At 41.3% G+C, this 144,179-nt stretch overlaps 1 long non-coding RNA gene across 16 annotated transcripts; it reads right to left on the reverse strand.

Moving 5' to 3' along the window:
• Window positions 1–5,405: 5,405 nt before the first annotated feature.
• On the reverse strand, window positions 5,406–118,153 carry LOC109496523. Of its 16 annotated transcripts, none has more exons than XR_006593824.1 (15): window positions 117,634–118,145; window positions 116,472–116,659; window positions 113,013–113,094; window positions 99,097–103,064; window positions 91,236–91,326; window positions 71,379–71,506; window positions 70,829–71,009; window positions 70,068–70,395; window positions 64,122–64,245; window positions 59,781–59,905; window positions 57,383–57,884; window positions 56,939–57,012; window positions 53,365–53,460; window positions 34,996–35,097; window positions 31,502–31,673 (listed from the first exon to the last, which is right to left on the reverse strand). It is a non-coding gene; the product is annotated as an uncharacterized LOC109496523 (long non-coding RNA). The 16 variants fall into 16 exon arrangements; XR_006593826.1 differs by lacking the exon at window positions 56,939–57,012 and having other exon boundaries at window positions 57,383–57,649; window positions 57,743–57,884; window positions 117,634–118,143; XR_006593831.1 differs by lacking the exon at window positions 56,939–57,012 and having other exon boundaries at window positions 57,700–57,884; window positions 117,634–118,153.
• Between the last annotated feature and the right edge of the window lie 26,026 nt (window positions 118,154–144,179).

Below are 144,179 nucleotides of genomic sequence, written 5' to 3' on the forward strand. Positions count from 1 at the left end.
AAGCTCAGATTCCCACAGGCTTTCCCTGGATCTGTTTGTTCTGGGACAGTGGTTCTCAAAACGCCATGCTCCGACCAGCACTACCATCATCATCTGAGAACTTGTTAGAAGTGCACATTCTCAGGCCCCACCCCAGATCTGCTCATGGAAACTCTGGAGGTGGGGCCTCCTCATCTGACCTGTTTCCACAAGCCCTCCTGGTGATGCTGATGCACTGACGTTTGAGAACCACCGCTCCGGTGCCTTCTCATGTGGCAAATTATCATTGAGCAGATTCTTGCTATTTTCTGCATCTTTGAGGGATCAATTCAATGGACGAACCTAAGCCAAGATATTCAAATGAAAGGACATCTTTTTGATATCAGCGTCTATTTGAATTTTTTTTCCAGCACAAGTGGGGGACGGGCAGAGGGAGGGGGATAGGGATCCGAAGCGGGCTCTGTGCCGACAGACTGACAGCAGGGAGCTCAACGCGAAATGGGGCTCAAACTCACGAACCACGAGACCATGACCTGGGCTGAAGTCAGATTCTCAACCTAGTGAGCCACCCAGGTGCTCCAATGTCAGCATCTATTTGAATTCAAATCTCTTTACCATGTATTTGAACTCAAATCTCTTTACCATGTATTTGAACTCAAATCTCTTAACCAAAAGGAATGAGGAAGTAGGATATTTGATGTAGTCTTTCAGGAAACAGTTCTTTGAGTAATTTAATGATATATTCATTTATCCAAGTACTTTATACCTCCAGGTAGCCCAGGAACTGTGTGGGCTGCTGGTAACAGTGGAGTGAAAACAAGAATCAATGAGCATTGCGCTCTTGGTCCTGGTCCCTGCCTTCATGGGGCTTCCAGCCTAGGGGGCCAGAGATATTTCTCCAAAATCCACAAAGGGGAACGTCCAGCAAGACAAGGGATACGGAGAGACATGAAGTAGGGAGAGTGGCTGCAATCAAGGGTGAAATCCGTTAAGGGATGATCTTACTGTCATTTCTTTGAGAAAGCGCCACTTGAGTGAGCCCTGAAGGATAAACAGGGCTTACTCTGCCCACGAGGTGAGCGAAGGCCATCGCACACAGGGGCACCAGCTTGTGTTAAATCCATGGCAGAAGGGAGCGTGGCTGGAGCAAGGAGAGCAGGGAATACAGGGTCTGAGATCTAATGGACAGGCAAGCTGGGCCAGACCGTGGTAGCCAAAAAGGCCAAGTTTAGATATCACATCTTTTTCTCAAGAGCAGTGGGAAACACTCTTTTGCTTGTTCACGGTTAAACTCGCACACTGAGTACCCGCTGCATACAAGCCCTGTGGCTTTGCTTTGGGTCGGTGGTCCTCAACCAGGGGACTTTGCCTCCTTGGGAACATTTGGCGATGTCTGGTGATATTTTTTGATTGTCACAGGGTTGAAGGGGCATCAGGGATGGGGGAAGCTGAACTGACATGTAGTGGATAGAGTCCAGAGGCTGTTGAATATCCTTCAATGCACAGGACAGTCCCTCACGGCAAAGAGTGATCCAGCCCCAAACGTCAGCGTGCTGGGGCTGAGAACCCCTGAACTAAGTGAAGAAATATATGTAGGTGTCTATTTTTCTAATTAAAAAGTTGGGGGGCACTGGGTGGCGCAGTCAGTTAACCATCCAGCTCTTGATTTGGGCTCAAGTCATGATCTCACAGTTCCTGAGTTCTAACCCCACATCGGGCTTCGTGCTGACAGTAAGGAGTCTCCTTGGGATTCTCTCTCCCCTGTCTTCCTGCTCCTCACCTGCTCACACACACACACACACACTCTCTCTCTCTCTCTCTCAAAATAAATAAAGATTAAAAATAATTTTCCTCCAAAGCTCATACCACTGCCCTATGAAAAACCAACCAAAAACCAACAAAATTTACTGGATCTCCACGGCTCCTCTCTAAAAGACATACCGTAGCTCAGAAGGAGAATCCGGTCTTAACAAAACACACACTCACGCACACGCACCGTGGCTCCAAATTTAAGCGTTTGCATTTTCTGATTCTATGCCAGATAGAAAAGCATTCGACGTAGACACGATGCGGCGCGTGATCCCGCTCCTGCAGGGAATTTGTCCCTTGAAAACATATGCACACAAATACATTTTAAAAATCCTCTGAAGTTTGAGAGAAAGAAAAAAGAAAAAGCCTCTCGGGCACTTCCCTGGTAGGAGAGTTGCAGTGGGCGACAATAGAGTAGGAAGTATTCGCTGGCAGGTGAAGCCAGGAGGACGGGGGACGGATTTTGAGAATAGTTGCATATTCCTTATCAAGGCGGCCTTGGCACAGCCAAAAGCCATCCCAGACTGTGTTCAAGAGGACAGGGGACCTCACCATTCACCACAGGAGGCGTTTGCTGAGGCGTGAGAGCGAGGCCAGGTCCTTACCTCTTCGGTGTGCTCCAAGAAGAGCTGGCCAAATGCCCAGTGACCGCGGCGGCCTCGCTCGGCCGTGTCTTTCAGTTCGTTTGGCATCTTGCTTCCTGGCCGTGTTTGTCTTCCTTTCCCTCTGTTGGCTCAGTGGACCCACCCAGACAGAATGGTGTTTGAGCAGGCCGTGGAGATCTATGGGCTCCTCGGAGCTCCCGAGCGGGCCCTCCAAAGACAAAAGAGAGACCGGAGCTCCTGAAGGAAGAGAATGCCTCAGCCACGGCCTCAGGGACTCAAGAGAGATCTAGAAGCGTGTCAGCTTTTGGCTTCGGCCATCCGCCCACATCGCTAATGCTAACGTTTCCGGCGGCTGCGACGGCGGCTGGTGGTGCCGCAACTGAAGCCGGCAGAGAGGGGCCCGGACCCTGGGCCCACCGTGACTTCTTCCTTTCCTATTTTGTGGAGAGTACATCCTGGCATTAGCTACAAAATAGGGCAAGTGCGAGTTCCAAGGCAGGACAGATTCTGCGATAATCTGAGAATTGATCACATCTCTAGGTCAGGTGGGATCAGGCCAATCAGAATTGGCCTTTCTTCTTCCCCTTTTATAACCAACGATCCAGGTTGGAAGAGAGAGACCTTAGTGTCCTTGTCCACCTCTACCTCTATGACTTTGCTGAGCCCATTTTTCCAACCTCCTTGTGGAAAGACGACCTTTCTCCAGACTATCCTCAGGGTCAAGAACTTTATTTGGATCCTGAATACGGTGCTGAGGGCACTGGCATGCCAATTTTACTCTAGAACACCCTCTATTCTTGGCTGTTTGTTTGTTTGTTTAGGGGCTTGAAAATATTCCTTTTGTGATGGATCAGAAATACCAAGGACAGGCAGTGACTTTGCCCTGCTTTGCTTGCTGAATGATACCTAATAGCGCCTAAACTCTGTAAGAGTTAAGAGTGCAAGCAGTCTGTGCCTCAACTGCTTCACCGCTACAAGGGGGAGAGAGCTTCAAAATGGGGGCCTACCTCATAAAATCGCTATTTGCAGTACGCGAGATTGCGCACATAAAGCCTTTAGCGTGGTGCGAAGCCAGTAGTATAGAGTCTGGCACCTATTAGTTATTATTTTGTTAACACACAGAGACTTCGGGCAAAACCCAGACTAAGCACATCCATCCTGGCGGCTGCCACATCTGTTGCCACCACTGACAAGAGGAAGGCCTTAGGCAATGGTGATGTCTCTACTGTGCGTCCTCTACCACTCGCCTCAACCCTCCCTCCCACCCTCCCACCCCCCCCCGCCCCCCACTACCTGGTTTGGACTAGGAATGAGCACAGCAACCAATCCACTCTGGGAGGCTCCGTGTGACAGGGGCTGGCAAAAGAACCCACAAGCAGACAAACACACTTCTCCGGCAGTAAAGAAAGACGAGCTCAGGCATCATAATTAACTCTAGCTCCAGGACTTTGGATTGGGAAGCATGGAGCCCCCCCTCCCCACGTTGCTAATGGCCCCAGGTGAAGCTGAAAGAGCCTATGCAGAGGAATGGGGTCACGATGCATCCAAGAATATAGAAGAAGTTAGGTGTGAGCATGGGGAAGTCACAAGAAAGCAGAAGCCCTGAGAAGCAAACTGTGAGGTAAAGAGAAACAGGGAGCACTGGGCAAGGAAGCTTGGCAGAGAGAGGAGAGGCAAAAGTCCACAAAGATGGGACAAAAAGTAGTGGGCTCAGCCTCTGGAGGGAGCATGGGTGGGAGCACCTGTACGAGTCCGCCGCTGAGATCACAAGGCGCTCTGACTCCCCCTCTTCCTCCTCTCAGGCTCATTCACACTTGGGTTTCTATTTTGAGGTCTCTGTGTCCCTGACCGAAAACCTTCCCTTCTTAATGTAGTCTGAGTCTCTTCCTTGTGGCCAAAGAGTTAAAGTAAGGTAAATGCCCATAGAACTGTGTGAATATACATATACAGGGGTTCCCCATACGCTGTCTCCTCTCCTCATTCTTTGTTCATTTCTTGTTCATTACCTACATTTTTCAAAGGGATGGGCCTTGTTCTTTGCTCTGCTTTGCACGAGTTATGGCAGTCACCATGTCACCTTTTATGATCCCTGGGTACCCAGGATCAGAAAGAAATAGGCACTTCCTATTCATTGCTGCAGAGGGGTGATGATATATTTTAGAAGCCAGCCACTTGTCATCACACGGTATTTGTACCCTCTAAATTCACAGAAGTCAAAGTTCAGCTTTTGAGACATATTTCTGCTCTCTGCCCCTCCCCCATTCATGCTCTGTATCCCCCTCTCTCTCTCTCTCTCTCAAAAATAAATAAACATTGAAAAAAAATTGAGACATATTTCAGCATTTTTCCTCCTAATTCTGAGGGGAGTTACAGCAAGATGGAGGAAAAATAGCTTGGGCTCTGGAAGGCAAGAAACCGGAGGTGAAACCTTGACTGTTTCAAATCACTTCAGTGCTTTGAACTTGATACTCCCGGGGATGTCAGGAGAATTAAATGAGTAAACTTATGTAAATGTTCTAGCAGGTAGAAAACATTCAATGAATGCTGGGTTCCTCCCTCATTTCTCACAAGATTAGGACACTTGGGGTTGCAAGCAACAGCAAACAATTCTAGCTATCTTAAATACACTGGGAAATACATGGTATAGATGCAGAAGCAAATCTCTGAGCTCAAGGGAAGAGATGCCACTGGATTTATCAGGGTTTGAACTTCCGGAAAGTCAAAAAGAACAGGAGTAGTATTTGGTTGACATTAACAGTTGTAATAATAGGGGTGCTGGGTGGCTCGACTTTGGCTCAAGTTATGATCTCACAGGTGAGTTTGAGCTCTGCTCAAACCCCCCCCCCTCAGGCTCTGTCTCTCTCTCTCTCTCTCAAAAATAAATAAACATTAAAAAAATAGTAATAATAAATTAATAAATAATATCCATTTAATTAACAATATATAAATAACATAACAATACATATTTATATCTTTATAATATTTAAACATAATTTATAAAGATTAGGAGGATATTTACAAAGTTCTATAATAAAGCAAAAGGCACTTTAGTTTTAAGAGGGGACCCCAAGAATAAACAATGTTAAGTACCAGTGCTTTATTCAGAAAAACCTGCAAATAAGATGCCTTTGGGACTGCTAACGCCAGTGAAATAAAGTGCGAAAAAAGGTCAATTACAAGCACAGTAGTGAAGCAAGTAACAGGTACATATTCCAGTAGTATTGTCTTATTTTTCAGATTCTACAGGTATTCTTAAGTACTGAAATAATTGTATTTATAAAGAAGCGGGAGGGGATGTATGTCTCCAACATTGCTGTTACTATTGAGGTTGCCATTAAATCCCTGTTTCACCAAACGTTATTTAAACAAATTCAAAAATGGTTTGAAAAATATGCAAAACTTCTCTTGGCACGCACTTTTAATTCTTCTTCCCTCTGCCATCCAACTTTTCCTGCTACTCAGTCCCACATCATATGGAGAATATGTCCATCCAAAACTTCTCAGATTATATTTCTTTCATTGTTTTGAAGTTAACATAGACTAAACAGAGGTATCTAAAATCTCAATTCTGTGTTTCCAGAACTACCTCTGTTAGTCCTTCTTGGATAAGGTATCTAACCATAATAATAGTAACCAAGATGGCAGGGTCACATATACCAAGCATGAGCCAACCTGAATGAGATACAGGTAAATGGATGTGCAAGGCTAGTGGTTGAACATGGGTTCTAGAACTGGACTCCGGAATCTGATTTCTACTTTCACCATCTCTATATATGTGAAGTTGGAAAAGCTCTTTGATCTTGCAAGTCTCAATTTCCCCATATATAAAATGGAAACAATAAAGCCTACATCACAGGCTATTGGGAAGATTAAATGAACTGATCTGTGTAAATATCTTAGCATGGTGCCTTGCACCCAACTGTTAAAGAGTGGGAGGCAGACACAAGAAGGTGTCTATTATAACTGCATTACAGTACGTTTTGGTGACTGAATTTTAATTCCTCAAAAACATGCATTAAAATGCCAAGACTATTAACTCCATGAAAATACAGAGCATTTTGTGGGGGCTTTCATAGTTGGAAATCCCAAAGGCTGATTTAGAATTTCATTGAAAAAAATAATCTAGTAATTTGTTCTTTTATTTTGAGTGCGCCAATTCTCACATAGAAATTACAGATTAAATGAGGTTATTAGCTCCAGAAGAAAGCCTTAAACTCTGCTCAAAGCATGAATAGATCTCAGGTAGAATAGAAGCTTGGTATCAATGACAACCCTAATCCATTTCTGTAAAGAGACTTTTAAACAGAATTCATACACACTCTTTGCCTTTAATGTACATTTTGGATTTGAATTGGAAAGTGACATTCTTGCTTTAGATGCATCCTGGATTTAAGATTTGACCACGGCCATTTTGCCCTGTCATTATAATAAATATCTTGCCTTATGAAACATAAGACTCCATTCACCCTGGGGCTGGAGTCACTTTTTATACTATGTTAGGCATTTAGGCAGGGGCCCTAATTCTTTCAAGTCAATTCTTTTCAGGCTGCAATATTTTTCATCTACTGCTCAGGGAGACATAAGCTTTGGGGTGAATTAGGTCCATAAAAGCTTCCTCTGAAAGACTCATTTTTTACGGGTATTTGGATATAAAAAACGTGAGAGAAATGTGGTGATGTGTGTTTGTCAGATATGTATGTATCTTTGCATGGGTGGATAGATGGCTAACTGAATAGATTGAGAGATGGATGGATCAATGGGTAGGTGGATGAGTGGGTGGGTGAGTGGCTGGCTGGCTGACTGGGGGGATAGATCACACAATGGATATCATCTCTTTTTTTTTTATTGTTCAGCAGCCAACCATGGCAAGGTGCCATGACTAGCAAAACTTTTTATCCTCTTAGAAATGTGCCACTGTGTGCATTCCTGGGAACCAGAAAGCAAATGGGTCCAAATTCTCTTTCTTGTCATTCTGGAAAGTTCAGGGGCAGGCAATTGAGCAGTCTCCTGTAGCACTTGGAATTTGAGTCAGGGCTGTAGGGTGTGGTGTGGTGGCATTTGGAGGAAATCATCACCTCAGCAGCAGTAGTGGCCTGGGGATCCATGAATGGACCTGTTCCTGCTGGAAGAACTGTTCTGGTTCCTGATGGCTGGCCCTCCAGAGGTTGCTTGTTGTGGACTTGTTTTCGAAGCCTGTTTTTGCAGTATTGCTGGTCCCCTCATAAATTTTATTTTACTCAAGTCAGCAAGATTATTTCTACTGCAACCTAGGAGTCTGACTGATATAGAAGTGAGAAGTAATGGAGTCCCAGGCATATTCCACTTAGAATTTTCTTCACTTAGCCATCAATTTATTTGATATTCACAATGATGTTATGAGTCAGTTACTTGTATTATTCCTGTTTTGCAGAAAAGTAAACACAGAAAGCTTATATCATTTCCCCAGATTACACAGCTACTAGGAGCAGAACTTGCACTTGAATCCCGGTAGACTGACTCTAAAGTGTACTTACCTCTGAGTTCCTAACTATTATGCAAATATTGCTTTTGCAAAGATGAGAGTGGTGGAGGGAAGGGGAGAAAGATGTAGCAGAAACTATATGTCCACTAAAACCTTTTCCTTTTTCCTCCTGGCATACAGTTACACTATATTTCTCTGCCTCCTTCACACCTGCATGTAGACACATGACCGAGTTCTGGCCAAAGTAGTGAAGATACGAATGTGCTTTCCCTATGTCCTCTTCCCAAATGCCGGCTGAATAGAGAGGATCTGAGGGCCTCGAGGAGGGTGGAGCCACAAGATGGAAAGACCCAGCAGAACAAGAACACCCGGGATTGTGATAGGAATAAGAGATAACCTTGATTTTGTTACACTACTGTACCTTTAAGGTTATCGGGTGAAGCCTCTAACCTACCCTGCTGTGGGCATAAAAATAGAGGGTGGAGAGAGAGAAGAAGGAACAAAGCGAAACTTGATCCCAGTGTAGGGACACCTCTGCCATTTTCAGGGGCGGGGGCTCTTCTACCTGGAGACAAAATTCTAATTCCTTTGAGAATTCTTTCTGGCAATCCCACTGCTCCATTATCATTTCCATCAGTGGTTTAAAAAGCCCTGATTTTGATAGTTTTCCCTCTCCCCAAATGACTGCATTTCTTTTTCCGCTGAATCCCAAAGCAGATGGGATTTGGAGATTGACTCATATTTTAAATCTGCCTTTTGGAACTTGTCCAAAGGCTTTGATTAGCCTGAACCCGTAGTATCAGCTCTCAAGCACTCTTTTGTTATAAGTCGTATCTTGCATTTTAGAAGTGAACATTTTCCTCCGGGCCCACAAATTTTGGTGCTAGGCAAGAATAAAATATGGTAATTTCATGACATTGAGTTTGTTAAATTATGCACTGATGAAGCTTCATATTTCTCCTTCTAATTAGAGGGTAAGATTTGAGTAATAGCAAGTAAATTGCTACAACATGTCTAAACGTATTATTTTATTTTGAATGACACCTAGTAATAAAAAGGACTAGTTTCACAACAAATCTCTTATCTCAAAGGTCAAAATATTATATATTTTCAAAAGCTTTCCTACCTGTAAAACATCTTCTGGGAAGTATAATACCCTGCCTTATGGGGACATAATTAGCAGGGGATATGGATGCTGTCTATCAAAGAATTATTAAGCTTGGAGGAATTATATAAAAGGGCTTTTTTTCTTTGCATTTGCGAAATTGTACAAAAAGATTTTCACTAAATGCAAGTGAAACTACCATGGGTAATTTCCAGGGTTCTTCATCAGAATGGGGGCAGGGATACTCAGGATCATAATAGAGGTTGTGAACAACATCTTTGATTAAGTTAGCTGAGACATTTGCCCTGGAGCTCCATCAAAATGAAGATACGGAGTATAAAAGCATCCTTGTATATTCTCAATTTAGATAGGAGACTCAGAAGAAGGATTAGATGACTTCTCATGGCCTCTATAACTGTAAGTACTGTCTAATTCACCTTTTTTATCTATTAAGAAGTAGGATGGCCAGCACCATTTATTTTGTCAATTGAAATTGGGTCCATTTAAAAATTCTACGGAGTCACTAATGCATGGTCAATCACAAGATCACAAATCTGTAAAATCTAAAAGAGATGTTAGACAGGCATCTGATCTAATGCCTTTATTTTATAAATGAAGACAGCGAAGACCAGAGAAATAAAGTGATGTATTCAAGGTCATCTATCAAGTTATTGCTTAATATAACTGAGAAGTCTAAAAGTGAAATCCAACTGAGTTATGAAATGGCTGGAACCAGGAGCTCAAACATGTCACTGGGAACCTGTCACTATCGGTCGTTTGACTCTGCTTTTCTTTGCTGTTTTCTTCTTAGGCATATGGTATTCTTGCACATTGCTGGGAATATTCTGGTCTTTGGTCCTTCTATTTCAGTGGCTCCATCCGAAAGGCAGCTTCTTTATTCTACTGGTTCCAGTAAAGTTTATTGGCACAGTTTGGGACATAGTCGTTCTAAATGAACCACTGGCCAGGGTGTTCCACATTCTGATTTTCTTGATCTGAGACCAGGTACCCATCAGCAAGGCAGGTCATTTTCACCTAACCTATATGGGACTGTGGCTGGGAGAGGGTAGCTTCCGAAACAGGCTCCAGACAATGTTGCTGGAAAAAAGAGGTTTCCTGCTGCATGGACAAAAGTGATAAATGTCTACTACACATGGCAATGCCTCATGAATCTCCTGGTCAGTTTGTTATGCAACTCCATTATTTCGTTCATGGTAGGTCATAAAGAAATGATTTTATTTTAAAAAATATTTAGGTCTATACTGTATAATAAAATAACATTTAAAATGATCAACTGTAATCACTTTATATGTGAAAATAAATGCCAACTCCTTTAAAAAAGGGTAGGCAGGGGGCGCCTGGGTGGCGCAGTTGGTTAAGCGTCCGACTTCAGCCAGGTCACGATCTCGCGGTCCGGGAGTTCGAGCCCCACGTCGGGCTCTGGGCTGATGGCTCAGAGCCTGGAGCCTGTTTCCGATTCTGTGTCTCCCTCTCTCTCTGCCCCTCCCCCGTTCATGCTCTGTCTCTCTCTGTCCCAAAAATAAATAAACGTTGAAAAAAAAAAAAAAAAGGGTAGGCACTAATCTACTTGGAGATAATTCCGGAACAAAAATAGAGTTTAAAAGGACATCGTATCTTATTTAGTTTAAGGATTGAATGCTTACTTAAATAGAGACTGGGATTTAACAGGTGTTACAGCATCAAGAATAGATTTTTAAAAATGGCTTCATGACTCGATTGTTTGGACTGCTTAGATTTTTCACTTAAAGTTAACTGGTTTATTTTTAATGTTTTTCTGCTTTGTTTCCAAATGACGAGTTAATACAAAATTTCAGGGCTTCTACTTGCAACATTTCTCTGCAAATAGCCCATCATAGGGATGGTTATTATTATCCCCAATAGATCAAAAGCCAAATGAACTATAATCACCACTGAAGTTCTTCTATTGAGCAATGGAAGCGAAAGTAATATGGAAATCCTGACATGTGTGGTTTACCTGTTCTGATAAGTCACTACATGAGTCTATAAGGTATCAGTTTGAAGGGAAATTGTAGATTATCATTTTCATGATCATTAGTGTCTTATTTTTCTCATACTCCCTATCTCTTTCCTGTCTAATAGTTTAGTATAAACTAAACAAGATGTGCATAAACAAGAATAATCAAAACCAAACAAACTGTAATCATAGAGTCCATGTTTGAGTCAATAGCATTTAGCTGAATGAAAGCGATCGTGTACCTTAAAAGTGCCCATGATAAAAGCTGCAAGGCCTCACACTATTCTGTTTTGTTTTAACAGAAAAGAATTTCACCCAATCACTTTATTTTATGGCTTTAAACAAAATCAAAATGAATTGCAGAGATCCCAGCATCTCTAACAACATAAACCTCAGAACATCTCTAGTGACAGACACCTTCATGCAAAATGGAGGCTGCCAAATATCGGATACTCCTTGCTTTCTCCCATGTCATGGTGGAGGCTGTTCATTTCTGAGGATGGCTACTCCGTCACTTGAGGTAAAAACCAGTTGAATACTTCAATAGTATTATTGGTGTCGTCACTTCTCCACTTTGTAATTAAAAGGAAAACCCCAAGCGTGTGCCTCTCGTGGGTCGCTACGTCATGGGTGCTCATGTGGTGGTGTCACAGTGGAAGATGGCATTTGGAGCCAGACAGAACTGGGAAATGCCAGCCCTTTCTGCTGACAGTGGCCCAGCTTTTCACCTGCTCTGAGACTTAGTCTGTACCTATGATGGAGCCATGAATTTCACTTTGGCGGTGAGCTACCTGGCTCATGATTGACACTGTCTAGGCTTAGACCCCAACTCTACTACATGCCAACTGTCAGCATGCGACTTAACCTCTCCAAGCCCCAGTTTGCTTGTGTGAAATGGGATAAGGGTAGCACAGGTCCCTTACGGCTTTTGCAAAGATTATATAATGTCTTGTGTGCAAGATAAAACCACTGCCCCTCAAACCCTCTTTTTACCCTTATTCTACCAAATTCTGTACCTGGAAGACTAACCAAGAAGGACTTCATCTGTGGACTCTCTCATCCACTGAGTTCTGCTTGACTGGTGGAAACACCAGCAGGAGACCTCAGGGCAGAGGAGCGTGAGATTTCTCCAGTCCCCGCCCCCCCCCCCCCCCGCCCCCGCTTCTGGGTGGCCTCTAAGGAAGACCTCTAAGGAGCCCTCTCAATTGTTGACTCTCTTCTTTCCAGGTTCTGGTGACCTACTCCTTCCACCGGCAGCTTCAGGCCTACCTTCCTTCACTCCTTCACTTCATTCCTTAAACGTGTGCACACCGTGTGTTTCCCAGCATATACACCATGAAAAGTGCTTCGCCAGGTACACAACAAGTGCTTATGTGCATTCCTTGGCATACAGCTGTCTTCCTCTCTCTGTGTGTCTCTGCTGCTTATAACAACACCAGCAACTGGATTAAGGTCCAGTTTACTTTAACTTGCTTACATCTGCAGAGACCCTATGTCCAAATAGGTCACATTCATAAGTTCCAGGGGTTTTGGACTTGAATGTATCTTTTTCGGAAGGCCAAATTCAACCCACAACAGTCTCTCAGTTTATTTGGCTTTGTTATTATTCTGTTATGTTTTCTATTTGTCTACAAATGAAACAATACCGCACTGTCTTAATTACTACAGATTTATACGATGCCTTGATACCTAGAAAGCATGTCACTCTCCCAAACTTGTTTTTCTTTAAAAGTGTCATGGCTTTAAGGCGCTTGGGTGGCTCAGTTGGTTAAGTGTCTGACTTCAGCTCAGGTCATGATCTCGCACTCCATGAGTTCAAGCCCCGTGTCGGGCTCTGTGCTGACAGCTCGGAGCCTGGAGCTTGCTTCAGATTCTGTGTCTCCCTCTCTCTCTGCCCCTCTCCCCTGTTCATGCTCTGTCTCTCTCACTCTTAAAAATGAATAAATGTTGAAAAAAATTTTTTAATTAAAAAAAAGTGTCATGGCTTTTCCCTGTTCCCTTTTACATAAACTTTAGAATCAGTTTCAACTTTTTCCAAAGAAAAATAAAAAAACAAAAAACAAAAAAACCCAAAACCACAACTCCTGTAGATTTCTAAAGGAGTTTAGATTGGAATAGCACTTAATTCACAATTTTGGAGAGAACTGACCACTTTATAACATAGAATCTTTTTTCTATTCATTAACATGGTAGTAATTCTTTTAGCTTTACTCACTAGCATTATAAAAAATGTTATAAATGGAAATTTTAAAATGAATTTTCTAAATATCGGATGTTGGTGCGTAGATTTATTTTTGCATATTGATTTCATACCCAACCACCCTTCTTAAACTCTCTCATTACTTCTAATGATTTGAAACCTCTTTGGAGCTTTTCGAATTTTTGTCATTTAAAATTTCATTTCTTCCTTTCTAATCCTGACAGATTTAATTTCTATTTCTTGTCTTACTGCATTCACTGAAGCCTCCAGGAAAATAGAAGCTAGAATGAATACCCTTGGGTTTTCTTTGATCTTCAGAGGAATGCATCACCATTAAGTATGGGGCTTGCTCCACACTTTTGATAGGTAACCTTTACCAGGTTAAAGACATTTTTATATTCCAAGTCTCCATTCATTCTCTGTCATTGTCCTTTGATGCAACTTTTCCTTTAGTTACCAGTTTCGTTACAGATACTCAAAACTATCTCCTCTTCATTTTAAAGTGTTTAGGATAGATGAACTAGATAGATTTGTGCCTTCAGTCAAGTATTATCAAGACATTGACACTCTCAATGTCTATCTTTTGTAAGAAGCAAAAATAAGGGTGTTACTTACACGTCAAGAACTCCCTGCCAGACCTCCCAAAAGGTAGCATGATTCAGTGAAAAAGGTTCTAGGCTTCGAGTTACGAGACCAACGTTCTCATCTTGACACATAGATGCAGACTTTTGTCAAAGGCCTGTTTGCAGGTCGCCTACCTTCATTACAGGTGAGCCACCATTTGGGGCATTTGAATGATGTGGAAAGCTGAGTTTGGTGGCAACTGGGCTTCCGCTTCTAGTTTTTCTCTGCGACATTATTGTACAGAAGATGCAGGGTCCACAGCTGTCAGGAGACTCTTCTCCTCTCTCTCGGCCTGGGAAGATGAACCAAAGCCTAACTGGAGCAAGGAGGAAGACACGATTCCAAAGGAGAAGGGCTCTGCTCAGTCTTGAGAGGAACCACTGTCCCCAGTATGGTCAGACTCTCCATGTGAGTGAGAAACAGTCCCACGGGGCACTGTTAAGTGTACTGGGATCAATCCACTGTGAGCAGCAAAGAGATGCTTCCTTGGGTGGTCTTAGAAGAGCAGGCAGTATCTGGAGGGAAAACCCCGCGCCTTGATACTAGCAGACATGTGATTCAGAAAAAGAGAGACTCAGCTCTCTCCAGAAGAGAAGGGGCCACGGACACGCAGCGATGATGTCTGAAAGGGGATTTAACACTTGTGCTCCCCGCGGATGGTAGGAGTGAAGAAAGGGTACTTCTCTTCCTGCTTTTTTCAGTGACTGCTGATGCTACTAATGGCAAGTCATGTAGGACTCTTAGCGTATCATGCAGCATCATGGAAAGAAGAGTTGATTCATCCACCATGACAAACTGGGGGATTTCATATCCTCCTTAGAGACACTTTATGGATGAACTTTTAAAATATTTTTTACATTAAAAAAGCTTTTTCCCAGGGCACCTGAGTGGCTCAGTTGGTTAAGCATCTGACTCTTGGTTTTGGCTCAGGTCACGATCTCATGGTTTGCGAGTTCAAGTCCCACGTCGGGCTCTGTGCTGATAGCATGGAGTCTTCTTGGGATTCTCTCTCCCTCTCTCTCTGCCCCTCCCCTGCTGGTCTTCTCTCTCTTTCTCAAAATAAATAAACAAGCATCAAAAAAAAAAAAAAAAGCTTTTCTCTCTCTCACATGAAAAGCATCTGTCAATCCATGTGTCCATCCATCTATCCACCATCTCACCATCTGTCACTGAGTCAATATTTGTTGAGTATTATTATTATCACCAAGAGCCAACATTTCTTGGGCTCTTACAACATTTCTCTAATTTTACATGTACTTTCTCATTTATTCTTTGCAAACAGCTTGTAAGATACTTACCACTATTATTCCATTATAAAGATAAGGAAAGTGAGGCACTAGAAGGTCAAGCCGACTTGCTCAAAATCTCAGAGCTAATAATTGAAGAAGTTATGACTCAGGCCCAAGAGCCCCTTCCAGTGGCAACTGAAGTTAGATCAAATCAGCTCACAAAGGCAAAATGTCCCATATTCAGGACTTTTGAGCACTGGTTGCTAAATTCAGCCATTATTAAAGATTAAGTTAGATAAACCTTCAATCAAATAAATGATATTAAAACAAAGGTAATCAACACTCAGCTCTGCTTTCTAATTATTTTACTATATTCTACTTTATCTTCATTCTTAAGTTATTTCTATTGAACCTTTCTGGTAGAAATATTATGTAACAATGCGCTATGGCATATCTTTTTCACAAATGTGCATTCAGTCACGTTAGTAGCTTGAAATTGGCCATAGTGAACTATTTACACCATGGAGATCAGCAAATGCTACAGATCGGGACTTCCTTCTCTCGGAGAGCCCATTGTTAAAAAATTACCGGCACCTTCGTGGCCCTTTCTCTCAACCGCTGCGGCGTATAACTTCTACATAACGTCATCATATTATGTACCAGGCACTGTGCTGGATACAGAAAATACAAAGTTGAATCAGTCACAGTAAGAGTAAGGAAGAGAAAATCTCACCCACTGGAAATTGAAAGGTTGTGGATGTCTCTTAATTCCAATTTGAAACATCTCTTCAAATATGTTATCCAGATATAATTGTATGTGTGGTGAAGTAAGACCTAAGGTGATCAGGAAAAATGTAATCTAAAAGGTTTCAATGGAATCATGTTGTCAGTCTCTCCTCACTTTTCTTATAGAGAACACAAAAAGAATCCATTGCAATGTGATGTGGACCCATTTCAGGTACAATGTCAGGTATCTTGAATGAGTCCTATCGGTTGATTTGCATCTTCTGAATACATGGTCCTCTGACCAAGGGAAACTCTTTTCCTCATCCGGAACACTTGTGTTTAAGAATCGACTGAGCCTTTAACCAGACAGATGCTTTGTACAGTCAGGAAAAGAATCGTGTAAGAAACAGTTAAAGCTCATTGTTATGGTAATTTCCATACCAGATATCTTTCTAATAGAATTTCACACCAGCATGAACAATATGGTCAGCCAGATTCATTCTCAACAACCCCATGGAAATGGATGCACAGAAAGGTGAAAGCAAGGAAGGAGGTAAGAGTACCGCATTCAGGACACATGGGTTTAGCCCCAGCTCTGCCATTTATGGGCAAATCACTTCCCTATTCTGCACCTCAAAAGCCCTGTTTATAAAATGAGGAGGTTAGACTATCCACAGTTTTTAAATAAATATTTTTTAATGTTTATTTTTGAGAGAGAGAGAGAGAGAGAGAGAGCGAGCACAAGCAGGGGAGTGGGTAGAGAGAGGGAGACACAGAATCTGAAGCAGGCTCTAGGCTCTGAGCTGTCAGCACAGAGCCCAATGTGGGGCTTGAACCCATTAGCTGTCAAGATACAGACACTTAAACATTTTTAATTTGCTTGACATCCTGGATGGCAAGGCTGCACGTATTTTTAATTTTTTAAATTTGAGCCCCGCATCAGAGCTTGAACTCATGAACCATAAGAACCGTGAGATCGTGACCTGAAGTCAGACACTTAACCAACTGAGCCACCCATATTTTTTTCCCAAGTTAAAGCCACATAAGTATCACCAACTGAGCTGATTAATATAGAATTCTCAGATCCCACCTACAGACCATTTGCTCATTAGACCAAGGCCATGCCAAACAATTTGCATTTGAAGCCAGCACCTGAGTGAATTCCCTTCCCAAAGGTCGGCCCTATCACACATCCACATCACTAGACTAGGTGATCTCTATTCCTGCCTGAATGTACTGTAGTCTTGAGGTTAAAAGCAACATATTTTCAATGTTAGTGAACAGTTTTTTTTAATCCCATGAACTGTGCATTAAAAAAGACATATTTTGTCTTGTGTTACCAATTGGTTTACTTCTTCTATTTGAGTCTTACTTGTTATTTTCCTAATTTGATAGAAGTCATTGATATTCTTTTACCATTTATAGTTCAGATAGGCCTTAATATGTACGTAAGTTCATGTTATTTGAGTGACAAAAAAATCAACCGCTAGTTTTAATGGCTAAGAAGCATTCTAGTAATGGGGTTACTGAAAGGAAGGAAAATAAAAAGCTATTACCATGTGCTTGATGGGAATGATTCTGAAAAGAGTGGGAAAGCAAACAAAACCTGAATTATTGGACCATTGAATTCATCAGTATAGTAGGAAGTAGGAACATTGGACTGGCTTTTAGATAGATAACTTATATCTTGAACTTGTCCAATTGAGGTTTATCCTGTAATAAAAAATAAGATTTGAGGATAAACAATATAGTTTCCCTAATCTTTGACAATTTTCTACTATGAAGCAAGAGGTAACTATTTCCATCTTTTCCTTAATTGGGTAAGTGCTATGAACTTCTGCGATTTTCATCTGCCTGCCATCGGTTCACCCTTCTGTTGGTAATGGCACCCTAGTTTTCCTCTGAGCTATACAGCTTCCCTCACTTTTAGATCACATGCTGTGATCACATGTTTCGTGGGAGGAGTGAGGGAGAGGGAAGCATGTGTTCTGGGGGCAAAAGGATATTGCTTTTGGCACAGTGATTGGCTCAGGGATGGGTATGAGACAATATAGACCAGTAAGAAGTTAGCTTCAGGCTTTCCTTGAATAGCTGGGGAAGAGAAGCACTCTTTTTAATTTTGCTAGATTTTAAGCCAGGTGGGATGTGGGGCTAGAGCTGCTGACCATGATTTTGTCACTCCACAGGCTCCAAAAATGGAGGGAAACTGGGAAACAGAGTGGAACAGCAAGTAGGAGGGGGAGAGGGAGAAAGGGGGAGGGAGAGAGGGAGAGAGAATATGAATGGTCAAGACCTCAAGCTGTGTTTGAGGCTGTCATATCTCTATCCCCTGGATGTATTCCCATGATTTCTTTTCTTTCTTTTTTTTTTTTTTTCTTTGCTTAAACCACCTTTCTTTTGGTCACTTGAAACCAAACTAATCCTGATTGACTTAACAATTTTGCCCAAATCATGTAAAGCCTGTCCACTGCAAGGGTTTAGTTTTAGCCTTAATAAGTGTATGCAAAATAAGGGTATAAATTAGAAACAAAGATCTTTAACTCTCTCAAGCTGTAATATATATGCATATACAAGAAAAGAAAGGATATGTAGGAAAGTGATAATGGTGTTTCCTTTGAGGAATGGAGAATTAGAGCTCAGAGGGAGACAGTTCATAGTATATCTGTGTGTACTATTTGTCTTTTATTTTTATTATGTGTACATTTTGCCTACTAAAATCCCAATTACATGATTCTACAAAGATAACTCTTTCTTTCTCTTTCTTTCTTTCTTTCTTTCTTTCTTTCTTTCTTTCTTTCTTTCTTTCTTTCTTTCTTTCTTTCTTTCTTTCTTTCTTTCTCTCTCTCTCTCTCTCTCTCTCTCTCTCTCTCTCTCTCTCTCTCTCTCTCTCTTTCTTTAATTGAAGTAGGGGTGCCCAGGTGGCTCAGTTGGTAAAGCATACGACTTTGGCTCAGGTCATGATTTCACAGTTTGTAAGTTCCAGCCCCACATCGGGCTCTGTGCTGATAGCTCAGAGCCTGGAGCCTGCTTTGGATTCTGTGTCTCCCTTTCTCTCTGCCTCTCCCCTGCTCTCATTCTCTCTCTCAAAAATAAATAAACATTAAAAAATATTTGAAGTATAGTTGACATGCAATATTATATTAGTTTCAGGTATGCAACATAGTGATTCAACAATTCTGTACATTACACAATGCTCACCATGGTAAGTGTAGCTACCGTCTGTCACCATACAATGTTATTACACTATTATTGACTATGTTCCCTATACTGTATTTTTCATCCCTATGACTTATTTATTTTATAACTGGAAGTTTGTAACCCTATCCTTTTGACCACCCCCCACACCCCTACCCTTTGGCAACCCCCCCAGTTTGCTTTCTGTATTTGTAAGTCTATTTCTGGCTCATTTGTTTGCTTTGTTTTTTAGATGCCACATATAAGTGAAATCATATGATACTTGCCTTTTTCTGTCTGACTTATTTCACTTAGCAAAAGACAATTTCTCTTTATTTACCATTTACTTACTATTTATATACCAAGTTCGCCTTTGGAGTTTACTAGTTGGTAGCACTGTAGCAAGTGAATAAATGCTCAAGTATAACCTTTGTATTTATCAAAATTCTTTCTTTCCCCAAATGTGCTAAATAATGACGATGACATAAACATCTAATCTTCAGATACACCAAAATACAGTATATACTTTATTCTAGTAGAAATACTTTCTGAATGTTGTAGACAATGTGTGTCTCCTCCCTCGTTTTCAGAGTATTAATTTATCAAGATGCCATCTGTTCCATTCCTCTAATCCTCAGCTCACCTATTTCGAAGATGAGATGTCTCAAAGTAAATGCATCATTCAAATTGAGGACTGAGAGGAAGCTTATGTAATTCTGTTTCATTGCCTCTTCTAGCCTCAGGGATGGGTTGTGCCATTTCATTTTACTTCCCATTGTCCCCACATCACCTTACTGTTTGGTTTTTGGAGAACAAAGCTTACTGAATGACTTAAGTGAACCTTCTGCTCAGAGGAACAGAAAGACAATACCTAAAAATGAGATCTGTACAGATGAATATTTTTTTAACATGAAATTTATTGTCAAATTGGTTTCCATGTAAAGATGAATATTAATTGGGTACATTTTGATCCTCTTTTTATTTTCTTTATCATCACAGAATTACATGTTGGGGTCAGAATGGGGTGATCTTTGGAGGCTTGTTCCATTGTTCAGCTATTAATTTCCTACCTCCTTCTCCTTCAGATCCTGATTGCAAAATCACTCATACTTTTGACCTCAACCAAGGACACCGTAAGGACTTAAGGATCCAAGGGTACCTTGGTGTTCTAGACCCAGTGTTACAAATTGACTCCAAGGTGGTATAAGGTCATCTAACTAGCATTATGGGTAATAAGATGATAAACACTAATAGCTAATTTTATTTAGAACATTATGTCAGGTCTTTTACCAAATATTTAATGCCCATTTAATTCTCTTAGTGTCCCTCTTAAGCCAATACAATTAGTACTCCCACAGTACAGATAGGAGGTACATAGAGCCCAAGCTGAATAACCTGTCCAAGGCCCCACATGTGGGAAATAGTACCTGGGAGGTGAACTCTGGTAGCCTGATCCCAGAGCCTATTCTCCTTATTCCACTCAGTGGGCTCAGACTCTTCAGAGGCAGATGACAGCTTAAACAGATAAGGCAAGGCACAAAGGTAGATCAGAGGAGGGAATGATTAATTTTATCTGGAGAAGCCAGAGAGGCTTCCTGGAGGAGGTGATACAATAGGGGGGTTTTGAAAGATAAATGGGTGTTTATCTGGCAACCACAAGGGTATATCAGGAAACCACAACTGCATGTGCAAAAAAGGGAAAAAAAGCAATTTTATTCACTGATCCCTGAAATTTAACTTCAAATTATCATAGCATATGTTTACAAATTAGGGGACAAGAGGCTAGAAGTAAAAATAAATTTCAGCATCAAAACAACTCATAGCTACCTTACTGAAAGAATTAATCCTCTTCCATCCTTAGGGATGTAATTATATATATGAAGATATATGACAGTGCATTGCAAAACATATAACGCCACAGAGAACTGCTAGTTCTTGTTATGTAACTTTATATGGCACATTGATTGCATTAATGACCCCCATTCTTTTACTTTTTTATTTTTTAAAATTTACATCCAAATTAGTTAGCATAGAGTGAAACAATGATTTCAGTAGATTCCTTAATGCCCCTTACCCATTTAGCCCATCCCTGCTCCCACAACCCCTCCAGAAACCCTCAGTTTGTTCTCCATATTTATGAGTCTCTTCTGTTTTGTCCCCCTCCCTGTTTTTATATGATTTTTGTTTCCCTTCCCTTATGTTCATCTGTTTTGTCTCTTAGAGTCCTCATATGAATGAAGTCATAGGATTTTTGTCTTTCTCTGACTAATTTCACTTACCATAATACCCTCCAGTTCCATCCATGTAGTTGCAAACGGCAAGATTTCATTCTTTTTGATTGCCGAGTAATACTCCATTGTATATATATACCACATCTTCTGTAATGATTCATCCATCAATGGACATTTGGGCTCTTTCCATACTTTGGCTGTTGTTGATAGTGCTGCTATAAACATGGGGGTGCATGTGTCCCTTGGAAACAGCACACCTGTATCCCGTGGATAAATGCCTAGTAGTGCCATTGCTAGGTCATAGGGTAGTTCTATTTTTAGCTTTTTGAGGAACCTCCTTTTCCAGAGTGGCTGCACCAGTTTGCATTCCCACCAGCAGTGCAAAAGAGATCTTCTTTCTCTGCATCCTCACCAACATCAGTCATTGCCTGAGTTGTTAATGTTAGCCATTCTGACAGGTGTGAGGTGGTATCTCATTGTGGTTTTGATTTGTATTTCCCTGATGATGAGTGATGGTGAGCATTTTTTCATGTGTTGGTTGGCCATCTGGATGTCTTCCTTGGAGAAGTGTCTATTCATGTCTTCTGCCCATTTCTTCACCGGATTATTTGTTTTTTGGGTGTTGAGTTTGATAAGTTCTTTATAGATTTTGGATACTAACCCTTTATCTGATATGTCATTTGCAAATATCTTTTTATTTTGATGAGGTCCCAATAGTTCATTTTTGCTTTTGTTTCGCTTGCCTCTGGAGATGTGTTGAGTAAGAAGTTGCTGCAGGCAAGATCAAAGAGGTTTTTGCCTGCTTTCTCCTTGAGGATTTTGATGGCTTCCTGTCTTACTTTTAGGTCTTTCATCCATTTTGAGTTTATTTTTGTGTATGGTGTAAGAAAGTGGTCCAGGTTCATTTTTCTGCATGTTGCTGTCCAGTTTTCCCAGCACTGGTTGCTGAAGAGACTGTCTTTATTCCATTGGATATTCTTTCCTGCCTTGTCAAAGATTAGTTGGCCATACGTTTGTGGGTCCATTTCTGGTTTCTCTATTCTGTTCCATTGATCTGACTGTCTGTTCTTATGCCAGTACCATACTGTCTTGATGATTACAGCTTTGTAGTATAGCTTGAAGTCTGGGATTGTGAGGCCTCTTGCTTTGGTTTTCTTTTTCAAGATTGCTTTGGCTATTTGGCATTAATGACCCCCATTCTTTACGCTCTCCTGTAGCCGCAACTTTCACCAGGTGACTTCGCAATTCCTTTCAGTAAAGAAGGCACCATCTACTTCCTCATTTTTTTAATGTTTATTTAATTTTGAGAAAGAGGGGAGGGGTGACAGAGAGAGAGAGAGAGAGAGAGAGAGAGAGAGGGAACAGAGGATCCAAAGTGGGCTCTGCATTGACAGCAGAGACCCCAATGCGGGGCTCAAATTCATGAGCCGTGAGATCACGACCCAAGCTGAAGTTGGATGCTTAACCAACTGAGCCACCCAGGAGCTCCTACTTTCTCATTTTTGAATCTGGGCTGTCTTAGTTACTTGCATTAGCCCTAGGGATATTAGCAGACATGACACAACAAGATCTTAAAAAAAAAAAAAAAAAAAAAAAAAAAAAAAAAAAAAAAAAAAAAAAACACCTGGGAAAAAACAGGGGAGGGATTTAAGACCTATTTTGAAAAAAACAATGAGGAAACAAAAAAGCACTTGGGCACTTTTGCTTGTGCTTGCTCCCTCAGCAGGAGAACACGTGTAGGATGGTGTGCTATAGGATGAAAACCATGTGGAGCACAGCCCCTGGCCGCTTGGTTTCAGACGAGGCTACCCTGCAGTAGGGCATAGTCAGCTGAGCCCTGTGAGTCAAAGTGAGTCAGGCTCAGATCAGCCACGCCCAGCCCGATCAACCGCAGCCTGCAGACCCAGGAGCTCACTCAGTGCTTACCATCGCAGGTGCTGAGTTTTCTATGTGAGTTTCCTCCACTTACAGATAGTTTGAGGGTTACAGTGACGGAGCCTGCAATTACCCCAGGAAAGACGTGAAATATTCTACTCCCAAGAAAGTTATATGGCTGTGTCAGTTTTGCCTAGTTATGTCATATCACTGTGACAACTGACAACTGATACAGTATAAAAGACCATTGCATAACACCATCAATGTCAAAAACTCTTGGAAGTCAGTGTCTTCTATTTATTTGATGCTCCAAATAAAAGCAGCAGCAACAGGCACAAGATACATGTTTTTTAGAAAAAAGAAAGAAAGAAAGAAAGAAAGAAAGAAAGAAAGAAAGAAACCAACAGGGATCTAGCTTCTTTGACAGTAGTAGAATGTTTCATGTTTATCCCTGGGGGAACTGTAGGGTGAATTACTGTAACCCATCACTTGTCAATAAAATCACAAACTAACTTTACACAGAAATAGCCAGAAGCTAATTTAAACATTTTTTGGAACCAGGAGGTAGAAGAGATGGGCGTATTGTAATTCAGCTTTTTTCTTTATCATTCTTTAAGGAACTTCAAGCCAAAGTTCTTGCATCAAAAAGGCTTTCAGCTTCAGACAGGGAGGAACTGAAGTTATAATATTAAGAATGTTTTTGAATGGTTAGTAGCCCAAGTTTTTCAAACCCCTTCACATATGGGTAAGAGAGGAGTCAAATAAAAGTTAATTCGAATAAAGATTATTCCATTTTTCCTAATTGTAGCGATAGATTTGTTCAATATAGAAAGTGGGGAAAATACAATGAAAAGAAAGCAAGTAAAAATATTTCCACCATTAAAATAAAATCGCTGTCAATACATTGGTATTTTAAAGGTAATTTAATCTTATTTTATTTTAGTAATAGTAGCACACTTTGAGGGACAACGCTAGGAATTTTACATTCATCTCTTGCCTTAATTATCACAACCCAGTGAGTTGGTATTGTGTCCATTTCTAGGTAAGGAAAATGAGAATATACTAACAGAAATGATCCTGGCACGGTAGCCTCTCCCTGCTGGTAGAGAAATTCAGCACTCCTTCCCTCCAGTTCTTTTTCTTTTACTTAACCTTGGAATATGGAAAATTCAAACTTAGACAACGGTAGAGTGACAAGCATCTTGAGCTTGTATGCCTCCATCGCCCACTTCAACCATTACCAACACATGTCAGGTTTGTTTCACAACCTCTACCCACTTGTGCTCCCTGCCTTTTGCTCCAGCTTCCCAGGAGAACTTCTGTATGGGTAGATCACTTAAGGATAACTCTCTCTGCAGATCCTCAAGAATAAACCTGAAAGAGTCTCATACTTTCAAAGAGGCAAGTTTGCTCTGTCAATTTTGCCTACTGTAGCTGGCTGAGCTTTGATTACAGTGAAGCACAAAAAGGAGGGAAGGTACTGAGTTCCATCCAGGAGCTGAGCCAACCATGTAGACACTGACACGAAATGTACATATCCACCTACAAAATAAGAACGAATAGGATGCTACCTAGTTGCAAAGCACCCTCATGTGTTTCATCATATGTGATGGAACTTTTCCTCTTTGCAAACAACTGCCCTGTTCCAGGTATTACTTCCCTGGCTCCCAGAGAAAGCCTCTGAGGTGCTGAACTGGACTCTTCTCCCCTCACTCCTTCCTACCCAAGGACCAGGTCCTTCTTCAAGAACAAGGCTCACATGCTGGGCTGTGCTACCGTCATTCACCCTGAAATGTATAAGTGGTTAATATTCATGAGGGCTTCTACCAGAAAGTCTGTAGGGGCATATGGAAACCACAGCCTCTGTTCTTAGCAAGTTTGCACCAAAGCGTCTGAGTCTATTTACTCACAATTTGCTGATGTTTTGACATTTCCCTGCTGATTTGCCTCTTGAATGAACGCCTCATGACACATTCCTGATCAGAAGTGATATCCCAATGAGCCAAAGATTGGCTTCTCCTGTTGCCATGGGCCATCCCATCTCATTTTCTCACAGAATAAATGTTGCACTCCAGGCAAAATAAAAAAGGTGGCAGCCCTAAATGTCTCCAATTTCTGTCTCTTCCTCCTAGTCTCTGTAGCTGACAAAGGAGAGGAGAACCGCCGCACACTCTACAGCAATTACTTTTGTATGATAACGTCTTTCACTCCAGTCTTGTGAGACAAGAATAAAGACATTACTATCATACTACTTTTTGATTTTTTAAAAGAGTTTAAGTAATCTCTATGCCCAGCATACGGCTCAAACTTAGGACTGCAAGACCAGGAGTCGCATGCTGTACTGACTGAGCCAGCCAGACACCCCATACTATTTTCTGATTTAAAAAGTAAAACATGTTTGTTGTCAATACAACGCAAAAAGTGTAAAAAGTATAAAAACCTGGAAGGCAAAACTGCCTCTTGCATCTCACTCCCTAGCCCTTTACTTAATTTTTTTCCTTAAAACTGACTACTGTGCATCTGACATGCATATTTCTTTTTTTTTTTTAATTTTTTTCAACGTTTATTTATTTTTGGGAGAGAGACAGAGCTTGAACGGGGGAGGGACAGAGAGAGAGGGAGACACAGAATCGGAAACAGGCTCCAGGCTCCGAGCCATCAGCCCAGAGCCTGACGCGGGGCTCGAACTCACGGACCGCGAGATCGTGACCTGGCTGAAGTCGGACGCTTAACCGACTGCGCCACCCAGGCGCCCGTGACATGCATATTTCTAGGCATTTTTTCAATGCTTTGAAATATACACCTATATATGTTTGTAAGTATAGCTATGCGTGGTATAAGAGAAACATATATCAACACATCCATTCACATATGTGTGTGATTCATTCGGCACGTTGCATTCAATCTAAGATGCCACTGAGTATAGGATCTGTCATTATTTTATGTATACCACCAAGACTGTTGCCTGATCCATAGCAATTGTAAGACACCATCAACTATAAGACTCTACTTATAATAATGTGAAAGGTGAAAAATGCCCACCTTGGAATCAATGAAATATGATCTGTATCTTCTTCTTTTCCTCTAACAGTATAGCAAAGATACATTTCCGCTTCAGTGCAAATGGTTCCACCTTTTTTTAACTGCCTCACGTTAGAACAGTTAGCGGTCCTACAATTTATTTAGCCATTCTCATACCGCTGAACATTTAAGTGGCTTCCTGATTTACTATTAAGATAGCGCTGGATGAATACACGCTGGCATAAATTTTCGCATACTTACGTGAAAATTTTATAGAGCGTAGTCCTACAGGTATAATCGCTGAGTCAAAGGTTATGAGCCACTAAAATGTTTATAGGTACTGAGAAACTAGGAGCTTCCTTTTCCCAGATAAGAACACCGTGGTTCTGAGGAGTCAAGCGCCTTGCTCCCACTCATGTGGTCAGTCAGGCACAGAGGTTGCCCACTGTGTTCTTACTGGGGCAGTCCTCTCAAATACACACTCACCCTCCTCTGTCCTTTCCATTGTGGATTCATCTTTGACAGAACATCAAATAATTCATGACTTTAACGAGCATGCGTTTTAGCCCTTGGAGTGAGGATTTTTTTTTCCCCAAGTCCCTGAGGCTGACATTTTTGGGAACAGCATGTTGTGGGCATTTAATGACCTGTGACGGCAAAGACACCTAAATTATTTGTACACACATGTGAGCAATCAGATTCAGGGCTGACTGGTCCAGCTCAGTCAAAGCTGCTGCCACTTTGTGGGAGAAAAGGAAAAGAAGGCATGGGGAACTTCGTGGTTCTCTGGAGTGCTGTGATTACTTGTGAGTTGTGCTAAGTTAGATTGTCCAGACTTCATGGTCTGTCCCAATTTTGTAGGCTTTGAACTGATCCTCCTCTCTCCACCAATAAGGAGGAGTGACCGCTGTAGACCTAGTCACATAAAACCAAGCAAATTTCTGCTATCATCACGCTCAAGCAGTGTTAAATGGAAATAAAAGCTTATTTTATTAAAAAAAATTTTTTTTCATGTATATTCATTTTTGAGACAGAGAGACAGAGCATGAATGGGGGAAGGTCAGAGAGAGAGGGAGGCACAGAATCCGAAACAGGCTCCAGGCTCTGAGCTGTCAGCACAGAGCCCCACGCGGGGCTCGAACTCACGGACCGCGAGATCATGACCTGAGCCAAAGTCAGACGCCCAACCGACTGAGCCACCCAAGCGCCCCTAAAAGCTTATTTTACATACATACAATTTAATACATACAATTATTCTGGTTCACAGTCAACACAATCCAAATCTCCTAAAACAGTACTTCACAAATGTTACTGTGCATATGAATCACTGAGGCCCTTATTTTCATAATTCAGATTCTAATTTAGTAGGTCTGGGACGGAGCTCAGATTCTGCATTTATAGTCTGGGTGATGCCTATGCTGCTGGTCCACAGACCCCTCTCTGAATAGCAAGGTCCTAGGGCAGCAGTCAGCAAACTACAGCCTACTAGTAGGTCAAATATGGCTATCAGTTTTATAAATAAAGTTTTATTGGAACACAGCCCATTGTCTATTTGCTTATGTATTATCTATGGCTATGCACTGCAATGGCAGAGCCAAAGTAGTTATGACAGGGACTTTATGGACTGCAAACCCTATATCTGCTGGTTGTGTGTGTGTGTGTGTTTCCTTCCTGGCTGTTCAGAAAGAACTGGAGCTGAAGGGGACTTTTCCTCAAACTTTAAAAGAAAGATTTCACAATTCAATCATGGCTCCTGTCATCGAAACCATTGTTTTGATTCCGAGACCAAAGCAGGAACAGTGCTCTTGGTTCCTAAAATGAGCCTTTTCTGTGTTTCACTAGTTGCTTAATCTGCCATCAGTGAGGTGCTAATGTTGACATGGCCCCTGGTGAGAAAGGGTGGAGAGGACAGAGGATGGCCTTACTCTCTCAGCAAGGGAGACAGCCTTTGATGGGATTAACTAACAACTCCCTATGGTAACCACAGACAGCCACTATGCTAAAATCAGCTGAGGTGAATTTTCATTATTTATTCACTTTCAGAGGAAGGTTGGAAGAACCAAAAAGTTCTCTTTGGGTCACTGGAAACCTGCATGCATGTTTATGTTTATGTTATTTTGTGTATGTACTGAATCTTTACTAGATTATAATTCTTCATGGTCAGGAATGACGTAGCCCTTAATTTTGTTTCCTAAGAAGCAGATCTCAAAGCGAAGATCTGAGTGTAAGTAGTTTATTGGGTGGTGGGGGAGGGGGGAGGTCAGGAAACCAGTAAGGCAGTGGATAAACAAGAAGAGAAGGCAGTGAATTCTGGGCGTGTTGTTGCTCGGAAGGTAACATCCACCTGCCTCCCAGTGCTCCTGAAGTGTCATCCTGCTGTGGAACTCTGGGAAATGAGGTGAAACTCATCAGAATTATCCCACGGAAAGCTGCAAGTGCTGGAGATTTTCTATACCAGTTCTCACCCCTCAATTGTTGGTTGAAGGGCTCCTGGAGCGATGTATGTTAATTTTCGGGCATATCTGACTAAGAGGAGGCAGCTACTGTCCATTGGAATTAGCCAGAGGGCACTGAGGGTAAGGCCTGACGGTACACACAGGGCACTGTGAGCCTCTGGATGGCTTAGCTATTTCCGCCTGCCATGCCTGAAGTTTGCACAAACGTGGTGCATACTAAGTGTGCAGGGCCCTATTCTGGATGAATCTAGACATACAAACCGAGCTGTCCAGAAGTTTGCATATGAACCAAGGGTTGAGACTGCTGAAGTGAATTTGATCACTTGTGGGCAAGAGAATGACAGAGAATGCTTCATTCTATAGTGATTGGGAAGAGAAAGAAGAAAGCTACCTTGGTGCTTGATGGGGTTCAGGACACGCTGCCCCAAAATATGGCACCTTGGCACACTGAATAGTTTGAGCTGAAGGAGTTTAAGAAAATGGGAGAAGCAGGAAGGTCATTTCCTCTCCCATCCTTAGTAGGTCATAAAGCACTTGTGTGAGGGGGGCCCTCCCTGCATGCAGAGGAAAGGAGCATCCATACCTCCAAAGATGAAGGGATGCCAAGAAGATCCAGAACTAAAAGGCTTAGTCTTTTATTTTAGTCTCTGACCTATCGTATTTCTTCACAACTCTTTATCAAACCTAGCACAAAAAATACTCAGGTTTAAATGTTTCTTCAGAACTTCTCCTTTTGAAGCCTCCTGTGTCTTCTAAAACTTATTTGAAATAAATTTGTACGCTGTTGGCCTGCCAACCTCTTTGTCAGGCCCAGCCAGGGACCCTCAGAGGGTTGATGCAAACTTTTCCTCCCCTACAATGCTCTAGGTACAAAAGGGAGGAAGCTGACAAGCTAATGAAACGAATAAATTGAAGTTCTAATTCTTCACTCTTTTCCAAGCCAAGCATAGAGTTTTCCTTGGTAAAATGCCATACCTGGGGTTATAGCAGCCATTGGAGATGATAGTCAATAGATGATATAAAAATTGATACAAGAGTGATCAGGGCTCCTGTTTCAGGGACAAGAATTTTGACTGAGCGTCAAGGATTGGATTCTCAGGACACAGTTGCTGAGACAGAGTTTACCATGTGCGAGGTTTTATCTAAGGAGCATCCTTGGGACCGACACCTGTGGAAGGGAGGGGAACAAAGCAGGACTGAGCAGAGAGAGAAACCACGCTGAGATGCAGGCCCAGTAACAGCTTCTGCCGACTGTCCAAGAGGCTCTGCAGCTAGACAGGCCCTCCTGAGGTGTTCCCAGCAGGGCTGAGATGACCGGGCCATTGTACTCCTAACCATCTCTTTCATATTGGGCCCAGAACAAACAAGTGATCCCTGTGGCCGAGGCCATGCTGCAAGGAGTGGACAGCCAAAGGTGGTCTGCTGCCAGCATTGCTGGCAGCTGGGCACGAGCCCTTCACTGAAGAGAGAGCTGGTGGTGCCCCACCACTGAACATTCTTGGCTTCCCCCTCCTTCAGTACTCTGCCCCCAGCACAGGCTGTGACGATTCTCCAGGGGGAATCACCAGGGTTACAGGATTTAAATTTGATGTGATTCTCAGGCTTCACGGCCTTTTAGATCTTCTGGAACCCGCTCTGCCTTCACCGCTGTTTGGTGCTATGGGACTGTATAACTGATCTTGTGGAGGCTCAATTTATTACACATCACCGTAGACCACCTGGGATGTGGGGTAGATAGGTACCTAAAATCTGTTGTGCTTGCCATCCAAGTCCTGATATTCAGATTTCCACAGTCTTAGTTACATCCTCTTGGACTGCCAGGAGGTGTCTGCATGGACGGTCTGTATTTAGACACCACAATGATCTGCAATTCAGATCATACAACGTCACCTCAGTTTTCCTTTTCCTGGAACTTGCAGGGGGAGGCTGTCTTAATAACTATTTTGGATTTCATGGAGTTAGGCATACAGCATACAACAATGATGTGTGTGTGTGTGTGTATGTGTGCGCGCGCGTGCGCGGGTGTTGGGGGGCAGGATTCCTAGCCTCGCACAAGGAAGGGAAGAGTCCCAAGAAGAGCTGGGGCTGAACTGTGAGCAGCACAATGTAAAATGGAGGCTAAGAAACATCAACACGGGCCATGCTTGTTGGGAGGAAATATTTTCAGTCCTGCTTCACCACTTAGGGCCACGGTGAGTCCTCAATATTTATTATTCCATCCAAGAAATCTTTGTCAAAACCAAGGTAACCAACATTTACTCCTATATTGTCTTATATGAGTCTTACAGTTTTATCTCCTACTTTTTGGTCTATGACCCGTTTTGAGTTAAATATTATGGATGGCATGGGAAGGGGGTCCAACTTTATTCTTTTGCATGTGGATATCCACTTCTCCCAGCATAATTTCTTGAAAAGACAATTCTTGTCTGCCATTGAATTGTCTCAGCATCCCTGTCAAAAACGAATTGACTATACATGTAAGGGTTTATCTCTGTATTCTTAATTCTATCCCACCTGTGTGTCTATCCCATGCCAGTACCACACTATCTTATTACTGTAGCTTTGTACTAAGTTTTGAAATTGGAAAGTGTGAGTCTCCCAACTTCATTCATTTTTAAGATTGCTTTGCCTTTTCTGGGTTCCTTAAATTTTCACATAAATTTTACCATCAGCTTGTCAACCTCTGCAAAGAAGACAGCTGAGATTTTGATAGGAATTGTGTGGAATTTATAGATCAATTTGGGGAGTATTGCCATCTTAACAATATTGTTTCCTGATTCATGAAGTGGAGATATCTTTCTATTTATTTGGGCCTCGTCTAATGTCTTTACAGAATAATATTCTGTAGTTGTCAGAGACTCTATTTTGCCCTGCTTTGTTAAGGTTATTGCTGGGTATTTTATTCATTTGGATGCTGTTTTAATAGGAATTGTTTTCCTAATTTCATTTTTTATTATTCCTTGCTGGTTGTCTCAGCTAGCATTGCTATAACAAAATACCACAGCCTGGGTGGCTTAAATAACACACATTTATTTCTCAGAGTTCTGGAAGCTGGGAAGTTAGAGATTAGGTTGTTAGCATGATCATGGTCAGGCTCTGATGAGGATCCTTCCTGGCTTGTGGATACCTGCCTTCTTGCTATGTCCTCACATGGGAGAGGAAGACAAAGAGGGAAAGAAAGTCTGGGGAGAGACAGCGAGAGTCACTCTCTGGTTTCTTCTTATAAAGGCACTAAGTCCATCATAAGGCCCTTACCCTCTTGACTTTATCTAAATCTAATTATCTCCAAACTCAAATATAATCATATTGAGGGTTTGGGCTTCAATATATGGATCTGGAGGGAGCACAAACATTCAGTCGATAATGCTAGTAAATAGAAATACAATTGAATTTTGCATATTAACCCTGTACACTGCAAACTTGATGAGCTTATTTTTTCTTATCATTTTGTAGTGAGTTTCTTAGAATTATCTCTAAAGATAATGCCATTGGCCAACAGAGACAGTTTTAGTTATTCATTTTATTATTATTTTAATGTTTATTTATATTTGAGAGAGAGAGACAGAGAGACAGAGAGACAGCAAGAGAGAGAGAGAGAGACAAAATGTGAGCAGGGGAAGGGCAGAGAGAGATGGAGACAGAATCTGAAGCAGGGTCCAGGCTCTGAGCTGTCAGCACAGAGCCAGATGCAGGGATCAAACTCACAAACCGAGATCACGACCTGAGCCGAAGTTGGACGCTTAACCCACTGGCCCCCCCAGGTGCCCCAGTTACTCCTTTCCAATATAAATACTTTTTATTTCATTTTCTTATCCAATTGGACTGGCTAGAATCTCTAGATGATGTTGAGTAGAAGTGGTGAGAAAGGATGCTTTTGTCTCATTCATGATCTTAGAGGGAAGCATGTAGTCTTTTACTATTAAGTATAATGTTAGCTGTGGGTTTTATCAGGTTGAGAAAGTCAACCGACTAAGTGTAACCGACTGAGCCAACAAGGTGCCCCAAGGGCATTAGATTTCTAAAATGTTTTTTCTTTAGCTAGTGAGATAATCATGTGGCTTCTGTTTTTTATTCTTTTGATATGGTGTTTTCACACTGACTTTTGGATGTTAAAACAACCTTCAATTTCTGAGATAAGTCTTACTTTATCATGGTGAATCATTTTTTTTTAATGTTACTGGATTCAGTCTGCTAGTGTTTTGTTGATGATTTTTATGTCTGTCTTCATAAGAAGTATTGGTTTGTAATTTTCTTTTCTTGTGATGTTTTTGTCTGAATTTAGTGTCAGGGCTGTACTGGTCTCACAGAGTGAGTTGGAGAGTGCTTCTTCCTTTTCTGTTCTTTGGTGGAGTTTGTGAAGAAATGTTATTCATTTTCCTTAAGATATTTAGAAGGATTCACCCATACAGTCCTCTTCCTGTGTGCTCTTTCTTCGTACAAGTTTAAAATTACTAACTCAATCTCTTTACTTATTATGGGTGTATTCAAATTTTACATCTCTTATAGAGTGAGTTTCAGAAGTTTGTGTCTTTCTAGGAATTCCTCTATTCCATCTAAGGTATCAGATTTGTTGGCAGATAGGTTTTTTAAAAAATATTTTTCTTTACGATCTTTTTTATTTCTGTACGATGAGTTTTGATGTCCTCTCTTTCATTTCTGATTTTCGTAATTTGAATATTTTTTTTTCTTGATCAATTCCCAGGATTTAGATTAGAAAGAGTAGCATCTTTGGCACTAAACTCATCTAGGTCCAAATCCTATTTTATTTACTATGTTATTTCCCCTCCTCAAACCTTGGTTTTTTAGTCTATAAGATGGAAATAATTTAATCTTTTCATTCTTTTAACAAATATATGTGGAACACCTACCATGTGCCAGGCGCTATTTGTGTGTGGGGGTGAGGGGCTCAGCAGTGAATGAAACAAAGTAACTTCCCCTCATGGAGTTCATATTTCATCTTGCCATGAAGTTTAAATACAATACAATGATAATATAGCATTCCTGGAATATAGTAAATGCCCAGTGAATGATGGCTACGGTAACTGTATCTTTTCCTCTCTGTGTTATTGGATGCCAATTCAGGTTCTCTAGGGGAAAGTGTTGGATGGCTTGCTTGAAGTCTGAGGTCTTTCTCACATCTCATCATAATCAATTTTGCTCAAATACATGCATCATTGCAGCATTTTCTTTTATGTCTAACTTCTAATTATCTATAAACACATGCTTTTATGAGATGGTTCTCATCCTTTGATATATGATTTCACACATTTAGCTAGTCAAAACTTTACGTGACTAGCAAGCTTGCTGCATTAAGACTCAAGTTGCACAGGGACACCTGGGTGGCTCAGTCAGTCAAGCATCCGACTTTGGCTCAGGTCATGATCTCATGGTATGTTTGAGCCTGGCATCGGACTCTCTGCTGTTGGCACAGAACCTGCTTCATATCCTCTGTTCTCCCCTCTCTCTCTGACCCTCCCCTGCTCATGATTTCTCTCTCTCTCTCTCTCAAAATAAATACATAAACTTGAAAAGAAGGACTTAAGTAGCACAAACCTGTGGTAGACTCATTTACAGACATCTTAATTTGCATGTTTTTCCCACGTATTTTTTTTCTTTTCCCTTCCCTCACTCATGCAGATGGCAAGCTCTCTTGCCTCTTGCCACACACACAGAAGGGTATGTGTGTGTCTGTGTATGTGTGTGTGTCTGTGTATGTGTGTGCGTCCTTAGCAGCAGAGAATGAGGCTGTCCTGGAAGGGCCCTTGGTTGATATCCAGACTGCCAACGGGACTAAATGCTTAGGGTCCCTGGAGATACCAGAAACTCCAGCCTTCCTAAGGGTTCCAGTCTCCAAGTATGGCCCTGAGGCAGGAGTCCCACCAGAACTAAGGGATGGTGCGAGCTGGAGGCACTGTGGACTCTCAGTGGTAACCACGATAGGTTAAAGTTGATGAGCAGAGAAGCTTTCCTGAAGTTGTGATGCTACACAGCCTTTAGGATGTCTGTTATCTTCAGAAAGGAGTCTCTCTAATAGCCCATCCACCCACCACCAGTCAGCCAGGAGATGTGGACTCTGAATTGGAATCGAGTGGCTTTAAAAGAGATAAAGAGGGGCGCCTGGGTGGCTCAGTCGGTTAAGCGTCCGACTTCAGCTCAGGTCACGATCTCGCGGTCCGTGAGTTCGAGCCCCGCGTCGGGTTCTGTGCTGACGGCTCGGAGCCTGGAGCCTGTTTCGGATTCTGTGTCTCCCTCTCTCTCTGACCCTCCCCCGTTCATGCTCTGTCTCTCTCTGTCTCAAAAATAAATAAACGTTAAAAAAATAATAATAATAAAAGAGATAAAGAAGTAGAAGTTTTTTTCAATGTTGGTTTGGTGGGTTTTGTTGGGTTTTTGTTTGTTTTGCACAGGTAAGCTCATGAGCTGAGAGTCATAATTGCTAAGTTAGCCATGGGTCAATAACTAGTTAAAACTCAGGACTTATGACTCTGTCCACTTAGCACATACCTCTCTTCTGAGAATCTGCAGCTAAGAAGTGTGGGGAATTCTCTAGCCATTTGACTCTGTGTTCCAGCACTTTCCAGCATCAGTTGGCTTTGACAGAGTGATCTAAAATGAGAAAGGGATGCAGAAAGCCAGCACAGAGTATGATTCACATGCAACCCTAAACAAAGCAGTGGCTGAGTGATTTTCCTGGAATTCACTAGATAGTGATGAGGCAATGAGGGGCCCATTTACTGTAACAGATGGCCAGGGACATTCAGAACTTGAGAGCACTTCAAATCTACCTTCCAATTTATAAACCCAGTTCCCAAAGGCTGTGGGTTCACTGAAGGCAGGAATTGTCTTTTATTGGCTCCCCACTGTGGCTTGCACAGTGGCCGGCATAGGGCAGGCATCAATATATACACACAAATTATAATTAATTAACATATTAATTATATATTAATTAATTATAAGTTTATATTGTGTATTTTATACATTACACATATTAACAATATTAATTATATACTGTATATTAATTAATTATAATTTTATATTGTGTAATGTATATACATTACATATATAAATATATAATTACTTGTATATAATCATATGTATTAATTAATTAAAACATCTCATTATTGAAAGCCTACTATGTTCCTGAAATTGCTCATGGCACTGGGACATTCAATCCTATAAACAACACTGTGAGGTAAGTTGCTCAAAGTCTGAGTGAGTAAGTGGCAAGGTTCTAGGCCTGGTCTGACTTCAAACTCACCATTTCTTTATGTGTTTGAGTCTCTGTAGGATAGTGGTAGATCTTGTCATAGTCAATTATTTGGCGTTTAACTTGCAATATTAGGGAATCAATAAGGAAGCAATTCTATTTCCTCCTTACTCATCCTTTTAACCATTTGTCAATTCAGTGAAAGAGTATATATATTGAGTTATACATGCCTGATACTTGTCCCTCTAAATTACTGTTCAAATCAGTAGGAAATTTACAGAACTGAGAGGAGTAAAAGAAAGAATATTCAGGTTCCAAAAATATCTAGTTTTCTATATCTAGACTGCTTGCTGAGGCTGCCTAGGCTGATGGAAAGGTTTTACGATTTGGAATCAGGAGACCTGGGTTTAAACATAGGGTTTATAATAGCTAGTAAAATCAGAACTAAGAGCTCACTGATCAAAGCTAGCTAGTTTTTGCACTGGGGAAGTTAATTATCCCGAGTCTCAATTTTCTCATCTATACAATGGGAATAATATTCACATGTGCAGAACTTGTGAGGTAACAGATGGTATAATTTGGCAACAAAACCTAAACACACATAACCTTTACTATCATCACTGTAATTATAAGAAAAGGTGTATATGCACTCACATATAATAGACCTTGGGGACAAGGTCACATTGGAATTTGATAAATTCTAAGGTTGGCAAACCTTAGAAATGTTTCTGCTACATATGAGGAAATGTAGAAGGATGCTAGGGTAGGAAGACAATGTACAGTTGTGTACTTTTGAGGTGTACAAGATCACCGGACCTGGGGAGGTGGGGAGGTGGGCTGAAATACAAGTGATGCTTGTTGAGAGGCATCTATAAGAAACATATTTTTCCTTTTTATAAATTTTCTACCAGAGAAGGCTCCTATTTGCATTAACACTGGGAGAATCTTTCTATAATTTGCTGTTTCCCTTAAAAGCAAATCCTGAAACAAGGACCTGGGTGCAGATAGTTTATTTAGGAGGAGATACCAGAAAGCACAGTGAAAAAGAAAAAAGAGTGAGACAGGAAAGGGGGAAGTCAATTATTTGTGCACTGTTAAAGTGCATTATTAAACTCATCTGTACTTGGGCAACCAGAGCGCAACCCCACTGAGGTCCCTCTGTGGAAAATTTGGAGAAATTGTCAACCTAAGCATGAAAGACTAGGACAGTTATTCACTGACTTCTATCCCTCATTGGTTGAGGACTGTCTCTGGGACACTAATTACCCCACATTTTAGAGCCTGTTCACTTGGCAGAAAAGTGGACAGACTACCCAACTTACGCTCTTGAAATGGGACATGGACAATGCACATGGAACTGTCCATCACAGTGGTTCTGAAATTGGATGGGCTAAAGGAATGTGTTGCAGGGCACAGCTTGAGGCTGAGAGTTTTGCCAAGAATGCTCAAGCAGATGTGGGTTTAGAGAAGGGGCATACTAGGGAGGTCCCCTGAATTTACACTGACGTGGCCAAGAAATGATGTTATTTAGCACTCATTTTCATTCCATTTTCCTTCCACTTGGTCTCCTCGTGCCCATGAATCACACAGAACTTGGAATCAACTCCTTCCCCTCTTCCCTTAAAAAGCCATCTGTGTAGCCATGCATATGACTAGGTACAGAGGACATTTAAAATGATGACCTGGCTGTTCGTAGATGAATGCAGACCTGCTGACTCATCAAACTGCTTACATACCCCAGCCAAATAATTCTACCATGAGCACAGTCTCCAAGGGCTCTGAAGTATTTCTCTCTCTTTCTCTGTATCCCTTTTTATTTCATTTACATACAGTAATAGATTATGGTCTGAATAACTGTAACAATTTCTAATTAATTGAGGTATTTATTCATTCAAAAAACAGCAAGTGTTTTTGAGTGCCTGCATCATGTCAAGCTCTAGAATACAGAAGAGAACAAAGTTTAAAATTTCTGCCTTCATGGAGTTTACTTTCTATTGGGGAATACAGAATGAGAAGAATATAATGAAAGAAACTGAGTGATGGGAGACAAAGTTCCCAGTGTAAAAAAAGGAGATTTCAAAATGGAGCAAGCAAGCATAGCCAGGACAGTCTCTTTTTCAAGTAGGGTCAGGAGGCCATATGGGAAGAGAAATTTATGCACATGCTCACTGCAGAAATCATGAACTTTTAAAAAAAGCCTTCAGCCAGCTGCAAGCCCTCAGCCTGCAGTTAACTTTCTCCTCACCATGACTCCTGAATCATCTGCATTCATCACTTCCAAAGGAGCCAATGCAATTGAACAAATTTCAATCCCTCATTTGCATATTAGCTCAACCAATCACAGTTAATTTAGTTCCAGTTCATGTTTTGCATAGAAGACCTGAATGATAACTACATTTGTAGTCTTTGCCTATATAACTTTGCCCCCTCTTTGTCTTCTGTGGAACACAATTTAGGTTTCTACTTAAATCTGTGACTCTCAAATTAGAATTCTATTTGCCCAAATAAATGCTTATTTGCTTAAATTTTTTGGTAAATTCTTTTTTGGTTGTCATCACTTAATGTGTCCAGAGCCACTGACTCTAACCCCCCAGCACTGCTGCGGACACAGGAAAGATACTTCCAAAGACCACTGTTCTCTTGCATAGTCCCCAGGCTCCTTTTAAAGTTAAACCTAATGAAGGAGGCCGTGGGGCTTCATGAATGACATGGGAGCAATACCATTGCTCTAAATCAGCCTCTCTTTCCCCATTTCCTTCTTTCAAAAGAAAGATATATTTTTGGAAATAATGGAACAGCACATTAAAAAAATTCAACTTAGCTTCTGGATTATACAACTTCTTCGAAGTTTCTAAGGCAGTGCTGAAGAGGTTCAGAGCAAGTTTCCCCCAAATGTGCCACTTTGGCATGTGAACTATTTTAAGCTGACCATCAAGTAGTTACAGTCCTCCTACTCATCTGGTTTTGTCTGTCTGCCTGCCTGGGACAGACAGTCCAGTTCTTTCTTTTGGTTACCTTTGGGAGTGGCTCTGGACCTCAGGAAGGTAGTACCTTTTGCTCCTTCTTTGGGGACCTGTCTTACATCCAAGGGGTGGTTATTTAACACTGCCAGAAATATTTACTATTTGTCCTGGCTGAAAACTGGCAAGAAATTTTTAGGTAGCTGTGTAGTCAAAAGTTGGTCGGATTGGAAGGTGATTTTCATAACCTGATAGGAACTCTTTTGACGCCTTCTTCCCTCAAGTAAGATTAGGACTATGTAGCTGGAAGGAAAGGCTACAATTGAGGATAATGTAGTTGGATGCGTGACTCAACTCATCGTATCATTCAAGTTATAATTTTTTTTTAATTTTTTTTTCAACGTTTATTTATTTTTGGGACAGAGAGAGACAGAGCATGAATGGAGGAGGGGCAGAGAGAGAGGGAGACACAGAATCGGAAACAGGCTCCAGGCTCTGAGCCATCAGCCCAGAGCCCGACGCGGGGCTCGAACTCACGGACCGCGAGATCGTGACCTGGCTGAAGTCGGACGCTTAACCGACTGCGCCACCCAGGCGCCCCTCAAGTTATAATTTAATTCTTTGAGGAACTGGGATCAAGTGTCCTTATGTCATAAATCCTTACAAAACTAGAAATGGGACCCCAGAAACAATTCAGCCCTTCTGCCTGTCCTTTGCATCAATCCCCACACTTCCCCTATTTGTGTTATCTCAGAAGGCTTAGAAGCTCTATAATGTTATAACCTCTCTGAGAACTCTTATCTAGATCATTCCTAGTTCTCAAGAGTTAAAAAAAAAAAAAGGAAAAAGAGGAATTTTTAAAAATATAAATGGCTAGGGGCGCCTGGGTGGCGCAGTCGGTTAAAGCGTCCGACTTCAGCCAGGTCACGATCTCGTGGTCCGGGAGTTCGAGCCCCGCGTCGGGCTCTGGGCTGATGATGGCTCAGAGCCTGGAGCCTGTTTCCGATTCTGTGTCTCCCTCTCTCTCTGCCCCTCCCCCGTTCATGCTCTGTCTCTCTCTGTCCCAAAAATAAAATAAACGTTGAAAAAAAATTAAAAAAAAAAATATATATATAAATGGCTATAGAAGTACCCTTGCCCAAAATCTAGCCCACAGTTTCCATAAGGTTACTTTTCAAGGATAAATGCAAATCTTAAGTGTCTTCTCCACAAATAACAGTAGAAACATCCTTAGCCATCTGAGCAAATAACTTTAATTTATTGCACCTGCCAAAAAAAAATTAAAAGTTTGGCTCCAACTGTTCTATTTTTTTAAATAAATAAGTGAGTTTTGCATTAACATACTTTTCTCATGGCTAAACAATTTAAAACAATAACTGTAAGATTCCTGTTTCTGCTTATCTGTATGTTCATATATGCTGTAAGTATGTGGTATTTTCTACCTCTGAATGACACTGCTGAAATTAATTTGTGGAGCTTTGTTTAATTGGCTTAAAAAATCAAGCACTTGAATAGATTTAATATTCACAAAAATTGTCAAAAACCTAATAGCAACCCAAATAAGTTTCAAGTTTATGTGATCTATGAAAATATTCAATTATTAGTTTAATTACAATAACCATGTTTTTAGAGTTATCAGCACTAAATTTAAAACTTTCATTCTGCCCCTGTTTACTTAAAATTCAAATAAATTGATGATATCTGTCACAGAGTGTTTTTAAAAAATATCTTGATGACTGCCTTTGATGTCGCATGAAGCTTTTATGAGTAACCTAAGCATAACTGTTAAAAACAAGTAAATTGAACTGATGCAAATAAAATTTTTAGGAAAACTTTAAGTAGCTTTCCAAGTCTCTTTGGTAATCTAAAATCTTAAAGTTTTACTGAGTTGGTTTAAGTGATGAGTTAATTCATTAAAATGTAGATCATTTCCAAATAAGACAAAATGCTGAAACATTAATTAGTGACCATTGGCTTATCTAATTTTAGCTTTCTAATTACAGAGGAACTAAAGATAAATCTGGATCTCTTAGTAAACATGCTTTTGTGCAATACTAGAAGACTGTATCATAAAAAAGCACGTTTCTAGAAATTATGAAATGTGTTCATAAGTTTGTTTATCTAAATAATGCTGGTGTAACAGTTCACAATTGCTTACTAGTTTTACTTGGTTTGGGTTTTTGAGGGTTAAAAATTCTAATTAATATATGTAACTAAAGCCACTGGAAATAATAAGGGAAATATTTTCTTATGCCAGGAAAGTAGGATGTGTGTTCTTGGTTAGAAAATATGAGGAATGGAAATATGTTTTTGTTGAGGGAAAAGAAAGTAATTTTGTCCTCAAGTGAGGCTGGTTATTTAAAAAGGGAAAAGTTAGAACAAAATCTGATTGTAAAAAAAGTTGTAGAAAGATCATGGAAAAGGAATCTTTGGAAAGAAACTTTCATATGTTATCCAACTGACTCTTATGCAAAGGCAGCAGTAAGACAACCTATAAAGATCGTGGCATGTGGATAAAGTCCATTCTGCTCTTGCAGGAAAAAAAAAAAGGGCCCCTCATTGCCGGACTTCTGCCCTTCTGATGTCTTTGTAATATGGCAAGTCTGCTCCTGAATCAGAGAAATTAAGGTAGGTAAACAATGGCTGTAAATTAAACTAATAGTTGGAACAATGGGAAACTTGGTTCTTCCTGGCTCCCTGGAAAACCTCATTTTTTTTTTTTTTTTGCATGCCTTCACCCACCATAAGGCATTTAAGATGACTTAAATTATGAATAGACACTGGTGGGGAGACTCCTACAATATGGCACAGTCTACCAGCAATTTCTGACTTACCAGGTTCATAACCCTGGAAAAACTTTTTTTGTTCCTAAAGACCTCAGCCCTCCTCCTTTTGATCAGTCCTGCAGCTGGACTTTATTCAGTTGCCACTTAGTATAGGTTATCCATATGTATTATTGTACTTTATTGGACATTACTGTATATAGGTCTTCTACATGGGTTGAAACCTTCATCTGCTGCAAGGCTGATGCCCTCACAGTAGCAATATAAGTGTGAGAAAATGCGTTTCCCACTTGGGGTATACCTTACATGATCCCCAGTGATCAAGGCACCTATCATATGAGCATGAGCAAATCATATGAGCCTTAACATAAACTCTGCAAACTTTTTGTAATTCTATTAGAGTCAACCTTCTGCTGACCTCTTGTTGTCTCATGTATGACCAGCCACTATAAATTTCTAGTGTCTTATACTCAAGCTTATCACCAGGTTAAAAAAAAAAAAGAAAAGAAAAAGGCTTCCTGCATCCCAATTTAAAGGATCCTGTTGGACACAGTTTAGTGCCTGGTGATTGGGCATTCTGGAAATGTCATCAGAGGATGGCAGCACTTGAGGTCCATTAGAAAGGACCTTACCAAGTGCTCCTAATCACTGACTGTGCTGCAAAACTAGAAGGCATTAAGCCTTGGATACACACGGCTAAAGAAGGCTCCATGTGACACCTGGTCCTGTACAGATTTTGGAGACCTCCAAATCCAATTGACAAGGAAGAGATGTAGTTGACATTGAGGTGGACTGCTTCTACCCAAGATGACAGATCAAGACCTAATACTTTAAACCTAAAATCGTTCTCCTTATTTTCCTTTCCTTTACTCTGGCACTGGCCTGGAAAGATAACACCTTCATCTGTATCTCCCAAACCACTGCTAAGAGGGGTAACCTTTGGCATTTAGAACATTTTGTTGAGTATAGTTGACACATCATGTTACATTAGTTCCAAGTGTACAACATGGTGATTTGACAAATTTACGCATTATGCCATGTTCACCGTAAGTATAGCTACCACCTGTCCTGTTACATTGCTATTACAGTATCACTTGCTGTATTTCTTAAGCGATGTGACTTTTATACCCAGGATTTATTCATTTCATAACTGAAAGTCTGTATCTCCCACTCCCCTTCACTCATTTTGCCCATCCCACCACCCCTCTCCCTTCTGGCAATTACCAGATTGTTTTCTGTATTTATAGGTCTGATTCTGCTTTTGGTTTGTTAATTCTTTTTTTTTTTCCTTTAGATTTCACATATGAGTGGAATCATATGGTATTTGTCTTTCTCGGTCTGACTTATTTTACTTAGCATAATACCATCTAGGTCCATCCATGTCTCAAGTGGCACAATCTCATCCTTTCCTCTGGTGGCATAATATTCCATTTTATATGTGTGTGTGTGTGTATGTGTGTGTGTGTGTGTGTGTGTGTATACACACACACATCACATCTCCCTTATCTATTATCTACCAATGGACACTTAAGTTGCTTTCATATCTTGGCTATTGTAAATAATGCTATAATAAACACAGGAGTCTATATATCTTTTCAAATTAGTGTTTTCGTTTTCTTTGGGTAAATAGCTAATAGCGGGATTAAGAAATCCTATGGTATTTCTTAACTTTTTATGGAATCTTCATACTGTTTTCCACAGTGGCTATACCACTTTACATTTCAACTGACAGTGCATAAGGGTTCCTTTTTCTCTGCAACCTTGCCAACATTTGTTATTTCTTGTCTTTTATTTTAGTCATTCTGACAGGTGTGAGGTGATATCTCATTGTGGCGATTTGTATTTCCCTGATGATTAGTGATTTTGAACATTTTTTCATGTGTCTGCTGGCCATCTGTATGTCTTTTTTTGGGAAAAATGTCTATTCAGATCCTCTACCCGTTTTAAAATTGGACTGTTTTTTGGGTGTTGAGTTGTGGAAGTTCTTTATGTATTTTGGATGTTAACCCCTTATCAGATATATCATTTGCAAATATCTTCTCCCATTCAGTAAGTTACCTTTTTGTTTTGTTGATGGTTTTCTTTGCTGTACAAAAGCTTTTTATTTTTATGTAGTCCCAATAGTTTGTTTTTGCTCTTGTTTCCCATGCCTTAGGAAACATCTAGAAAAATGTAGTTTTGGCCAATATCAGAGAAATAACTTCTTGTGTTCTCTTCTAGGATTTTTATGGTTTCAGATCTCACATCTAGGTCTAATCCATTTTATGTTTATTTTTGTGTGTGGTGTTAAAAAGTGGTCAAGTTTTATTCTTTTACATGTGCCTGTCTAGTTTTCCCAGCACCATTTACTGAAAAGACTTTTTCCTATTCTACATTCTTCTACTCCTTTGTCATAGATTAATTGACCTTATTATTTCTGTGCTCTCCATTCTGTTCTATTGATCTGTGTGGCTATTTTTGTGCGTGTGCCATGCTGTTTTAATGACTACAGCTTTGTAGTATATCTTGAAATCTGGAATTGTGATACTTCCAGCTTTGTTTTTCTTTCTCAAGGTTACTTTGGCTATTCTGGGTCTTTTGTGGTCCATACAATAGAATTATTTGTTCTGGTTCTGTGGAAAACACTGCTAGTGTTTTCATAAGGACTGTGATGAATCTGTAGATTTGCTTTTGGTAATATGGACATTTTAGCAGTATTTGTTCTTCCAATCCATGAGCATGGATATCGTTCCATTTGTGTCATCTTCAATTTCTTTCATCGATGTCTCATAGTTTTCAGAGCACAGGTTTTTTACCTCTTTGGTTAAGTTGATTCCTAGGTATTTTATTCTTTTTGGTGCAATAGCAAATGGTGTTCTCTTAATTTCCTTTCTGCTACTTCATTATTAGTGTATAGAAATGCTACTGATTTCTGGTATTAATTTTGTATCCTACAACTTTACTGAATTCATTTATTACTTCTAGTAATTATAACTTCTAGTAATAATGGTGGAGTCTTCAGGGTTTTATATATATATAGTATTATGTTATCCACAAATAATAGGAATGTAACTTCTTTAACAAGATGGATGCCTCTTCTTTTTCTTGTCTGATTGCTGTGGCTAGGACTTCCAGTATGGTTACAAGTAATGAAATTATATTAGTAATCAAAAAATAAAAGCCTAGGACCAGATAGATTCACAGGTGAATTCTGCCTAAGATATTGATTGATTGATTGAGAGAGACAGAGAGCGAGCATGAACAGGAGGGGTAGAGAGGGAGAGAGAGAATCCCAGACAGGCTCCACTCCCAACGCAGGCCTCGATCTCACAACTCTGAGATCATTACCTAAGCCCAATTCAAGAATTGGATGCTTAACTGACTGAGCCACCCTGGTGCCCCCTACCACACATTTAAAGAAGAGTTAATACCTATTCTCTTCAAACTATTCCAAAAAAATAGAAGAGGAAGGAAAGCCTCCAATATATTCTATGAAGTCAGCATTACCCTGATACCAAAACCAAAGACAGGACCAAAAAACAAAAACAAAAACAAAACAAAAAAACCTATGGTCATCACTGATAAATAAAGATGCAAAAATCTTCAACAAAATATTAGCAAACCTCATACAACAATTCATTTAAAAGATCATTCACCACAGTTATGCGGGATTTATTCCAGAGATGAAGGATGGTTCAATATTTTCCAATCAACATGATATATTGCATCAACGAAACAAAGGATAAAAATCATACGATCATCTCAACAGATGCAGAAAAAGCAGCTGACAAAATTCAACATAGATTCATGATAAAAACCCTCAACAAAGTGGGTTTAGAGGAAACAAACCTCAACATAATAAAAGCATATATGAAAACCCACTGCCTACATCATATTCAATGGTGAAAAACTGAGAGCCTTCCCTCTAAGATCAGGAACAAGATGAGGATGTTTACTCTTACCACTTTTATTCAACACAAAACAACCTTTTATTTCAGGTTAGGAGAAACTAACTGTGACCCTCACTTTCATAAGCAGAGCAAACTATCTTATAGGTTAACTGCCCTGAATTTACATAATCAAGTTAGAGACAGGACCTACCAGGAGGCTTTCATAATTCAGGATCCATTCCTTTGGCAAGTTCCTACTTTCCTGGTTAGGGATAAAGTAAATGAGGCTAAAATCAAGCACCTCTTCATTCTTGAAATTGTTGCACAATCCACTGTTAAAGCAGTAGCTGCCCAACAAAGATTCTTAGAGTTTCTGGCCAAAGCTGTTCTTGGTAATAAGATAGCCCCTGATAATCTTTTAGCTGGGCAAGGAGTCTGTACCTTTTGCTGCATATGGATAAATACTTCACAACAGGTAGAATTAGAAACTACTAAGCTACTTAAATTGGCCAAGTCCCTAAGGGACCTTCAAATTTTCCCTCAGGATGGTGTAACTTTGTACTTTCTGGTATTTTTAGTTGGTTCTCTTCAGAACTTGGGGTTCTTTTGCATTCAGATTTACAAGTTATACTATTAGTCATTAAGCTAATCTGGATCTTAATTTTTATGTTTAAGTTGTTTATAATGTGGATTTTCTGATGTTGTTCTGCTACTCAAAATGCCAAAATAATGGTTGTTCAAGGACTTGAAAATATTCACCCAACGTACTTTTTGACAACAGGAAATGAAACTTTACTTGATGTAGCCTAAAGTCCTTCTCCCTAAAAGGCCTCTTTGTTACTCAAATGTGGTCCTAGGACTCCCACACGACAGACATAAATATATATAAGAACATGACACTCCCCATTACAAGGGACATGATGGACCCAGAGCAGGTACTAACCATTCTAGCAACACAATGGAACCAAACAGAAAGGATTCATCATTGAAGCTTCTTGTCAAAACACAAAACAAAAGGAAAAAACAAACAAAAAACAACAAAACAGACAAACAAAACTCAATCAAAAGGGGAAAATATACAAGAAGATTTCAATATGGAGCAAGCAAACCTAGCTCTTTTAAAAATAGGGTCTCTTTTTAAAGAGAGCCTCTTTTTAAAATAGGGTCCAGAGGCCATATGAGAGGAGGAATTGATGGACATCCTCTTTGCAGAAGCCATGAACTTTTTAAAAACTTTTCAGCCATCTGCAAGCCCTCAGTCTGCACTAAAGTTCCTCCTCACCAGGACTCCTGAATCATCTGCATTCATCACTTCCAAAGGAGCCCGTGCAGTGTAACAAATTTCGATCCCTCATTTGCGTAGTGACCTAACCAATTCCAGTTAACCTGGTTTCAATTCGTTTTGCACAGAAGACCCACATAAGAACTACATTTGTAGCCTTTTGCCTATTTAACCCTCCTCCCACTTTGTCTTCCTTCGAACACAGTTTAGGTTTCTACCTAAATAGGTGTCTTCCAAATTGAAATTATAATTGCCCCAAATAAATGCCTCTTTGCTTAAATTTTCAGTGAATTCTTTCTTGGTCAACACCGAGAGGTCCTTTTTTTAGATAACCTGGTCAGAGGAGGCCATTTCAGAGGGGCTAATAGACCAGAGGCATAAATGACAGAACCACCTTCTTATGCGGAGGGAAATACAAATTAAAAGGCCCTGAGTGGGAAAGGGCCTATTCTGTTAGAGTGTCTGAACCAGGCAATCTGTTTTTAGGGATTACAGAACAGTGATTAATTGGGTGGGCTCTAAAGCCAGATGCTACCACTTAATAGCTCTGTGATCTTGGGCACACCATTTAACCTTTGGGAGCCTCAGTTTCTTCATTTGTAAAATGGAATAATACAGTTACTACCTTGTAAAGATGTTGTAAATATTAATAATGGATGTTAAGTGATTATCACCATACTTGCACATGACAGGGACTCTACAAATGTCATTGGGTTGGTCATAACTCCTTTTCTCTCAAAAAATTCAACTCAAAGTGAGCTGTGTTGTTTCACGTAGCAGAGTGTTCTATGGGAAGTCAAACTTTCAGGTGTGGTTTGATCTAGAGATTTACAAGGGACTCTGGCTCTCATTTCCCTTAATTCTTGTAGTTACGTCCTGGTGAATCCACATTTTCATGACTAGCTCCCCACATAATGACAAAGGAGGCTGCATCTGCTATGGGGCTTATTCTGCACATTCCTGAAGGTGGTCTAGGCCTCAACTGACATTCCATTCTGTCTACAGAAAGAAAACAGGTTGGGGGTGGTGGGGAGCTGCATAGCTCAGTCAGTTAAGTCTCTTAACTCTTGGTTTCGGCTCAGGGCCTGATCTCATGGTTGCATGAGTTTGAGCCCTACATCAGGCTCTGTGCCCGCAGCGTGGAGCCTGCTTGGGATTCTTTCTCGTTCTCTCTTTCTCTCTCTCTCTCTTTGTTCCTCTCCCATTCATTCTCTCTCTCAAAATAAATAAACTTTAAGAAACAAGAAATTATATGCAAGAACATCTATTGTTGAAGTTCATCAGAGTCATCTGATTGGATTGTTCAGGGTCATGCTACCCTGAACAAATCACTGCAGCCAGAAGGTGGCTTAACTTGGGTCATGTGCTCCTGGAGTTGGGAATGGAGTCAGATTTTAAAGACCCTATGGATTTCCGATGAAACTTGGGAGCTGATGGGAAAGCAGAAGGGGAAATGATGCTGAAGATACAGCACTATATCCAGGGGTATTGTATTTTATTATTATCATCCTACCTAGAAATTAGAACATTGGCTTGGGGCAAATTAACAGAACTGTGTTGTAATTTTGATCTTCTTGTAGCTCTAAGACTTACATACTCAACTGACCCTTAGAGCATCAGATTCCTCATCTTAAATTTATTCGCTCAACAAATTTCTTAAACCTCTATGATGGGCAAAAAATAAGCAGAACTATCCTGTCCTCACCAAGCTAATGTTTTAGTATGGTGGGACTTAAATATGGATTTTATAGCCTCAGCAAGCAGATGTTCCAAACATCAAGGTACAATAAAATTTGGTGCAATCTGTTATTTTGCCCTTGTGTCTTGATTCTCCTATTTTACTTTGCATGAGGGCAGAAACTGAAATATAATACCAAAACTGTTAAAAAGTTCATTTTAGCTTCCTTTTTTTCTTTTAAACTTTTCAATTCAAGGGAATTTGGAACCAACTGGAAATCATTCTTCCATGATTACATTTTGGTGTTTAATTAACAACTGGTTACGAAAAAGGTTAGGTTGTAAAAGCAGAAATAATACCACAAAAATGCAATTTATTTGTCAAGAAAGATAAAAAGGTAAATAAAGATTTACAGCTTCCCTTGGGGGGAAGTGTTTGATTTAATAAGGAATCCTAATTAACTGGTAAAAATCAATCATAGAAAATAAAGCATGTAATTTGCACCCTGAAACGCAAACTTTCATTTCTGTTTTTCTTTTAGAGCTAGTTGGAGATGTTTGCTGGTTTTGTTTTACACAAATAATCTTTTTTTTCCCTGCTGAAATTTACTGCTCCTTGTAAGAGCTGAGAATGGTAAATTTTGCAGTGAGTTCCCACCACAGAGATTATTACTGTCACTGGAGACAAGGGCCAACAAATTATGATAATGGAAAACGATGGGATGTCTTCTTTGGCCATGGCTACCATTTTGAGGGAAGACTGATGAATTCCTTCTTCTGACCAGTATAAATGACAAGCACAGGGGCGCGTGGGTGGCTCAGTCGGTTAAGTGGCCGACTTCAGCTCAGGTCATGATCTCGCGGTCCGTGAGTTCAAGCCCCGCGTCGGGCTCTGTGCTGACAGCTCAGAGCCTGGAGCCTGTTTCAGATTCCGTGTCTCCCTCTCTCTGACCCTCCCCCGTTCATGCTCTGTCTCTCTCTGTCTCAAAAATAAATAAACGTTAAAAAAAATTTTTTTAAATAAATAAATAAATAAATAAATAAATGACAAGCACATCCAGCTTATTCTCCCTTTGCTTTGTAGTACGTGAGCCCTACTTCTGCCCTTTATTGGACCAATGTCTCACCAACCATAGTATCATGTAGGACACTTACTACTTCTGAAAAAAAGTTTTTTCATTAAGCTTTATTGAGGCATAAATGACCTATACAATTTTTAGATATCTAAGTGTACCTTGTTGTGATTTGATACGTGTATATACTACGAAAGGATTTCCCCCATCTAGTTAAGTAACACACTTATCACCTCACAAATTTATCTTTTCTTTAGAATGTAACTGTTGTCACAAAAAAAGAAATTAAGTCATATCAAAATTTGACTCTGGCATTAGGCATCCAGAGGCAAAGACTGACTTCTCACTTGATGTTATCAGGGAGCACAGAATGGCCAACATCTTTAGGTTTCCCTAAGAGCAAAAGTGGCTCCGGGTTAGCACCTGGGTGGCTCAGTTTGTCAAGCAGCCAACTTTGGTTCAGGTCATGGTGTCACAGTTTGTGGGTTCGAGCCCTGCATCAGGTTCTCTGCTGTCAGCACAGAGCTGGCTTTGGATCTTCTCTCTCTCTGCCCCTTCCCTTCTTGCAGTGTCTCTCTCAAAACTAAACATTACAATAAAAAAGGCGCAAAAATGATTCATTAGGCTGGGATGTTGAACTTCCTTGGCGACTCCTCCTCCAGTCTCAGCCACGAGCTTCTGAATGAAGCAGATTCCACCCCAGCTCCAGGGGTAGATCTTGTGACCCAGGCCTCTGCCCACTGAAGACTGTTCCCCTTGCCTGTGCTTTTAGTTCATAAATGGGTACGCACTACCTAATCAGCCCAATCAGAGATTCAACTAGAGGCATTTTTTTTGGTAAGCTCCAAGAAGAACAAGCACTCTCTGCCCCACTGGACACAAACGAGGAATTCTATATTCTGAAAAGTGTTGATGCATGTGTTTGGAGCACAGGGAGTGAGACTGCCAAAACCAATTTTCTACAAGGAGAAACGAGAAGTAAGAAATGGAAACAGAAGCTAAAACCTGGTAACATATCTTAAGCACCTGGATCAAAGTTTACCTGAAGCCTGCTGGGCTTTTCAATGACATGAACTAATAAATATTTCTTTATGTTTCCAGTTTGCACTGGGGTTTCTTCTGCCTTCAACAAAAAGATTTTAATGGATATGCTATAAAATACCAATAACATCATGTGAGTCTCCTCTTTAAAAATCCCCCAGTAGTTTATTTTCTTCAAGATAAATTCAAACTCGTGAGCTTAGCACAAGTGCTGACCCCTCTTACACTCAGCATCTTCCCTCTGGAAATACCCAATTTCTTTGGATTTTTTTTTAACCTGTGTGCTTCGCATGCATCAGCATAGCATAGCTTGGATCTAGAGAAAGTCTCAATTCCATTAGCTGTAAATTGGGGATAACAGCAGCTTGTTCCCTATAGGTTGTCCTAATGGTTCCTGTGAGATAGTAATATGTGGAAACTATTTAATGCATGGCTCCTTCTCAATAAATATTTATTAAACGGAAAAAAGTGACTGACAAATTATTATTTAAGGAAGCAATTGTCTGAAATCCAGGATGACCCACGTGGTAAGTTAAGTGTTTCTGAGGAATATGTACATTTCCAGACCTTCTGCCCACCATGTTGGAATTTTTACACTGGAATGATCCAAACGTAAAATTTCTAACAATTAAACATGCTCTCAAATGTAAAGGGGAGAGGTGATCTATTGGCTCCCTTAACCTCAGAGGTAATCACTGTTTCTCTTGTCTAGTAAGTACTGTCGTTTGCTTCAGAAGTCCCAGGTGTCTTTATAGATTTGTTCCTTCTAATATTATATTCTTTGCTTCTGCTGGGTACATATTCTTTGCTGCTACTGAGACTCCATTCTTTTTTTTTTTTTTAATTTTTTTTTTCAACGTTTATTTTTGGGACAGAGACAGAGCATGAACGGGGGAGGGGCAGAGAGAGAGGGAGACACAGAATCGGAAACAGGATCCAGGCTCCGAGCCATCAGCCCAGAGCCCGACGCAGGGCTTGAACTCACGGACCGCGAGATCGTGACCTGGCTGAAGTCGGACGCTTAACCAACTGCGCCACCCAGGCGCCCCTCCATTCTTTTTTTTAAATACCAGTATAGTTAACACAGAGTGTTATATTAATTTCAGTTGTGTAATATAGTGACTTAGCAATGCTATACATTACTCAGCGCTCAGCAACATAAGTGTGCTTTTTTTTAACGTTTATTAATTTTTGAGAGAGAGTGCAGGTGCACAAGTGGGGGAAGCCCAGAGAGAGAGGGAGACAGAGGATCCGAAGCAGGCTCTGTGCTGACAGCAGGGAGCCCAATGCAGGGGCTCGAACCATGAGATCGTGACCTGAACAGAAGTTAGACACTTAACGAACTGAGCCACCCAGGTGCTCCAATACAAGTGTGCTCTTAATCCCCGTATCCTATCTCACCCATCCCCCCCACTCAACTCCTCTCTGGTAATCAGCGGTTTGTTCTCTACAGGGGAGAGTCTGATTTTTGTTTTGTCCCCTCTTTCTTTGTTCATTTGTCTTGTTTCTTAAATTACACGTCTGAGTGCGATCATATGGTATCTGCTGAGACTATTCTTAATGACTTCACCGGATTTTTCATTGAGGCGCTTTTCACATGAGTCCTGATGAAATTTATGGGTCTACCCCACGCCTCAGTTAACTCAGCTGGGGAGGAGCCAAGATGCCCCAAGTGACCTGCGTGAATCAGAACGTGGAGCTCAATCCTCATTCTCCTGGCGTCTACAGACCTGGCCTTGCAGCACTCTGACAAGGTCAGAGTCGTGATAAAGGACGCAGAGTGTAGTGGTTAGGGCTTTGGCTCAGGAGCTGGGCCCACCAGTGCTCTAGGTGCAAGCCACGTGTAGTCCGCTGACTCCTTGAGCTGTGGCTGCTGGGATTGCGGAGTTACATTTTTTATTTTATTTACTATTACATTAAATTTAAATTAAAAGATAGATACCCCGTCCAGTTACAGGAAACTTTTAAGTACGCTTAGAACCATTTGGGTATGTGCGTCTTCTTTTTCAACTCTACATTTCATGAGATCTAAGTATCTAGGTATTTCTGCTGAAAATTCAGCATTCGGACGGAGATGTGCTCTAAGTGTAAAATCGTGCTAGATTTCAAAACTTAGTAGGATTAAAAGGAATGTTAAATATCTCATTAATAAACATTACATTGATTATACATTGAAATGATAATATTTTGGATATGTTGAGCTGAGTAGAAAATGCTGCTAAAATTAATTTTGCCTCTTTTTAAATACAGTTACTTGAAAATTAAAAATTGTACGGCTTGCATTCTATTTCTGTTGGATAGCACTGCTCCAGGTAAACTCATATAGTTTAAATCTTTGCTCTGACATGCTGTGTGACCTTGGGCATGTCGTTTAACCTCTCTTGGCTGAGTGAGATTTTACTAGTGATGTTCATCTTTTCCTATTTTTTTTAGGGAGGGAGGGAAGGACAGAGAGAAAGAGGGAGGCAGAGAGAGACGAGGAGGGGAGGGGCAGAGTCCAGCCTAGCGTGGAGTTGGACTCAGGGCTTGATCTCACAACCCTGAGATCATGACGTGAGCTGAAATCAAGCCAGAGGCTCAACTGACTGAGCCACCCAGGTGCCCTTACTCCCCTATCTTTTTAAGGAAAACATGACTTAATGCATACTTTGTGCTTCATACAATGACACATGATAGTATCCGATAACCATTAGCCTTAATGTATTTAATGTGTATAAATTACTATTGCTTTGCATATTTATTATCCATGCTACTATTTTCATTTAGGAAAATACCAAAAAGTTATTACTATATTTTTCCATTACATGGGACCAAGTTCCTCTTGTTTGCTCTAAAAATATTAACAATATTAACCAAAGCACTTAGGAAACCATGTGGTGTGTTAGAAAGAACATACCACTAGGTGGTATGCCTGTCAGAGTCAAGGTATATGCCTGTTCGTCCCTCATCTGCTATAGTCTGTGTGACCTTGTTCCACTCACTTTTTGTGTCTGGTCTCCGTTTCTTCTTATAAAAGCACTGATGCTGGAGATGGTGATGTCTCAGCTTCCTTTCAGATGTAAAATACTGGAATTCCTCTGAAATTAAAGGGCATGAAGTCATATATACATTGGAAAGAAACCCAGTCGGTAAATTGGGAAGAGGGAGAGACGAGTGGAGTATTTAAAAGTGTAAGTTCTTTCAGTGGAGCTCTCAACATAGGTCTTTTCCAAACCAGTTCTGCTCAAGTTCACTTAACTAAGGAGGACCCAAGATGCATGAAGTGGCCCTGTGTGAACTGGGTTGTGGGATTCAGTTCTCCTTTTCTCAGATTCTATCACTCTGTTAGTGTAGCATTAGAGAGGCAGAGTGGAAAGGTGGTAGTTTACCTAATAATACCAATAGTTAATGCACGGATCCCTTACTATGAGCCAGGCACTGTTCCTTCAATTGATAAATACTCACAACCCTATGAGGTAAGTTTTAGGACAGGGTCTAGTTCCTGAAGGGACATGCAGGCAAAAGAATTTAACTGCCCAAGGTCATCCTTCTGGCACTGAATTCAAACCCTGGTGGTCTCAAGTGCAGTGCCTTCCTGCTGAACACTGTGCAGTGCTGTTCTGGCCTCCTAGTGCCAAGTACCACGTCAAGTGTTGGGGTTACTGGGGAAAACGTGACATGTGGCTCCTGCCTCATAGAGGTTAGAGGGTTTTTGCAGAGTTGATACACATTAAATACACTAGGGAGCTACTGTCTATTGCATATTCATGAGGTCCAAGGCATCATGTGATGAGTATGTTATAGATCATCTCGTGTTATTTTTGTTACAAAAAAAGGGGGAGGAAATCTATCATAAATACTAGAAAGATTTGGTGAGTAATGTGAAAGTATAAAACTGGGGACCTTGACCTACTTTAGGCACATGAAGAACATCCAGGAACTTCCTCCTTAAGAAAGAGAAATTTCATCTGACATCTGAGGTTGCATAAGAGCTAAACAGCAGTGTGTGTGTGTGTGTGTGTGTGTGTGTGTGTGTGTGTGTGTATGTGTATGGCTACTAGCAGGAATGATGGAGAGTATTCTGGGCAAACGGCCTTGAAGTGTTGCACTCAGTTTCTGTGGATGCAGTTTGTAAAATTTCAAGGGTGTTTTACATTCTAGCATCATTCTTTTGTTACTGTGCTTTTTTTTTTTAAGTAGGCTTCACACCCAGTGCAGAGTTTGAACTCATGACCCTGAATTCGAGACCCTGAGATCAAGACCGGAGCTGAGATTGAGTCAGACGCTTAATCCACTGAACCACCCAGGAGTCTCTGTTACTGTGTGTGCGTGTTTGTGTATGTGTTCTTTTTTTTTCAATGTTTGTTTATTTTTGTGAGAGAAAGAGAGAGAGAGAAAGAGAGAGAGAGAGAGAGAGAGAGAGAGAGAGAGAGAGAGAGAGTGAGCAAGCAGGGGAGGGGCAGAAAGAGAGGGAGAGGGAGACAGAGGATCTGAAGTGGGTTCTGTGCTGACAACAGAGAGCCAGATGCCAGGCTCATACTCACAAACCATGAGATCATGACCTGAGCTGAAGTCAGCCACTTAACCGACTGAGCCACCCAGACTCCCCTGTTACTGTGTTTTTAACATCAGCCCCACTATCACATCTGCGGGGAAATGGTCTGTGACTCTCACAGTCATGTCAGTTCCCCCTTTTGATACATCTTCATAGGGCTGTGCCTGCCTCCTTCAGCTCTGAATGTCACGTTTCAGTTGACTTGCAGGGCTCTTTGATTAACACCTGACATTCACCAGACTTAAAGATCCATCAGGGCAGGAACCAAGTTTCTTTTTGCTCAACATTCTATTTGTAGCACTGAAAATTTCGTTAAATAAATCAATCAAGAGGTATTTTCAGAATGAGATTGTTACTAGCTTAAAATGATCACCATGATGGGGGGTGGGAGGTGATGGGCATTGAAGAGGGCATCTTTTGGGATGAGCACTGGGTGTTCTATGGAAACTAATTTGACAATAAATTTCATATAATAAAAAAAAACTGATCACCATGAGTTCACATTTATCTCTTAAAGCATACGACCCCAGATGAAATAAAAATGAATTTTGGATTATGGATCATTGTAATCTGTTAATAGGACACAAAGAGTGGGTCCCGTTTGCCTTTCTAGCAAAGCCTTTAAAAATGATCTATCTTCACATTGTTTTCTAAGTAATATACATTATGCAAAAGCACACTGACAGGTCTACGAATGAGTTGGTAAAATAGGTAATCTAAAAGTTTCTTTATTCTTTGAAGAAAAATGGGTAACTGTCTTCTAAAAAATAAATTATAGAACACTTTTCACTGATTCTCTGATTTTTCTAGGTAGTGAATCAAATATATTATTTATAATTAGTGTCTTTTGGTTACTTTTCTGCATGGTTTTCCCTTTTATAACTCTCTTTTTAAATCTAAAAGAGATTAAGAAGTAATGTGTTTTGTAATATGTCAAATGAAAGAACTGGATGAAAGAGTATATATAATTTTATGCATGTGAAGGCCAAATAGGCCACACTAATCCACTGTTAGATGTCAGGTGAGTAGTGACCCTTTAGAGAGTAGACCCTGGTGGGTTTCTTGATCAGGGTCCTTGTCATGTGGGTGTGTTCAGTTTGTGAACAGTCATCTAGCTGTACAATTATGATGAGAGCACTCTTCCTGATATATGTTGTACTTCAATAAAGTTATACAGGGGCGCCTGGGTGGCTCAGTCGGTAAAGCGTCCGACCTTAGCTCAGGCCATGATCTCACGGTTTGTGAGTTTGAGCCCCGCGTTGGGCTCTGTGCTGACAGCTCCGAGCCGGGAGCCTGCTTCGGATTCTGTGTCTCCCTCTCTCTCTGCCCCTCCCCCACTCGTGCTCTGTCTCTGTCAGAAATAAAAAATTAAAAAAAAAAGTTATACAAATTCAGACACATAATGAGTGTTCTGAAGCAAGGAATTCATTGTGTTTTTGGAGATTTCCCAAGACTTAGATGGAAGGCCCTATTAAAATAACAGAGTTAAATATCTCAGGAAAATGGTGTCAGAGAGGTTAGTTGAAGGAATGGCATTTGATTCTGGTCAGTGTCTTTAAGAAGGGATGCGGTATGCTCCTCCTCCCTCGAGTGATTAACTGTGGTGTCCAGGAACCGTAGAAACTCTGGAGAGACTTGGAGGCCGTGTTCCAATCCCGGCAGCCTGACTCCCGACCACAGCACTTTATTGAGGGCAATGCCCCTGGTCCTACAGCCTGGCTGCAAGTGAAAGTTCCTGGGAGCTTTAAACAAACAATGCAAGGGTCTCACCTGTAGGGATTTTCAGATGAAACCCATGTGGGATCTGGCCATCAGGATTTTTTAAAGCTGCTCTGGTAATTCTGATATGAAGCAAAGTTTGAGAAATACTGTTCTTGTCTATATGATCATACAGTTGCCCCTTGAACAACACAAGGATTGGGGCACTGACCACTACCCAAATGAGAATCCACTTAACATTTCTGACTTCCCCAAAACTTCACTACTAATAGCCTACTACTGTTGATCAAATAAATGCCTACCTAATAACAGTCCATGAGGTTCCGTATTTTGTGTGTTCTATATATTACATACCGTATTGTTACAATAAGGTAAACTAGGGAAAAGAAAATGTATTAAGAAAATCATAGGGAAGAGAAAATACATTTACAGTACTGCACCGTAAAAACTCCACCTATAGGCAATGTGCCCAGTGATCTCTGGATCTGTCTCTTGCTTCAAAGTGTATGCACAGAACAGACTCAGGGATGTCCCTTCCCTGAGGTGCCTCAGGGGTGCCTTCCACCACCCTCCAACCTCTTTTCCTTTTTCTTAGCCATCCCCTGACTTCGACACCAGCCAGCACCATCTTCTGAGCTTAACTCCTTACTGCTCATCAACCAGGAGCTTCCAGATTTCTCAGAATTATTCCAGAGGTGGAAGCTGTGGCCAACCACTTGGTCAACCTGTAGGCCTCCTACACTTACCTTTCTCTGGGCTTCTCTTTTCACCTCGAGGACGTGGCTCTGGAGGGCACGGGACACTCATTCCAAGAGTTGGCTGAGGAGAACCTTAAGGGCACCCGGCATCTTTTGAAGAAACCAGTGCCCTCTTCGAGGACTTGCAGAAGCTGTTTCAAGATGAGTGGGGTAAAACCTTGAGGCCAAGAAAGTTGCCATGATCTTAGAGAACCTGAAACAGGCGCCTTGGGAGCTGCATGCCCCGGGTTCTGTAGCTTCCGGGAGAAGTGCTTTCTGGATGAGGAAGTGAAACTCATCAAGGAGATGGCGACCACCTGACTCACCTCTGCAGGCTGGGTTGGGCAAGTAGCTCTTCGAAAGGCTCACCTTCAAGCATGAGTAAGAGCCTCAGGAGCTTGGCAGCCCTGGAGGGTCCCCTCTGGCATGACCCTGGTGTCGGGGCTGCTGCCTGAGTGTCTTCCTGTAGCCACTAGGCAGCTTTTTAACCACCCTGGAGCGCTCTCTCTAGCTGTGGACCAAATGGAAACAATAAAGCTTTTTGCAGAAAAAAAAATCCAAGTATAAGTGGACCTGAGCAGTTCAAACAGTTCAAACCCATGTTGTTTAAGCGTCACTGTACTAAATTATATCATACTTTACTACACTATAATACTACACTATGCCATGCTGTGCTATGGAATGCCATGCCACAGTACAGTATGCAGCTACCCAATGCTATGTATTGCCTAAAAACACATACATATGTAAGATAAAGAAATGCATGAAAATGATAAGCCCCGCATTCAAGATAGTGATTACTCCTAGGAGAGAGAAAGGGGGCTGAAACCAGGAAGGATACGTGGGTGAACTCAACATACATACGTACATAATTTTTATTATGTTTATGTCATATTATTTATAACTTTCTTAAGCTGGAACGTGCGCGCTGCTAAAGCTGAAATCAATCATTCGTTAGTTATTTGTTGAGCCCTGCCTTGTCTCAGGTTTTTTTTCTAGGTTCTGCAGGAAAAAAAAAAAAAAAAACAAAGAACAAAAAAACGACAATACCCAAACAGACAAAATCCTTGACTTCACGGAACTAACATTTTAGTTATGGCAACCGGGTAATAAGTTAATATACAACTAAATATATGCTTTATGTGGTCAGTGTTATGGAGGAAAACAAAGCAGGTTAATGGGATTATGAAAGGTAGAGATTGGGGTGGGCCAGAGATGGCTCCTTCATGCAGGGGTTGTGAGGAAAGGCTTCTCTGATGAGCAGAGACCTGAAGAACTCAGGGAAGGGAGTCAGATATTTAGGAGAAGAGTATCGAAGGCAGAGAAAGCTCTAAGTGCTAATGCTCTGGGAGTGAACACGGGGAAACAAGAGGAGCGGGAGGGGGCAGTGAGAAGGGGGAGAATGGTTGGCAGGTGGGGGAAGTGTCTCACGAAAGGCTGGGAAGCCAGCGTTTTGTTCTCCATGAGACAGGAAGCCTTTGGAATATGTTTCATAGAAAAGCCCCTATTCTTTGTGCCTGTTGTATATGCCTTCAACATTTCTAATACATTTTTAAAAATAGAGGTGTTATCACACACAGACACGGCAATGTTAATTATTTTATTAGATTCATCATCTCTGGTATAAGAAGGGCTGGGGACAACTTGAGGGCCCTGTTAAAGGTGGGGCAAATGGACCCAAGAAGGGAGTGTGTGGGTGTGCATGTGTGTGTGTGTGTGTGTGTGTGTGTGTGTGTGTGTGTGTATAGGGAGCAGTTGCCGAATACAAATTGTACTTTCTCAATATGACAGCGTGCAAACAATGTTCAGGAATGTGCAGGGAGTCCTGATCTCCAGGCAGCAGGCTGGTGCAATTCTTAGGAGACCAGAAGGCATTTTCAATGAAGGCAGAGAGGGATAACAACTCAGGTCAGCATACAAACAGGACAAACTGCCTTTTTTTAAAGCTCCTATTGTAAATGTTTCCCATTGCTTCCGTGTCAGTTCAGCTACGATTGTGGAAGAAGGGCAGGTATGTTGCATTAGAATTCGAAATGACTCGGCTGTTCTTAGAAGAGACTCTAGTAAATTAACTTTTTACAGCCTGACACCACCTTCAGTCCATTTGCTTTGGGGCCAGCATGCTGCTCTGAAGAATTTCCGAGCATTGGAAATTGGTACTTTCCATTTGAAAGTCCTAAGGAATATATTGCCTTTGCTACACTCCCAGCTCCTACTCAGGGGAGATGGAGAATTCTCAAAGCCACAGGCTGAACTGTTTACTTCCCTTAGAGGTTTTCAGACAGCACACACAGGTTCTGATGCAAAGCAGAAAAAAATCCACAAAGAAAGCGCTGTTATCCCCAGCCCAATGCATACTGTCTCCAAGCTCTGTTAAAATATGCTCAAGGAAACTAGAAATGATCACCTGTTACATTTTCACCCTTTGTTCCCTTATCTTTCATCTTTTTCTATCAATTGTGGGTATGGAAAGTGGTGATCAAGCTGCCAGAGTGTGAAGAATCCATTTAAAACCAATATATTTGTTTATGGCTGTGGGGAGGGAAAAAAAAGTCGATTAATAATTTCGTTTTAATGTCAGCCTGCCAGCTTGGATGAAGCTGTGAGTTTACAGTCCACAATGAGTTCTGGCCCAGTGATAAATGTCTGCTCTTCAATTCTAGTCTTATAACTGATCATCAAACCTAAGGAAATCAGAGTTCACACTGAATACTGTATAGGAAAACACTGTTGATCGTTGCAATGATGAAGGAATTTTCAGAAGACGAAAGACATGCACAGTATGGTAAAGACGTGCACCCATCGTGTGGGAGAGGATGGAACTCAATATTATTCATATGTCTAAAATTTTCCACAGAATAATAGCAGTGGATATTTATCGAGCATTTACTGTATGCCTAGCATGTGTAATATGCTTAAGATCCACGTTTCAAACAGTGATGGGGTGCAGGTCACATGAGGATCTTGCTAAAAGGTAGTTTCTGATTCAGTAGGTTGGGGGTGGGGCTTAAGATTCTGCATTTCAAAGACTTTATTTTCTTATTTTTTGGGGGGGTTACAATACACTTTTTTTAATTTAATTTTTTTTATTTTTTAAATTTACATCCAAATTAGTTAGCATATAGTACAACAAAGATTTCAGGAGTAGATCCCTTAGTGCCCTTTACCCATTTAGCCCATTCCCCCCTCCCACAATCCCTCCCGTAACCCTCAGTTTGTTCTCCATATTTACGAGTCTCTTCTGTTTTGTCCCCCTCCCTGTTTTTATATTATTTTTGTTTCCCTTCCCTCATGTTCATCTGTTTTGTCTCTTAAAGTCCTCATATTAGTGAAGTCATATGATTTTTGTCTTTCTCTGACTGATTTCACTTAGCATAATACCCTTCAGTTCCATCCACATAGTTGCAAATGGCAAGATTTCATTCTTTTTGATTGCCGAGTAATACTCCATTGTATACATATACCACATCTTTTTTTTTTAAATTTTTTTAACGTTTATTTTATTTTTGAGACAAGGAGAGACAGCATGAATGGGGGAGGGTCAGAGAGAGAGGGAGACACAGAATCTGAAACAGGCTCCAGGCTCTGAGCTGTCAGCACAGAGCCCGACGCGGGGCTCGAACTCATGGACTGCGAGATTATGACCTGAGCCGAAGTCGGATGCTTAACTGACTGAGCCACCCAGGCGCCCCTATACCACATCTTCTTTATCAATTCATCCATCATTGGACATTTGGGCTCTTTCCATACTTTGGCTATTGTTGAAAGTGCTGCTATAAACACTGGGGTGCATGTGTCCCTTCGAAACAACATACCTGTATCCTCTGGATAAATGCCTAGTAGTGCAATTGCTGGGTCATAGGGTAGTTCTATTTTTAGTTTTTTGAGGAACCTCCAGACTGTTTTCCAGAGTGGCTGCACCAGCTTGCATTCCCAAGATTCTGCATTTCTAACAGGCTCTCCAATGATGCTGACAAGCTGGACCTCTGTCCACAAGTAGCCTAGCAAGGCATCATACAATGCATTCTACAATCCAATCAGAGCACAGTCCAGTGAGGTGGTGAATATTAGCATCTTTTTTAGAAGCCAGGAAATCAAAGGTCAGAGAGGTTAGGTGCATTGCCCCAGGTCTCAGCTAGGACATGGCAGACTTCATTCTGACTCCAGAGCCTCAACGTGTAACATCTTTTAACTCCCTTTTATCAAAATGGAATTCCTCTTGATGGCTTTTTCCCATAATTAATGAATGACTTTTAATGGGTAATAATATGCCTGCGCCTTTCAGTTTGGTCAAGTCAGTTTCCCTTCATCTTAATAGGTTTCTGCAGCCTGAGTAAAGCTCAGTTTATTAAAGGGAGCTTGTTTTCTTCCTTTAGACCAGCTTGTAATCACACACCACACTGACATTTCTGAGACCACTTCTGGCATACTAACTGTTTTAAATGTTAGTCTGCTTTCATGGGAGATATTAAGGAGAACATCAATCTCAGCTGAGAAATGTGCCCTGCATTAAAATGTAGGCTGGAAAAAAAAATTGCATGCTGGGTAAAGGGTTCTTTTAGCATTTCCCAAGCTAATCATTATGGATAAGCACATTTTAAATGTTCATATTTGCTATTGAAGCAATTAGTCTACATTCAGTTCAATTGCAGAAGCATTTATTAAGCACCTACTAGATTCTTGATGCTGTGACTTGGGCTACAATGGAGGCAGACATAAATAAAGGTAAGCCAGGTTTTCCTAAGGTCTTATAGTAGTGGCCTCAACTCTCTATGCATCTGAATTTTGTGTAATTAACATTACTGTTAAAGTGTTAAGAACCAACCATGGGCACGTTTAGAAATGGGGCAATAGGAGTGTCTGGGTAGCTCAGTTGGTTAAGCATCCAACTTCAGCTCAGGTCATGATCTCATGATTTGTGGATTCAAGCCCTGCATCAGGCTCTGTGCTGGCAGCTCAGAGCCTGGAGCCTGCTTCATATTCTGTCCGTCTGTCTGTCTGTCTCTCTCTCTCTCTGCCCCTCCCCCGCTCATGCTTTTTCTCTCTCAAAAATAAACATCAAAAAAATTAAGAAAATAAAAACAGAAATGGGGCAACAGCTTCTTGTGTTAGACACACTTGATTTTAAAAAGTCTTGATTAACAGGTATAATCTGTTGATGGGATTCCTTGCCTTCACCCCAAATGAATCATTTGCTTTCTGCAGAAATATTCAATTGCTCCTGTCTTTTACTAGCTGAAATTCATATCTACTTAAGTTGAAAAAAAAACAGTCTATGTATATCGTGGGTAAGGACGTTGGAAAGAGAACAATGGGTATTATCTGTGAGCATAAAAATTCATCCAATCAGCTAATGTGTATTGAATACCTGCTAACTCCAATATCATCAGTCAAGTTTTGGAAAGGACAATAAATGTATTAGTCATTGCCCTGTCCTTAAGGAACTAACAGTCTAACTCAGTGATACCTAAAATCTCATGTGCATAAAAAACACCAAGGGTATATTCATACACTCAAGTTCTACTTAGTGATAATAAGAAATGAACTATTAATATGCTTGGCAATATGGATGCATCTTAAAATCATTATACTAGAGAAAGAAGTCAGACATCAAAAGTGTATCCTGGGTGTACTCATTAGCTATTACGAATACACCAGACAACTGTCTAAGAGCCTCATGATCTGAAGCTGTTTCCTAGAAACTATCCTTGACTACTCAATCTAAAAGCGACCTTGTCAGTTTGTTTTCTTTGTAACATTAACCATAAGTTGTAATTATACGTTTATTTACTGATTTACATGTCGAGCTCCTGTCTCTGTTCTAGACTGTAAGTTACAGGAGGACAGGAATTACATGTTCATCGTTTGCTACTATATATCCAAAGGCTTTTACAATGTTCAGTATCAACAGAATGTTCCCTAGGTATTTGTGGCAATAATGATCACAAAGTCCTTGGCTCATTTTTCTTTGTCTCTCATAACTGACAGTAAAACACAAAGGCGGCTTTCAAAAATACTTTTTGAATGAAAAATCACCAGAAACGATTGTATAGCTCATCTAGAAACAAAGAAAGCGATGTAGGATTCTTTAGGGAATCCTAAAGGGTCTGAAGGGAAATGAATTCATTGAGTAAATGATGCAAAATAAGTCTTTCATTTAAGCTAATTAATGAAATAAGTAATTCAAAAGCTGCTCCTTTAAGTTAATCTTTATTTTACACATTTCTGAAATTAGCAGAGTTTAGATAAATGCTCCTCAGTCCCAACTGCACATAGAACCACCTGGAAATCTTTGTAAATTGCAGGTGCTTGAGTTTTCCCTCCACCCCCTGAGGCTGTGATCGAGATGTTCTGAATGGGTCCTGGGTGTTAGTTTTAAAGGCTTCCCAGTTGATTCTAATGTGTTGTCAGGGCTAAGAACCTCTGTCTAAGGAAAAAAATGTATACACAATATAATGTAGGCTTTGGTCAGAAATCACAGGATTCAAAACCCACCCCAGTCACTTTGTAGCTGTATAGATTACTGAACCTCTTGGAACTTCAAGGTTTACATTTACAAAATAGTATACTAATGTCTGCTTTTTAAGGTGGTGAAGATTAGAAATTATATAACGTTCCAGTAGGCTATCATAATTGGTCACTTTTGTCATTTCTATATGTAGGGAAGGTAATTTTTGCTTGCTGTCTTCAGTTTAATCCCAAACAACTCAGGTGCGTGTACGTGGAGCATGGGGTGATAGCATCTTACCTGGGCTGTGGAAATGGAACTTGCAACTTTAAGACATCAACTGGCAAATAAGGTGACAGCTTTATTATCAAAGCGAACTTTTGAGTGGTAGACCGCTCTCAACTCACACTATTCCAAATGAGATCTAAAGAAATAAGGTGAATTGATAATAACAGAAAATCAGTAATGATATTTAACCTTTCTCATGTATTCACCATGAGCTATAAGCTCTCCATTTCATTTAATCCTTAAAGCATCCCTACGGGACTGGGTGCTTTGGTACTCTTATTATTGCCTCATCTACAATTAAGGAAAATGAGGCACAAAAGATGAAATAATTTGCCTAGGTCCCTCAGTTGGTAGGAGGCAAGGCAGAGATTTCAACCTCAACAGTCTGATTTCAGTTGTCCTGTTCTTAACTCCCCCACCCCGATCACCTTTTTCCAAAAAATAGCCCTACTATATAAGTATATCTACAAATCCAAGTAAGGGAAATGATACCTAACTAGTCTGATAAAACATATGTTTGAGGATTGGGTGACTAGGATTTCAAAAAGAAACAAAATGGACTGGATGTGAAATTACAGAGAATTTTTTGAAAGCTATCTGTTGAACAATCAATTTTGCATCTAAGTTTTTATTTGTTTTTTTTGTTTGTTTGTTTTTGTTTTTTGTTTTGAGAGAGAGAGAGCATAAGTGAGGAAGGGGCAGAGGGAGAAAGAATCTTAAGCAGGCTCCACGCTTAGCACAGAGCCTGATATGGGGCTCAATCCCACAACCGTGACCTGAGCCAAAATCAAGTCAGGAGCTCAACTGACTGAGCCACCCATGCACCCCAACATCTAAGTATTTTTTACATGTAGTTTGCCTTGGGAGATAAGAAACATCTTCGAATACATTTTGCCATTTTAGTATTTTTGGCTATAGCTCTCCCCTCTTTCTCTCAAGTGAATTGTGTCTGAGACAAGGGCCAGGAAGGTGTCACTAATGGAGGTGAATCTCATCTACATTCAAGCATCTTGTCAGGACAGCCCTATAATTACCCTGAGCTCCTTTGCCCACTTGATGTCTAATGTACATGTTAGGGTGGGTGGACCAGTGATGACAGTTTGGAATGACTCTGCTTTTTAAGTGAATACATAGATGTTTCTGGAAACCAAAGTGTATCTGCAACTTTTATCTCTAGAAATTGGCAGCAATGTGTTGTTCCCCTGAAATTTGAAAACTGCCGAAGGGAACATAACTTTTGGTTGAATTCCCTTATTCTCTCATTCAACAAAAACTAATTGATCAATAACCTAAGGCCTGACTATAGTAGGCATTGGGCATACAACTGGAAGGAATGTAGTGTCTTCTCCAAGAAGCTCATAATCTGGGGTGAACTCAGAGTAAAGGACTTACGTTCTTGTCCTGAGACCCTATTAGGCAACCTTATGAAAAAGGGAAACTAAAGGGTGTTGGGAAGGCTAGGTCCTCATCCTGCCTCACCACTCATTGTAACCCAGTCCTTCCACTTGCTGGAGTTAGGCCGTAGGAGAGAGGTCTGCAGGCCAGTGGAACCTGGCCAGAGTCCCTGCTCCCCCCCTTACGACCACGTCATCTTGAACAGCTCATTTAGCCTCTCTAGGTTTCTCATGTATAAAATGGGGGCAACAAAAAGTCCTTCTCTCAGTGTGACAATTCAAGAGCTGCCATGTAACGCTTTTATCCGGGTATGGATACTTGGATACTTGGTAAAGGCTCAGGATGATGATTTATCGTGTGTGTGTGTGTGTGTGTGTGTGTGTGTGTGTGTGTGTGTGTGTTTCTCCTCTGCAAAGGAGATCTCTGAGATTTCCTCACTTAGAGCAACCTCAGATTCCCCAACATCAAACGAGGAAACAATGGCTAGCAAATTGCAAAAGGATCAAAGGACCCCTATGGCAGTCATGGCTATGAAAAGGCCTTAAACCCTGAATATTGTCTAGCTGGAAACACTGCTGAGCCAATAGTGGGAAATAAAGATAAATTATTTTAACATTTTAAGAAAATCAGTATCTCTGCTGGTGGGTTAGTAGTAAAGGAGCTACTTCTTGCTAATCGGGGCTTTATTTATTTACATATTTGAGACATTTTCTGGTTTGTCCCCTCACACAGTAGAGTGTGGTGAGTATGCGGTATGGCTTTATTTTACCCTATTGAAAACAGACTTCCCTGAGGTTTTGGGCAACAGTCGAACTTGGTGTTTTTATTTATGGCATTCTCTGCTGCATGCCTGACTGACGCCAAACACAGGAGCCCTGATTAATTTTGTGCTTGTCTTGCAGAGTGATTTACAATAATTGAGGCTCTTCAGATTCTCAAGAGTCATTTCCTTTGGAAATGAATACAGTTTGGGTCTGGACAAAGCAGAGCAATTTGAAAGTAATGGAGTGCCTTACGTTTTTTTAGAAGGCTACATTTTGCAAACCTTTGGAGTCTGGGAACTGGTGGGCCTCAGTGAATGTCAAAGGTCTGGGTCACTGGAAAAATATGATCCCTGTGCTTAATGGATGGCCCCTTGGGAGTGCCACCCCCTGGCTTCACCCTCATTTCCCAATGCTTTGAGTTGGGTACATAATAGTTTGCTGAGGAATAAAGTGCAGTATTGATAGAGTGTAAATCTGCTGCTAAAAATTCAACTCACCAGCTCATTCCTCTCTCCTTGGTATTATTTCAAGGGGCTCCTAAAGGGCCAGACACATGCAAACCACCCTGCCTTCTCCCCCTACCTTGCCTACCCCCACCCCCAGCCTCTGGAGACAAAGACTGGGCTCTAAAGAGGAGGGAGGCCCCGGGTCTGTGCCTACAAACTCACAATCCCCTGGGATGATTTCTCTCCTGAGAGTGACAAGCTGCAACTCCATGATTCTGCTCCTGGGATTTGCTGACTAGGTAAAGTGGCTAATGGAGAAAATACCAACTAAGGAGAAATGCAAAACCACAGAAACACTGTCGAGATTCTGAAGACAAACTCTACATACCCTTTCTCACCCTTTTTATTTTTGCAAAGAAAATAACATTCCTCTACTTAAGATCCCCAACCTGACCACCTTCTAGTAAACTTCTACATATCCTTCAAGACCTCGTGCAAATTCCACCTGTCCCCAAAGCTTCACTAACAGCTGTTTACATGTTTACAGCAGTTATCTCCCCCCACACCAGCAGGTGACCCTTTCCAGGACAGGGACCTGTCTTGTTCAACTTTCTGTCTCTGAGCATTTTACTGGAGAGAGAATGTGAACTGACACTCAGCTCATGTCTGCTTCACGTCTGACATGGTGGCATGGGCTCTCTCTTTCTCTCCTGTGTCAGGAAGCTTCGGCAGCTCAGGGGCTAGGCACTAAGGATGTCTCTCTCTCTCTCTCTCTCTCTCTCTCTCTCTCTCTCTCTCTCTCTTTTTAACAGGTGTACAACTTAGTGATTTGACAAGTTTAGGCATTATATGCTCTGTTCACCACAAGTATAGCTGCCATCTGCCCTGTTCCCTCGTTATTACAGTATCATTGACTGTATTCCTTATGCTGTGCCTTTTATTCCTGTGTCTCACTCATTGTCTAACTGGAGGCCTGTATCTCCCTCTTCCTTTCACCCATTTTGTCCAGCCTGCTACCGCCTGCCCCTCCCCCCCCACCGGGAACCATCAGTTGGATCTTGGTATTCGCAGTTCTGATTCTGCTTTTTGTTTGTTTATTCATTTTTTTTATTTTATTTATGAATGAAATCATAAGGTATTTGTTTTTCTCAGTCTGACTTATTTCACTAAGTCTAATATTCTCTAGGTCCATCCATGCTGTCTCAAATGGCACAATCTTATCCTTTATTATGGCTGCATAATATTCCAGTGTATATTTACCCCACATCTCCCTTAGCCATTTGTTTAATGATGGACACTTGGGCTGTTTCCACACATTGGCTGTTGTAAATAATGCTGCAATAAACATAGAGGTGCATATACCTTTTTGAGTTACTGTTTTCTTTTTCTCTTGGTAAATATCCAATAGTGAAACTACTGGATCATGTGATATTTCTATTTTAAATTTTTTGAGCAACCTCCATACAGTTTTCCATGGCTGCCGCAGTTTACCTTCCCACCAACAGTGCATCAGGGTTCCTTTTTCTCCACATCCTCACCAACATTTGTTGTCTCTTATCTTTTCAAGTTTAGCCATTCTAACAGGTGTGAGGTGATCTCTCATCGTGGTTTTGATTTGCATTCCCTAATGATTAATGACATGGAACATCTTTTCATGCATCTGTTGGCCATCTGCATGTATTCTTGGGGAAAATGCTTGGCTACTTTTCTTGTCCCTGGTAGGTATCCTTTGGATTCACTCTTTTTTTGTATAGTAGTGGTCAGACCTCATTCACTGGTGGGCCTGGGAAAGAGGTCTGGGAAATGGACAAGAGAACATTTCTCACCAATCATTTGATTCCAAGTGTTTAGGTGTTTCAAAAAGACATCTGGGATTTGTTTTAATCAAATATAGTAATATATGCAACCATGGAAATGATGGTCATGAAGGAAGAATTTGTGGTACTCACAGTTACCTAGAAGTAGGAAGCCCATCACTCCATGAAGGGCTACATGGGGAAACAGCAGCATTAGTCAGGAGGTAGAGGGAGCCAGGGGGAAACATGGCAAGAGCCCCCATCGTGGTTTCTGCAGGAAGGAACTTGTGAGGCACGTAAACAGCTTTAGGGTTGGCCAATTAGAGTAATTTCAGTGGATTCTGCAGCAAAGAGGCTGACTTAGTCCTCCAGCTTCTAGCTCTGGGGTGATTAGGGCTAGTGGATATTGGGCTAGAGTATAAGCTAGATAAAGGAGGTGAGTGTGGAATATGGACTCTGCATTGGTTGGTTTGCATATGAAAGGTACACTCTTGAAGAAGTTGTTTGCTTTCTGAAGGAATTAGCTAACTTTGGGAGGGACAATCTCTTCTGAGTGAGCAAAGTCCCATGATGTCAAAGCATCAGAATAAAAGCCCTTTAGAACCTTAGACCTAAGGCGCTCACAGGAGGCCACCTTTGCTTTGTCTTTTCTGAGGAGAGTTCTGTATTGAGCTTTGGACTTAACATCATAATGACACTTTGGAATGAAAAGAAAAAAAAATGAAAAGGAAAGAAGAAAGAAAGAAAGGCAACAAGCAAGAAAGGAAGAATTTACAAAAGAAAAAACAAAGAGGGGAAAAAAAAACCTGATCGCACAGTACATACTCAGAGTATAGCTGATGAATAAACAAATAAGTAAATAAGTATCAGTCTATCTATCATTTTCCTATCTCATCATAGTGTATCATTACTATGAATGCAAGTTCCTGTGGTAGACCCAACAAAGATATTTGCAATTTAAGCCTTATGTAATCAGAGCCTTTGTGTGCTGTAAATTTGTGCGATCACTGAGCAGATGGATGGATGTATTTTCCATAAGCCCTAAAATTATAGTTTATAAGGAGTAAGCTTGCTGGTCTACTTGGAGGGTAGTTTCTTCACACTCACTTAAGGGACTCTTCAGTCAGTCACTTAATCACTGAGTGTAGTCTGTAGGTTTAAGAATGACACTTGTGATTCTAGGTGAAATCTCAGTGGAAACACTGCTCAGACTCTCAATCCTCATTCTACCTACGAGTATACCCAAGGATGTCTCCATTTTTTTTTTTAAATCTTCCTTTCCAAGGCAGACAAATGACTTCAGCAAGGACGTGACACTGAGTTGCTTTAGAAATAAACACCTCCAATAAATGGAAGTGTTTATTTACAAATCATTATAAATCAGCTTGTCAGAAAGGCTTGGACCGGCGAGATCTGGGAGCTGAGAGTTACAAGATAGCCGAGACTCACAGATCTTGCCATGATCAATCAGCAGTGACGAGAACACAAAAAACAGGTCTCTGAGGAAACAGGATCAATTTACAACAATGTCACCTACATACAACTTTTTAAGTTTACCTCTGCAGGGTGGGGTTCTCGGAGATGATGGTGGAGGTGAGACAGGGACGCTGCATTCAAGTAGCTGGAAACTTAATTTTTCAATCCTTAGAAAGGACGTAAGTAACTCTTACGGTCAACAGTCAATCTTCCGGAAATTTGCAACAGATGACCCAGATATGCGTAATAGGGGACTGGAGTGTGGACACCCTTTCTCCTCCATGCAGGCACTGACTTACATAAGTTAATGCATGTGGCAAATTGAATGCAGAGTTGTCCTTAGTTCTTCATACCTCCTCTCCCTTGTCTTCATGCCCATTGCGTGGCCAGTGCTTGTCAACAACGAATTCTGGCAAATAGAAAGTGATAGAAGAGACAGTATGCCAGCTCCGTGCCGAGGCCTCGAGGGGCCCGTGTGCTTCTGTTTTCTCTCTTGGGAACTCTACTGCACCTGGCAAACAAGTCCAGTCTGCGGGATGAGGAGATGGGGGCCCTAGCATGTCATTGTTCCCGTCAACACCCAGCCAGCCCTGACTGGCCAGGCCCCAGAAGGCCCTGCCTGCATATGCATGAGCAAGTCTAGCTGAGGTTCTCCCGGCCTGGCCCAGTCCAGCAGGGCTACCTGACGGCTGAGTACAGTCAACAAGCAAAAATTAACTTTTATTACATGCCATTGAGGTTTCATTGCTGTTTACTAGGTAGCATTATTACGGCAACAGCTGCTGCAATGTGCAGAAGCGCTTGGCTCTTGGGCGGAAAGAGGAGAAGGTATGTGCACTCACTTTTCAGTTCTGATCAGTCACCAGGCGGTGCTCATCTTACGTCCCGGAACACGACCACTGCTCATCATCCTCACTGCCACTCAGCCCTGAAACTTCTTGAGCTGTCTGGTACCACTGGGCACCTCCCTCCATGTATCATTATAATCTGCTCCAGTTTGGGAAGACTTGGAACCCGATTTTACTGAGAGAGAAGGGACATGGGTTAACATTTATTGGGCATCTACTTTATTGCAAGCACTTAATTAAGCTTATTACACATATAATCAGACTCATAATAAAACAGCAGACAATGTTTATTGAGGACTTTCTATGTGGCAGGCCCTAAGTTAGGGACTTCTATGCTTTACTTCACGCTTCATAAAAACCCTAAGAGGTTGGTGTTGTCAATGTCCCCATGACAGAGTTAAGGGAAGGAGCTTTCCTAGTTCCTCTTTAATGTGGCCTAGGTCACACAGCAGGTAAATGGGAGAACCAGACTGGAGAACCAGACTCTCTCTCTCTCTCTCTCTCTGTCTTGATGATAGATAGATAGATAGATAGATGCTCTTACTTGATGATCCCTATGAAATCAGAACTGGTCCAAACACGGCATCACTCCTGTTTGATTTGTGGTGGTTGCTAAGGATCACACGTAGGTGTGTGGTCACACGTCCATGTATTCAAAACCCCAGGCGTCTCCTCAAGGACAAAATACATGTATTTGGGTAGAGAGGGAAAAGGAGAAATTAGGTGCAAGGAAATAGCTTTTTCCCAGATGCAGAGGGAAACTGGTGCTGAATTGGTATGCCTTTATATTTTCTGCAGCTTAAAAAAAAATCAGTCATTAGAGCAAAACAGGTAGCAGAACTCCCGAGATAGATATTCCACGTTCTGCCAGGGACTCCCATTCCCTCCCAGACTAAACAGTTTTGTGTGTGTTAGGGAGCCTGGAAAAGGAGTCTATTGCTGTATTTGAGCCAATAGCAGCAAAGACCCCCAACTTCATGGGCACTATGGACACTCTGCACAGGCACACCTGTGTTCCTCTGAGCCTTATTTTCACAGTCACCGGGTTATTACCCCAAATGTGAAAGACCTAGAAGAGTGGTTTCCTTTTCCTTGTGTAGTGCGCTGGTTAGTGGGAGAGAAAATGTGGTGAGCGGGGAGCCATCGAACCATCTGCTTACGGAAGCTAACGAAGCCCGGGCTTCCTCGTAGCCTCCACTTTTCTCTCATACCCTAATTTTAATGCCTTAGCAAACCCTGTCAGCTCCACCTTCACGGTGTGTCTGGATGTGACCACCTGTCACTCCTGCTACTGCTCTGCCATTGACACCATCTTCATTTTGCCTGGGTGGCTGTCGCAGCCTGTATGCTCATCCACCTGCCTCAAAAACATGGGCACATGGATACTGTTATAATATACGCAGCCATTTATCTGCCTCAAATGCACCCATGGCTCCCAGCTCATTCTTAGGAAAGCCAAAGTCTTTACAGGCCCGCATGGCCTTACAAGCTGTGGCCATCTGCTCCCTTCCTCACTCGGTCCACCCCAGCTACACTGACCTCCTTGCTGTTTCTGTAACACAGCTTGCTCCGATCCCAAGGTACTTTCATTTGTTGACCCCCAGATAACCCTTAAGGGCCCTGCTTCACTTCCTTCAAGTCTTTGCTCAATGTCACCTTTGCTCTGTAGCTCTTCCTAAGACCGCCATGTTTATTTTGTTTCAATATAACTTATCGTCAAATTGGCTTCCACACAACACCCAGTGCTCATCCCAACAAGTGCCCTCCTCGAAGGACCACCATGTTTAAACACTGTCACCTCCCACCATACTCCCTACCGACGGTCATGCTTTTTCTTGCTCTGTGGCACTTACCATCTTCCAATTATTATACAATTCACTTGTTTATTGGCCTTCTTCCTCTACAGACCAGAGCCTCATGAAGCCTTTGTCTCTTTGTTTTGGTGGCAGTGCCTGACACATACTATATGTTCAGCGAGTTTGTGCTGAATTAATGAGTGAACTTCAACAGGGCCTACTTTAGCTCAGCATTTAAGGACATGTGCCTTGGAGTCATACCACCTGGCTGAAAATTCATGCTCTACCACCTGCTAGTCTTGGGGCGTTTATCTCCCCTCTTGAAGCCCACTTCCTCATCTGCAAAATGGGCAGGATGAGAGAACACAACTCAGAGAGGATGCCTACAGAATGTTTAACTCAGCACCTGGCATATATTAAACACTCAATGTACATATTAACTGCTACTATGTATTTTGAGAATCAGTACTCAAATGCTTCTTTTGCCTTCTTTGGAGGTGATTTCAGAACAAAAGTGAAGTACGGAGGAAGGGTATTAGTATTCAATGAACACCTCAGCTCATCTAAGCCTCACAACCCTCCTATGAGACAGTGCTATTTTCCCAGTTCAAAGAATGAGGCCATGGCATCTCATGAGTGAAATGCCCAAGGTCACATAGAGGCAGAGCGGGGCTTCACATCCATATTTGCTTTACCCTCTTGGCCTTACTCTTGCCACTGCAGCAGGCTTGCTTCTCTACCCTTGCTGTAGCAACTTCCAACATCTTCACTTGCCCTGAATACCTCTGAAATCCTAGTCCCCTTGAAATCCTCTCTCTTCAGTCCCTGCTCAAATGCCTTCGGCTCCCATTAGCCCTTCAAAGAGCCCTCAGATTTAACCCTTCCTCTGCTCTACTTAAGACATTCACTGACTTCTCCCTTGTGCTTTCATTATGCTTCTCCCCCATAAGGCTTCCTCCCACATTCCAGGATGCCCTTGAATTTGGCAAGTGCACTAGGATCATCTCAGGTGTCTCCCTGGTGCCTGGTGCAGCACAGTGGAGTCATAACACAGGCAAACCCAACTTGCAGGCTAGTGTGCAATGTCACCACTACACTTGTTATTTTAAACAATCAGTGGATGTAAGTAAGCCTGCTGGAGTGGCCAGGCAAATAGGTCTTGATATAATAACATCAATATCCTCAAGGGAAAAAAATCAAGTGCTTATTGTTAGTCATGGAGTAATATTGAGTAAAGGGAATATAGGTAAACTGCTATAGGGCTGTAAACACAAAAGTCACAATACAGTATGGTACACATTGGGTGAGTAAGGAGAATTCATAGGTAATTTTAGCATATGCGGTTTTTGTCTAAACAGAATAGACATTCAATAAATGTTTGCTAATATGTGGAGTTAGTTTGAAGCGAAATAAGCCATACATGTATGACTTTGAAATTGAGAGGATACAAAAAAACACCCAGAAAAGAAAATTCCGTTCTATCCCTTATATAGTTTTCCATAATTTGGTATATAAATAGAGATAGATCTTGAACACTAAAGACAGCACAAGTAATGGAAGGTGGATGGAAGGATGACAAGTGACTTGATTAGAAAGGAAAATTCATCTTGTCACTTATTACCTGAAATCCAAATTTATGCAAGACCAGCCAAAAGGCAATTTTGGTTTTATTCAGGACAAACCAGAGCTTCAACTACCAAAAGCTGGTCATCTTGAATGTCACAGTCACTGAAATAAGTTGGTGTCCTCTTGTTATAAGTGTCAAGACGCCTTGATTTTTTAAAAATATTGCAGAGTACGATCTCATTATAACAGGATTTGCTATAGGATGACACTTCATTTGCTGGTTGTTGAGTTACAAAGACTATTGTATCTTTTTGTAAGGCAGACAGACTTGGTGGTCCTACGTCATGAAACTCCTGCCTGCCTAGGACAGTTTTATGGTGGGACATTAGTTGTGTATTGATTTCCTGCATCCTTTATGTGACTATTTCCCTTAATTGATGTTTCAACAATGGCAGATCATCATCAGCAGCAACATCAACCCAGCTCTTTATATCTCATAATGGCTATTTTCCTTTGGACCTCTGTACACATTTCCACCCTTCTCCATTGGGCTTTGCACCTTGGGAGGCTGGTCCCTGTGCATACAGCATTCAGGATCCCCCGCCCCTTGGCTTCTGATTGGGTTCCACTAATTATGGGGCAATGGGAGAGGTTAGAAAACAGGAAGAGAATGATTTGGGGGTGTGTATTTCTGATGAGACATGATCCAGCTGGGTTTTGTTTGTTTGTTTTATTGTTTTTAAACCACAGCCTCTGCTGAGCATCTCTCTTACAACTTTAACAACACATTCCAACTTCCAGAAACTCCTCCCTCTCCTTGGGCCTCCATGCCTAAACGTGGTAGAGGGACCATCACTAGCCCTTTTCAATTTCTTTTAATCCTACCCACAGCTTTGTAATCCCTCATTAAACTCTCTTCAGTACCATCACTTAAGTGTACCATCTGTTTCCTAATAACTGTGTTTGGTACGTGCCCTAAAATCAGATGACGTCAATAAAATAACAATGAAATGCCTATCTGTACAGTGTTTTTCCTTATACTTACTTCTTGAAACAGCCCATGATCGTCTCTGACTATATCTACAGTAGGGGACTGTACCTTCCACCAGGTCACCCTGTTTATTTTTCTCATAGCACATACCACTCTCCAGTGGTATATTATAGATTTATTCTTTTTCTTTCTCATCTTTTTCTTTCACCAGAATGTAAACCTCATGGTGCCATGTATCATATTTATTTTGTAAATTGCTCAGTAGTAATTGAGACCCGGTAGAAATAAAATTTCTATCTGACAGAATCAATAGGTAAAACAGGGCCAGTTACCAGTTCAGGCTTGGTCAGAAAACCTAGAATCAAACAAACACATGGTCATGAGCTAATCTTCAGGAACTGTGCCGGTCCCAGTCTCAAGGTCACCTTTAGGGGGGAAAGGACAGTAATATTTGGGGTTCTCTGCATTCTAGATTCAGGTTCAAGTTTGCACCAGTCTATCCATTGTTAGAGAATATAAAGACGAAGGAAGAATGAGATTCCTTCAGGCTGGAATGGCTGCATAATGACCTTTAAACAACATTTGAGGGGCGCCTGGGTGGCGCAGTCGGTTAAGCGTCCGACTTCAGCCAGGTCACGATCTCGCGGTCTGGGAGTTCGAGCCCCGCGTCAGGCTCTGGGCTGATGGCTCGGAGCCTGGAGCCTGTTTCCGATTCTGTGTCTCCCTCTCTCTCTGCCCCTCCCCCGTTCATGCTCTGACTCTCTCTGTCCCCCAAAAAATAAATAAACGTTGAAAAAAAAATTTTATAAATAAACAACATTTGACTTAGAAAAGAGGTTTAACAGGGGCGCCTGGGTGGCGCAGTCGGTTAAGCGTCCGACTTCAGCCAGATCATGATCTCGCGGTCCGTGGGTTCGAGCCCGGCGTCGCGCTCTGGGCTGATGGCTCAGAGCCTGGAGCCTGTTACCGATTCTGTGTCTCCCTCTCTCTCTGCCCCTCCCCCGTTCACGCTCTGTCTCTCTCTGTCCCAAAAATAAATAAAAAAACGTTGAAAAAAAAATTTAGAAAAGAGGTTTAACAGATATCATATTGTAGTAACTGGAAACATCATTGGTACACGAGATTTCGAAGGGAGAACAAGTGGGGCACATGTGTGGCTCAGTCAGTTAAGCACCCAACTCTTGGTTCAGCTCAGGTCATGATCTCACGGTTTCGTGAGTTCGAGTCCCGCATCAGGCTCTATACAGCTGGCAGCATGAGCCTGCTTGAGATTCTCTCTTTTTTTCTGTCTCTGCCCCTCTCCCACTCACGTGGCCTCTGTCTCTCTCAAAATAAACTTGAAAACAACAACAACAAAAGAAAAAAAAAACAAAGGAAGGATCAGTTATAGCATCTATGACCAACATGGGAGTCCAGAGGACTCACTACCATGTAATTCCTCAATGGGAAGATTAAAAATGCTCATGTGATTTCAAATGATTGTCATGGGTATTCTAAGATGTTGTGGCACAGTGGTACCTAAGGGCTTTACACGCGAAGGAATGCCATCCATACACCTATCTGATATGGGATACCTTCTCCGCTGAGACAATTGGAGAATTTTCTTTCTACCAAACAAATAAGCAAAAACCACTGTGAAGGTGACAGTCCAGATGCAGAACATACAAGCAGAATGCAGAGAGGGCTCAGAGAGATACCAAAACCTGCAAAGGCATGGAAACTGAAAGGGAAACCATTACTGGGTTAATGGGCAAGAGGCAATTTGCAGAATGCAGGAGAGGGAAGCAACGTCAATTTTTAATTTAGTTGATCAAGACTTTATTGTGCTTCAAGTGAACTTACCACATGGAGATTCATAATATCAATAGAAAAGCATATCGTGAAGGTCAGAAGAGAGCAACTGGGGACTTGAGTCCACAGACTTCCTCAGAAACAGATAATTCAAGTTCTGCCTTTAATGTTCCCTTGAGAATCAGCCTAATCAGTGTAAACGCTTTACAAATGCTGCCTGATGTGCTTAGGTTCCTTTCTGTAGGACTCTTAGAGCTGAACCATGTCTCTCTTAATAATAATGATGAGCACTTAGCAGCATCTAACAGGAGGCCCTTTGTCTCTTCTGCAGGACCTACATCACCATTATAGATGAGTGTTTACCAAGGCTTTCAGAGAAATGCCAGGTAAACTCTGAATCTAGGGCATTAGCCATACTGAAGCTTAATGGATCCCTAGGAAAGGGAGAGGTGCAGGGATGAAACTAAAAATTATGGATGAAGATAGAAATTGGGATCATGCTATTAAAGGGGTTCACTTTCCTGATACGTTATTTAATAGCCTTTCCCCCTCTCTTGGATCACAGGTTCTAGGCATCCCAATTTCTATTTGGAAATAGAGTTTTGCAAGTATAAACTGGCATTTACAAATCAAAACATCTTGCTTTCGGGGCTCCTGGGTGGCTCAGTCGGTTAAGCATCCGACTTCAGCTCAGGTCATGATCTCACAGTCTGTGAGTTCAAGCCCCGCGTCAGGCTCTGTGCTGACGGCTTGGAGCCTGGAGCCTGCTTCGGATTCTGTGTGTCCCTCTCTCTCTGCCCCTCCCCTGCTCATGCTCTGTCTCTCTCTGTCTCAAAAATAAATAAAAAACTTTAAAAAAATTATTTAAAAAGAAAACATCTTGCTTTCCCATTTTCTCATCTAACTGCAATGGGTGGCCTTGGTTATATTATGGTAAGGCACGGTAGGCTTCTAAATCGTTAGGAAGAATAGATTCTCTATGTCATTGGATCTGTTGGGAAAATGATTTGCCTATTACTCTCTTTCTCTGTTTCTTTCATGGAGGGGAGAATGGAATACCTTAGGAATTGCCCATAAATGATGAATTGACATTCTACCCATCACGTAACATCGCCTTGCACTTTCTCAAGAATGGAGACCACTTAAAAAAAAAAAAAAGGAATGGAGACCATTTAAATTCTTATCATTCCCTTAGGTTTGTTGATCTTAAAAGATTACCAGTTTCCTTGTGCAGTATGAAATTTCATCACTTCCAGTTTTAGAAAAGGTTCATGAAAAAATAATATATGAAGACGAAGCATTCAGTAAGATGTCCCCCTAATCCCCCAACTCCTTCAAATTAAATATTTTAAAACTTTTATGCTATCAAGTGACTTGGCTGTGAGTGCATCAGTAGCAAAGATGGCGATTCAATGCATCCCAAGTGTTGCTACTTAATCGGATTCAATAAGTGGGTTGAATACATGAAATATAAATCTATATATAGTCACTCTGAACTGAAATGTATTCTATTAAGTTTATTTATTTATTTTGAGAAAGAGAGAGAGAGCATGAGTGTGCGAGAGGGGCAGAGAAAGAGGGACAGAGAATCCCAAGTAGGTTCTGCGTGGTCAGCACAAAGCCCAACGTGGAGCTTGATCCCACAAACTGTGAGATCATGACCTGAGCTGAAGTCAAGAGCCAGACGCTCAACTGACTGAGCCACTCAGGCGCCCCTGAACTGAAATGTCTCTTAGTCACACTGTGTTCATACTACCCAATTCCCCCATTCTTTTTCTCCCTACTGAGCTTGATTTTAAAAGCATGAAGTGAGTTAAAATTTAATAATTGTCTGGTTAATTTAGCTAGAAGACATGGCTTAAGTAGATGAAGGCACCAGGAGATTGATATTTACCTGGAATGTCATCCATATGATCAAATCAAAATCAGTTATGCCCATACAAAGATTGTACAAGAATGTTCATAATAGCTGTTAATAACAGCTCCAAACAGGAAACAATGCAAATGTCCGTCAACAGAAGAATGAATAAGCAAATTGTGTCTATCCACATGATAGAACACTATTCACTAATAAAAAAGGAGCTAACTACTGATACATACAACTACTTGAATAAGTCTTAAAATGTTTTGTTGGGGTGCTTGGGTGGCTCAGTCGGTTAAGCATCCAACTTTGGCTCAGGTCATGATCTCATGGTTCTTGAGTTTGAGCCCCACATCAAGGCTCTGTGCTGACAGCTCAGAGCCTGGAGCCCGCTTCGGATTCTGTGTCTCCTCTCCCTGCCCCTCCCCCATTCACACTCTGTGTCTGTCTCTCAAAAATGAATAAACATTAAAAAAAAATTAATGTTTTGTTACATAAAAGAAGCCATACACAAAGAACACTCACTGTACAGTTCCATTTATACGAAGCTCGAAACCAGGCAAAACTAATCCATGGTGATGATAGCAATGAGAACCAAGGTCCTTGCATGGGGTGATGTGACCCGCTGACAGGGGAATTTGAGAGCTGCCTGCTTCTACCAGGCCAGGAAAGGGACAGAAAATCAGCTTCCTCCTTGGCCCCATGGACATCAACTTGGGCCCAGTGAATCAGAGTGCTGCTTGCTGCTTAGATGGGCATTCAGCTCCCTGTCTGACTTTGCTTTAAACCCTGAAAGGGGGTGACTTTGGAGAGGGTGCATTTGCTCTGTTGGTGTTTGGTTAGCATAGGGTGGTCATTACCCAAAGGTTTTCTATTGCTAGTCTGCTCTTTTCCTGGTCCTTTGGTTAGGAGAATGGGCTTTTATTGGAGTTTTTTTGTCTGTAATATTTGGTAGTTCAGAGCTGAAGGCTCTGATGTATGGATGTAGAGAAGCCAACAAGGGAGTCCAAGGAACTCAGTGATACGTTATTCTTCAATTCCCAAGGTCCTTGGGCAGCCCGCCCTCTTCTTTGTACTTTTCAAAGTCATCCTGTACAGTTTATTATGTTAAGTCCAGAGATTTTTCGTTGCAAGAGGGGGGCCCCAGATGGAGTAGAGCTACTCTTTGGGGTATGTGAATTACAGTCCTATGAAACTGTAAATTGCTACAATTATCATTATGATCTTGATGCTAGCCCAGTGAAAACAAAAATGTGGGTCTCCATAGAACTGTTTTTGTGATTTTTTTCCTTGTATGGGAAGTTGTATTTTCAGCAGGTGCCTCATAATTTTCCAAGGCGTTTCTAGTTTTAACATTCAAAATATACTTTTACCCTTTGTGTGTGGGACAGCCCGTAAAGAGGAAGTATATTGTGCCTCATTTTAACCAGTGCAGTGAGAAGAATAATAAAACTTCTCCAGGGTAACACCAAACAGGAGCTCTTGAGAGAATGATGCACCCTCACCCCCGTTGGAACAGCACCACACTCAACATTAAAGGGAATACACTAACCAAGGCGTTAAATGGATTTGCTTTAGATTGTACGTTTTCTCATTTTCTTATACACTACTTTAAAAAGGCAGTGGTGAAATTATAAAAACCCACACCTATTACTGACCCGGACCTATGAGCTTTCTATTAAGCACAAGTGATTCAATAAAAAAAAATAAAAAAAATTAACTATTCAAGGAACTCTACGTGCTCCAGCGACTGGCCCTCCAATGGCTTTGATATTTTCATAAATGTCGCTGAACACAGGACACACACAACTCATGGGTTCCTTGCTGATTCTCACCTCAGTGGCCCACTGTTGTGGCCTGACCAGGAGACCACCAAGACTAATCGTGTGAGGCTCTACGTGAGACGTTGGCAAACTACAGTCCATGGGTTACGTGTGGCCCCACGAGCTGCTTTTGTAAATAAGATTTTATTGGAACACAGCCATGTTCATTCTTTTATGCACTAAGGCTTCTTTCAGGCTGTAACAGCAGACTTTTGTAACAGCACCTGAGTGTGTGTGGCCCACAAAGCCAAAAACACTTGCTATCTGCCCCCGACCCCACTTGCTTTACAAATAAAGTTTTCCAACCACTGGTCTACATCTTACTCACCAACGTCACTGTTCTCTTTGCTTCCTTCTCTTCACCTTCCTGACTTATGAGCTCTTGAGTCTTCCAAGGAGTAGTTCCTACTTGTCCCTTCATCTCTTCTGACTTCTTAGGTCAATGGTTCTTAATCCCAAGAATCACTTGGAAAGCTTTTTAAAAATATTCATGACTTGTTGTCATGCCAGAGGTTTTGATTTAATTAGTCAGGTTGTGGCTCAGTCCTCAGTATTTTCTGAAAACTCCCAGGGTGATCCCAACGGTATAGCCAGGGAGTGGGAACAGTTACTCTAGACGATCTGGATTAGCTTCAAAGCTTTATATTAACTACCTATCAACAACTTCCAGATTCTATCTCCAATACCAACATCTCCTCTGAATTCCATATTCACGTGTCCAGCTGCTTCCTTGACATGTGTCCACCTGCATTTCTAACAGGCATCTCAATCAGAACATGTGGAAATCAGAACTCATGATTTCCTCTCCTCTCAGTGAACGATATTCCATTCTTTCAGTTGCTCAGGATAAAAATCTTAAGGCATTTTTGACCCCTCTCCCTTTTTTAATGTCCCACCTGTAATCCACTAGCAAATCCTACTGTCCCTTCAAATTACATGAGAGTCCACCTGCTTACCATCCCTCCTCTTGTCCTGTGCCCCAAGCTATGATCATGTGTCGTAGGGTTCCTATTGCCACGGTCTCCTGGTTTCTGCCCTTGGCCCCTCTGAAGGTTTTGTTAAAACAGAAGCCAAAATGACTGTGATAAATAATGAGTCGGATCAAATCACTCCTGTGTTCAAAGACTAAGAACGGCTTTCTAACTTTCTCAAAGTAAAAACCAAAGTTATTACACTGGCCTCAAGGACTTGAATGACGCAGCTTCCTGTTATGTCTCCCTCTGTCTCTCCCCCCACCTTGTTTCTCCTCACTCTGGCTGAGCCACACTGGACTCTTGGACAGTCCTTCAATATACCCTCTCCCCAAGAATATCTGCACCTTCTCCCCAGAGTGCTGCCTCTACCTTCGGATAGCCTCACGATTTCCTCTTGAGTATTACCCTATAAGGGATGCGTGCTCAGACCACAAAATCTCAAATAGCTTTCCTAAATATTTTCTTTCCCCTTATTTTATGTTTTTCCTCAGAACACTTACAGTGATATTGTTTGTTTAGGCTTTCTCCCCCTGCTTACTAGAATGTATGCTACAATTAGAGCATAGCTGCTGTGATGCACAACCCCAGTGGGTGCACATCATTGTCTATGTGAATGTGTCCCTGAGAATTGTGCAGTGCACAGCATGAGCAGCTGCATGTAGTAACCATGCATCAAAGCAAAGAGTTTAGTTTAGTTTGCTGTATTTCTGGGGCCTTGAACACTGCCTGAGGCAAAATAGGCTGCTATGTTTGGTAGATGAACTGTTGAACATATACCATTTATAATTTTGTCTGGATTGATATTCATGGAAAAGATGCTTTGAGGTACTTTTCTACACTGTTTACAATATGTTCTCCCTCATCTTGACATTTTATATAATTTTATGTAATCCATATAATATATAATTATATATAATTTTATGTAATATATAATTAATGATTTATATTATAAAATTTGTACAGTTTTAGATGAAGTTTTTTCTTCATATTTTTTAATACTGTGATATCAATACCTATTTTTCTCTTGCTTGTTTTCATGAACAAGATGAAGTCTTCCATAAGTTATTTGACTAGCAGCCCCTATCATTCATTAACATTGAGCTCCAACTTTAAAAAAAAATCACATCGGGGTGCCTGGGTGGCTCAGACAGTTAAGCATCTGACTTCAGCTCAGTTCATGATCTCGTGGTTCATGAGTTTGAGCCCTGCACTGGGCTCTCTGCTGTCAGCACAGAGCTCTCTTCCAATCCTCTGTCTCCCTCTCTGCCCCACCACTGCTCCTTCTCTATCTTTCTCTCAAATAAATAAATAAAAACTAAAAAAAAATAAAAAAAAATCACATTTTTAATCTGTCATCATAAAAATATTATTTATGGCATGCCTGGGTGGTTTAGTCAGTTGAGCATCTGTCTGACTCTTGATTTTGGCTCAGGTCATGATCAGGGTCATGGGATCCAGCCCCGGGTCGGCCTCCACGCTGAGTGTGGAGCCTGCTGAAGATTCTCATTCTCCCTCTCTCTCTCTCTCTCTCTTTCTGCCTCTCTCACCTATCTGTGCTCTCTCTCTAGAATAAATTTTTAAAAAAACTTACTTATTTTATGTCTCCCTCTATAGTGGACAGTAAGCTCCAGGGATGTAAAGATTTTATTTTGTTCACATCTTGGTCCACAATAGGTGCTCAATAAGCATTGGTTAAACGAAGAAAGGAAAAGAAAAAGAAGGAAGGAAAATTAGAAGGAAGGCAGACAGATATAGAGGAACTCAGAGGGATCAGAAAAGTTGGTACTAACAGAGCTGGAGGCTTGTCTATTAGTCAGTGTATCTGATTCATACACAGACCAAAATAGAGTCTGTTCTCAGCTATATGGGTTGATGGTCTGTATCAATCAAATTCCAAAGATTATTTCCAAATATTATCTTCTGAATCGAAAAAGAAAAAACTAAATATGTCCCCATTAAGATCATAAACATTTACAGATGAATGGATAAAGAAGAAGTGGTAATATATACAGAGAAAGATTATTCACCCATAAGAAAGAAGAAAATTCCACATTTGTACCAATATGCATGGGTCTTGTGAAATAAACCTGGTATTACTTATAAGCGGAATCTGAAAAGAAAAAAAAAAGGGTCAAACTACAGGAACAGAGAGTAGAAAAGTAATTGCCAGGGGCTGGACAGGCAGGGGTAGAGACAGGGAGAAATTGGCCAAAGGTACAAACTTTCAGTTAAGATCAACAGGCTCTGAGCACCTAATGTAAAACAGGGTGACTTGGGACCCCTGGGTGGCTCAGCCGGTTAAAGGTCCAACTTCAGTTCAGGTCATGATCTCACAGTTCGTAAGTTTGAGCCTGCCTCGAGCTCTGTGCTGATAACTCAGAGCCTGGAGCCTGCTTCAGATTCTGCGTCTCCCTCTCGCTCTGCCCCTCCCCAGCTCACACTGTGTTTTTCTCTCTCTCAAAAATAAATAAATATTAAAAAAAAAAATGTGACTTGCTGGTAACCCTGTATTATATCATTGAAATCAGCTATGAGAGTAGAACGTAGATGTTCTCACACAAAAATAAAATAAATAAATAAATATGTAAGGTGAAGGATATGTTAATTAGATGGGGGAGGGAATCTTAGGCTATGTATATAGCCAGTCACCAGTCACCATAATGTGCACTAGATATCTTACAATTTTGTATGTCAAATGTACTTCAATAAAGCTGAATTTTTTAAATGAAGAAAAAAAAGATGAATTAGCTGGAGAATCACAAAAGGAAGAGGTTAAGGGAATATATTTTGCAGTCATACTGACCTCGCCATCATTGCCACTTAAAAAAAAAAAAAAAAAGATAAATACTTGATGGTTTTGGAAATAGAATCAATGGGGATAGTCAAAATTAAATTAAAAAGCATACTTAAAAAAAATTCACTTATAAAATCTAACTTGTTGAATACAGGAGAAAAAAGTTAATGTCATTAAATAATTAGAAACAATATTATAAAAATTAGGCCTGAACATAGGTCCTTTGCGTCAAATAAAACTCTAGATACTTAGTATTCTGGAAATCACATTGATTTTGTTTATTTGTTTATTTTTCTAATGCATTTATTTATATTGATTATCTTGATGAACTTTGTTGTTATTGTTTTGATAATTTGCCTTCTTTTCTTTCTACTTCTATCTTGAAAAGATGCATCCCCTGAATTTAAAGAGCAGAATGATGGACAGGAATCCATACGAACCAAAAGCTTGAGAACACATTTTTCCCCCCCATTGACAGCAAATCTTGATCTGTTCCAGAAAAAAAAATTCTTCCTTATGATAATGAAGGGAAGAACAAACAAACTGATATATAGAAAAGGAGTATCCCACAATGGTTGAAAAGAAATAGTGGTGCTTTCTAAAATTTTTCCCAGTGTCCTTATATTGCTTTCATGTTGAACTCTGCATCTTTTCATGAAATGTCACCGATGACTTTTCTCCAGTCAGCTTTAACTGCTATATCTGTGAAATTTTTGTCTTGAGCCACATAATTGCAAATTGTGAGCAACTCATCTTTCAGATGCTAGAGGAAAGAAACTCAATCTCCAAATGATACTTTTCTTATCTATGGATAAGGGGGAGAAAGTCTTATATATACTGTCATGTTTCCTCAGAAAAACTGCCATCTCTTTAAAAAAATACTGTTTGAAAGCAGTAAATGGTACCGAACAACAAGCTGTCAGAGGAAAGACCAGGGATATTTTAAGACCTGGCATAACATTTGTAGAAATTCTCAGCACCGGAGTAGACATCATAATCTTGGGAAAGGTTGCACTGAATTCAAATGACTGATCTTCACATGGATGGAAGGGTATTTCTCTGCCTTAAAGGAAAAATGTTCTTGATTGGAAAAGAGATCTGCTCAATTTATGCCGTTTTTAGATTCTTTGCTTCAAACAGATTGTTCTAAGACTGTTAACTGATTTTTTTTTAAAAGTCTGTTAACTGATAATATTTTAATCAGTTTATCTTAATTCCTTCAGGCAACTCAAGGACAGGAAAGACTAAACATTACTGGGATATTAGGAGTGGTGATGGGGAAATTTTTTTTTTTTTTCTGCAAGAAGCCAAACAATGTAAGGAAAGAAGAATAAGGTGCAATTAATGATTACTTTTTAATGTGAACAATGAAGAAACATGTCCAGAGGGAACATGTGAATTTTCAAATGAGAAGAAAGTGATTTCTTCTCTTATACGAATTCTCTATCTGTAATATAAACATTTAATTAACTACTTTATCTGCCGTTGAGAAAAAGAAAAATAGAAGACTGAAAGAGATAAAAACTAAATTATACTGCAATCAACCAGGAGTGAAATACTAAGTAAAACTATAAAGAAAATGCCTCACACTTAAAAAGAACGAAATACAGACAACAATGAGATGAGAACATTTCCCTTATGTCCTTCTTTAATTAACCAACCTGAGCTGGTAGCAAGATACTCTGAGTTCAAAGTGCTGCAGAGACTGAAAATATCCACCTTCACTGGGCGATCCTTTCACAAAACGATGGGCACTAAAGAAAACCGTCTCTAACAATGAGAAGTCTATCATTTCTCACAATCAAGCTTTCTACGCTTGTACTGCAAGTTTTATCTCTAAGTATTTTTACACCTATTGTCTACTGGATTGGACAAAACAAAGGGGAAATATCCACAAAGCTAATGTTGGTGAGTAACTGAAGCGATAACTAAGTTCTGAGTGGCATTTCCATTTCTGTTCTGCTAAAGTGAATGATGTTAAGTAGATGTTAAGTCGAAAACTCTAATTGCTTTTGAGATGGGGATTAAATCTATCAATGATTTTTGCCCTGTTCTCTTATTTTAGATATGGTTGTGAATCCCATATGAAAGTATATTCCTTTCCTCTTCACTCCCACACATTCAGGCCACACACAAACTCACGTATACATTTGTGGTTTTGTATATGGTTTGCAGACACATTACCTTATAGACAAGGCAAGTAACATAAAGGAGGAAAAGCCTGTATATGAGACAAGAGTGAGGACTGCAGCAAACTTGAGTAAGTCAATCACTTGAGGGGATAACTCCTAATTATCTCCAGTCAATTACTGACACAGGAGAATGTAAGTCAGTACTGCTAGACTTTCTTATTTTGCAAGAGAAGCCATGAACCCATATGTTTTATAAAATCTCTCAATATTTATACAGTGTCAATTAGTTCAACCTAACTCAACAAACTAACAAGGGAACAGAACACCTTCCTCACTAAAAGCATATGTCAGTAGGTTGTTTTTAATCAGTTCCCTATCAGGATATTGCCTCTGGCTTGGCAGAGAATATGAGGAGGCTTATATTTTAATTTCTCCTTTTCACTCCCCTAGGCTGGGAGGTCTTGGACAAGTCCTATAAATATAAGGAATTTGTATCACAAAAACAAACTGATTTGATGTTTTAAAGGATAAGAGAATTTAGAGAACATTTTGTCCCACTTATTTATTTTAGAGATGAAGGTATTCAAGTCTAGATAGACTGCTTGATTTATCTAAGGTCCTAGGGGAAAGTAATGTAAGAGTTTACACTAGAAACATAACTTCAGGACCCCAGTCCATGGAGCTACTCTTGTTTAAAGCAACGAGAATATTCAGGTCAAGCAGGGATGAAATCATAACTATAATTTTTAATTAAAAAAAAATTCACTGTTTAAGAACCACTAGAGAACCTCTCCAGCAATACAGCATAGTCTCTATCACAACCTTTTTTTAGACTTATTTATTTATTTATTAAAAAAAATTTTTTTTTCAACGTTTATTTATTTTTGGGACAGAGAGACAGAGCATGAACGGGGGAGGGGCAGAGAGAGAGGGAGACACAGAATCGGAAACAGGCTCCAGGCTCTGAGCCATCAGCCCAGAGCCCGACGCGGGGCTCGAACTCACGGACCGCGAGATCGTGACCTGGCTGAAGTCGGACGCTTAACCGACTGCGCCACCCAGGCGCCCCTAGACTTATTTTTTAAATGTTTATTTATTTTTGAGAGACAGAGTGCAAGCAGGGGAGGGACAGAGAGAGAGGGAGGCACAGAATCTGAAGCAGGTTCCAGGCACTGAGCTGTCAGCACAGAGCCCGATGTGGGGCTTGAACTCATAAGCTATGATAGCGACCTGAGCTGAAGACAGATGCTCAAATGACTGAGCCACCCAGGTGCCCCTCTATCACAATTATACTCTGAAATCTGCACTGAACGGATCAATGAGTAAATGAATCCATTATGAGAGAAATCATTGTAGTCAGGACAAAAAGGTCGTCATTAAGAAGCCAATGACCAAAACAACGGAGGGAATCTGTGGTTCAGGGATAAACTGAACTCATGAAAATGCCTTACTTCTCACTGGAAACAGTATTAAATAAAAGAGAACAAAACAGCTCCTTCCTGATGAATCTCTGATTTAGAGCTGAATGGGAATGAATATAGTCTTTCCTAGATATGATTTCTGACTGCTCTTTACTAATGCTGGAAATTCAATTTATTGACTCTATCAAAGTGCCCTGCAGAGAAGAGTATACGCCCTGGCTGAATGTAGGAGATAAAAAGAAACTCGATATTAAAGATGGTTTACATGATAGGCCACAGAAAATATAGCCAAGTCAAGCATGCCCTTGCTTGTGGCTTATTAAAATTCCTTTCTTTTTTCAGGAAAATGTATATACTTTATGGAGCTCTGGCCTAGAATTTAATGCACGTTGTTTTTATATTCCCTGTGAATTCCCGCCGCTCCCAAGCTCAAAAAACTTGTCTCCTGCCTTCCTCTCCAGTTGGCCTACTGATTAATTTTTCTCTTTTATGAAAAATTGAAATGCGAGACGAATAAGACAAGCATTGTCCAACTCTTAAAAATGTTAAGGATTGGTTTGAAATATTCTTATAAAGTATCAAGCAGAATATATAAATGATACAGATGACAGTCAATGAATATGATAAATTATGCCATCAATATTCTAGTTTGATGTAACAGGGTGAAGCTCCCCTCTGTAAAATATTTCTTGTTGCATAAAATTTTAGCTATCATTTTTCCACCTTGTCCTTTAACACCCCCATAAAATGGGGTGTTAGTAGAACACGTAAGAGAGGATTGTAAATTTTATTTACGATTATTTGGTTTTAGATTTGTAGGTAGCTGGCCGGAAAGGTCAGGTATGAAGTCCGGGTGGAAATACGTGACGCGTGAGTCAGAGCCATGGTCAATGCCACTGCAGGACATCCACACAGTGCCTACACTCAGTATGAATGCTTGTGGAGTTTCTGAATCCATTGTGGTTCAAATCACAGAAATGGGGATTTTGAGTCAATGCAAAAAAGACCCTCTACTGAGATGAGAAATGCGTTGCATTGGTTCATGCAGGTTCTTTGCTTTGTGTATGTGTTTGTTTTCAAGTCTCCTTTTCCTCGAGATGAGTGTAAGCAGATATTTCAACTCATGAATATCTATCAGTTGGCCTATGTGTATCCCATTCTGAGACACAATGGCTACTCTTGGAGGCTACGAAACATTCTTTGGGAAAGTGATAACTGGCATTTATTGAACACTTACACGTGCTAGGCACTAGGCGCTAACTTCCATGTATTATCTCTTGCAAATCTTACAATAACTATATCAGTTTGAGTCTACTGTCAACTTCTTTTAGCCTAACACTTAGGTTAAGCCACTTGTCCCATCCCGATCTTTCTGCCTAAAATGTTAATCCTCGCTAGGTTTCAACTTCATTCTTTAGTGTCATGATCGCAGAATGACTGGGGACTTGGTAATGGTCATAACATTAAGATCATTCATTTCAGCCATGAAAATAAACTCTGGAAAAATACCTGAATCTATCGTGAATCGGACAAGAGCTTTAAATATGTTTTCTGTCCTAGGTTCTTAATCCCCTTTGGTTTTATTTCCATGGGGATTTATGCTGTTTTGGCAGCCACAGCTCACTGTTGACTCAGAGTATTCCTACCAGCCATTAAAATCTCCATCCTTTTTTTTTTTTTTTTTTTAAATCCATGCCACTAAGAAGTCTTGTTTTTTCCCTTCTCTACTCACACTGGAGGAACTTTTGGACATAAGTGCTGAATTTAGCTTTGTTAACAATATTCATCTAAATTTTTCTGATCTTTGTTTTTAAATAAATTATAGACAGTTCTAGGAATTATGATGTTTTGGTATTTTCTCGATCTTCAACAGCAAAACATCCATGGATTTTGGCCATTTCTGAACTGCCCAGTTTGAGCATCGTTCCTACTTGGAGTGAATTATTAGTCTAAATCATGGTGGGAAGCAGATCCCCCAGCCTCCGATTATAGAACTCAAAGGAGGCAGAGTCCCTCTCCCTGTCCCTGGCAGCCTGGGCATGAGCCCGTGACTGGGACTGGCCATTCAGATGATCCTGCCAGGGCCCGAGAATCTTTTTTTTTTTTTTAAACATTTATTTATTGTTGAGAGACAGAGAGAGACAGAGCATGAGCAGGGGAGGCGCAGAGAGAGAGGGAGACACAGAATCCGAGGCAGGCTCCAGGCACTGAGCTGTCAGCACAGAGCCCGACGCGGGGCTTGAACCCACGAACCGCAAGATCATGACCTGAGCCAAAGTCAGCTGATTAACCAACTGAGCCAGCCAGGGGCCGCGGGGCCCGAGAATCTTAAGGGAATGATATGGAGATGTAGGAACAGTGCAGACATACTCACAGGGAGGTGGCAAGGCAGAGGATGCAGCTTTGAAAGGCCGAGGCATGGGGCTGGCTCCTGCGTTTTCACAGCATGGCCTGGGCTGGTTCCTGCTGCCCACGTTATTCAGTTCTTGAGCATCCACAGAGTTGTTTCTTCAGCCTTCACATACATGCCTCTCCCACCCCCGCAACTCTCTTTGGTGCTAAAGATAGCCAGTCACTTTCCAGCACTTGCAACTGCAACCCTGATGGAGGCAGTTCACCCCTCTGGTCTTCTGCTCTCACATGAAAGTGAGAGCCCGCCATCTCACAGCTGGACCAGAGCCACAGTCTCCTGCCTCTGCGTTCCCCCACACCGTGATCTTCATCCTGCAGCCCACTGGGCCATCACTTAAAACTGCAAGTCGTGTGAGGCCACTCATCGCATAAAACCCCTCAGTGGCTTTCCATCACATGAGGACCCAAACCCTAGCCTTCTACCTTGATTGCCTCCATTTTCAACCTCACATCCCTGCACTTCCTCCCACCCCCAAACTCCAATCCTTGATTACACAGAGCCTGGGCTTACTTCTGAGTATTTATGCTTTGGGGCGGTTGCTAGATTTAAAAAGCTCTTTCACTATCAGGAGGATTAAAAAAAAATCAGTTGCTGTTTACCTGGAATCCAAATTTTACTGGGCGTGTCCTATATTTTTGTTTGCTAAATCTGGAAACTTACACCTGCGGTTCCTCGGCCTGGCCCTCTCCTCTCTCACTTCCTCACTGAGGCCTCACTAAATCACCTATCCAAAGATGCCACCCCCCACCAGTGATGCTGCCTTTACACCATATTTATCAAAGCACTTACTCTCTCTCCAGTTACCTTACATTTCCATTCACGACTATATATAGGCTTACCTGTTTTGGATGTGTCTCCAACTAGAAAGTGAATTTCATGGGGACACTGGTCTTGACTGCACTGGCCTCTGCTGTACTCCAGCACCCAGAACTGTGAATGGCAAGCGGGAGATGTTCCATAAATATATACTGGAAGAGCAAGTGAAATTAATGTCTGATAGGAAGCCAAAGAGGGAACCCAAAATTCAATCATTTTCCAAGGAAAATCTTTCTCCTTTCCTTTTTAAAAAAAGTTTCTAACTGTGTGCCAATTACCCCCGAACTTTAAAAGTAATCTATATAGTAATAGCACTGGGCTTGCATAAAAGTCCACTTGCAATAAGGCATCTTACCCAAAAACCATGGTTATTTCATTAGGAATACTCAACGGGACACTGACTCCTGGGAAGCTATGTGTAGTTTCCTTTCTCCTCAATGAAGGTAGGATAATTATACCATTTTTCAAATCTAATTTGCTTTGTATCCTCTCGCTGAAAGGCGAGAAAGACACAATGAAGACTTGCCTTATTGTTTTTCTATTTTTGTTTGAACACGGATTTGAAAAGGATCCCTCACTGTTCCCCTTATTTCTCTGACACCCTGAATGTTCCTTGTGCTACCTCCAGTATGATGAATGGGACGCCAGGACCACATGAGTTTATTACATAAGGAGGCATCTGTTTTTCCCCTTTTCAGTCCAGCTTCATAGGAGCCATCAGTATTTTAATAGAGTTGGGTATCTATCTGGAGGTTTATAAACCTGGGAAAATGAGTTTGTGTTCCACAATGTAGACATGGATAGTTTTATTAATTTGGAGAACTGATCCCCCTGGAGAATGAAATTCTGTTTGAGCTGTCGGCTAGCCTTTCAGTCGTTCTGAAGTCCTATGCTTCTATTTTGTGAATAGAGCTGCAGAGCCTACAGAGAGATGCAACCTTTCTATAATTTGGAGAAGGATGGGGCCAAATGTGAAGTGAAACTGAGAATGCACATCATTGCGACAAGAGCCCCATCCAGACTGAGAGAGGGAAGGAAATAGAGGCAGGAAAAGAGGGGGCAGGTGGGGAGGAAAGAATTTACTGATCCTGTAACTGAGAAGTCTGGAGGTAGGTCTGGCTCAGGTATGGTTTGATACAGGGGTGCATCTCATGCCATCTCACTTTTTCTGTCTCCAACTTCCACCTCCTTCTTGTCTGGCTCCGTTTTTGGTAAAGTTGTCCATAAAACAGTGGCATGATGCCTGCCAGCCTCTCCAATCTCTATTTCATCCAAATAGTGACCTCAGCAGAAATAAGAACTTCTCTTTGCTAATTGTGTCAACAAATGTCCCAGCGCTGATTCTCGAGAGGCTAACAGCTGGCTTAAGTGCCTTCCCTTGGAACCATGTCTGTCACCAGGGGGATAGAACATACTTATTAGCCAGCCCAGGTCAATCCTGCCCCTTGGTCAAGGAGGAAGTGGTAAGTAATATTGACTGTGAGTGGGGAAGGGCTGATTTATTGAAGAAATTTGGGGTGCTGTTTCTAAATAAAGAAGGAATGATTATATAGCCTTCTTCTCCGCCCCGCCCCCACTTCCCCTTTCCCCATAATGCTCTACTGCTCTTACACTAATGACTTCCTAATAGCTCAGTACATTTGGAGGCCCAGAGGCTGCCGTCACTTCACTGTACCAAGATGAACACTGCAGACATGTTAATATAAACTGGACACGATGTACATTTGGCTTTCAAAAGACTAGACAGCAACCAGCAAAGTATATTCCTGAAGGTGTTTTCTTTCAGGCAACAAGTCACAGAGCAGAAGAAAGCCCCGTCCTTTGCAAGTCTTTCACATACTACATGTTTCCTCATCCTATTTCTCTCAGTTCTCTCAAATTCAGGAGTGTTTTTGGAAAGAACAACACAGCTTCGAGTAACAATAGGGACTGCCTACATTATTCATCTAAATTTAACTTATAGATGAAATAATGATTATGCCCCATTCCTAAATATATAAAACCATCACAATGCATAATAATGATAAGCCATCTTGCTGTGTGCTTCCTATTCCCCAGTCACTAAGTGAATAATGCTACAACAACCTTATGGGGCAGGTACTATTATTACGTCCATTTTACAGATTCAGAAACCGAGGCACAGAGAAGTTAAGTAACTTACGCCAAGTAACACAGCTATGAAATTGTAGAGCTGGATTCAAACCTAGGCAGTCTGATTTGGGCTTTCACCATCAGATTTTGTGTTTCTTACCACATTTTGAATTTGCACGATCATCCTCCCTGAAGTGGTGTATCTGAGTGTTATCAGCCATACTCTGCCAATGATGGAACCAAGGCTTAGAGAAGGGAGGAGGGCAGGTTTCAGATTTTCTGACTCCTATCTTGGCATTGTCAGTAATTCCTGGCTCGTGTTCTAAGCTGTCCTGCCTGCACCGTGCTCTCCCATCCCCCTACCACTCCTTCCAGGCAAACCTAGCGTGGGATAAACAAACATCAGACCAACCCGTGACGTTGGTGAGAACAAAACCATTGGACCCAGACTGCTTTTGTCTGGATGCCAACTCCGTCTCTTACTCACGGGCCCATCACCCCCAAACTTTAAAAAAGTAATCTGTATAGTAACAGCATAGGTTATGACTCCTCTAGTCTTCAGTAAGTGCCCCAAAGAGTCCCTATAAATAAGGATGAAATGAATTACTGTCTATAAGAGTGTTGAGAACAGTGCCTGGCACACAATACATATTCCAGGACCCATGTGTGCAGGGCCTTTTACTATTAGTTGTCAGGACTTCATACTGTTTAAAACACAAATCATCCCTCCCACCCCACACCCAAGGACATGTGGTAGTGAATTTACTTTGTATTCTAATGATCTCTCTCTTTCAATATCTATATCTACACTCAACCTTTTTTTTTACTAGTGTTCTTACTCCAACAGAGAGAGTCTCATGACTCTGGCCATTTTCTGTCAAGTTAATCTGCTGACTTGGGATAACAAGCATGAGGAGGTGTGGGAGACCAAAGCCTAGGTGTGGAACAGTCAGGAGAAGTGAGACGGAACCTGAACCCAGGCACCTAAGGACCTGTGTGATCTTAGGAAAGGTACTCGACTTCTCTGAATTCCACTCCGTTCGGTGAAAAATGAGACTAGGAACACTTCCAGAACCGAGTGATGTGAGGCTGACTAGTGCATGTACTAAAGGCATGGCATACAGCCGGAAGTGGCAGCCGTTACCAGTAATGATTCAGCAGGCCTCCAGTTCTTATGACAACAGTGTTTTTCTGATCACGTGCTTTTTGCCTGTGAGAGCAGAGTCTCTGGAAGGTCTTTCAGAATTTTGCCTGCTTTGTGATGGTCTTTGCGGGCAGACGGTTCAGAGCAATGCCCCCGTTTACTGGCCAGCTCTTTAGTCTCCAGACATAAGCATTTTTGTATTTACTCTTCATGAATACAGCAGTTATGTGATGTTTTAAAACTGTGGCCCAGTAATAAATGCCCAACAGCCCAGACTCAGCTTCTATTTACTGAATCTCTGTGTGCCAGACATTTTACTATCGTCTACGCACTGAGCCTAGGACACTGGGAATTAATGGAACAGGAAATGCAACTTGCCTAAGTCATCGAGTTCCAAAGATGGGGGGCCAGCTCTAAAACTCACGCTCTTCCAGTCTATTAATTATTTTCCTTCCTCTCCTTCTCCCTTTCCCTCCTGTCTTCCCTTCTTTCCTTCCTCTCTTCTTCACTCCCTCTCCTTTCTTCTTCCTTTATCACCTCTTCTTTCCCTCCCATTCCCCCTCCCTTTCTTTTTTTTTTTTTAATGTTTATTTATTTTTGAGAGAGAGAGCATGAGTAGGAAAGGGACAGAGAGAGAAGGAGACAGAGAATCTGAAGCAGGCTTCACGCTGACAGCAGAGAGCCGATATGGGGCTCGAACTCACAAACCAAGAGGTCATGACCTGAGCTGAAGTCAGATGCTTAACTGACTGAGCCACCCAGGTGCCCCTCCCTCACCTTCTTCTTCATCCAACAGATGTTTTCTGAGGACCTACAAGAATGTCAGGGTCTTGCTGATGTCTGGGACAAAAAAAAAATGAAGGAAACACTTCCAGATACAGGTGACTTACTAGTCTCGAAAATCATTTTCTCAAGTAACTGTGGGGTTCTCATGAGTGAATACCCACCAGAACTCAAATCTTTGACAATCTACTAGGTGTCATCCCAGATGATTTCAAGTAAAGTTCTTTGTTTTCTTTCGAAACGTTGACATGTAGGCTCTTGCCAGGAAGTTTGAATTTAGAGTATGGATTTTATTAATGAAAGAAACAATACAAATATAAAAAATAGAAACATCTAAGGGTGAAAATTAGGCCATGAAACTATCAGTATATTGGTGCTTAAAAGGATATTACTGTGGTATCATATTCTATGCCTATATAACTTTCTTAAATCCATTTGTATAGGCCTGACAAAGAGAAGGAAAGGTAGAGTGAGTAGAAGGGAGGTGACAGAGAGAGGACAATGTAAATAATGCAGGAAATGTAAGCCACACTCCATCAGTGTCCGCCTTGGATTGAGTTTGGGATCTGATGGGAATCTACTATTTCCAGGCTTACCTCACAGTGCAGGTACCTTGCCATGCTTAATGTGATTCTAGAGCTTAAAAGTATTTTTTTTTTTATTATACACGTCCCCTAAATGCCAAGGACCTAGTGCTTAAAAAAAGGGGGGGGGGCGGTGATCTTAATGGCTGTGCAAGAGTGACGGACAACAGCATGTTGATCTCTAATGCAGTGCCATTTAAGGGCTTATCAAGATGGTAATTTTGATGGCACACATCTTTCAGCTTACGTTCTGACTTAGGAAGCTTACCGTCTTGTGGTAAAACACACCTCTGCAGTATGTTTAAAATCAGCGTCTGCTAAGCTCCCTATGTAATATATAATGGATGTGCCTTTGCAAATTGTAATAATCTCTAGAAGGAGATAATTTGCAAGGACATTAACTTGATAGGCAGGGCACCATTAATTAGAAATCTTAGCATGTTGACTTCTAAATGGCGAATTAAGCCTCTGTTGAGATCAACTGCAGGTAAGAGGCAAGGAAGAACAACCCAGGAATATGAAAATAGTGTTCACCTTTGAATTTGACTCAGCTCAGAGAGACAGTAAAGTCCAGGAGGAAATCTGGGTAAGAAAAAAGTATCCACCAACATATTAAAAAAGAAACCACAGGGAAAAATAAAAGCTTTCAAAATTAAAAATAGAATCCATTACCTGTTGAAACACTTGCATCACTGCGAGATCTGAAAACACTCTCCGGATTGCTTTTTTAAAACAAGTGTGTAAAATGTCTTGAAATCCTCCAGAGACACACCAACCATTTCACTAGATTTAAATATTTCTTATATAATTTGACATTATGGTGTTTTTCCCCACACATCACAAGAATGTAAAGTGATACCATTTTAACTGTCAAGAAATAGAGAAGCATCACACTTATATTTAAGTCCTGCCATTTTGTCACTTCTTTCTCCCTTTTAAAAATTTGATGGGCATCAGGAACCTCCATTCCTTAGTTTTAAACCTATCCATCACAACCTGGATTTGGACGTTGGTGAGTGTGTGCCTTTGAGAAGTTTTACCGAGGGTTGATCGGGGGGAGGGTGCGGGAGAGGGGTCAACGGGTGATGGGCACTGAGGAGGGCACTTGTTGGGATGAGCACTGGCTGTTGTACGTAAGCGATGAATCATGGGAACCAAGAGCACGCTGTATACACTATATGTTAGCCAACTTGACAGCAAATTATATTTAAAAACAAGAAGTAAGTTTTGAACTCTTCAATTATTGATCATTTGCTACAGTTTCCTGAGTAGTTTGGACTGAAAGTGGCAGGCTTGCCCGGAATCACCAAGAAGAGGGATGGCTGGTAAGGCAAAGGACGCCCAAAGTTTTCTTCTCTCCTTCACGGACCACTCTCCAGAGGCGCGCTGGGCAGTAAATAAATGAGCTCCTCTTTTCTTCTGACTCTCACGACCCCAGGTAAAACATGCCCCTGAGAAGCACGTTAGGGAACCGACAAAAGAAAAGTACCCCTCTTTCAGACATCTTATTATTTGGAAACCAGCAAAGTGTCAGGTAACCATTTCTCAAGTTTTTGATTAGAGTTTTCTCAGTTTTAAGCGACAGAACAACCCTGGACCTCTTTCTTATCTTAGGCAAGAGAAAGCGTACTCTGGAACCATAACCTAGAGAAGGTGCAGGCGCATGATAGAGGCTCCAAGGCAACTTCGAAAAGTGGTGACCCCAGACACATTATTACTAGGGAAGGGGCAGGCGGCCACAGGGCCTTTGCTGGGGCAAGTCCCACTGGCCCTTCCTCTGCTCCTTCTGCCATGTCCCCAAGATTCAAACACCTAGGACAGAGAGCCTCAATGTCAGCCTTTAGGTAATAGGACTGCCACTTCCAGCCCAATCCGGCCTTCTAATGAACTCTGAGTTATAAGAACTGTACTAAGTTCTCTCTTTTTTTTTTTAATTAAAAAAATTTTTTTTTCAATGTTTATTTATTTTTGAGAGACAGAGAGAGACAGAGCGTGAGTAGGGAAGGGGGAGAGAGAGAGGGAGACACAGAATCCGAAGCAGGCTCCAGGCTCTGAGCTGTCAGCACAGAGCCCGATGTGGGGCTCCAACCCACAAACCGTAAGATCATAACCTGGGCCGAAGTCGGATGCCCAACTGACTGAGCCACCCAGGCGCCGCAAAGTTCTCTTTTAAAGAATAAGCAAGAGCTAAATTTTCCCACTTTCAGTTACCTGTGTTCCACTTGCCATCAACATTCCTTAAACATTTATTTTGGGTATGTAGATAATAAATTGGAAACATGTTTATTAAATGACAACAAATAAGCCATTACTAATTGATTCTCCTGATTTGGAGTTCATTTACTGATATTTGAAGTAAAATGTGCATTTTCTCCAGAGAGCTACTGAAGATAAATTGTTTTCTAAAAGAATGGGAACAAAAATTTGTCATGCAAATTTTTGCACTCATTCGTGGGAAAAAATCCTCATGGCTGGCAAAGAGTCTTATTTCAGTGGTTTCTTATAGTGTTTTGATGAAAGAGCCGCTTTGAAGCTGCAAAAATATGTATAGAGGGGCCCCTGGGTGGCTCAGTCTGCGAAGCACCCAACTCTTGGTTTCAGCTCAGGTCAAGACCTCACGGTTCATGAGTTCAGGCCCCACATCAGAGTTTGCGCTGGCAGTGAGGAACCTGCTTGGAATTCTCTCTCTGTCTCTGCCCCTCCCCCACTTGCCCTGTCTTCTGTTTCTCTCAAAATAAATAAACTTTAAAAAATATGTACAGAAAATATGAAAACATGTTTTTATTATAATGGGACACCACTCACGGGATTCCACACAAGGTGAGCCGGGGACATACCTCTGCTCCAAGTACAACATAGCATTCCAACAAAAACTGAATTGTTCTAAACTAAATTGACCCCAAATGCTGGTCCTGGAGGAAAGCACCTGTGTCTCCATGAGTCCACAAGGTGGTTCTGGAAGAGTTACTTGTCTGGGACTAGGGAGCCTCCCATCTGTTTTATCTTCCACTCTCAAGTGTCTCAGTGTTAAAGTAAAAATTCTGGGCTCTATGCCTTCTAATTCCTCTTCATCAGCACTAGACTTAATTATTTACATGTAATTTGTGGGAAGGTTAGCGCTTAATTTTTAAAGCAAGTGATCATCAGTGCCTTAACAAGTCATGTTTCATACCGATGGGGGTGTAAAAAACGCGAACTATTCAGTCTCCTGTTTTTCCCATAAAATGAAAAAAATCTGAAACCACCTATTTCCCATGATCTCGTCATAACCCACTCCCTTACCTTCTGTTTACTGCTAGTGTTGAAATTGGCATGAACCTGGCTGGATCCACTATTCAATGAGCTGTGTAGAGATTACGTGTCATAGAAGGAGTCCAACAACAATTATGTGCCAAGAACTCTCACTCCAGGAGCCTCCCACCTCTGTGTGGCCATGGAAGAGTGGAGGGCATGTCACAGCAGAGTTTCCAGTTAACTACATACTATTACAGTCTTATAAATATCAATGCTGCCACGTTCTATCCATTCTTCTTTCTGATTTTCAATATTTTCCAAATGGCATGCGATATGAAAAACTTAAGGCACATCAGACCCAGGAGAAGTGGGAGGGAACTTCATTAGACATACTAAAATGTGTTAACATAAATATTACTGGATTTGAATATTAAATTTTACCAGCATATAGCTTGTGAATTTAACACCTCTGCTGAAAATGACCCTGCTGGAAGCTTGCCCTGTGTGTGTAATTCTAAGAAAGAGATTCAAGGGTTCTCCTTCACAGAAATGGAACATCTGTCATCATATCTCTAACTGGACTAACTAGAGAGAGCCAGCATTGGGGACTCTGCATTTTTATTTTGGCATTTTAAAGACTTCTTGTGTCTTTTCCCCGCCATACGTATCTCCATTTCCTCTTACACTTCCTTCTTCCTCCTCTGCTGCCGCTTCTCCTTAGACACAGCTCTGTTCTCATTTCCATGAAACTCTGGTCTAACATCAGTTAAACATTCTCTACAGGGCCTGGAGCTCTTTGGAAAATAGATGTTATATAGATCTAATGAATAAATAAAAGACCAGCTATATCCTCAGGCCCTCGCATTGCCTACTGCTGATGAAGTTAGCAATTTTCCAGGATTTGACTAAGTATGTTACTGCAAAGAAGACTATGAAACAGAGTAAACTTCATTTAAATGAGGAGAGGAGACTTTGGGGATAATTCCAACCACAGTAAGGGTCTAATCATATCGTCTGTACTTATTCCTTTTGTATTTTTGTATTTTTGGCTAAGGTATCTGTATCCAGCTCTTATTCATAAGACATTAAAATGCATTTTATAAACCTTCACTCCTTCTGTATTGCACTTCTATTTTTCTGTTGGAATAACACATGCATAGTTAGGAAGCCTGTGTGTTTATGTAATTATATTTGGGTTTCTGGAAAATTCCTCTAGGGATACTTGATTGATTTAAAATAAACGAAAGATCATTTGTAAGCTTATGGGAGGCTTGGAGAGTTGAAAGCGGTATGCTGAGTACAGACTCTGGTATCATTATAAGAGGACCATAAACATTGCTGTTTCGGCTTTGCTGATCCCTCAATTGCCACAGATTCTCCACTTAATCACATATCTCAACATCTAAAAATTCGAAAAAATTCTCTTTCTCTTTTGTCCCAACACATTAGGCTTTTTTATTATTCAAGCAAAGGACAGTGATGTCTTTGGAAGTGACAATTTATTTCGTGCCTGCTTCTCTCCACAGTGTCAAAGGCTGGAGCAAGGGAAGTGATGTGAATTGCACTCTGTGAAATAACGAAGCAAATAAGGGGTGTCTTCAGATGGGAGTGAGCACATTTACATTTGTAAATATTTCCTATATGGGTGCTTTAATTGTGTGAAAATAATTCACTGACATGGATATAATGTGGAGTGGAAAGGGAAGGAACACAGAAGGATTTTATAGGCACTCCCCTTGGGACAGTTTTCTTGGAATGAGTCAGGCCTAGTCTCCTAAGCTATATGGATGATGCGTTTTATTGGCTTTCCCTGTCATTTTAATAAGATGATTTTGGTCTCAGAAGTATGTCTTTGTTTAATATATTGGCCAGTATGGTAATGAGCTACTGCTTAAAAAAAAAAAGTGGTATGCCATTAAATGGGCTCATCTTGGAAGATTTGCATTTTTCTCTGGAAAATATTTATAAAGTAAATTTCCTGAAAATTGCCTAGTACATTTAATCACAGCTGATTGGCCTAAGAGTGAGCATCTGGCATACAGTTAGTCAAGCCATAACAACTAATAACCTGTGAGATAGCAGAATTCAGCAATAGAAAAAATAAATTGAGCCCCTGTGATTATCTATCTCTTGGGAGTTTGAACTGGGAAAAGTGAGAGAAGGAGTCTCGCTCTGTAAGTCTGAATAGAGAGGCCCTAACAGGGTTAGACCATGGCAGGCAGTGGCTAGGAGGGATTTCCAACCACGAGAAAGTGCCAGCTATATGATAAAGATAGTATCATATCAACAGGGCACAAAGTAAGAAATCACAGTTGGATAGGGAATAAAGCTCAGCACAAGTATTTGCTATATTATCCCCTTTTTCCTTCCTTTTCCTCTTCCTTTCTCTCTTCTTTCCTTTCTTCGATCTATCTTCCCTTCCTTCCTTCCTTCCTGCCTTCCTTCCTTCCCCTCTTCCTTCATCGTTTTCTTCTTTCTTCTCTTCCTTTCTCCCTTCTATTTCTTTCACAAACATTTCCTAAAACTGTATCTCAGGAGGCAGCCATAATGATAAACAAGACAGACATAGGTGCTGCTTTCATTATGGGGGCTTTAATCAAATAAAGGGAGTGGACAAGTACCAGGTCCTTGCTCTAACCTTGGTCTCCAGATTCATGGAGTAATATAGGTGAAGGCATTTGGTCCGATGGCAGGATCTTAGGGCATACAACACGGACAGGGACACAGACCAAACCTCAAAGAGCAGGGAAAAGAAGTGACAAGTGCCAGAATGACAACCTCCACCAGCCTACTCTCCACGATCCCACCCCACTCTCCCTCCTCTCCATGCAATTTTCCAGAAGACACAGACCATTTCTGACAGGTGGTCCCCGTATCATGAGAGATCATAACTCATCCTATAATATCCTAAAGAGGCCATGGTTAGATTCCTTGGATCCTGTGGCAGAACTCGAAAGTCTTAGAACACTCTGTACCTGATAACCCTGATGAGTTACTGGAGGTGTCCTCAGTGTATAGTAGAGTGTTATGGTAGAGGATCCCTGTTGTGCCAGGATATCTACTGAGTGGATGGATGGATGGATGGATGGGTGGATGGATGGATGGGTGGATGGATGGATGGATGGATGGGTGGATGGATGGATGGATGGATGGGTGGATGGGTGGATGGGTGGATGGTGAGACTGGAGAAGCAAGCAGAGGCCAAGCCTGCACCCCGCTCCAGCACAGATGGCAAAAAGCCTCAGGCCATGCAATCGGGGCATGCCTTCTTCAAGGTGTATAAACCACGGGCATTTAAGGGCAAAAATCTCTGCCAATGGGATTTTTGTTCCTACTGTCAAGATTTCAAGGAATGAAAATGATGGTTTATTTTAAGCATAATAGGTTTCCTACACCAAGAAATCGACGATATTAACTACATCTTGCCAAGATGTAGTTGCCAATCCTGGCTGCACCTGAAACTGCCCATTGGAAACTAAAGAAGGTATTGAATAAACCTTAAATCCAGCCTCTTTTTGGATGTCATTAAGGTGGCAACCGAACATTTATCTGATAATACAATCAATGCAGAGACTCAGTCTGCCTATTTCAGGCCCATGTTTTCTTTGGTCACATTTTTGGGTGTTTTAATTTCCCAGTTAACTACCTCCACTCTCCTCTGTAGCGGCTTGGGGTGGACACAAATTTGTTTTCCGGATGGACAGAACACCCCATCATTGGAAATGCCTTACTAAAGAGGAGAGCAGTTCCAAGGAGGTATTTATGGAACACTGGCTGTGGGCCAATCATATGCCAAAGTGTAAAATATGTATATAATCTCATTTAATCATCTGGGCACTCCTACTAGATGATTACATGTAGTGCCATGTTCAAGGTCACACATGGAAGGAATGGTCAGAGTAGATTTTGAACCCAAGAAGGATACAGAGAAACATACAAAGCAGGCAACCTCGTGGAGACAGAGGCAGAGACGAGTTCAGCTACCACAGCCGAGGAATGTCCGGGGCCACTGGAAGCTGGAATAGGCAAGGAAAGATACTCCTTCAGAAACACTGGAGGGAGGAAGCCCTATCAATACCTTCATTTCAGACTTCAGGCCTTCAGAAATGTGAGAGAATACATTCTTATTATGTTAAGCCACCAGAATTATGGCAGCTGTGTTACGGCAGCCCCCAGAAACTGGTATGTTCCCCATCAAAAAGACAACCAATAAACAGACATAGATGGATATATAAGTGAATGACTTGAGGAGTCAGTGAGTGGTAACTAATTCTCTACATCAAACCAGGGACTTATAGAAATTTACTGGACAGCTAGATCTTACCAGGTGGGTAAACGGAGATATAAAGAGGTGAAAACACCTGCCTGAGGTCCCACGATGAGTTAAGAACCCATTATTTCTGGACTCCCACTCTTTCCCACCTACCACCAAGTTTTGCTGGCACTCTGTTGTCAGATTCTAAAGCAACTTCTTGTAATTACACTTGATCTCTGCAAGAGCTTCATAACGGAGGCAGAATCAAAGTAGGCTAGGCATTGCGATAGATGAGCTAAAAGCTAAAAAGGTGCAATTAAGAATCTCTTAACTGTAGTGTCAGTTGCAAAAACTCTTCCACAAGCTTGAAGGCTGCAGAGTGGGAGGCTGATACGTCAACGCTTTTCTCTTCTTTGCTTATCTCAGCCAATGTGATATTTTGTTCTTGTAGGGGAACGTGTTTGCTCTGAACCTCTCCACCTCTCTGCCTTAGCCCACGCTGTACCCTCTGCTTGGATTGCCTGGCCTGTATGTCTACATATCAAAATCCTACTCTCTTTAAGACTAAACTCAAACACCGGCTCTCCTCTGACCTTTTGAGCTCTGAGCTCTCTAGCATTTAGAGATGTCAGCAACTTCTGGGTCTTAGCTTGCTGGACTGGCTTTACCTTGTACTAGCCAACCAACCATGATTAAGTCTCACTTAATTTCTCTGAGCCTTACTTTGTGCTAATTCATTCAATCATACAATCTTTCAGTATTTTGTGAGCAACCAATATGTTCCAGGTAATGTTCTTAGTGCTGGAAAATGAGGGAAAAATACAGACAGACTAGGATCCTGCTGTCATAAAAATTGTATTTGAGATTGGGAGGGGCAGATAACAAATGCATAACAAATGGCATAATATCACGTAGTGGTAAGTGTTATGAAGAAATAAAAACAAGCTGTCTAGGAGAATGGGGGCAAGGAAACTGCAGGTTTAAAGGGGTATTCATGGAGGAAATGATACCCTGGAACCTGATGAGGAAGAGCCTATCTGGAGCAGATATGGAAGAAAAGCACTCCCTGCAGAGACAGGAACAATAGCTCCAGTGTGGAACCTATCTTGGTACCTTCAAGGAACAGAAAGACCAATATAACTGGATCAAAGTGTGATGGGATAAGGGTCGTTGGAGGTACATATGAAGAAGTAGACAGAGAAGATGCTGAAGGACCTTGTAAACTATGGAAAGGATTTTGGATTCCATTCTGTAAGTAGTAGGAAGCCATAAAAACATTCTAAACAGGGTGCTGTCATAATCTGATTTACTTTTTAAAAATGACTCTGGCTACTAAGTGCAAAATGAGCAGGGAATTAACAGCGGAAGCAAGGAGACCATTTAGAGGACAATGTCTTAGTCTCAGTAATAGATGACAACTCCTGAGGTCGAGGACTATGCGGTGGAGCTGGAGAATGGTGGCCAGATTTGGGATATGCTGTCGAGGTAGAACTGACACAGTGGGCTGGAGGTTGGCGGTAAAGGATGGTGCAATCACTTAAGGATTACCCCTAGGTTTCTGACTTGGGCCAGCCGAGGTGCCATTTACTGAGTGGACACTAACTCCACACCTCTTTACTGTCATGATCCAAGCAGTGGCATCCCTGGATTTGTGAAATCTGTATTTGTGAGGAACTAGAATGTAGCAATTAAGAATTTGAGCTCTGGGGGCGCCTGGATGGCTCAGTCAGTTAAGCGTCCAACTCTCGATTTCATCCCAGGTCATGATCTCACCGCTTGTGAGTTCAAGCCCTTCACCAGGCTCCACGCTGATGGTGCGAACCCTGCTTAGGATTCTCCCTCTCTCTGTCTCTCCGTCTCCTCTTTCAGTGCTCTCTCTCTCTGAAAATAAATAAATTAATTAAAAAAAAAAAAGAATTTGAACTCTGGAGGCAAACCTACGGTTGAATCCTGGATCTGCCATTTCCCTGCTGTGTGTGTCCCTGGATAAGTGTATCGACTTCTCTATGGCTCAGTTTTCTCAACTGAAGAATGAGCGGTAGAGAACAGCTGTTATTTTGAGGATTTAATAAGATAATGTGTGTAAAGTGCTTAGTACAATTCCTGGGACATTAGGCATTCAAAAATGTTGGTAGTAATAGTCTTTGCTGCCCTCATTTCTTTTTTGTTGTACTTTCCTGGAAGAAGTATCCCAGCTCTTAAGACTTCCAGGGCCCCTGTGGTTCTTTCTGATTCTCCTACTCTCTGTACTATATAATGCTTCACCTAGGCTCCTCTCTCATAACATCATTACTCCTTGTCAAAACTCACTTGTCTCATGCCTAGCTCAGCCATTGTGTTGGCCTTCATTACCAGTTCCATTTGTACAGCTTCAGAAGAAGCTGTCTTATATAAGGGAATATTCATTGAACTTGGAGTCAAACATCTCATTCACTAAAACACAAGCCGGAACTTTAGTTTCCAACAAGGTAAAAAAATTTTTTAAACAAATCCTTCTGAACTTGTAAAGCTGAAGTATCAAGAATTTAGAGGAGAAATTTTGTTGGGATAAGGCAAGAACTATTATTTACTACTCTCATCACCCTCAGAAATGGACTGGCAGCACAAGTTTAAATTCCAGTGAGACCAAAATAGCCCTATGAACTAGAGCTTAATGCAAGGCTTTGTGTATTGTAGGCACTAAATAAATACCTAATCAATTGGTTTGAAGTAAATGTTTGTGCACTGCACAACTGTACTATGATTGAAGAGTAGGCAAGACTAGAGATACTCAAGCAAGACTTCATTTGTACTAAGTAGTAGGGCAAAGTTTACCCACTTGCTCTATAATTTTAATTTTCACCAAGCCTCAAGTCAATATTACTTAATATCACAGACCCAGATTTTTTCCTGCATAGTCCCCATGATGAATTACTTATCTGCATAATTTAAAATAATTTTTACTGTCATGAAAGAACAAATGGTAATTAAGTGGAGGTTCTAGCATTTATTAAGCCTTTGAGATTCCGTCTGTGTGAGTGACACTTAAGTCTTGTCATTGTAGCTAAAACTCTGCTTACTGAATTCCAGCTCAGTTCCCACAATGGTTTAGTGATTGCACCACAGCTAAAACAATTAAGCACATTTCTTGGAAGTCAAATGGGGCTTGGAACAAAAGTGGAAATCTCTGAGTTTCCATTTGAATGGTGAGTTCAAAATGTAAATGACTTTCTTCTGATAAACACCAAGAGTAGAGAATGACAGGCAAATTTCTTACCTAATTAGGAAATACTTTTTACTGCGATAAAGTCTCTAGATTTAAAATTAGACTGGTTGTCAACCTATGGAATTGGTTGAGTCATGTAGACGTCTAATACAATAGAATGTGGATCTTGGCTTCTATATTTAGCTTCACTCAAATTCACTCTTTCCTATTTTTACATGCATACAGCCCAACTTAGTAACTGGTAATTACTGCATAAGATAAGAGATATCCAGGGTTTTTCTTAGATTGCAAGAAGGGCCTTGTCTATAGAATTATATTTCTCAGTTAATGAATTCTAATGAGATTAAAACTTGACTTTGACACTTTGTTTGACAGGTTCACATAGAAAAAGACTGAGTCTGTATGGCCATTCACTGCCCCCTTAACCTCAACCTAACCACCTCAAAATCCATGCCCTTTACCATGGCAGTTCAAGTCCTTTTTAGAGAGATTAAAGTACCATAACAATTTAAGAATTTTGTTTTCTTCACTGTAATTACTAGCAGGAGAAAACTCAATGCACGTGTTTGGTTGTACTCATGGGTCTTCGGTTTTATCTTTATATAAAAAGTGTCAGGTATTTTAGGCGAGACTGAGATGGTCTTACATGCTACCTATTACAGAATAGGTGGTAAATGTATTCAGACATGATCATGCATAATAACACCTCTCTAAAAGAGCCAAGCATATCCTGCTACATTAACAGCATAGTTTAGAATTATTTAGGGTGCTTTATGAAATGCCTCATCTTGTATACTCCTTATTTATCCTTCACAGTAAGGTAACATTTAAAGGCAACAAAATGATTATGAACACCAGATAAAGGAAATGTGTAAGCCACAGTCATATTGCCAGCATATTTACTGTCTTTATGAAAGCTCTAAATGGGAAAACACATGGTATTTATTTGTCTTCCAATCCCAACATATCTTTAAAATAAATCAACCTTGACCACATGGGCAAACTGCATTAAAAATTCATAAAGACTCTTTTTCAGCAGGGCCAGCTGTTCTCCTTTTGATTCTAATTATTTTACTCAGGACAGGCACTGGGCATTTCCTACCACAAAGAGAGGTTCACATGTCTGTAACAGAATCTTTTTTTTTTAATTTAATTTATTTTTTAAATTTACATCCAAGTTAGTTAGCACATAGTGCAACAATGATTTCAGGAGTAGATTCCTTAATGCCCCTTACCCATTTAGCCCATCCCCCTCCCACAACCCCTCCAGAACCCTCTGTTTGTTCTCCATATTTGAGTCTCTTTTGTTTTGTCCCCCTCCCTGTTTTTATATTATTTTTGCTTCCCTTCCCTTATGTTCATCTGTTTTGTCTCTTAAAGTCCTCAGATGAGTGAAGTCATATGATGTCTTTCTCTGACTAATTTCACTTGGCATAACACTGTCTAGTTCTATCCACGTAGCTGTGAATGGCAAGATTTCATTCTTTTTGATTGCCAAGTAATACTCCATTGTCTATATATACCACATCTTTTTTATCGATTCATCCATCGATGGACATCTGGGCTCTTTCCATACTTTGGCTATTGTTGACAGTACTGTTATAAACATTGGGGTACAGGTGCCCCTTCAAAATAGCACACCTGTATCCCTTGGATAAATACCTAGTAGTGCAATTGCTGGGTTTTGGAGTAGTTCTATTTTTAATTTTTTGAGGAACCTTCTGACTGTTTGCCAGAGTGGCTGCACCAGTTCGTATTCCCATGCAACAGAATCTTCACTTCAGTGGCAACATCCAGAGCAAAATGGAAATAAGCTTAAAATAAAGGGAGGTGGATAGAAATTCCACAAGACCATCTCAGCTGCAGATTGCCAAGAGAACAGACGAGCCTGCCTGAGAGCTCAAATGTTTGTTCTTGAGTCAAATGAATATGCTACTTGCTCTTCAAACAGATTTTACATTACCTACCCATTTAATAGTTTGGGACAAGCATTGCTGGACACCTTACACTTGGGAATAAAAGCTGTCTTACTGAATGAGTAATAGCAATTAAACCTTCCATCCTGGGCACGGAGTACACCAAGACGAGTAGCAAGAAAGGGTTATAAGAAGGAAAAGACATGAAAAATATGCATTGAAAATGGACAAAATCGGGGCGCCTGGGTGGCGCAGTCGGTTAAGCGTCCGACTTCAGCCAGGTCACGATCTCGCGGTCCGTGAGTTCGAGCCCCGCGTCAGGCTCTGGGCGGATGGCTCAGAGCCTGGAGCCTGTTTCCAATTCTGTGTCTCCCTCTCTCTCTGCCCCTCCCCCGTTCATGCTCTGTCTCTCTCTGTCCCAAAAATAAATAAACGTTGAAAAAAAAATTAAAAAAAAAAAAGAAAATGGACAAAATCAATTTCATGTTAAATCATTAGATAATTCCTTCAATTGGAAATATATTCTCTTTTTATTCTTGGCTGGGAAGCCTTATAGACCACAGTTTCTAAGCTTTACCTTGCAGTACATTTCATCCAAAAAGGCTAACCTCTCACTGACAAAGACAATTCATGGTTTCATTAACATCCTCTTCTTCTACAGACACGGACATCCTTAACATTCTCAGGCTTGGAAAACTCTGCCAGGCGACTCAACTAGTCAGGAGGAAAATCCATTTCCAACGAGCTTCTTTTCCTTCAACTCTCAGCTCCCGGTGTCGTCTTGCTGCATTTGCCACCTGTAGCTTCTCATTTCAGGGGTCTGTCAATAAATCCCAGTGCTTTCAGGCAAACAAGCAAGGTTTCCAGGCCTGCTGTCTTGGAGGTCAGAATTATCTGTCTCTAAATATTGGCCCTGCCACATTTCCACTTAGGGACTCTGAATAAATTACTTTTAACCTCTATGCTTTAATTTCCTCATTAGTAAAAAATAACATACTAGTACTGGCTGTTCTCTCTACTCAGCACACTCTTGACCAGCCTCTCCTTCTCCTAGTTAACTTATGTCATGTGTCTCTTCCTCTACAGCAGCGCTAACAACAGTAGACAAATTATGGAAAGAGCCCAAATGTCCACTGACTGGTTCCTGGATAAGGAAGATGTGGTTTATATACACAATGGAATACTACTCAGCAGTGAACAAGAATGAAATCTTGCCATTTGCAACAATGTGGATGGAACTGGAGGGTATTATGCTAAGCAAAATAGATCATTCAAAGAAAGACGGATATACGATTTCACACATATGTTGGAATTTGAGAAACTCAACAAATGAACATAGGGGAAGGGAAGGAAAAATAAGATAACAACAGAGAGGGAGGCAAACCATAAGAGACTCTTTTTTTTTTAACATTTATTTATTTTTGAGACAGAGAGAGAAAGAGCATGGATGGGGGAGGGTCAGAGAGAGGGAGACACAGAATCTGAAACAGGCTCCAGGCTCTGAGCTGTCAGCACAGAGCCCGACGCGGGGCTTGAACTCACGGACCACGAGATCATGACCTGAGCCGAAGTCCGCGCTTAACCGACTGAGCCACCCAGGCGCCCCCATAAGAGACTCTTAAACACAGAGAACAAACTGAGGGTTGCTGGAGTGGGGGGATGGGTTAAGTGGGTGACAGGCGTTAAGGAGTGCACTTTTTGGGATGAGCGCTGGGTGTCATATGTAAGAGATGAATCACTGGGTTCTACTCCTGAAGCCAAGATTACACTGTATGTGAACTAACTTGAATATAAATTAAAAAAATTAAAATTAAAAAAAGCTCCCCTGACTTTCCTGATGAAGTCAACTCCTCTGTTACAGTAGGTAATACCTACCTAACACTTTAAACACTAAGAACACCTGCCTAATCAATTTTAGCTGTTTTAAAAAAATATTTTTTATTATTTTTAAAGATTCTCTGCCCCACCCCAAACAGCACATTATAGCGGAATATATACAATCACAATGATAATAATAATACCAAACATCGATCGAGCCTTTACTATGGATGAGACAGTTCTAAGAGTATTATGTGTATTAGTTTATTCTATATGACTCTTTCACATTGTTCTATTATTATCCACAGTTATCGATCAGGAAACCGAACCTCAGAAAAGTTAAAAACTTGTCCATGCTCACATAGTGAGTAAATGGTGGAGGCAAGAATTAAGTCCAGGTAGTCTGGAAACTGCTACAATGTATAGTGGTAAAGTTTCCCGGTAGAAATCAGCAGACCTGGGGTCAAGCCCCAGGCTCGTCACTTGCAAGTTGAACTTGTGAGTTCAATCATTAAGTGCATCTCTCTGCACTGCAGCTTTGTCATCTCTAAAATGAACATAATTGTTCCCTATGTATCTACAAGATATGACAAGGAGTAAATTGCAATAGTTTGGAGCACTTGATTAGCTCTCACGGGTGTGGATTATTCTTGTTAATCTTCCGTAATGTTTATAGAAGGGTTTTATAAACTCTAGAAGAGCTATTTAAATGTAGAGATGCTGCTACTGCTGATCACACTAATTCCCAAAGGGACATGATCACGGCAAGAAATTGAGAAATGAATCCAGGCTGGTCTTCTTACCACTTGGGTGTCTGGGTGCTTTGTCTTCTCTGTAATGTAACATTTGGGGAGATTACTTCACTGCCCAATTCAATAACAAGGATGTTGAAAACTAAGTGTCCTGAGATCATTTCACTTACGCCATGACCTCTGCCTGCTAAAAAGAAAATTGCTGAAGACTTCCTTATTTTATGCCAAAAGTCCATGATGAAAAAGGTCTTTCTATCGGAAAGTGTTTTATTAATCCCTGCAGCCAGGGTGATCTTTCCATAATCCAAATCTGAGTGGACCATCCCCTTGATCATTACCCTTCAATGTGTTCATTGCTCTGGAAATAGAATCCCAAATCTTAATCTGCATGCCCAGCATGGTGGTCTTCCTGTCTCCTTCTTCAGCCACAGCACACTCATTTTCTGCTCTCACCACGATGGTCTTTTAAATCCCTTTCCCCATAGTGCTCTTGCAACCGCTGTTCTCTCTGCCCAGCACTTCTTGCCCCAGCCTCTCCTTCTCCTAGTTAACTTAGATCTTGTGTCTCTTCCTCAGAAAAGCTTCCCTGGCCTTCCTGATGATGTCAACTCCCCCGTTACAAGCTTTTGTTGGACCCTATAGCTCTCCTCCACCATTCTCAATGTAACTGTATATTTTTCAATATGATTACCTAACAGGACTCTCTCCTCCAGTAGAAGGGATGTTCCAATAAACCTATCAAAGGGTCAAGCCCTTTGTGCTCAATAAATATGTGTCTGTTGCACAAATGAACAGGAATATTCTGCCATCTTCACTGATTTCTCCATTCTCATTTGAAAAACAAATAATTACAGCCAAGCTCCCCTGCTTTTCATCCTCTTGAATATATGACTTGCTTCCTGGAAATGGCAGAATTTGGAAAGGTAAAGAAAAACACAGAAAGCCTTCCAAGATTTTCCAAATAGAATAATACAGAAAAAGCAAAAGAAAAGTGATATTTTTCTCCCTTTGTATAGACACAGTAGAGAAGAAACAAAGTAAAATGATTAGAGAGAAGGTAAGCATATTAAATTATAGTGACTTCCAAGAAGCTGTCAATCAAAACTTCTTTTTGAGAAAAAACTGGAATAATGGGAGCAATAAACATAATGGGATTGTGAGTTTTGACGAGAAAATGTAAGAGAAGGAATCAACCCTTCATTTTCTTTCACGGTTTTAATTTGATTTAACATTCTGTCATCGTTGGCATGTTTTAGAAGAATGTCTTTCAGGAGTTTGTTTATGTTTCCCATGTTTCCTAGGCTGTGTGGCACGCTAGTGTGGAGTGGGGATTTGGAGTCAGATCCACGTGTATTCTGCCTGCCTCTGCCATGCACTACTTAAGTGACTCCAGGTAAGTTACTTCTCCCTCCGGAACTCACTTTCTTTGTCCATTAAATGTGAATAAAAAGTACCCATTTATGCGGTTACTCGGAGGAGCCAGTGAGATGAAGTAACAAAGTCTTGGCACACTGCTTGGCACATAGAAGGCACTTAATAAGTATTAGCTATCAGTATTATTATTGGCACTTCATGGTTATCTTTCAATATTCTAACCTAGAGACCTTGGTTTGCAGGTAACTTCATGTAAGTCACAAGCTAGGTCACAGTGTGGAAGCCCAGGTGTAGATTCATGGCCTTTTTATTTATTTATTTATTTTGAGAGAGAGAGAGAGAGAGAGAGAGAGAGAGAGAGAGAGAGAGAAGAGAGAATGCGTGCATGCAAGCAGGGAAGGGGCAGACAGAGGGGAAGAGAGAGAATCCCAAGCAGGCTCTGTGCTGTCAGCGCAGAGCCCAGTGCGGGGCCAATCTCACCAAATGTGAGAAAATGACCGAAGCCAAAACTAAGAGTTGGGCGCTGAACTGACTAAGCCACTCAGGCACCCCCAATTCATGGTCTTCTTAACAATACTGTGAGCTTACTCTTTCAGAGCAGGATCCATGGTTTATGCCTCTAGAGAATAAACCAATTAAATTACCTTATCCTGAATCTGGGAGTCTCTCTTTCTCTCTCCTTCTTCTGAATGCCTAAGAGGGTCTTCTCCTCTGGCTTACTGCATACTGAAAGAAGGATTTTAGAAGAGAACCTTGGGTTTACTCAAAGCAGTATAGGTGATTCACTTGAAGACTCACATATATGTATGCATGGGATTACTTACGAATAGAAGGTATTGTTATTACCCTGTCAAATCTAAGATTAAGGAAAATGCTTTCATCAGAATAACCAAAGGATTGGGTTGGAGAACAACTAAAAAATCATTCCATCTACTATTCCCAAACCTGTCTCATTATTAGAATCGCCTGGAAACCTCTAGCTCTCCAGGCTGACCCAAACTACTAAATGCGATTTCAACAAAGTTGGAGGAGACAATCTGATGGTCTATACCTCTCCCTGGAGGACTGTGGTGATTGTTTACAGTTGAGAATTACTAACCTGGAACAGAGCTGGCAAATGGGTATGATCCCATTGCCCACAGTGGGGACTAGGGTAGCTACTTGAGTGCTGGAATAAGAAATATTTTATCACTATTTCTGGGTCCAGTGAGAAAGTGTGCTGTGATCAGTCAACAATATTTCATATGGTCTCGGGTTAGGAAAATGGTGGCTTCTGTGCTTTGTACTTAACAGCACTAATCTGATTCAATACTTTCATTTTCATAATGTGGAAAGAGAATCAGAGAAAGAAACTGGGTTACACTACCAGTTCGCTTCAGCTATTTACAAACCCTCCCCAACATCAATGGCTTAAAAAAACAATCCTGTATTTGCTCATAATTTTGTGAGTTAACTGGACGGATTTTCTAGTCTGGCGTAATTGAGGCTGGATAATCTAGAATAATCTCACTCACATTTCTTGCACTTGGAAGACTTGTTAATCTGGTGGTACATCATTCACAATCTGGCTATAGGCTTAAATACAGCATCATCCAGCTGGCTAGTCTGAACTTGCTCACATATGGCTGCATGGATCTCAGCAGCAAGACAGAGCAAGGCCCAATGTGCAAACACTTTTAAAGGCACTGCTTGCATTGTATTTGTTAGGGTCTCATTGACTGATCATGTCACTTAGCCAAGCATCGCTTTAGGGGATTGAGAATTAAAGGACATCTCCTGATGGGATGGGATACAAAGTCACACCGCAAATGAGTTTGCACACAGACATGAGAATTCTTTTGATCATTTGGCTATCTCCAACACCTGCCTAAAATCACATGCTTGATTTATAGAAGAGCTAGGACTAGAACTCAAGGTGCCCAATTCCCAGATCAAAGTTTTTGCCTAAATTGAAACTAAAAGAAGTACTAGGCATATATAGCCTCTCTATGATATTTGGCCCTCGAAAGTAGGGCAGGTTTGGCAGAACTGGGGTTACAGATGGCCAGTTAGACTGTAAGGTATAGAACTTGTCATCACACAGATAGCCTGAAGGAAAATCTCCAATAGGTTATAACAGACTTAGGTTTATGTGAACCAAGGTCATATCCAATGACACCCAGCTTCATGAGAGGGGTGTGGCAAATGGAGATTCCTACATAGTGGCTGCTTGGGAGCCATAGAGTGATAACATCATGATTCTAGGTGGTCCCAAAACCTGCCATCAGGATAGGGTCAACCTGGAAGGCAAGAGGGTGGATATTGAGGGCTATGTAAGTCGTTGACTTCTAGGGTAAGTTCCTCCAAGCTTTCCAAAGTTTAACTCTAAGACAGGCCATTCATTTGGACCAAAACGTGAATGGCGTATCCTGGAGTAGTATTGGGCAATATGGTGGCCCTGGTTTCCCATTCCAATCAGGGAACTGTGGTGCAATCAGGAAAACAAAGTATTTTCCTAGTCAGATAAACCAAGTGAAATCTCTCACAACAATACTTCAAGCAGTTTGGATACAACAGGATATGCATAGGTTTGGAAGGTAATAAAAATGCTAAGAGCTATCATTTATCATCACCTATGTGCTAGACAAAAACTCACAGAATGCCAGTAGTTTTTTCAAAACCTATTCTCTAGATGAGAAGAATAAGGCTCAGAGAAGTCATGTGATCTATTTGCCTAAGGTAACATACTAACTAGTTAGCAAAGGCCAAGTCAGTGGCCACTTGGACACAGCCTACAAAAAACCCAGCATAGGCATCTGCTAATTTGCCTCTCTAACCAAGGTTTGTTTGAAGCCAAATCCTGAGCTCTTTTCTTCTACAGCATCTTTCCTCACCTCAAATACACTTTAATGTAGCTTTCTGCGCCTGAACTGGATCATCACCAAGACCATCAGTGATCCCCTCTTTCAGGTATGGTCAACCATTTTCCCCTCAAATGGAAAAATGACTAGCTTGAAAATATATTACTTCGGCTCCCATTGAGGAAGATAAAATAGCAGAATATTTTATTAAAGTCGTGAGTCTAAAAAGAGAAACTAAAAAAAAAAAACCCTCTAAATATCATTTTTGCCCAGTTACTTGGAAATAAGGCAATTATCACATGATTACTCAGGCTGGTAATGAAATTAAGATAAAGTTTCATCAAAATAGCATATGCAATTTTACAGCCGCAACAGAATTGGTGTAAATATGAGCAGATGTGTCTGAATTTCTCAGATTTATAAATACAGAAACATTGTTCCCATTTGGGGTAAAAATCATTCTTTACTCTGGATATGGGAACAGTATAGCTCAGGGCCTTGATGCTGGCAGAGATGGTGGGGAGTCATGGCCAAGAGGCCTCCTTGTTCTCTGCAACTTCCAACGGCAGATGTTCTTACCTGGGAGAATGTCTGTATTTCTGGCAACCACGATATACATTGGGGAGCTGAGATAACATGGTGAACTATGTATCAAACCAGAGGGATTTTCCACATAATACACTTGTTTTTCTCTTTCAGGAAAGGAAGCAAAGCCATGCTAACGATGTCTTGAGTTTAAACTACAAGCAAGTCTGGGGCTCGAAGTGTATTATACATCAAAGGTAGTGAAAGGACTTTACCCGGAAGAATGTGTGCCTTTTCCCCCTGGAACTTGCCTTCTTGCAAAAGAGTTAGCAGCTGAGCTATTAGTAACTTCTATTATTCCTTAACAGGGTTTAAGGAGAAAGGAAGGCAAGAAAAAAAAAAAAAAAAAAAGAAGAGAGAGAGCGAGACGAGAGAGAGAGAGAGAGAGAGAGAGAGAGAGAGCGCGCGAGCGAGAGCGCTCCCAGCTTCTGATATAAAGACTCCTGAAGGGGAGGCATCAGGAAGAATCTGGGTCTGCTTAGAAAGCCTAAAGACGTAGGGGTCAAGAACACCGGCTCAGAACGGCCTGGGTTGTGTCACTTAACTTCTCCATGCCTTCTTTTCTCATCTCTAAGATGGTATTTTGTGCGTCTGGCAGCCAATGTGCATCGGAGAAACACAAGCCACTATTATGCTGGTGACCTGGGGAAAGGAAGGGTAAAAGGTGGAAGTCCTCACCACTGTACGTTTCTTGCCGGCTGTAGGTGTTCCATCCTCCCCGTCTGGAGCCTCCTTCAACTCCCTCTTGAACAAGACTTTGGCAGAAGACCAGAGCAGCTGAGTCATCTTCAAGGAGGAGTTTTTATCACCACAGCCACTAAGCACTTCTCCAGTGGAAAAATACCCGGTGCTTCCAAGCAGCAGTCCTGAGCAGAGGGGTGGGAGTGTGGGTGCTTGAGTGACTGATGGCTTCCTTCTTGTCCCCAAGTCCCAAATAAGCAAGTCCCTTTCCCTCTGCCATGCCCGAACTTAAGGGGGGCGAGGGTGCGGGGCAAATCAGTGTCTGCTTGGACACAGGCTACAGAAAACTAACATAGGCACCAGCTAATTGGCCTCTCTAAGAACCATTCTTCAACAGCCAGGCTTTCCATCCAGGTCTTTGCTCACCCCCACGAGGAAATGCTGTTCGGGGGAGAACACATTTTGGTGAAAATATAAGCTCAGATGGGCCATCAAGAAGAAGCCCTCGTTCTTCCAACTCACCCTCATAAATATTGGAAGCCCCAGAGCTCCAGCTCTGGTTTTCTTTTTTCTTTTCATTTTTTTTTTAATGTTTCTTTATTTTTGAGAGAGAGAGAGAGAGAGACAGAGCATGGGCGGAGGTGGGAGAGAGGGATGCACAGAATCCAAAGCAGGTTTCAGGCTCCAAGCCGTCATCACAGAGCCCCACGCGGAGCTCGAACTCACAAACCGTGAGATCATGACCCCAGCGAAGTCGGGCGCCTAACTGACTGAGCCATCTGGGCGCCCCCCTCCAGCTCTGGCTTTCAAATCGCAAGGCCTTATGTGATCCTCTCCCCTCAATCTCGATTCCTACACAACTGTCGCCTTAAAACCTCCACGTGATTGGTTAACAGGCATTTCAAACTTAACACATTTCCTCCACAATCTCCTAACTCCCCATCCCGGCCTCATGGCAACTCTCTCCTCGCTCTTCTAACTGCAGTTTCCCCCTAGTGGCTCCAGACAGAAACTTTGGGGTCACCCTCAATTCTTTATTTCTCTCATCTCAAGTATATCCTACTGGTTTTACCGTTAAAGTATTTGCAGAATCACATACTTCTTTTAACCTTAAAAAATAAAACTGCCAGTTATTTTACCAGCAAAAAAATGAGCTTACTAGAGAATAACAGAATTGTAATCCAGAGCAGGCCAGCTGCAGCAAAACCACAGTCAAGTGACTGCCAGGAACAAAGAGAAAACAACCCGTTTTGCAGACGGAAGGGGGAAGTTGTGAAGCGCTTATAAACAAAAACTCCATTGGCGTAAACTGGGAGTTGGAAGTATGGTGGCTTCTCATTGGCTGAGCTGTGACTGCCTCTCATTGGCTGGGCTGTGACTGCCTCTCATTGGCTGGGCTATTGCCAGGGGAGAAGGAAAGCCTTTCTTCCCCCTGCTGGGAGTAGTAAAGTAATAGTTAAAGTAATATCCTGAGTAAGGTTCATTTCTTCCTGCTTGATTTTCAATTAACAGGAAGTGGTTGGGCCTGAGAGCTCCTCCTTCCAGCCTCCCCACTTTATTTTAGTGAGGTCTCCCTTTATTAATTTTTATACTTCTCACTAGTGAACTAAGCCAACTTCTCTCTCATTCGGGTTCTGGAGTAGCCCCCTGTCTGGTCCTCCCTCTAGCTCTCCTGCATTTCTTAATCTATTCTCAACCCAGCAACTAAAGTCCTCCTTTATTTTTTAAAAATTTATTTATTATTTTTTAAAAATTTATTATTATTATTATTTTTTAATTTACATCCAAGTTAGTTTACATATAGTGTAATAATGATTTCAGGAATACAATTTAGTGATTCATCACTTACATATAACACCCAGTGCTCATCCCAACAAGTGTCCCTCCTCCGAGGTTCTAAGCCCCTTGCCGGTTTAGCCCATCCCCAACCCAACACCCCTCCAGTAACCCTCAGTTTGTTCTCTGTATTTAAGAGTCTCTTACGGTTTGTCTCCCTCTCTGTTTTTATATTATTTTTGCTTCCCTTCCCTTATGTTCATCTGTTTTGAATCTTAAATTCAATATATGAGTGAAGTCATATGATATTTGTCTTTCTCTGACTGACTTGTTTTGCTCAGCATAATACACTCTAGTTCCATCCACGTTGTTGTAAGTGGCAAAATTTCATTGTTTTTCATCACCAAGTAATATTCCATTGTGTGTATACGTGTGTGTGTGTGTGTGTGTATCCATTCATCAGCTGATGGACATTTGGACTCTTTCCATACTTTGGTTATTGTCAGTAGTGCTACTATAAACATTGGGGTGCATGTGCCCCTTCAAAACAGCACTCCTATAACCTTTGGATAAATTCCTAGTAGTGCAATTGCTGGGTCATAGGGTGGTTCTCTTTTTAATTTTTTGAGGAACCTCCAGACTGTTTTCCAGAGTGGCTACACCAGTTTGCAAAAGAGATCCTCTTTCTCTGCATCCTCGCCAACATCTGTTGTTGCCTGAGTAGTTAATGTTAGCCATTCTGACAGGTGTGAGGTGGTATCTCATTGTGGTTTTGATTTGTATTTCCCTGGTGATGAGTGATGTTGAGCATTTTTTCATGTGTCTGTTAGCTATCTAGATGCCTTCTTTGGAAAGTGTCTATTCACGTCTTTTGCCCATTTCTTCTCTGGATTACTTGCTTTTTGGGTGTTGATTTTGATAAGTTCTTTATAGATTTTGGGTACTAACCCTTTTTCCGATATGTCATTTGCAAATGTCTTTTCCCATTCCCTCAGTTGCCTTTTAGTTTTGCTGATTGTTTCCTTCACTGTGCAGAAGGTTTTTATCTTGATGAGGTCCCAATAGTTCATTTTTGCTTTTGTTTCCCTTGCCTCCGGAGATATATCAGGTAAGAAGTTGCTGCGGCCAAGATCAAAGAAATTTCTGCCTGTCTTTTCCTCTAGGATTTTGATGACTTCCTGTCTTATGTTTAGGTCTTTCATCCATTTTGAGTTTATTTTTGTGTATGATACAAGAAAGTGGTCCAGGTTTATTCTGCATGCCGCTGTCCAGTTTTCCTAACAGCATTTGCTGAAGAGACTGTCTTTATTCCACTGGACATTCTTTCCTGCTTTGTCAAAGATGAGATGGCTGTATGTCTGTGGGTCCATTTCTGGGTTCTCTATGCTGTTCCTTTAATCTATATGTCTGTTTTTGTGCCAGTACCATATTGTCTTGATGATTACAGCTTTGTAATACAGCTTGAAGTCCAGAAATCGTGATGCCTCCAGCTTTGGTGTTCTTTTTCAGGATTGCTTTGGCTATTCGGGGTCTTTTCTGGTTCCACACAAATTTTAGTATTGTTTGTTCTAGCTCTGTGAAGAATGCTGGTGTTATTTTGATAAGGATTTCATTGAATATGTAGATTGCTTTGGGTAGTATCGACATTTTAACAATATTTATTCTTCCAATCCATGAGCATGGAATGTTTTTTCATTTGTGTGTGTCTTCTTCACTTCCTTTCATAAGCTTTCTATAGTTTTCAGTGTATAGATTTTCCACCTCTTTGGTTAGGTTTATTCCTAGGTATTGTATGGTTTGTGGTGCAATTGTAAGTGGAATCGATCCCTTGACTTCTCTTTCTGCTGCTTCATTATTGGAGTATAGAAATGCAACTGATTAAAGTCATCCTTTAAACGTACATCAGACCATGCCACTCCTGTGTCCCGATGCTCCCATCTCATTTGGAGTAGGAGCCACTATCTTCTTCATAACCCTCACAATCGGCCCCTGCCTTACATCTCAGGCCTCTTCTATTCTTCTCCTCCACTCACTTCCCTCAGCCACCTTGGTCTGCTTGCTCTACTTGGAATACAACATTGCAGTTTTGATTCTGCTCCAAGACCTTTGTACTTTCTGTTGCTTGTAACTGAAATACTCTGATCTTTTAACTCCTTCAGGTCTTCATTTAAATGACATCTTCAAGCAGACTTCTCAGATCCCTGTATTTCAAATTACAACCTGCACCCACAGAACCCCTTGCCTTCTTTGCCTGCTTCAGTTTTTACTGTAGCACTTACAATCCATCATCTGTCAGGTAAAAGAATTTAATTCCTCATTTGTTTATGGCCTCTCTACTTGTCCACTGGGATTTAAGCTAAAGGAGGGTTGGGTGTTTTGTCTTATTTTGTTTACTGCTACATTCTTGGCACCCAGACCAGTATCTACACATGGTAGGCATAGTAGACATGCAATAATTATTCACTGAATGAGTTTTTTAAATCCTGTCAAAAGGCCCTACAGAAGGAATGTGCTATTGGCACTGTAAAAGATGATTGAATTCTGATTCCTTGACATCTCGTAAAATCAGGAGGCTGTTGAATGGCCTAACTGTATGTCCCCTTTCCGACTCTTCTCTGTAGAAAAGTTCTCCTAGCCTTGTTATCCAATGGACCAAACACAGTTCGTGTATATCCCAAGTGGTAGGTTTCAGTTTCCTGCCAGCCCATGGAATTACTCAAATAAGCCAACCACACCCTCCCCCTGGAACCAGGGGTCACCCTAGTCTCTTGGTAATACAACGCCTGCTTCTCACAGTCTCTGATTATTCACTCTGTTCCCAAGCACAAAGTAAAACCCCCATGTGTCCGTGCAGCATGTGATGTCCTCTTTCCCCAGATTGTGAATATATGTGATTAGCAAATGGCTGTCACCTTCACCTGTCTGCTGTTGGGTGTCATGTGTTTGGTCATTCCCATAGCCCTAGGGTGAAGAGTGGGTGATCAAAACAGGTACATTCCAGGGGTGTCTAGGTGTCTCAGTTGGTTAAGCATCTGACTTCGGCTCAGGTCATGATCTCCCGGTTCATAGGTTTGAGTCTCATGATGGGCTCTGTGCTGACACCTCAGAGGCTGGATCCTGCTTTGGATTCTGTGTCTCCCTCTTTCTCTGCCCTCTCTCCTGCTCATACTCTCTCTCTCTCTCTCTCTCACTCTCTCTCTCTCTCAAAAATAAATAAGCTTCAAAAATTTAAAATAATTGTTTTTAAACAGGTACACTCCATAATAAAATAATTTGTCGTACTAACTACCTTTTGGAACAAGCTAAAATGTTCAAAGTTGAAATGAAGATGTGGTATTATATAATGGCTCTGTCCCAAGTTAAGAGACAAATCCATATGACCTCAAATTTATATATCTGTATGGTCTCAAACTATATTTTAATATTGTATGCACCCAGACTTCGTGCCATTGAATGACTATTTTCCTAGCTTTAGATATTTCAAGAAAAAGAGCGACAGGGCCCAGAGTTTCACTCGATAGCTTTGACAAACATAATAAATGTAAGAGTCAGGAATCAATTGTGTAAAGTTAATTGATTCTCGTTTGGCTGTAACACATTTTAATTCAAATGTATCTGCTCAGATTATAACTTCAGTTACTGTGTCTAATAAGTGAGTCATTGTTCTAGATGGTAAGTTAGACCCACTGGAATTAATTGTTAAAATGTAAAAAGCTGGGCAAGTACTCTACTGACCTGTCCAAATTCCTTCTCTGAAATTCTTTTGAAAGCTATAGGCAGTGCACCCTGGTAGTAAAAACAAATTGATACCTCTTCCGAAATTCTTACTTTCCCATTAGAAAGTTATAGAAAAGCTTTTGGTCTTTATAGTGCAGCTGTATTACTTATATACTACCGTGTAACAAATTGCCGCCAAACTAAGCAGCCTAGACCAATAAAAATTTATTATCTCACAGGTTCTCTAGGTCAGGGATCTGGGTGTGACTTCACTGGGGGGCTTGGCTCAGAGTTCCTCATAGGTTGCAATCAGGCTGTCAGATGGGCTGCTGTCATCTCAAGACTGGATCCACTTCCAAGTTCACTTCACATCATGATTGGCAGGCTCCAGTCCCTTGTTGGCTGTTGGACTGAGTCCCTTGGTTGGTCTCCAGTCCCTTGTTGGCTGTTGGTCTGAGAGCCTCAGTCCTTTGACATATCTCATGGACCTTTCCATAGGGCGGCTTATAACAAGACTGCCAGCTTTTCCCAGGACAGAGAGGAAACAAGGGTGAACACAACACCGTGTGTGTGTGTGTGTGTGTGTGTGTGTGTGTGTGTGTGTGTGTGTGTGATTTAATACCCTAGAAGTATCAATCTATCACTTTCACCATATTCTATTCCTTAGAATCAAACCATTAGGTCCAGCCCACACTCAAGGGAAGAGAATTACATGAGAATATAAATATTGGGGTGGGGCAGACTATTGGGGTCATTTCAGAGTCTGTCCACCATGGTATATATTGCTCGTATACATTGCACACAGCATTCCAGTACATATGAGGCCATCCTACCTCAAGAACCTGCAACTCCCCGAGAGCTGTCTTTGGCCACAGGAGCATGCCTGGCTTACAGGTGGGACAGACCATAGGGCAGGGGAGTTAACACCTCCAGGAACAGGCCTCAATTAGTAAAGGGTAGGAGGGAGTAGGAATAAATATTCCAGGCCCCTGAGGCCACATTGTATCCCCAGTGTCCCTGAGGGCACTGAGCTCTAGTTGCCACAGTGGTAACCTGTTTATGAAAGCATCCGTTGTTAGCTTTCTTCCAGGCCAGCCCTATTTCGAGTCCTCTCTCCTTTACTGGCATCTCCAGGAATCACCTGTCAAGGTACTTAACTCCAGGGCTTGTCGCATGAACTGCTCCCAAGGGAACTCAGAAAACCGCAGACGGTAAACATTTCCTACACATGACAGCAATACCAGAAGAAATTGCCAAATGCCAAGGAATTACACAGTTGTTTCAGTGGTTCTTTCTTCACTTAACAATTACTTACTGAGCAATTGCCACATGCATACATACTGCTAATGTCCTGGGCACCCAAAATTTTTTAAAATTTATTTATTTATTTATTTATTTATTTATTTATTTATTTATTTATTTATTTATTTTTAATATGAAAGTTATTGTCCAATTGGTTTCCATACAACACCCAGTGCTCATCCCAACAGGTGCCCTCCTCAATACCCATCACCTACTCTCCCCTCTCTCCCACCCCCCATCAACCTTCAGTTTGTTCTCATTTTTTAAGAGTCTCTTTTTTTTGACATTTTTTCAATATGTGAAGTTTATTGTCAAATTGGTTTCCATACAACACGCAGTGCTCATCCCAAAAGGTGCCCTCCTCAATACCCATCACCCACCCTCCCCTCCCTCCCACCCCCCTTAAAGTTTTTTTTTAATGTTTATTTATTTTTGACATAGAGCTAGAGTGTGAGTGGGGGAGGGGCAGAAAGAGAGAGACACACAGAATCTGAAGCAGGCTTCAGGTTCTGAGATGTCAGCACAGAACCTGATGCGGGGTTCAAACTCACGAACCACAAGATCGTGACCTGAGCTGAAGTCAGATGCTTAACCAACTGAGCCACCCAGGCAACCCCTGGGAACCTAAAATTTTAAAAAGTCATTTTCTTCACTTTAATGGGGTGCTTGAAATAAAGAAAGAATAGAACTCCACACTTGTACTTAGCTCTCATGTTAGTTGCAGAGTTGGGAAAGAAATCTACAGGATGTTAATGTTTGTATCTATTCACTATTCTAACTTTGAGGACTATTTATTTATATATTTGGGGTGTGTGTGTGTGTGTGTGTGTATGTGTGTGTATGTGTGTATCTTTGCATCACCTCGCACACATTTTGAAAGAAATACATGTCGTGTTTTTGACGATCTCAGCATCCATGTGCATGCTTCCCAGGGTCTAATCCATTCCACCTCTGAAAAGTTGTTGGGAAGGAAGCAGTCTAGGTAACCATTAGGGTCAACATGCCCAGCAGCCTTTTTGCCAAATCTGTCACCATATGGAGAACTGGTCATGGACAGTCATGCAGCCAGGAAACTCTAGGAATGAAGTGAATAAAGGAGATGGATGGATGATCCCTGGCCTCAGCCTAACAGGATGGGTGACACATTCTAGAATGTTCTTTAGTTATTCTGAAGTCAAGAGATTCTGCTTTTTTTTAATGTTTATTTATTTTGAGAGAGAGAGAGAGAGCGCGCGAGAGAGTGAACAGCGGAGGGGTAGAGAGAGAAGTCCCAAGCAGGCTCCACGCTATCAGCACAAAGCCCATTGCAGGGCTTGATCTCACCCACCATGAGATCATGACCTGAGCCAAAATGAAGAGTCAGACACTTCACTGACTGAGCCACTCAGGCGCCCCAGCAGATTCAGCTTTAGAGTTTCCTGCATCTTCATGGACGATGTCAATGAGGAATTATGGGGTGGGAATCCTCTCAAGTAACATAGCATACTTTGACCTACATTTCAGGGAAAGCAGTTTTCTCAGATACGCAGTCATCTCTGACAATCTCCTGAATAGGGAATTCCTCTAACTTGGAAAACTTCTCCAAAATATCCCACACCTATTGATCAATTCAGAAGGTGCCCGTGACTACTATGCTTGTAATCTCAAAAGAAAATAATAATAAAACCTCTCCAAAACAACTACAAAATAATTCTAACAGCATGATGTATTTCAGCAAAATCTCTGCCCATGTTAAGCTAGCTGTTGTGAGGTTTGGGATTTCCACAGTGCCATGAGTACAAGATACCTTGGACAGGTTCTTTGTGGAATGGGGAATGTCTCCTGTCCTACACTTGCTCAACTCAAAATGACTGAAAGGATTTTCCTCGGGGTGTTTTAAAAACACCCCCCTTGAGCTGAGATGGAGAGTGAGACATCCCAATTTGAAAAGAGGGGCTGTTTATAGGAAGTGGCAGACACAATTATTATGGAGTTGCTTTCTCACCTGTACTTGGTGTTAGTATGAAACGATCGCTTGTGTGTGGAGACTCTCAGATGTATTCAGGATTATCCTACCTCCTTCACAAAGCACTTCAGACAAGTAACAAGGACCCCAAAAGGCAAGGAACTATTCATGGCTGTTGCTGAGAAAAGTAGTGGACAATTACTGCAGGAAAAGTATAAACTTTGGAGTCAGACATATTTGGATTAGAAATACAATCGGACTATGTTCACACCTGCATGGCTTTAGCAATTCATTCCAATTTGCTGAGCATCAGTTTCCTCATCTGTAAAGTGGTAATAATGATACCTCCTTCTCAGGGTTGAGAACTAAATAAAGAATATAGGTAGAGATGCAGGCTATCACCCTTCCGTCCATCAGAGAAGCTGCCCTTCAGACTTTTATACATTTAGAAGTGATTTTTAACTGAACTGGGAAATACCATCTGGTTTGTGGCCAGTCATATTACAGCAGCCTTGACAAGGATTTAAAATAGTCTGAAGACTGGAGCACCTGGGCAGCTCAGTCGGTCAAGCATCCAGCTCTTGACTTTGGCTCAGGTCACGATCTCATGGTTTGTGAGATCAAGCACCGCATCAGGCTCTCTGGAGCCTGCTTGGGATTCTCTGTCTCCCCCTCTCTCTCTCTGCCCCTTCCCTGCTTGCTCACTTGCTCTCTTTCTCAAAAATAAATAAATATTAAAAAAAAGAAAAATAAAATAGACTAAAACCTAGTCACTTGACCCAGTGTATCAAGAATGGATTCCAAATGGAAGAGTGGCTTTGAGAAGGAAGAGACTGTTCATGTCATCTTCAAAGTTTTCCAATTTCTGTACAGTGAATCCCAAGAAGTGTGGCTGATTGGGACTTCACTTCCCAAGCCAGTTTTAACTCCTCCAGACTTAAGTGATCATCTGCTACTTTTGCCTCTCTGGCCCCATTCCTCCTTTTTGGTAATGACATCTTGGTTTTATTGTGGGGACTCATTTTCCCCTTAATTTCAGACAGTAGAGTTCAAGTGGGATTTGCTCCAGTTCACTGCCCCTGAGCTAGGAGACAGGAGTATGGCCTGGTCCTTAAGAAACAATTAGTTGGGAGACAGTTAAGTAAGGATTTTAGCTCAGTGTGTGCCAGGATTATAATTTTCAGTGAAACTGTGGGGAAAGGATTCTCTTCCCAGGGGTAATGTGCAAGCTGCTAATGAGGACTCAGATTCTTTTTTTTTTTTTTTAATTTTTTAAAAATGTTTATTTATTTATTTTGAGAGAGAAAGAGAGAGAGAGAGAGAGAGAGCGAGCAGGGCAGGGGCAGAGAGAGAAGGATAGAGAATCACAAGCAGGCTCCACACTGTCAGCACAGAGACTGGACGTGGAGCTCGATCTCATAAACCATGAGATCATGACCTGAGCTGAAATCAAGAGCCAGACGCTTAACCAACTGAGCCACCCACACACCTGAGCACTCAGATTCTTGATAATGGAAGTTGATCCACCTTCTTCTGAACCTAATGATTTCCTAGAATTGTAAGGTATGTGAGTCTACAAATCTCCATTTTATTTATTTATTTTTTTATCTTATGTTTTGCTTCAGCCTGTTTAGGATGGTTGTCTCTTGCTTAAAACAAAGAAAAATTGTTGTCTAATACCCAGATGATGATGACACTGTATAACATTTATTGAGCACTTATTATGAGCCAGACGTTGCTTGAAATCCTTAACAAGCTTTCTATTTCATTGACTCTTTTAAAAAATGCAGTGAAGTGGGTACTAATTAGATCTATTTTACAGGAGAGAGAAATGAAGTGAGATGTTTTTAAGAAAACTGTCTGGGTCTACACAGCTACTCAGTACTAGAGCCAGAATTTGAGCCCAGTTCTGTCTCATTTCATGACATGCTCTTTATGATTAATAAAACATTCTGACTAATAAAAAGGAGCAGTGGTGCCTGGGTGGCTCAGTGGCTTAAGCGTCCGACTTCGGCTCAGGTCGTGATCTCATGGTTCCTGAGTTCGAGCCCCGTGCCAGGCTCTGTGCTGACAGCTTAGAGCCTGGGGCCTGCTTCCAATTCTGTGTCTCCCTCTCTCTCTGCCCCTCCCTTGCTTGTGCTCTGTCTCTCTCTCTCAAAGAAATGAATAAATATTTTAAAAAAATTTTTAAAAAGGGTGCCTGGGTGGCTCAGTCTGTGAAGCATCTGACTCTTGGTTTTGGCTCATGCCATGATCAAGCGGTTTATGGGATCTTGCCTCATGTTGGGTTCTGCACTGACAGTGCAACACCGGGATTCTCTTTCTCTCTCTGCCCCTCCCCCACTCATGCATGCTCTCTCTCTCAAAATAAATAAACATTAAAAAAAAAGCGCAAATGTCTTCACACATAATGGACAAGAAACACTTGTCATCCCATGTGTTTATCCAGGATATAAAGAATCACTTCCAAACCACATTCTTTTTTATTCTAAAAGCAGTTTTTAATTCCAATAATCTGGGTTCTTCACTGAGGATGGTTTTATGGAAAGGACTGTGGCTAGCAGAATTACAACTGTGGCAACTATAGACTTTAGCCAGCATATGAGGACAGAGAAATGATTGTAGTCAAAGGCTGTCCTTGGACTTTACCAGTTTCTTGTGTGTGTGAAAAGGGAAAGGGGAGGGGAGTGGAGGTGGAGTATTTATGGGAAAATGTGGGCAGCTTGTTGAATTTTAGTGTTTTAAAAGCATTTGCTTTACATTATTTGCACTAATTAAAATGAAAGGTTCGAGGCTCCTGAGAGTTGACTCATTCCCATCATCCTAATATAGATGAATCGAGTTCCATTTGGTTGACGGTCTGATGGTCTGTACCAAATTTCTCAGTGTTGGCTGACAGCCTTGGAGAGATCTGTTCATTTTTACGTTTCGGTGAGTCATTCCACACACATTGCCGGCATTGGTTCCCTGAGGAGAGTGGGGAGGAGGCAGAAAGTTTTCCAGGCAAAAGTGATGGGCTTGGAAGTTCACTGGGGAACAGGAAGCCATCAGCTTCTATCCAGTATGAATTTGGGGTTTAGGTTTGAAGCCTTTATTCCTGAGCTCAGTATTTATTAGCATGGGCATTGCGCTCTTGGGACAATGATTCAAATCATATTATCTTCAGAGGTGAAGAAAATGGGTTTCTTTTGTTAAAAATTCAGCTGATTGGTCTTAACAAATCACACACACACACACACACACACACACACACGTGTGTGTGTGTGTAGGTGTTTATGTGTGTGCATGTATGTGTATGTATATCCCTTCCCACCCCAAACAGTTTCTTTCGTATATGAAACACAATTTGCCATACTGGAAAAAAGTAAGTGCTGTGGAATCAAACAGCTCTGGGTTTAAATCACAGCTATTCCAAGTATTATCTGGCTTTAGGCCACTTAACGTCTTGGAGGCTCAGTTACCTTCTCTTGAAAATACAGATGATCTTTGGGGCGCCTGGGTGGCTCAGTGGGTTGAGGGTCCAACTCTTGATTTTGGCTGAGATCATGATCCCAGGATCTTGGGATCAAGCCCCATGTTGGGCTCCATGCTGAGCATGGACCTTGCTTAAATTTCTCTCTCCCTCTGCCCCTCTCCCCTACTCTCTCTCTCTCTCTCTGAAATAAAAAAAAAAAGTAAAATAAACTTATATAAAAAACCAAAAATAATAAAATGGGGTTGATCTTTACCTCTCATGCACATTTGTGAAAATTAGAAATGGTGTTCTCTTTGTGCCCAATACATAGTAGGCACTCAATAAAGCAGTAACTCATGGCATTTAGAATCCGAGAGACTTTAATATTTATTCTTTATTTCTGACTCTATCCTTCAGTAGATTTTGATAGCTTGGATTTGGGCAAGTTATTGGGCCTGTCTCACTCTGTTTCTGGTTCCGTAAAATGTTCTGTAACAATACCATGTACGGTAATTGGGGGATTCAGTGATGCATTGCCGCTAGTAATTATGAGTCCCTTTAATTCCTTTCACACAATGCACATAAAGCATTTCATACAGTTTCTTTTTTTTTTTTTTTTAATTTTTTTTTTTTCAACGTTTATTTATTTTTGGGACAGAGAGAGACAGAGCATGAACGGGGGAGGGGCAAAGAGAGAGGGAGACACAGAATCGGAAACAGGCTCCAGGCCCTGAGCCATCAGCCCAGAGCCCGACGCGGGGCTCGAACTCACGGACCGCGAGATCGTGACCTGGCTGAAGTCGGACGCTTAACCGACTGCGCCACCCAGGCGCCCCATTTCATACAGTTTCTAACACATAGTAAGAAGTGAATAGAGTAGTTGTTATTATTAGGTTAAATAGTAGAAATTGCTATTATTCAACCATTTGGACCTGCAAAAATGGCAATTTCATACGGTTCACCTGGATATTATTGTTCCTAAAGGGTACCTGTAATTGTGGTCAAGGCTCTGTGTTTAGCACTCAGTAGCCTAGATGCTCTTGTTTTGTTTGAGCCGTAGAAACCTGAGATTAATTGCTACCTTTCTTCCCCCAGGACTTTGGGCCGTGATTGATTGAACTTCACAGGAGTCTAATTAATTCACCAGGTTCCGGTGAACTTCTCACGAGCTTAAGAAGCCACGTATCCCTCCCAGTGTTACAGGGGCAGGAAAGTAACTCTAGAGAGAGTGGCTACACTTGTGACCTACTGCCAGGGGATGGATGGATGCTCATGCTCCTCCAGTGCAACAAACACTCAAATTCCTGAATCTCAAGAATTCTCAGATTTTTCCCTGCACTGAGAAAATGCATGCTACAGTGCTTCGATTCCTCTACCTTGCAGTGAATTCTCCTTGGTCGAATATGATCTTAATGATCTCCATGGGAAAAATAGTGATGATGTCAGAGGACATGATGGCTTGAACTAGGGTGATGGAGCTTTGGCAGTCAGGGACAATTGTGGAGTGTATGATATATTTAGTAGGTGGGGCCAGTTTGGCCATGATTATTGAATTATTTGGATATGGGGATAGGATATGAAATAGAAGAGCAAACTCATATGGGCATTGGGAGGATGGTGGTGCCGCTTCTTTAGATGGGGAGGACCAAGGGTATGGAGGAAATCAAAAGAGTCCTATTTTGGCTGTGCTAAATGTGAGGTGCTTGCATATTAGTATCTAAGTGGAAATGTTAGGAAAGCAGTTGAAGATACAATGTGGAGAGTTCAAGGCATAAGTTGGGGCAGGGGATTTATTGAACATCATTCTGTGTTCCCCATTATGCTACATTTCCGTAGTGGTAGAAACAAAGACACATAGTTAGATAAAACATTGATAAACAGAGAAATAACAGGAAAAGAGAACCAAGAGACTGAGCATCTGAGAGCAAAAGAGATAATGGAGAACAAAAAAGAACTGAGTGTCAAACACCTCTTGATTTGAGTTTGTAGAAAGTGCAAGGCAGCGGGCTGGGTACTCTTACATTCAACAGCTCGTGTAATGCTCACGGCAACCTCTGTTTCCCCTGAGAAAAGTGACACTCGTGGAATTTAAGTAACCTACCTAAGCATCACAGCTCGTCCAGGGCAGAGCCGAGACTCCGAACAATCGACCTGTCTCAATTCAAGCCCGTGTTAAGAATGAATAAGATGTTTATTCCTCCTTGTCAGTAAAATAATACAATTTGTTAGCAATGAACAAGGAACAAAGCTTAAGAAAAACACAGGTTCGAGGCACCTGGGGGGCTCAGTCAGTTGAGTGCCTGACTCTTCATTCTAGCTCAGGTCATGATCTCGCAGTTTTGTGGGTTCAAGCCTTGCGTCAGGCTCTGGGCATGCGTGGAGACTGCTTGGGATCATCCATCTCCTCTGTCTCTACCCCTCCCTGCTTTCTCTGTCTCCTTCAAAGTAAATAAATACACTTAAAAAAAAAAAAGAAAGAAAGAAAGCAAAGCACAGGTTTCTCCTGGCCTGCAAGATGCCAGTCTGTAAAGCCTCATCCACTGGAATTCATGCCCTTTGAGTCTGCAGATTAGACACATCATTTGGAGGCAGTAGGGAAAAAAAAAGAAAAAGAAGATAACAATTCAAAATAGGGTCACTTGTTTAGAGTAGGGAGCAGAGATTTTGTTTTTATTACCATAGGCCATCTCCATTTTCTATATAACTTCTCTCTGCTTGGGTTGCTCTAAACACACCTCGCCCTTCCACTGGGAATTTTCTGACCGGCTTATGGATTAAAATTGTCCTTCCATCCATTCTAGGCAGTCAATTATAGCTTATTATATATAGTTGTTCCATAGTCTCAGCACATTGATACCTTTTGTACTGACTTTTTAGTGGTATTTCTCCGGGAATTCATTGGTTTCCTTAACTGGAATGTCCAAGGGACGAACCTCTTTCAGGCACAGATGGATTCAGAAATTTAAATACTATTGTCAGGGACTCTGTCTCTCTCCCCAGCTCTAGGCTACACACCAATCACTTGGCTTCTTTTTCAGACAGGTTTTGTATCTGTGATGATGAGACTGTCTGGTTCTGCACTCCAGTCTTCTTTATAGTTTAGGATGATGAAGGGAATAGAGATTCTGTCTCTCTGTCCATCTGTCCATGTTGCCTCTCATAAAAGGTTTTCCTGATTGCACCACATGTCATCTCTAGCCAATCACACAGGAAGATGACTGGCTATAAGGGATGATGACAAGGTGTAAGGGAGGCAAGCCCCTGGGATTTACACTTCAACGGGTACCATATGGGACGGAGGAGGGCAGTTTCCCAACATAAAAACAATAGACACGCATTTCAGTTCTTAGATTGGATGGAGACCATTGTTGTTATTAGCTCTGCTGCTATTTTATGCCAGTCTGGGGCAGTGTCCAAAGCCATACAATAAATCCGACATTAGCAGCAGGTCCCTGGTTTGATTATTGACAGAGGAAGGGTCTTATTTGCTTTCTTTTTTGAGAGCATTGCCTCAACCCTGAGCTCCAAGTAGCTCTGTGATCAGTTTCTGAGATCTTATCAGAGGAATGACAAATCAACTTGGAAAGCAGATCTATTGAAATGTCTGAACAGATTCAATCCTCTCTCCGACCTAACAATTCAACTTTCTCTTTAAGTCCAAGGCCAGTTGTGTGGAGAAGCCATTCCTTTTCTTCTTGAGTCTAGGAAGGACAATCTGGTTGATTATATCTTCAGGATTCAGTGCTCACATAATAATGGCTTTTTGATGGTCCTTTGGTGAGTTTCCTATAAGACGAGCCAGCAAAATGGGTAGTTAATTTGGGGCAGAGTCACACAGCTGTCAAGAACTCCCCAACTGCAGCTCTCAGAATTGGCCTGAAGGTATGTTTTGTTTGGTATGCACAGTGTTGTAATGATTTGATTTAGTTTCCATTATTTTATTTTTTTTTTAATTTTTTTTTCAACGTTTATTTATTTTTGGGACAGAGAGAGACAGAGCATGAACGGGGGAGGGGCAGAGAGAGAGGGAGACACAGAATCGGAAGCAGGCTCCAGGCTCCGAGCCATCAGCCCAGAGCCCGATGCGGGGCTCGAACTCCCGGACCGCGAGATCGTGACCTGGCTGAAGTCGGACGCTTAACCGACTGCGCCACCCAGGCGCCCCTAGTTTCCATTATTTTAAAAACAGGTGGTTTCACCTTAAAAAAATACTGATTTCTACTTTAGTGGAAAAGGTGGCAACACTGGGCGCGCATTCCCACATTCAGTAGTTGGTGGGAGTTGTATCGTAGCTGCCTCTCTAGTTGGGCCTTCCAGCAGTCAGGAATGCATTCTGCTGCAAGTAATAAAGGTTTAACCCATAGGCACATGTATTGCTTGCTTAACAAGGAATCTGAGAAAAGGCTTGTTTAGGCTTCATCTAAGAGCTCAACAACAGTATTTTTCTATCTTTTGCTGCCATCCTCAGTGTAGTAACATTGTTCCTTCTTCCTTATCCCATCAGTCTGAAGGGAAAGAGGCCATTCAAGGGAGTGGTCCTTGCCTGTTTATCTCTTTTTTAAGGAAGGGAAAAATTTCCCAGAAGCCTCCTAGACGTCTTTCCCTGGACCTCATTGGCCAGAGCTGGGTCACACAGTCACGTCTATCTGCTAACAAAGATATCCGGATTCCCATGATTTGTTTGCACCAATCCTGATTCATCCCCCAGGGTTGAGAACGTTATGACCTGAACAAAGTCGGGGTTCTGTTAGCAAGGAGAGAGGGTGTCAGGAGTGACCGTGGTGGGCGCCCTGGAGGCTATGGTCTCCCTCTTACCACAGCTGTCTTCACTTCCTGTGGTCTTACCCCTGCCACCTTCACTCCTTTAATTTTATGTGAATGGCCTTTGTAGGTGTTTGCATTTGTGGCGCCAGGTACAGAAAACAACCTTTGTCGTTTCTTCACGTTCTCATTTGATTCTGGCAAAACAAGATGCCTGGTTCGTTAAATTAGAAGAAATTTGATCCTAAGCTGCAATTGCCCACAACTAGCTGTGTGACAAGGGACATTGTGAATACTTTCTGAGATTTCCTTACATAAAAAATGAGGGTGCTTTATTTAAGTGTTAAAATTCCCAGATCTTATATTAGTACCTGGTATCTAGTAGTCATTTAAGAAATACTTTGCCTTTTCTAACTCTTAAGAGCTTTGAAAATATGTGAAGAATGGGGCGCCTGGGTGGCTCAGTTGGTTGAGTGTCTGACTTCGGCTCAGGTCATGATCTCGCAGTTCATGAGTTCAAGCCCTGCGTTGGGCTCTGTGCTGACAGCTCAGAGCCTGGAGCCCACTCCAGATTCTATGTCTCCCTCTCTCTGCCCCTTCCCCACTCGTGCTCTGTCTCTCAAAAATGAATAAACGTTAAAAAAATCTCTTTAAAGAAAATATGTGAAAAAAGAACATCTTTCTTATCCTAGAATATTACTTTGGGGCGATGGTATTACTTTTTCTATATAGAAGTATTCTGGTCTACATATAACCTCCCCATTTAAGAAGCATGTGAGAGGGGCGCCTGGGTGGCGCAGTCGGTTAAGCGTCTGACTTCAGCCAGGTCATGATCTTGCGGTCCGTGAGTTCGAGCCCCGCGTCGGGCTCTGGGCTGATGGCTCGGAGCCTGGAGCCTGTTTCCGATTCTGTGTCCCCCTCTCTCTCTGCCCCTCCCCCGTTCATGCTCTGTCTCTCTCTGTCCTAAAAATAAATAAACGTTGAAAAAAAAATTAAAAAAAAAAAAAAGAAGCATGTGAGATAGAGGGAATTACAAATTATTTTGGAAGATTTTTGTTTGTTTGTTTGTTTTTAAAAGAAACTTAGGGACAAAGAGATATTTTAGAATATAAAAGCTGTCAGTGAGCAAGGTGATATAATTAGAATAAAAAACATTTTTAGGTCTCCAATAAATTTATTTGCTCTTATAACAGAACTAAATCTCTGAAATCTTATTTGGTGGCAATCAGTTGTTTAACATGAACACTTAAAAGTGGTTTCTTTAGTTATATCAAATATATTTGGTTATATGTTATTCATAGAACCACATTTCTCTCCCTTTATTATTTTAAGATCTGACTGTTTAATTTTTTTTTCCTATTCACATGGTATCACCAATACTAACTTCTAGTGAGCAGTGAGTGCTTACTGTATGCCACACTCAATGCACAGTATGCAATAGGTACACCACAAATAGCTCTTAAGGCCAGGCAAATGAATTCAAAGCAAGTAGAAGAATGTGGTCTTGGCCCTTCAACCCTGGCCTAAATAAACACATAAGTGGGTGGCACACGTACTGAAAGATACCAGGGCACAAAAATCAGATTGCCCTGGATTTGAATCTCCATTCTACCATATTTGCTAATCATATGTCTGCAGGCCAATCGCTTCACTTTTTTAAGAGAAGAAGAATTCCCACCCCTCCAGGTTGCCTAGGAATTAAAACAAACCATGAATGTTAAGTCCTTACTTCAGTGCCTCGCACGAGGTGAGGGCTCAATTGGTATTAGCTGCTCTTAGTAACCTGTCAACTACTGTTCAGCAGTGCTGCGTAACAAACTGTCCCACAACTCAGCGGCTCACAATAATAAGCACTTCTTTTTCTTGCCTGTGGGCCTGAGGACCAGCTGGAATGGTTCTCATGTTGTGGGCTGACTGGGTCTGGCTCCCTCGAGGCTATGAGTTGGGTTCGGTTCTGCTCATCCTGTTTGGATCAGTGCCCGCCCAGGGACGTTCCTCTTGTGAAGGAGTGCAGGAGAGCAAGCCAAAGCATGCTAACATATGAGAAGACTTGGTTTACTTCATGTCCACATTGCATGGCCAGGTCCCAAGTCAGTGGGGCGGGCAAGTGTTCCACTCAAAGTAAATGTTCGCCGAAAATAATTGGCGTCTATCACGTTTTGTAACTTTGGCATCCGAGTAAAGCAGCCTGTTCTCTAAGTGTCATCTAACTCTGAACTGCATACCTTTTGCTTCCCCAGGGCATCAGTACCCCTACATTACATGTAGGTGGTCTGTGCCTTTTTCCCACGTGTTCATGGAATTTGGTTGCTTTGCATTAAGTCATACCAAGGCAATAGTAATTTGTGTTTCCCATGATACTTTGAAGCTAACTCTCTTGCAGGATCAAAAATCATGGGACTTTTATGTACTTTTCATGCTCTGTCTCCACTTCAGCAATGTTGATGTGTTTCCTGGGAAACACAGTGTCATTATGGGATGATTGTATTAGTGAGCTGAACTACCTAATTGGTCTGGTATTAACCCCAAAGTTCTAATAAGTCGCTCAGAGGATTATACAATTTTAGGTACAGCACTCTGTGGCTCAGTGATGTTTGGAATTACTTTGCTGCAGGCTTTAATATGCTTTTGTCTGTGTCACAAAGCCAGATGATATCTCAAGGATGTTCCTTCTGAAAGTTTACTATTTCACTCCCCAATTATTTGTCAATGCTGCATTACATCTGCATATGGATTTAGTATTTCGGTTATTTGTAAGTGACTCTGAAGGTGAATCCTATCAAGGAATTTTAAATTTTTCGAGGATATAGATATGAACCGTGTGGGGAATGAGTCACCTAGCTAGCGAACGAACCTTGCTCAACACCCAGCATATATGGTTAAGGTGCTTTGCTATTCTGTACTCATCTCTGCAGAAGCCATCACTTTCCTGATATCATTACTTTCCAGAGTTTTTTTTTTGTTTGTTTTTTTAAGTAGTAGCTAATGTATATTGAACATTTACGAAGTGCCAGGCACTACATGCTTAAAATGAATTGTCCCATGGAGATAATTGCCATTACACCATTTTACAGATGAGGAAAACAAGGCTCACTGAAAAGAGGTCTTGTCGGATTCACACAGTACTAACTGGCGGAGCCAGGATTATAATCTGGGAAGTCAAACTCCAGAGTCCCATTCATTATCTATCACTCCTAGCAGTGATGGTGGACGTGAAGAGCTTTACAAAATTGGGAGTTCTAATCTGGAAATTACATGTATTGGAGACATCACAGAAGAAAATGTCATATTCGGCAGTGAGTCAGATCTCTGCACTTTCTATTAGGAAAACAAGAAAAAAATGATTTGTGAAATTGTTTCAGTGAGTGGTCCAACCAGTATTTATTTTAATGGCCTTGTAAATGACTTTAGTCCCATATTTATAGAATCACTAAAGACTGAGGGGATTATTTATAGTTTCTCAGTTATGCTTTACTGCATTTTGTGGGGGAAAATATAATTCAAAGAGATAAATCTGAGAACTTGGTGGTTTTCAAACGGTTTGGAATACATCCCACTGGGCTCTCAAGGGCTCCTGTATTTCCACCATTATTTCTTCTTTTATACTATAGGGTCTACCTTCACAGAGGGAAATATAGATGTAAAATACTCCACACCAGGAATATAATGTCAAATCCCTAGCACATGGCAATTGTTCATGTATTAGAACTCAGAGAGTCACAATTTATCCCTCAAACTTGAGTTGTTAAGGTGCCATATGCAGCTGTAGAGGTAGAGCAGATTGGCAGGGCTTCTGTGTTCAGAGTCTGGAGGAATAATGAGAAAGGACAGTGAGCTTCAGGGCTGGCGACAACAGCCAGGGAGGCATCCTTCAAAAGTGAGATATTTCCAAAAAAAATCTAATGGTGGTATGACAGTCATTACAGCCATAAAAAAAAATAGTTTGGGGGCACCCGGGTGGCTCGGTTGGTTAAGCATCCGACTTCGGCTCAGGTCATGATCTCATGGTTCGTGGGCTCAAGCAAGCCCCGCGTGGGGCTCTGTGCTGACAGCTCAGAGCCTGGAGCCTGCTTAGGATTCTGTGTCTCCCTCTTCCTCTGCCCCTCCACCACTCATGCTCTGTCTCCCCAAAATGAATAAATTTTAAAAAGAAAAAAATTTTTAAAAAAGAAAATTTTGGGACAAGGTAGCAAAATAGTAAGATGATGAGGTAGTGAGACAAGTTGCTCTAAAACTGGTACTTTTTTTACAAGCTTGTGATCTCAGTAAGCATTAACCTCTACCTCTCGCCTGACCTTCAGTCTCTACAGTTCCCCTTCTTCTGGTTCCAGTACCTAATTTTCTTTGGGGGCATGATTTCTCCCCCAGTGTATGCCATTTTGGTAGAACTATCATTCAAGGTACATCTTCTCCCCTTGCCAAGAGATGGTCCCATAACGGAAGCTAAAAAATTATACTTTGCTTCCCAGTATTCTGATTCTTTAATGAAGTAATGTGAAGGCAGCAAAAACAGTTGGAGCTGGTTCATCCTAGCTGTGGTGGCTGATGAGTTGGCCAATTTGCTCTTGCTCGCAGGATCCCCAGAGCATCACTGGTTCCTGGTAGCCTTTTTGCTGTCTGGTTTTCCAGCCTTTCCCTCAAATCTGAACGGCTCTCCTGGCACTCCCAATGAATTACTTTGTGCTTAAGTTAGATGGACCTGATCAATTTCTGTTGCTTGCCAACTAAGAATCCTAACTGAAATAGTTGGGTTTGTTACCATTAGCTATAGAAGAACAGCTTTAAAGATGAGATTTCTGAAAATATCTAATAAGTAGTTTCAGAAGAATAGCATTATCTAAAATTCTGAAGATAAAAATATAGCAAAATTTTTGCAGGAGTTTTTCTACTGTATGTTGAAAACACTTTACAGGGGCACTTGGGTGGCTCAGTCGTTTAAGTGTCCGACTTCGGCTCAGGTCATGACCTTGTGGTTCGTGAGCTCGAGCCCTGCATCAGGCTCTGTGCTGACAGCTCAAAGCCTGGAGCCTGCTTCAGATTCTGTCTCTCCTTCTCTCTCTGGCCCTTCCCCTCTCGAGCTCTGTCTCTGTCTCTCTCTCAAAAATAAATAAACATTAAAAACAATTAAAAGAAAACACTCTACAACTCAATGGAGGTCTGAATTATAGAACTGAAGGGGTGCCTGGTGGCTCAGTTTGTTAGGCCTCTGAAGCTTGATCTTGGCTCAGGTCATGATCTCACGGTCTGTGAGACTGAGCCCCGTGTCAGGCTTTGCACTGATAGCACAGAGCCTGCTTGGGATTCTCTCTCTCTCTCTCTCTCTCTCTCTCTCTGCTCCCTGCTCTCAAAATAAATAAATAAACTTCAAAAAGAATTTACAGTGTAGAACTGAAAACACCTTTCTAAACTGATCTCTCCCTGGTAGTTATCACAAGAACAGAGAACAAAAATTCTGAATATAAGAAAGAGCTCTCCTAGCCCTTCCCCACCCCCATTTATATATAGGTTTCTCCCACTACCCAAAAGTAGAGCATGTCTATGTAAACTTTCCCAGGCTGAAATGAGACAAAACACAGATGCTATTATCATTAATTTCTATGGAAAAATGTTTGAGCATTCCCAGACCCCCAAAGTACCTTCTCTTAGGCTTTTCTGATACCTTAGGACACATCTTTCTAACGGATTCACAGAATAAATGAACATAAAGCACAGATGTCCACAGACACAGTTATGGTGCTGAGATCTTGATGCTGAGACGCTGAGTGTAGGTCTGGGGAAGGAACTCACTGGAGCCGCTCTCACTGCTCAGGGTGCACGCTGCGTCGATAAGGGCTCACTGCAAAACACAAGCTGAATGCTATTTTTACTTGTCACCTTTTCCCGTTAAGGTGAAAATCCTCTTTGGATTTCTTTTGGTTAATGAAAGTAGGTACTAATGTAGGTCTTTCATAAAAGTGAGGTGGCTCAACATGAGCTTTGGAAAAGCAGGAGAATGGCTGTATTGAACTTATTCTCCAGCCTTCTTCTCTGAATAACAGTTGTGTCTTCTTCCTTCTGTGTTCATTCAACAAATGGTTTTCTTTGCTTTCTCTTTTCAGGTCAGGGAACAAAGCATTAGCTACTCTAAAGTAAAGTTGACTCAAGAGTAAAGCTACTCTTTATTCTTGGGTTCTTCTGAGAGCCTATGAATTAGTTTGGGGGTTAATCAACAGAACACACAATGGAATGATCTCCATCAGATTGTCCATCAGATTGTCGTAAATAGATACATCCTGCAATTATCATCAGAATGATTTGTTACCATTTGCAAGTAGATGAAGAAGGGAGATGCCAGTTATTCATCAACATTCAAATCCCAAGAAGCAGTTTTCCATTCATTCACTTTTCCAGTAATTCTTTGGGTCTGGCTGGGTTTTGCTTGGCTTTTTCCACTCTTTCCCTAGTTTCTATTCTGCCAAACATCTAATCATGCTCGGATGCATTCTGCATAATAAACATACACTTTGCACTTTCTATGACTAGTTTAGTACAATAACATTTTAATATTAGTCTGTTCCTTCTCCAAATCCTTCTTTGGAATAACTATTTAGCAGTTGGACTGAATCTGTTTTTAGAGTGAATGGTAATAATAATAATAATAATAATAGTAATAAGGTTTCCACCTCGCGCTTGATAACTGAGGGCATGTGTATTAGTTTGTGCATCAGATATGGAGGAATCCATTCTAATTTAAGCCCTCACTTGATTCTTTCAGATTCTTGACTGGAACCTCTTCTTTGATGTAATCTGAAGGCGACTATCAGCACTTAATATTTCTAAGAAAAATATGAGCACAGCACATGATTTTTGCAATTAGACACACATGGGTGTTTGTTTTGGTTTTCCCAAGCAGATCTCTGAGACAAGGATTACAGGACTGCTCCTTTATACAGGAAGTGGTCACAAGGAACACTCATAGAAGATGGGATCAGGAAGGAAACCAATGAAGGGAAACCTCACGGGCCCGTCACCACTGTGGACGTCTGGAGCTTAGTGCTTTGGGAGAACCCCGAGAGGCAGAATGTGATCCAGGTACCCCAGTGGAGAGGAAGGAAGCTGATGCATGCATCTACCAACTCCCCAGCTGACTTTGATTGAGAGCTGCCTTAGGGGCATTCATTCTCCAGTTTTCCACCTGGACATGCATGGGCCAAGTATGCTCCCACAGCCAGACAAAAAAAAAACCCTCAGAAAGAGGCTCAGATGTTCACAATAAGCAGCTTTCAATGTGAAAAGACTGGTACTATGGGCTGGGCACGGACAGCATCATTTATCCACTTTGCAAATCTCAACATACAGGAAGTGGGGGTGGCTGCTCTCTGAAAAGACCACATTAGCTGCTCCTAATCACTATGTTTTGAAAGGAGAGACATCCTTGCTCCAAGATTTTTTTTTCCTGGAGATATTCAGAGATTTCTATATTTCAGAAATATAGTCATTAGAGAAAAATTCCTTTGGGTTAAACTAATGGAAATCCACCCTGAACCACCGTCATCAGAATTACCTGGGAGTGCTTTATAAAAATTCAGATTCCTAGCTCTTACTCCAGACCTGCTGAATCAGAGCCCCTGAGGGTTGGAGGACAGAAAGCAGTTCTAAGCAATATTTATGACCTCCTCAAATTTGAAAATCCAGGAGTATTGCTATGCCCTTTTCCTGATGACCTTCACATTTTTAAAAATGAAAATATACCTTACTTTTTGCATTACAATGTTAATACATACTCACATCTATGTAAGACCTGCCTGTCTCATTTCACCTAAATCTCTGCCGTGCTTACCTAGCACGGGCCTGTCACATAGTGAAAGCTCAGTAGATATTAGTCAAATGAGTGAATGCTCATTATAGAAACTAGAATGCAAGGGTTTTTGGTGATTGAGTGACTCACACCTTCGTGTGAATAAATTTGTCAACTTTTTTCCTCTAAGGAAGGAGGGACAGATGCAATAATAGAACACGGGCAGCCAGAGGGAAAGAACTGACAAAAATGGAATAAGGATCAGTCTTGCCAGCTACAAGATGATCCATCTGTAAAATGAGGATATAGGGAGCACCTGATGTGTCGGCCTGCCTGGTGTTGGTTATTTTGCCATTGGATACTCATGCTGATATTCCTTTAGGAAACCACTCCACCTCCATTCACAGTCCATAGTGCTTGCTTGTGAGGGTATGACTTAGACCTGGCCAACCATCTTGTTGCATCTGCCCACAGGTGATTGACTCGGGAATGAATCTGTGATCCAACTGAGATTGGATCTTACATTAGGATTTAATCCGGGTAAGAAATAAAAGAGACACTTTCTCAAATGTATAGACAAGAGATGCTAAACGCCTGTTGGCTGGGCTCAGGTGATAGCATATAGGCCTGTAATGGGTGGTGGCCATCATTGTCACCACATGGGCGAGAGGCTGCTTAAGACTGAAATCAAAAGAGAAGGAAGGAGAACCAAGAGATGAAGAGAGACAGACTCATAAGGACATTGTTGAAGCTCCTGGATCCAGCCTTGCCTGAAGCTCTTATAACTGGCATGCCTGACCATTTACATGAGGCAACTTTGGTTTATTTTTGTCACCTGAAACAAGAAGAGTCTTGACTGGAAAGGAGAACTTGAAACTAAATGCTCCAAGGAGGATTACCAGATTACCATTGAATGGTTTTGGCTGTCTTTGAAAGAGTTGACCCTGAGCCCTTTCTCTACTACTTTCTATCTGGATGAAACTTGAACTATTACTTAGTGGTTGTAGTCCTCAATTTTCTTAATATAGGGAACTTGGAATATTGTTTACCTCATTGTGTTGTGAGGATTACATGCATGTTGCAGCCTTGAAGTTGCAAACAAATGGTACAGTTATTCGTTAAAATTCTTTCATATGAATTTTTCTCACTTTAGGAATCCCTTGGTTGTATCTAAGAAAGACATGTTTAATAACTCCAACATCCTCCATTCACTATCATTGCTGATGAATTGACCACATGGAAGGGTAATTTTTTTTTCTAAAAGTATTCAATACGTTGGATAAGTTCTTTTTCTCCTCATTTCCAGGTTATGTGAGGCCGGCAGAGAAGCTTGTGGCCTCTTGCAAAGTAATCTTCAATATGATGAAATAGGGAAAGTATGGGGTTGAAGATTGTGGCAGATTGTATTTTTCAAAAATCAACACAACAGTGTCTCCCTTCCCACATGTTCTTTAGCATTGTGACTTTGTTGCTCTCATCAAGAGGTAGCATCTAACTCACATTGCTTGCTTGTGAAGGTCTGGGCATTTGTTAACTAACTGGGCATTTGTTAGTGATTCGCTTGTACCATAGAATACAAAGGAAGCAATGCCATATGATTGTCAAATATGAGTCTGATGACTTGAGAGATTGCTTGTTCTCTAGATGCCCCTAACTGGAAGACTACTCTCAGTACCGAAATGCCATGCTGTGAGAAACCTGAGCTACATGCAGAGTCCACACGTAGGCGTTCTGGTCCATGGTACCACCTGAGCCAGCCCAGCCTTTGATTAATTCCAGCCCAAGTGCCAGGCATGTGCATGAAGACACTTAGATTATTCCAGCCTTTACACAACACAGTCATCCCCTAGCCCCAAATATTCTTAACTGGGATCCTAAATGTTGTAAGCAGACAACAGCTGCCCTTGCTATGCCCTTTCCAAATTCCTGACGCATGGAATCTGCTGTTGTTTTGTACTACTCAATTTTGATATGGTTGCTAATTATTAGCAATAGATAGCTAGAACATAGGGATAGTATGGCCATCAAGGAGCATTCTTGAGGGTTGAAGATACAATATTCACTGGGCCAAAGCTCTGTCCAACAGGACATGTATACAGTGGCAAAAAATTAAATAAACAAACAAATGGAAAACAAACGGACAAAACCCATCAGAATAGAGCTCGGAAGCTTAGGTTGCTAGATTTGAAAGTATGTTTGAGGATCATCATACAGACTCTCTTGCTTATAGAAGAGTCAGTGTTGCAATGGAAAGAGCTCCTGTTCAAGAGCAAAGACATCTAAATCTGTACTTCCATGTAGGACATAACAAGCAAAGGTGGATAGCATAGCTCGAGCCCTGAAGTCAGCCAAACCTGGGCTCACATCTTTCCTTCAACCCTATACTTGAGCAAACTTTAACAAGCCTCTTCACTAGCCAAAGCTTCACTTCCCCCACCTACCGAATGGAGACACCAATACCTACTTCATAGAAGATACTTTCAGGATTAAATTAGATGAAAGAGCACTTAATCTATTGCCTGTAATGCGACAGTAAGCATTCTATGTCTTAACCACTACGTGAAAAGAATTAAATATTACGCGCAAAGCTCCTTTCTACATTCTAACACACAAGGTAACTCTCAATAAATATAAAAACACTACTCCACAGGAAAGCATAATAAGAGTTGCAGCTATTATGGATTAATATGCACATTGTGCCCAAGTTCTTTAAAAGAATTATGTCCCTTAATGATCACCACAAGGCTGTGTGTCGGGTACCATTACTTCCCGTTTCAAAGGAGGAAACTGAGGCATTACAAGTGTGGGTACTGTGCTTCAGGTCACACAGAGTTTAAATGGTAATCAGACTCCAGCTCTTAATCACTCTGCCATATCATGTTTCCCTGTTAGAGACACTCCCTTTCATTTTTGAGGTGGGGAGTCTTCTTTTAGGTCAAGTCAGCACCATCTACACTAGCAGCGTGATCCGCG

This window comes from Felis catus, chromosome A2 (genome assembly GCF_018350175.1).
Source record: "Felis catus isolate Fca126 chromosome A2, F.catus_Fca126_mat1.0, whole genome shotgun sequence".
NCBI classification, from domain to species: Eukaryota; Metazoa; Chordata; class Mammalia; order Carnivora; family Felidae; genus Felis; species Felis catus.